Source organism: Stigmatopora argus, chromosome 6, assembly GCF_051989625.1.
Source record: "Stigmatopora argus isolate UIUO_Sarg chromosome 6, RoL_Sarg_1.0, whole genome shotgun sequence".
NCBI lineage: Eukaryota > Metazoa > Chordata > Actinopteri > Syngnathiformes > Syngnathidae > Stigmatopora > Stigmatopora argus.
This window is the reverse complement of record NC_135392.1, coordinates 7,922,940-8,067,118: the sequence shown is the minus strand read 5'-3', so window position 1 is coordinate 8,067,118 and position 144,179 is coordinate 7,922,940. Positions and strand designations below refer to the sequence as shown.

General features: G+C 40.4%; 3 protein-coding genes and 2 long non-coding RNA genes across 9 annotated transcripts; 2 read left to right on the top strand and 3 right to left on the bottom strand.

Annotated features, from left to right (window-relative positions):
* Positions 1-11,774: 11,774 nt before the first annotated feature.
* On the top strand, positions 11,775-14,770 carry LOC144075774 (uncharacterized). The gene is made up of 4 exons (XR_013300629.1): positions 11,775-11,830; positions 12,995-13,060; positions 14,421-14,554; positions 14,656-14,770. It is a non-coding gene; the product is annotated as an uncharacterized LOC144075774 (long non-coding RNA).
* Positions 14,771-24,800: 10,030 nt separating this feature from the next.
* Positions 24,801-36,359, bottom strand: mdfi (MyoD family inhibitor). The gene is made up of 4 exons (XM_077602005.1): positions 36,296-36,359; positions 35,703-35,840; positions 28,335-28,715; positions 24,801-27,088 (listed from the first exon to the last, which is right to left on the bottom strand). The coding sequence occupies exons 1-4, from the start codon at positions 36,357-36,359 to the stop codon at positions 26,835-26,837; spliced, it is 837 nt and encodes a 278-aa protein (XP_077458131.1). The 3' UTR covers positions 24,801-26,834.
* A 15,892-nt stretch (positions 36,360-52,251) lies between these two features.
* LOC144075828 (uncharacterized) lies at positions 52,252-53,997 on the top strand. Of its 3 annotated transcripts, none has more exons than XR_013300643.1 (4): positions 52,252-52,640; positions 53,451-53,536; positions 53,657-53,771; positions 53,891-53,997. It is a non-coding gene; the product is annotated as an uncharacterized LOC144075828 (long non-coding RNA). The 3 variants fall into 3 exon arrangements; XR_013300644.1 differs by having other exon boundaries at positions 53,657-53,775; XR_013300645.1 differs by having other exon boundaries at positions 53,451-53,540.
* An 846-nt stretch (positions 53,998-54,843) lies between these two features.
* Positions 54,844-56,209, bottom strand: LOC144075932 (peptidyl-prolyl cis-trans isomerase FKBP3-like). 2 transcript variants are annotated; one of them, XM_077603392.1, is made up of 5 exons: positions 56,089-56,209; positions 55,804-55,895; positions 55,220-55,300; positions 55,083-55,143; positions 54,844-54,982 (listed from the first exon to the last, which is right to left on the bottom strand). In XM_077603392.1, the coding sequence occupies exons 1-5, from the start codon at positions 56,191-56,193 to the stop codon at positions 54,923-54,925; spliced, it is 399 nt and encodes a 132-aa protein (XP_077459518.1). In that variant the 5' UTR covers positions 56,194-56,209; the 3' UTR covers positions 54,844-54,922. The 2 variants fall into 2 exon arrangements, with proteins under 2 accessions (XP_077459518.1, XP_077459519.1); XM_077603393.1 differs by having other exon boundaries at positions 55,220-55,289.
* A 547-nt stretch (positions 56,210-56,756) lies between these two features.
* On the bottom strand, positions 56,757-139,819 carry foxp4 (forkhead box P4). Of its 2 annotated transcripts, none has more exons than XM_077602821.1 (18): positions 139,241-139,819; positions 110,825-111,001; positions 95,788-95,877; positions 85,006-85,128; positions 82,226-82,387; positions 78,027-78,174; positions 75,777-75,978; positions 74,832-74,930; positions 73,676-73,774; positions 70,626-70,713; positions 69,136-69,219; positions 67,441-67,666; positions 67,231-67,313; positions 67,051-67,152; positions 64,280-64,401; positions 63,715-63,781; positions 62,397-62,569; positions 56,757-61,550 (listed from the first exon to the last, which is right to left on the bottom strand). In XM_077602821.1, the coding sequence occupies exons 2-18, from the start codon at positions 110,990-110,992 to the stop codon at positions 61,403-61,405; spliced, it is 2,184 nt and encodes a 727-aa protein (XP_077458947.1). In that variant the 5' UTR covers positions 110,993-111,001; positions 139,241-139,819; the 3' UTR covers positions 56,757-61,402. The 2 variants fall into 2 exon arrangements, with proteins under 2 accessions (XP_077458947.1, XP_077458948.1); XM_077602822.1 differs by having other exon boundaries at positions 78,039-78,174.
* Positions 139,820-144,179: the final 4,360 nt, after the last annotated feature.

Here is a 144,179-nt window from a genome sequence, read left to right as displayed (position 1 = left end):
AGTCACTTAAACTGGTAGGACCGGCTGTAAAAATTCTTGTCTCAAAGCCATTAATGGGGGTAGATGTCCAATTCACTTTATCTGGGAAAGACTGGCAGAATGTCAAATTGAGATAAGGTCTAAGCCCAGTAGTCGCCATATTGATTTTCAACCATTTATGGGGCACATTTTAAAAAATCAATCATTCACACTCACTTTTACATTTAGTCAACAGTTTACCTAATGAACTCTTGTTTTTGGAATACAGGAGAATACTAGACACGTTTTACACTATTACTTATTTACACAGGCATTTCTTTTCCACCGTGTATTGCTATTTTTGTTCAGTCTTATTTCATTAACGATATTAACTAATATTTAATTTCATGATTTCATGTCCTCCTCATATCCTTGTGAGTTGTCTCAGAAACCTTCTCTTACTGCCACAATAAAAATGACTATGCATCATAAATTGGTCAAACACAACATCAACATTTACATAAAGTTGATTGCAATACAACTTGTGTTCAATCATGGGCATCCCTTAAACATCCTTCTCCAATACAGTGGGATTTTGAATGCTGCCTTGCGCAGTTTAGTCTGTCCAAATGAGGACTATGTATTTATTTATTTGGAATGCAATCATCTTTTTCAGCCACAGTTGGGGGCTGTTGTCTAACAATTACTCAACAGCTTAAGTCGCAATGAAGATGTAGCACGTCCACAAACATGCGTGCATATTTTAAAAGGAGCCAGCACTTTCACTCTTCCTTTCTAACTGCCTGGCTCCTCATACTTCTGCCAAAATACCACAAGACAGGGTATAATATATATAATTATCCCCACTTACATTAGCCATTATGCCAGTGGAGCATTGCCTGCAGAATGACACACGACCTGTCAAGACTTCATTCATGCCATTAATAAGCGCCATTAGTGTCTGCTTTGAATACCCCTCTTGCTCACTGCAGTCATTTCAACATGTCATAGATTTTAATTTGAGGGTAAAAATAGCTGTGAGGATATTATGCACTCTCCGAGACAGTCTTTGTGGGCTTCTGATGGCGAGGAAGTTCACAGTGTGACCTTGGATTTTTCTCTTTATTGGAATTAGAACATTACTGTTCTTCCGACTTGGGACCAGCGATCGGCGCTCACATGGTGGTGGACCTTTGCTTTGTGGTGTCCATCAACAGCCTTGAAATTTTTAGTTTTGAACCATTAATTTGTCAACGGTGACATTGATTTAACCACTTGCATCTTACATGAGTGGGTTAATGTTTCCTTAATTATTTCTAAAATACAATAGAGGGGTCCATAGCAATGCCCTGCCATTGAATTCCCTCTTTCTGTCACATGTATTTTTAAAAAATATTTGCATATGTCAACATTCTTTAAAGTGTGAATATTGTTACTTTCCATATTTTTCGGACTTTTGGTGAGCCATTTTATTTTATTTTCTCAGAAAGCAAGAACAAACATATGTTAAAGTAACAATGATAAAATGGAGAACAACAGGCTAAATAAGCACCGGTTAATGTAACTATTTTTCAGGAAAAAAGAAAAAACATATATGTGTTGCACATGAGTATTACTCAGACCCCCCAAAAAAGTGTAGTGAGCTCTTAAAGTATCGCATCTAATAGAAAGAAAGGCAGAATGTGACAAAAAACATGCTACAGATCGCATGCTGACGGCGTGTAATACTGACCCCTTTACATGTACAGTTTTTTTGGCCTTTTTGGTAATCCCCTTGTTAAGTAAATCATTTGTATCATTCCTTAATCTAGTCTGGCTTTAGTAAAACTGTATAATAGTGCAGTCTGTTTCATACAGGCCAATCTCCCAAACGGCAAAACTTGCTCTAACTCCTTTTTTTCCCTCCTTACATATACAATGTTGGTGTGTATGTTTAAATCCCCCAATATCGCATATCTATCTATAAATTTGTCATCCTGTCTGTGACTGTTCAGCATTCCACATCAGAAGCAGTCACATGGGAATCTCCCACAGGTAAGAAAATATAACGACTGTGTGTATGTGCAGCAGAGACACTGTCCCACAGGTACAACTTTGAGTGTGTAGGTCCCACAGGTACCCCAAGTATTGGACCCTCTTGACAGGCTGTGTCTTTGATCACTTGGTGAGTCAGTGGTTGTTTGCCTCGCTTTAGGGGCTAATTAGTCAATGAAAGGACTTAATCACTAGAGTCTGCTTTGGAAGATGCACCTACCTTTCTTTGCTCTTGGGATTTGCACAACAATTGATTTTTGGTTTTAGTTTTTTGAAGAGGAGTGAATCAAAAAGACGTTTTTAAAATGTTTGTTCTGCAAAATAGTGTACCTTATAGTACTCTACCAAAATTATGGAAAATGATTGAACACGGACAGGATTCAAACAGTCAACAAAGTCTAGGATTCATTGAGTGCAATGTTTTCTTCTCATGTCACTCTTCTTAGTGATTTAGATTGTTTTCCTTTACTCCTGAACCTCTCAAATTGTATCGTTATTACCTTTTTATGTACTGTACTACTGTAATTACCTGCTCAAGAATGACGAATGATTTGGATGACTTCTAAATCATCCCCCAAATGATTAAACAAAAGGAAGAGAAAGAAAATATCAACACGGCATTATTGGCAGAAACTCGTAAATCGAGTTTCACCTTTCGGCTTTGCTCTTTCTCCATCACAACAGAATCCTAATCACGACAGAAACTGCACCGATGCACCTGTCGAGCTCCTATTCGATTCCATCCTCTTTACTTTTTCTATTAGAAGATGGCTTCTTTAAGATTGAAAGCGGCCAAATGAGATTTAAGCCAAACCAAATCACCGTTACAGGAAGCTGTATTCTCCTGTTTTAAAAGTAGTTCACGTCGTTAGGAAATTTTGATTTACTAGGCGTTTTTTCAAAGTGATTACTTGAAGGTATATGCAGTTAAAAAAAGTTATAGAGAGAATTTTGTCAATCTTACCATGCTGTTTACGACCTGGTTAAATTAGTTTGAAAGAAAAGTACAACACCATCAGTGAATACTATGAAGTGTGAATAGTGGAATATAAATAAAGGTCATTTAAGCAACTGGATCATTTAAAAGTGTGCATCATATAATTCACCCTTCACATTTATTACTACCCTAAAAGTGTCTCTTTTGTTGGCAACCCATCATTAAAGTAAAGAAAATTAATGCTATTCCAAATTTGAGATCAGATTAAGGCAATGGCGTTAACCAATAGTTGGTGTAGTATAGTGATTAGATATTAGTAGACGCTAAATAGCTTCCATTTGGCCCTCTCGCTCTCTCCTTCAGCTCTCCTCTGACTCTTTGAATGACAGCGATGTTAAGTGGCGTTTGACACCGACTACAGAGGTGACGATGTGAAGGTAGCTATGTGTCAGGACAGCGGTTGTGTAATGAATTAGAGACGTAGGTCCGATTAAAATGACTGGTAATTTCTCCAGGGAGACGAGAACTGCATGAATCAAACGACTGGCGGGGATGACTCACCACCAGCAGCACACTTTGGACTGAAGGGACGAAAACGGCAGGAAGAAACACACGAGATGAATGCAGTATGAGTGACGGGCGGGCGGGAAAAGGTAAAAAAGGGAGCCCTATTAGCAATCTTGGCCAAATTGGATACGGAGAAGTGTCATAAGATGGTGTGCAGGGCAAGAATAGCGAGATCGGGCTCTAGTTTATATCTCTTCTCACCGGTCCCACCTCTATCTGTGGCCTCATTGCAAGTGACAGCAGTGCGACTAAATTACCTCCTGCTTCTAGTCAAATTAAACAGGCCATATAGGGGACATATAGAATCCGTGCATGTGTGTGGGTGCCCGCGTGCGCTTATGACAAGAGTGTCCATGGTCACATTAATGCAATTTCTTTTTCGATCCCTCTGTTCCCTTTGCCCAGCCTTGGATAATGAGCTAGCCCACAACCTCCGCTCCCACCCCTCCTCCTGCTTCTCCCCATTGGGCCTACCTGCTATGCACAAAAGGCTCTCAGCGCTATTTTTGGAGCCCCTCTTCTCATTTATCTGCCTGATTTGGTGACGATAATAATCATTGTGGCTCGGGGTGCCATATTCAAATGAACTGCCATTCCTCCGCCACTATCGGCCCCCGGTATCGCGTCCACCCGTCTCCATCTCCACACATCTCTCGTGCCTTCACCTCCCGGAAGCAATACGAAGTCCATTCAAGCAGCACCTCCTGATATGTTTCCTTGTTGAGCGTATTCAAATCAGCTGTTTGAAAACTAACCTTGTTTGCATTGTAATGTGGCGTGCTGCCAGAGTGCAATTGACAACTCCCCCACACAGGCTTTCTGTGAATATGAAATAGTTGTTCGCATGCGAGTGCAACATGATAGCTTACATGAGAGGCTCTGAATAGAGGCCTAACTCAATCAACTAGTTTGAAGAGGAGATGTTAGGCAGATGGTGCCACTCACCAGGTGTTGACTCTGATAAAGTGGAGACAGTTATTATTATTGTGCACGATGGGGTGAAAGAATCTTCATGCTGTGTAACCTCAGAAAATGAATGCACTGCTCAGCAACCTTTTTCTCCCCAAAACAATTGAATCGCTATGTATTAGTGCAAAAATGAAAACATTTTTTAAAGGCTCAAACCTCTGTGGTCACAAAACCTCCGATTTAAATATGCTTTTTTTTTTTAGATGTTTTAAAAAATAAATAAAAAGCATGCAAGTGCTTTGCTTAGCATATTGGAATGTACATGTCAAAATCATGATACTAAATTTTTTTTTTCTTTAGTCACTCAGTTGAGATATATGGATTCATCTTCATCTTCTATACGGCCCATCCTCGAAAGGGTTGCAGGGGTTGCTAGAGCCAACCCAGCTGTCTTCGGGTGAAAGGCAGACTACACCCAAGACTGGCCGCCAGTCAGTCATAGGGCAATGAACCAAACAAGATTAAACCGTCCCAGTGTTCAAGGCCAAATAGGAAAAAAATCCCGATAGCGTCTCTGGTATTGTTCAGAGGGCCGGGCCAAATGTGCTGACGGGCCGTATCCGGCCCGCGGGCCGTTGTTTGGTGACCCCTGCTCTATACCAAGAGGCGGCTGGTATATGGCTTAAACTCCAAGTTTTGTTGGTTTTCTGAGGCTTATTTCTAAACACTATCATATTAGTTGATCCTGTGTACAATATATGTACAGTTTCTATAATGGAGATATCTTGATAAAGGGATTATAAAGTGTGGGATGTGTAAAAAAAACTCACTCTGACTTTTTAAAATATGAAAATACAAAGGGGTTGCCTGTTACTTTCACTGACATTGGAATCTATCCTAAAGAACGTTTTTTTTCTATGTCTTAAAATCAGTTCAAAATTCTGATTTATGGATAAATAGTCTGTGCGTCTGTGTGAATGTGCGCTTAGCAGCTGCTCAAGGGTAATCTGGGTTGGTCGTCGTTAATGGCTGACTTGTTTTCTGGTCCAGCTGAGCTCTTAATTACATGATTGAGCTTGCTCTGGCCTAATTAAAGTGGTAAAATGCAGGGCAGAGAGAGAAAGTGGGTAAGAGAGAGCCAGCGAGAAAATGAGTGAGAGAGTGGAACAGAGCAATCAATGAGGAAAGCAATAGAGACTTGCAGCAATCTTCCTCTTGAGATCCCTTGAAACAAAACTACCCACGGCCCCCCTCCCAGTTGGCCCCCGGCTTCTGAGCAGGGGCCATAATCACCAAACTTATTCTTCAACGTCACACATCTATAAATTATCCTAACGTTACAAGAATTAAGATGGAAGTGCATGTTGCATTTAAGGAACTGCAAGGTTGTCGAGAAGACAGTTAAACACCTAAACAAAAATTATGATGAACTCTTATTACATGTGCCTGAGGAGAAAAGACAAAGTTTGCAAAACACAAGAGAGAGGAAACAATGTTTTTGTTGTTCCATTTTTTTTAATCACTCTATGATGAATATACTTTAGGGTCAATTAACAATAAAGATCAATTGATATCTCCTCATCCTTTCTTCTGTGATTTTTAGCCCGCAGTAATGAGATAAATATTTATGAAGGCTGAAAGTCCCCTGCCTCTCCTGCTTGTGTCAAGTTCTCAGCATGATCAAAGCCTCAGCTCCAAAAACACACTGAAAGCATTCAGGCTCTGCTAGCATTGTTTTGCCACTGTCCCACAGCTCCAAAAAATGAGCATCACCCCCAATCATATGATTCATAAGAAGAAGAAAAAAATCCACATTGGTTTGGGACCAGTGCACTGTCGCTTTAAAATAAAATATTCTATCTTCTACATCATAATTATCTCCTTAAGGTAGAAATATTAGCATATCTACCAATCTTATTATCTGAAAAATTGTCTCATTAAGTTGGCGGCCTCCCTATGCGCCTACCTTGTTCTCCATTGTCCACACTGCATCAGGCAGGGAGGCAGCTGAAGGACATGCTGACTGACAGGGGGCTCACAAACGCTTGGAGCGATCTACTTTAGTGACTGGCCTGGGCCAGGATGGCTCTGGTTGTGTCTGGTCTGACGTGGCGCGTCGTCTTCACGTAGGGAGAAGGAGGCAGCCACTATACTTCTATTCCTTGGAGATTAGGGGATACCTGGAGTTGAGCACCATTTGGGTGGTCATTCTAGGAATGTTTTGCACCCACCTAGATCTTATTGGGTTGATATTTGTTGATTTTTTTTTTTATTGACATATGTGTCATGGCAATTTTTTTCTTCTAATGGGTTTATATTAGGGCAATCCATATGAAATTCACATGCTTGAACTGCACCTGTTCGTGTTTCATTTAAAAAATGAAAAAATAAAAACTACAACCATCAAGATAGAATCCACATCCAATATGTGGGCATCACATTTGGGTCATAAGACTACAATTCCAATGTTAATGTACCTGGTCCAAGGGTGATGGCACGTGACGAGCATTTTCAGTTGTGACTTGTCATATTCTGGCACTTTAATTTAAAAAAAATGCTGTGCCCTTTATCGACAATCAGTGACTTGAAGGAGATTTTTTTAAAAGTTGGTGAAAGTACTTTGGAAAGTGGTTTCCATTCTAGGTCTGCGTGCCCCTTCGTTAGTGAGGTAACCCAACCATGGACAGACACGCTGTTCTCATCTCAACCCAGTTGATGCTCTTAAACGACAAAGCATACATTTGCTTAGTAATCACAAAGACAGGCTTTCCAAACTACATCTTCTCTGCTATTAGATATTAATGAGATGCGAGAGAATACCCTTGCCTTCTAATCTGCAGAATTTAATCCCTGGAATGAAACTTGACACCAGAGGAGGCTAATGAAATCATCTTTTTAATCCGGGGAAATGTCCCTGGTAAGCCCACAGCTTTAGAGATCCACGGGACACGGCGGCGAGCGACACGGGCCTGGAGGACTTCTGGGAAAGAGAATCGCGACACAAAGAGTGCAAGTCTGAAAAAGAGGAAAGGGAGAGCTGGAAATTGAACCAGCAGAGCATTTCCACGCTCTGTGATTAAAGATGAAATTGACCAATCTTTTTGACATTTCTCCACTAAAATGAATCCGCAGTATGCTCTCGCTCCCACCACCCTATGTGGCATTGACTTGTTAATTAGAATGGTGGCCAGGCCAAATGAATTTAGACCTTCTTTGTGTAATGGTGCTGCAGACACCAAGCTGAGGGTGTTTAATTCTCTTCTCATCTACCTGATGGAAAAATCACCTCGCTGCATTCAGCTCTGGCCTTCATTAAAAAAAATGCCTACAAAGGTGCTCTGCACAATGGACAATTACATATCATTTTTTTTGCCTTTCCTTTCTCCTCCATTTTTCTTTATGAAGGCAAAATTGTGTGTGCAATAGTCTGTAACCAAATTATATGGTGCTTACACTTCAGCAAGCACTCTTCCATTCAGTGAGATTCAACAAAAAAAAACGTTACTGAGATTTTTACAGATTTCACTCATGTCGACAATGTGTCTTAAAATATTTAAAGTGATCCAAACATTAGTCATTCACATCTCAGCTAAAAAGTCTCATACATATATATGTAGATTCAAAATAAATGTCTTCACCTTGATTTTTTTCAATTACACTGGCAAACATCTGAAAGTTGTCCAAGTGTGTTTCAACGTGTCTAAATACTTCTGAGGCCACTGTGTATTAATAGGCAATGTGTGAGACATGAGGGTCAAGCCACGATATGCTTAACAGGCAATTTACAAAGGTCAGGTGAGGGGGATCAAATGGGTGGGAAGATCACACCTTACACTTCTAAATGAGAAACAATCATCCCTGCAAAGGTCACTGAGACACAACCACGGATTAGAATAATAGAGTGTACCAAACTCCTATCTCCAATGTCCTTTTCGCCACAGGGAGCACCATGGGAGAGGAGCGAGACCCCCTGCCTTTCCAGGTTTTAGTTCGCTTTCTCATCCTTGCTATACATTTATATTCCCATCTGAGCTTCTTTTTTTGGTGTCAGAAATGTTAATTTGTAAAGGAACCAAGCAAGGTCAATGGACTCCTCAAAACTCTATATTAAGTCAGTTGGGCTAGGCACATTTTTATATGTATTTTTAATCAGCCTGGACAAATCTACATTATAATAGAGACGCTACAATTGTTCATTAATAATCATTATCAAGGGGGAATTAGTTATAAAAATACTATGGATGGTTGTAATTTAAGTTCTGAAAGTGTGGTGAATACAAATCAGATTTTTGCAATTCACCAAATGAATTGAATATTTTGAATATTTAGTTTGCATTATATTGGTATTTGTGTTATGTATTCATTCGTTCATTTCCCTAGACTGCTTTTAATAATCGTAGATTGGATTGGATTGGATAACTTTATTCATCCCGTATTCGGGAAATTTTGTTGTCACAGTAGCAAGAGGGTGAGGATGCAGGAATAGGAAAGGCATTTTAGACATAAATAGATAGGTAATAAGAAAGTTAATAAATACATACATGAATAAATATATAAATAAATAAGCGTTGGTGTCTATCCCAATTTTCAAGATGAACCACAACTATACTCAGAATATAACAGAATAGTCGCCTGTCAATCTCAGGGCACATGTGGCAACTACCTATAATGTTTAATTTATAATAGGTTTTAATTGTAATTGTGCATTTGTATTGATGTCATGATAATATAGCAAATATGTAACTATATAAGTACTTGTTCATTCCTAAATTTCCACCATGAAGAACAGAGATCAAATTGCCATGAAATTCAGCCTTGTATCTTCACTGGCCTTTACAGCAGCACCAAAACACAACAAATCCATCATAGTTGTTCACTTGGACCTTTGTATGTGCAGCTTACAACACAATATTGTATGTAATCCAAACATAATATTGCATATTAAATGTATAATTGCTAATTTGTGCAATTAGAAAAGGAATTTGAAAGTATATTTAAGGTCAGCGTTTCTCCAGGATGTTGGTTTGGTACAACAGAGGAGAGAAATCATAATAATTCATCAACAGGGGGCAGTATAGGGTCACACTAAACAGCTGTGTATGTCAACTGTGCTTGTGTCTCTCTGGCCTCAGTCCTATATTGGTACCTCACAGGATGTTTTACTCTTTTTCAATTAATCCTCGAACAAGAGCTTGCGGTGATTGAGTTTTATTAAGCAGTTTGGGAGAGAATAATGCACTCACAAAAAAGCATTGAGAGTGGCAGATGAGTTCTGAAAGCTTGTGTAGTCAAAAGTGCACTTGAGGATGGCTACGGGATAGTGGATTACAATAAACAAAATAAAAAAATGTCGACATTATGGAATCAAGAACACACTACCAGCATGTTATGATGGGGCCATTCACCCACACATCTGAAAAAGGGGTTTCCATGGTAATGAGCTCAACTGTTGCAGGGGGACCTTCCACACATCTACACACACATACATAAGGCACGCACCAGGGGAGCTGTCAAGTATAAATTAGTGAGTGCAACTGATGTGTCACAAGATGCCCCCGAAGGTCATTAATTGGTCAGCGATTGGAGGTTGGAATGTCATTTCAATGAAGATAATTTGCATTTACTTTTTCCTCATATAGCATTTTACATACATCATTCGTACCGTTTCTTCTTCTTTGCCCAAGTGGTTGCAGGGCTTCAACCTAAGGCAGAACATCCTTCAGGAATGTTACCACTCACAAAAAAATGTCATAAACGTAACCCCAAATACTCATGTATTTCATTTTGAAAGTGCCGATCACTTTGAACGTGTTTTATCCTTTCAGGAATATTCTTATGATGATTCTCAAGTAAATCACAGTTTAAACAGATGAAAATGAACACCAATAGAGATCTAATGATCCTTAAAGGCATCCATTGTTCAATAAATAAAATGGAAAATCTTAGACATTTTGATGACAAGCTTTTGAGCGTGTGTCAGGAAATTGAGTTTTTTTTGTAATAATGGAATAGAAAATGCTGAATGTCACTCATTACAAATCAGAGCAAAGCATTTCATCACATTTTACACTTTAAAAGATCATAAGAATTAATAATGTCTGCTCGGTGTATGCATTTGATGGCTGAATTAGAATACTATTGCCTCTCATGTACTTACAATAGTCTTCTGCAAAAAAGAAATATAATTGTCACTCACTTTTGTTCACCCACCTCTTTCCTTTTTTCCTGGACTCGCTCCGTCTCATTGGTCCATATCCACAGAGAGATGAGTTCAAGCCACCATTAGAGTGTTAAAAATTTAAATATATATATATATATAAAATCTTAACGCTCTTTTTAATTAAAAAGGATCCTAATAATCCACATCATATTATACGTCGCAGATTCATCGGTCAATTTAATAACAGTGAGGCTTTTGGATCTTAATATCTCTGCTACCAGGTTTCCTTCATAACTGAGAGCCCGTGTTAATTACAGCAGCGCCTAATGGTGGGGAATATTCCGGGCCTCTCCATGTTTTGATAAATGGCTTTCCACTAAGATTTATTCCTAATTATCTCATTTGTCTTTCTCCATTACTTTTTATAGCTTAAATTTATGAAGTCATTAAGACGTTAGTGGGCCTGATAATGATTAGGAGAAGGAATTGTATGAAAGTGAATTATATGAAAATGATTATGGCTAAAGGAGTGTTTAAAATGAGGGCTGTGGAAGCCTGGTCTTCAGTATAAGCCATTGTATTCATTTGTGTGTGCACGTGCGTGAGAGATTTAAAATGCGCATAAAAACTCGACACACCCGTCTTCAAATGCTTGGTTTGTTATGATATAAAAATACGAGATGGACATAGAATCATTTCAACATTGTTTCCAGTTTCAATGTAACCTGTAACCAAACAATGAAATGTTTTTCACAGGGTAAGCAAAAGAAAAAGGTGTTAATAAAGTGGTTGTGAAATACCCTGCAATGTGAGGAATGGGGACATTTGGAAAAAAAAATCACTTGACATTTCACACAGACGTGTGGGAAAATGTGTTAGAGGGCGATAAACGGTTTTGGGCATTAGGAAGTTTCAAATTGGTGCCTACTTCTTACTGGAGGCAGCATTGAAGCAAGGTAAAACATCAGTCTATTTTACCAGATTTCTACTGAAGGGTAGAAATGTGAGTGAGTTAAATGTCATGGGGAGTGTATGGCAGGGTCCTCCAAACTGATCCACAAGGGCTGCTTTGGGTCCTGGTTTTTGTTCCAACTGATCCAAAAAGTTTGACCAATCAGGTGTCTGCTAAAATGAACAAGCCTGACTGCAATCAACTAATTCCACATGCAAAACACCAGATTGCTCACTCTTGTTTGTTTTGAATGAAATCTTACAGCCCCTCGAGCCCTTTGTGGAATACTTAGCTGACATAAAGCAATGTTTGGGTAAGTCTTAATTGAACCCTACCTTAATTACAACTGTGTGAGGAATGTGGCTGCTGCATGCCTCATCTCTTTAACTTTATTAAGTAGGGCAATGTTTTCACAAAGTGAAGCCCTTACTTTAGCTGCTTCAAACACAGCCCCAAGTTTTCCTTTGGCTGCACTTTTAATTCCATCTGCCCTCTAAGATAATGAAACATATAAATACCAAGGCCCACCTTTGGGGTTTTGGAGTGATGATTCTTTTATAGTGCAAGTGCTCCTTTGTTTAAACTGGTAAGTCATGATGATGATTTAAGACCAAAGAGGGGAATGATGGATAAAATTTGCACACGTGGCCCGTCTGATTCAAAGTCTCTCATGTGTGTCAGTACGTAGTCTGTTCTGCCACATCCCCCCCGTGTCCCCACCCACACTGACAAGCTGTGTGCTACAGATCATAAAAGGCTGAGAAAGCCCCCTGTTTAATTAATTAATTGTGATTATTTAATCACCTTGATGAGACGCATGTTAATGAGCCAAACAGCTGGTCCAGTCAGTAGGCCAGCCACGCATCAACTCAGAGATGAATGCAAACATGTATTCACACCCTCATGACCATTTATGTCACTTGTCTGCCTCAGGGAAATGATAGAAAACTGGTCTTTTAAAGACTCTTAAAGGGAAGTCATTCATTTATTTTCAAATACATTGTACATGTTTGACAATAATGTCTGAAAATGTGGAAAGATGATTTGAATTACACAGTTCTGGTTGAAAGGTTAAATAGGGTTTGTGTATGCATTGTTTGGAACATAACTTTACTTATTAAACAGGTGATGATGCTATTTAAATAGTTCAATGAAGCTACTTTTTGAGGTTGAATTACATTCCAAATGTTTTACTTTTAGAGAAGTACTAGTTCGTGTAACTCACGAGTACACCACAGACTGAGACTAAAAGTTAAATATTTTAACCAATGTTTTTTGGTGTCCAAGATAAGATCACCATCATAAGCTTGTAGATGTAAACAATACTACTCATATAGACGTGTCCTCGCTGCCCCTACTCTAGCATATCAGCTGTTTGGAAAGATCACACAAGAATAGAATACACTATAAACGTGTGACGTATTATTGTGGAAATTAAGGTTGTATGACATGGCAACCTATTAATTTTGGACGACAGGTTTACAATGGAGAAACAGGAACGTGAAAGGATGCAGACTAATACAATGGAAAAAGAGTTATAGGGGTAAGTCCACTTTTTTTCTTTTTCCTTTGTGTTTTTTCTTCATAAAGTTTTTCCTGACCCCCGGTCAGGATCTTTCTTACTTGTTTGCATTTTCATGCACTTTACATCAGTACTGTACGATGGTCAATGCAGCATCTCAGTGTGCTGTGTGTGCGTGTTTGTATGCATTCATGTTCTGCCAAGGTTAATTGAGACACAAAGCTCATCTCTGCCCTGATGAGGGTCAGAGCACAGAGGCAGATCTGCATCGCATTAATCTCACCCCAATTTATGCCGCCACACACTGTCACTCGCCACCCTGCCCCCGCAATCACATGCACACACATAGCCATTAATTTAGCCCAATTTGTGTTGTCTTAGCCTGCTCTGATGCACGGCACGTAACACACACAAAGATTCACAAGCACCTCAACTCGGGTTCCCATTCGGATTCAACGTCATTTCCCTGAAATGTCAGCGCTTTGCCATCTAACATTCTTCATTTATTTTCCACACACTCCTTGTCAGGGTCACGGGGTGCTAGAGCCTATCTCAGCCAACGTTGGGCGAAGGCGGACTACACCGTCAACTGGCAACACCGCCACTGAATGTGAATCTATCCCATGCTGCCCGCGGCAAAGACAGGGAAATTATCCACCTCTAATGTCAAAATGGCGGTCCGGGGGCCAAATCTGGCCCGCCGCATCATTTTGTGTGGCCCGAGACAGTAAATCATGAGTGCCGACTTTCTGCTTTAGGATCAAATTCTAATGAAGATTATAGATGTATATTATATTTCCTGATTTTCCCCTTTTTAAATCAATAATTGCAATTTTTTTTCAATCCATTTTTTTTTCTTTTTGTGTTTTAGTTCAAAAAGCATTTTGATTTTCAGTTTTCCACTTTAATATTGAACATAGTAATTAAAATATATATTTTGTTTCCTTTTGAAATGAAAAACAAATGATTAAAAGACGTTTTCCCCTACTAAGAAAAAAGCTCAAATCAACATAGTTTTAGATCGATAAAAAACTGAAAATTTAGGGCTTTTCGATCCCAGTTCCTAAATATTATATCTAAAATGGCCAGGCCCTTTGAAAGCGAGTTGTTGTTAATGCGACCCGCGTACCAACCCAATTTTGACACCCTTGCACTACACCCTCAGTGTAGGTAAAGCTTAAACTGAAATTAGCCAACTGCTAGAGAAATCCTTTTTCTCCCTAAACATCTACTAATTTCAAGCCAAAACACACACACACACACACACACACACAACTACTCTATGTGCACAAAAACACACACTGTTCATGATGTGGCCTCTATTATTCATGCGTAGGTTTTTGCAAAACGCTGGTCTGACAGAAGCAAAACCCTCTTGCAGCACCACAAGAAGGGAGGCAAATTAAGCCGCCTCACTCCAACACGGAGGGACCATTAAAGTCGAAACGCCTGATCTCCCCAGCCGCCTTTCCTCTCCATCCTCTCACTCGTTTGCTCACTCCACCAGCTGGAAAGGTTAACCGTGAGAGTCTCTCAGAGACACTCCAGCAGACACACAAGTGATCTTTCTTTTAATTGGCTTACCCACTCTCTCTTTCTTCTTCTCTCCTCTTTAGCGGGTCAGCACTGTCCACTGCATGGGCTAACAGAGGGAACACACACAGAAATACTCGCACACCACGACAAAAAAAAAGCAGACAGCTTGAACTGAAGTCTTGATGTAGAAAGGCAAAGTGCATGCGTGTGTGTTTCTCAACACTTTTATATATCTCCTTCCCACCAATCAATCTGTGGTTAGAACGAGAGTATCGAAGCTGTGTAATTGAGCTATGAGCCTCTCAGGCCTGCATAATGTCCTCATGCATGAAGAAGCTGACATGGCACCTCTGTAGAAACTTAAGAACAATGACAAGTAGAGGGTCATTATTATCCATGGTACTTTTCAGCAAAAAGAACCTGGAGCTTTCACTAATGTGTTGATTTCACAAAAATCTATGTTTAAAAAAAGGAAAGCAAAGGTCATCATTTAGGTGGATTTTGCAGTAAATGCATTCCATCTATCCAGCAGGAATCAGTCTTACATTTTGCTGCTCTTTGAATTTTTCCAGTGGATTCAGCATTTTTAGGCGTTATCATTTATTCATGTGTTTTAATGAAATCATTTTCAGTTCTTGGTGTACCACAGAAGGTGATTGACCAACACTGCATGTAGCCGATCTCTGGGCCTACAAATATAATACCCTATGCTTCCCAATGCAAAAACAGTACCATGCAGTAGCTGTGTATGATGTTTACTAATACACTCCCAGTGAAGCCCAGTTGCCGAATAGTCGCAATTATGAATTAAATCTGTAAAAAAAATATTGCGTCGGTTTAAACACTGCTTCTATTCACTAACAGCATCTTCACTAAAAGTCATACTCACTTTTGTGTCACACAGTAGAGAGCTGCAGACTATAGTGTTAAAAGGCCTAGAAGGCATTCCAAAATAAGAATCTGTTCTCAATTGTTTTGACTGAGTGAGTAAAGGTTAAGTGAAGAAAAATAGTGAAACATGAGAACGGTGTACGGTGTGGAAGGCAGCCAACGTAGCTGAAAGAGTGACTGTTTTGATGAAGTAATGATCTAAAGTAGTGTTCAAAATAATAGCAAGCCAATGTGACGAAACGCATTAATCCACGTTTTCAGTATATTTTTTACTGCAACATGTCAAACAAGTGCACCAGTAGGGGCAGTCGATTCTCAGAAAACCAACAAGACCAGGCATTCGTGGTATTCACACTCTTAAGGGAGTGCTATGGGGCAGTTTGACGAAAGGGATATGTTTAAAAAAAAAATAGCAGTCTGGTGTTGATTTTACAAACTCAAAACTATTTTGTACAAACTGTTTCATTTCCTTTGAATGATTAAAACTAATTAATTTGGATGTTTACATGTGTGTTTGGGGTCACAGTCTTATTGAAACACACAATTTCAATGGTTGTCCTCTTCAACATAAGGCAACATGACCTGATGACCTCTTCAAGTATTTTGACATACTTCACAAACCAATCCCTGGTATGCGATAAATATGCCCAACACCATAGTAGGGGGAAATATTCCCATATCATGATGTTTGCACCAACCTGCTTTGCTGTTTTCACTGTGTAATGTAATATGTAAAATATATGTTCAACAGGTGATGGCTTCATCCTTAAAAAGGGGCATCCCCATTCACATGTATTTTTGCTAAATTGATGACCTCCTGATTGAAATTCACACATTACACCCCGTTTAACCAATTGCCAAATTCCTCAGCCTTAACAGTGTGTATATATAATGAATGTTGGGTCTTGTTGTCTCTTTTTTGGATAATCTACTGTGCATGATAGGAACATGTTTGACATATAAAAAATATACTGAAGATCTGGATGAATCTGGTTATAGATTGGTTTACAATTATAGAAGAATGATTAGATGTGGATGAATGAAAAGCAACATACTGATGATTGTTGTCACATTGGTGCTTCTAAAAGGCCTTGCTCAGTTTGATATTTCTTTGTAAATAAGCTGTTTATAGTTCAGCTTTATAAAGTGTGCTACTTATTCCTATATTGTACTTTCATTATTTTACACAGCCTCCAAAAAGAAAAAGAAAAACATGCAATAAGTACAGTATTTCATTTAGGGAAGCACTACTTCAGTTTGTGAACGGTGTCCCAAAGATTGAAATGATGGCATTCCACAGTTGCATGAGGATGGGTTAATGAATGGTTCCTCCTAATTATGCCCGACTTCCTTATGCCTTGACTTCCAATTTTTAAGGTTTAAACTAAAACTGAAGTGAAATCATTCCAAACAGCATAGACAAAGTCATCCCATCTTTCTAGTTCTCATCACATCTGGAAAAAATATTGGATCCTGTTCTTTTCAACTCAATCTGGCAGCTAGCAGGTCTGGATGGGGAAGGGGGGTAGGGGGTGTTGCAGTGTGAAATGAGCTACACGCTACAGTGACTTGAGAGTGCCGCCCAAGAATCAGAAGGAGATGAAGAGACAAGGCCGTCCGAGTTACACCAATTATTCTGCTTCACCTCGTACGATGCCACGGCCACTCGGTGGCCATTATCTGCGGAGCGCAGCGTGTGTGAAGACATCATCCACTTGTCTGCATGGACTTGGGCCGCAGCAATCTCTGCTGACACCCATCAGTTTAATGAATTGTTCCATGGAGACACGGGGAATGCGGCCATGGAGAAACAACCTCATTCCCACCTGCCCTGGCACAGATAGAATTCACAGATAGCTGTGGCCTGCATACGATCCAGACAATAGTGTATTATAATATAGCAGTATATTTCCTGCTATTGGCAGGCCGCTGATTCAGGTTGTCTCCAGCCTGGTGCCCCTAGTTAGCTGGGATTGACTCCAGCACCCCCGCAACACTTGTGAGGATAAGCGGCTTGGAAATGAATGAATGTAGTTTCAGTGTGATCAGTTTATTTTCTCGATATAAATGATTTCTGCTCGTGTGGCTTGAGAGTTTTGTTGCAGTTGGATTGCGCCTTCCCTCTGAGGTCTATACAAAATGCAGGTGGGCAACCACACAAGGGGGAAAGACACTGACAGGAAATGACATTTGAGGTTGTCATAGCAATAAGAGAGTGTAAGGACCCAAATAGTCTCGGAGCATAGAGTGTGACTCATGCCGGCCACTCCCTTGCTGAGTTGTAGGTCACGCGTTTAGGTCACTTGGACAAGCTCTTTTTGAAGTGTGACCACCGTGCTGCAGTTTTCTCTGAGGGCCATGCTTACAAACGCACATGCGAATAGTCACAGGCGCTCATTCAAACACGGGACAGGAAGGAAGTATTTATTTAGACAAGGTGTCCTTCCTTTGACTTCCCAGAGCGCCCCCCCTCTCACACAAACCCCCATCCCAGGTTCTTTTTTTTTTTAGAGATACCTTCACTTGTTCTAAAAGTTCCTTTTTTCTCAACCTCTCTAAATTTGTCTTTTCATTCACCACGAGTCATTTTAACACATTAGCCATTTGGGTGTTAGTTTTTTTCCTGCATGCAGAGGCTTTTCAGTTTTGCTGCATATCCTTGATGAAATAGGGGTATGTGTATCAAAGTTAAATTGAGATGGAGGAAGAACATGTGTGTGTGTGTGTTTGTGTGTGTGCGCATATAGACAAGGCTCAGGTTTGTGCTCCCTATTTGCTCAAGGTGGCATGAGTCAGCTTGATGCAAAAACAGAAGTTCTGTTTTTGTGTGGCCTGCCAACAGTCGGTCTGAAATGCGCTCAAGTGCGCACCTAGACACAAGTCAACATTTCTCTACCAAGCTTAACTGCCCCATTACTCTCCTGGCGATAGCATGCATTCTGTCATTCTCCGATCTCATCTTTTAAGCCAAAATAAACACATTTTGTTCGTATCCGTATTAGAAAATTGACTTACTGGTTATAAGTATCATATACCAAAATAAAGACACTGAACATACCTTAGTAGGTGAAATGCACTACTAATAGGGATATAAAGTATAATAGATTGTTGAAGATATACATATCTAAATTCTCCAAAAATCTAATGAGTGCTTGGGGAAAGTTTGGCAAAAGAATATACCTGGTTTGACCCATGATTTAATGACTGTGGAAAAATGCATGTCTCAGGGTGAGACCAGTTGAGAACTCAGAGGTTGCTGTCCCTAATTCACGAATGTTACGGTCAACAATTTAGGAGGAAACGAGGCTCCTTGAATCCCTTTGCCCTTCATAACCACGTCAGTGCGGTCACAGGCCTCCAGCAGCATCTGGATGTCTGCCAGATGCATCAATGGGCGCTTGAACTTACAGGATCAAGTCATTTTAAATGTTTCTCACCTCAGCATTGTATAATTCTTCACATTTTTAATGCTTTACCTTCAATGATAACCAAGTTCATTCATTTATCTGATGGCATAACTTTAATATGGCTATGTTGAGGATGAGGTCTAATTTGTTATAGTGTTAGCTAATAGCCTATTGATACGAGTTACAAACAACTTTGGCATATTGCATATACATTTACATACATATATATGTTCATTAACATGAATATGTATATGTTCATTAATATGTCATGTCCCCTTATTAAATAAATCAAACTCAAACTTTAGTTCCTCTCTCAACAACCATATTACTTTGCTTTAAAGTTTCCTGTATGAAAGCTCATACTCATATTTTTCATTGTTCTAACAATTGCATTATAAAGACAAGAGGAACGCAGACACACAAAATCACATTACTTTTGGTCATAAATTCTTTGCTCAGTCAGCAACAAGCTTTTCTGATAGATGTGAAATCCAGTTAGTCATTAATCGGATTAACTGCAGACCATAACAATAAAAAAAGCAATCGACGTAGGAGATTTACAAGTGAGTCAAATGCTCAACTTGCACATGGAGAGTGCAGATTATGAGCAGTGCTTTGCCGTCTCTGTGTGTTTGACATCTCCCGCCCACAGAGATGAAAGTCAACTCTTAAGTGGAAGAGCACGCTCAGCAAGCCCCTCCCAAGTCTGACATTGTGTGCGTGTTTGCCATTAAGGAATTGGGAATGAGTTAAATCCCAACGTATTGTATTTCAATTTCTACATTTTCATTGTTTGCCTCTCTCTCACTCTTTTGTTCAGCATTCGCAAGACTCTGGGATGGATAAAGCAGTCTAATGACCGTTTCCCTTGACTTTAAATTAGTAAAAGTTCTGCTTTACTTTGTTCCTAAGAGCTGCTGGAGTGGGAATAACTTTTCTACCCATATAATTAACTTGAGTGACAAAAATCAGACCTGAATTGTGACGCAGACGACTTTTTTTTACCTTCCCACATTTCTCTAAAGCAACTACAGATCTAGATCTATCCCAAATGGCCACAGATACAGAAGTTTTTATTTCCTCCAATTTGAGATAAGGATAACCAAACACCTGCAAGGAAATGACCAAGGCGACACAAGATCAGCTTCTCAGATTACTCTGCTGCAGGTTATGCATGGATATTAAAATGACTTTAGCCCGTCTTCGGGGGAGATCTTTCATCAGTGATTCATTATCTACCAGATGCTCTCACAGAATCGGTATCGAGCTCACTAGATGAATCTATCTGTCACTGTCTTGTAAGGAAGATGGATAGTTGTTGTTCAACCTTGCTGGGATTGGATCATTGCAATGAGAACATCAGCCATTGGGAAGGAGGAGGTCCTCTGAAGACAAAATATACAAGTTGTATTCCCTGAAGCTGAATTTGGGAGCAACTGTAGAAAGCTTCTTCATTCTTCTTACGTCAAACACACATCAAATGGTATTTGATACTGCTTATTATGAAGGCCCGCACACGCAAACGGTCATCTGGCCCACTCCGCCCACTCTCGGCCGGTTGCCTGTGTGTCTGTTCACTTTGTGTATGTATGCGCTTTTCATGAAAAGCCACTGGCTTGCGGTTGCCTCAGTAGCTCTGCTGCAGCAGTAACTCGATACAGTAAACACACATTTTTGTCTTGGATCCAAGCTTGTCTTCTCGCCCTGATTTAGTTTCGCATCTCCTTGTAAAAGGCCAAATGTGTAAAAATGATCATATTTAGCACCGTCAACAGTGTCTTCAATCGGATTGAATGAGAACTAAACAAAGCAAACGCTGTTATTTGAATCGAATTGATGAAATTTGATGTGTGATACAAAAGTAATGATAAACTAGTAGTTTGCAACCACAATCTCCTGTTTCCTCTGGCTGACACTAAGCCATGCGGAGGATGAAGTGTTTCTTTGTGAGGACTGACTCATAGTCTGGCACGCCTTTCTCTGACTGAAGAGCTAGCATGCAATTAAACATTTGCAAACATTTTTAGGTCAAATGAATGCAATTACTGACACCACTCTGATTTGACCTTGAATCGCCGTTAGCCAATTGACGCTTCATGGTGGAACCGCTTAGGAAAAACATAAGAAGAATGTGTTTAAAGACAGAATCACCTCTTCGGAAAATCAGACTGGTGTACGTAAACACTTCTTTTCAGATCAGATTTTTATTATTATTACTCTAAGTCAGTGTTTCCCAACAGCTGTGCCACTGCACACTGGTGTGCCGTGAGCGATGGTCAGGTGTGCCACAGGAAATGCAAGAAGTCATACAATGTAATATTCAGAGAGAAATATTAATATGAATATAACAAGATTAAAATTTAAGTATTACAAGGTTAAAATCAAAACATGAACATTAAATCATAGATTTACAAGATTCAAATTGTGAAACGGTCATTCTTTGCTTATTTTTCTTTAACATGAACCATGTTTGGTTTCTAGGGCATCAACTTTTGGCGACGTAAAATCTGTGTGAGCACATTTTTGCGTATTATTGGGAGATTTAAGTAATATTTGGAGAAAGGTCATAAAACTATTCAATTAAAACATTTCATGACTTATTTTGCAGGGTCGGCAGACATCACCTTTTGGTGACATTAGGTCAATGTGAAAAATTAAATTTTGGAATAATTAATGCTGATAGACATCCTGATAGTGCTTACAAAATTACTTGCGATATGAACTTTGAGTGGAAAATTGACCATATATCAAATATGAATCAGTAATCGTATCTATAAAATAACCTTATATACATGAAATATTCATCAAATCCCCAAAATGTCCAGCAACTCCTGTCAAGTTAAATTAAATCTTTAACTTTTAGCTTCCTGATTAATTTATTTTTTAAGGAAAAATATTACAAATTATACAAGGTAGGGAAATAACTAAAGTTTTAAATTTAGTATTTCTTGATATTGGGCCATCGAACTGAAATATCAAGCTATGTTGACGTGCTTCAGAAGCAATACAGAAATTGCGACTGATAATTTGTCAGTCACTAGTTTTGGGTCTCAAGCGCGGTCATGGAATGAATTAAACTCATATCCTTTTAAACACATGGCTTCTATCTGCGTCGAGCACAGCCAAACATCAATTACCACACAGCGAGTGTATGTATGTATGTGCCTCAATAGTCACTTTTAATCATATCCAGATATGTCAGCATTGTAATGATAGAAGGGATGGGGAAACAGTTTGTGAAAAATAGTTGACATTGTAATCGAGGTCCTTAAAAATATCAGCAACAAAGCTGTAGCGACACATCGAGGTGACGTTGCTGTCATCACATACAAGTGTCACGTGTGAGCACGATCAGGCACATTTAACGGCCGCGTTGACCTGTATTAATAATGAATCGACTATTTCTTTCTCGGTGTCTTTTTTGACTCCGCCGGAGGAGGAAAACGGGAGGGAGGGGGAGGAGAGGTGTATTTGGTGTGAGCCAAGGGCAAGCGACTTGTCATGAGAGGAGTATTAATTTATGATTTCCATCCCGGCGTCTGACCTCGTCACCTTCATTAGAATGCGGCCTTTGTAATTTGATGGGTAATATTCAATAGCCACTTGTCCCCTGTGCCCACTTTGTGCATGAGAAATTTTGGCAAGGGATGTGTATCATTTTTGATTTGTTGAGTTTGTGTGTGAGCAAGTGTCTGAGCGTGTGCGTGTGTGTCTGTGTGTGTGTGTGTACATGGAAAAGGAAATGAGGACTGACTGCAGCATGGCTTCCTGCAAAACATTTGCAGATGTCCTCTGTATCACTATTATGGAGCATGATTGAACACCAGGTCTCATCTGAGTTCAATGCCTCAGATACACTTTCATCTGGACATGCACGCCTGAGGCACACACAAACACACAACACAGTAGCTATTGTTTTCAGCAGACATAACTACTGAGTCACAACCTGATTCAACAGATCACAGTTAAATGAAACAAAGATTTATTTGAAGAAAAAAAATCCCTAAAAACCAATGTCCCCTGAACTTCTCCACACATGTATAATAATATCTTGGCCTGAGCACACATTCCTCCTCAACTACTTTGGCATGCCGTTAAAAAACAACACATTAACGAATTCGGTTCCGCATGAACCCGGTTGATACGTTGTTTCTCGTATTCTGACATTTTTTTCCTCTCTTTCTGTCAGCTGCAGAGACAACTAATCTGCTGGGGCTTCGGGGAAATCTCCAGTTATAAAAGATGTTTTTGAAAACATATTTCAAGAGATACTCTCAAAAACAGTTAGGAGGATGGGCAACCTAAAGTAAAAATGTGAAAAATAGCCCTGATCCATTTTATAGTTTCGTTCTTAAAACCATAACAATACTTTACATGAAGAAAGCTATTTTTTTTGGGAGAGAACTAACTCTAAAACAAACAAACACTATATTCAAACTTCAAATCCAAAGAATAACATACACAAATCTTTTCTGTTCTCTGTGTCGTAAGGAAACAGTGAACTGCATTATTTTGGTGTAGTGAATGTAAGGCCAAAAAACAAGTAAAATATCCTCAATTCCAGGAGTTCACATTGTTTATTCAGTACTGAACAAAAACTTTTGAATGTGACTTCCGAGACAGCAATCGAAATGAGCGTAAAGTTGCTATGTTGTAAACAAATTGACATTATATTGGACAACAATCAAGTAACATTGCATACAAACTGTGATCGAGTTAACCAAAATATCATTGGGGAGGATCTAAAATACAAGTAAACCATTATTTAAAAAGGAACCTCATAAGATTTCAAATCCACAGAGATACACAATGTTTGCAGTGAAGTTGGGGAAAACGGGATTAATGGAACATAGTTTGAATATCAGGCAGTAAATGGTATGGTACATAAAATCTCAAATTTCAGTGATAAAAGGCATAGTGTTTTTTCAAATTGTATTTTTTTAGGTGCTATTGAATTCCAGATGGAGTTCTTTATTCCCAGACCAACTAATAAGTACTTACTCTGCATCCAGATTATTACAAGGCAATATGTCAGACATTGACATTTCATGAGCTAGTTTCATTGTGGCCTGCCATGAGGAAAATACTGGCATTGGTGACTGAAAGTTATGATCACCATATTGTTTAATACTGCTAATGGTGCTGAAGATTATTGTTCAAATAAAATCTCTAATTCAGGAAATAGTATAACACTGAAAAGTTAGCTTTGAGCTTGCTCATGCCTGGTTACAATGCAACCATGTTATACTATAGCTTGGCCATAACAAGTAGACATTAGTACTCTTAAAGAAAACAGTTACTTTAGAGAGTAGATGTGACATCATGAACTGTTTTGGAATAAGGTATTTTTCATTATTGGTGAGGATTCATCCCCAAAATTTGAAGATCATTCTTGGGTTATTTTTCCATGTACATAACATTTTTGGTTGTTCTACTAAGATGGCTTGTCTTGCAACAGAGTATCCATTCCCAGTTAAAGTGCTATGAATGTACTTTTTTATTTTATCCTAGTCCCAAAATATCTATTTGGTCTGTAGTATTATACGATCCAGTTGTCCCTTCATAAATCTCTGTGAAATATTGCATTGTTTTCCAGGGCTTTCCAGGCTTAGCATCCTCAACTTGTCGGAAAATGTGAAACACTCTTAGTCATCACATTTTCTCCAGTTCCACTTGATAAATTCCAGAAACTTGCATTTTTGCGTTGCTGTAATTTGCTAAAGTGTGACTGCTTTATTTATCTGTGACAAAGACAGCCTCTGAAATAACGTTGGAATGAACCCTTATAACATAACATGAAGCCTCCCTTATAATCTAGAAACTACAATCCAGTTAGATTTCACAAACTTAATTGTTCGAGTACTATCCAGTCATTTACAAAACACATAATGTTGGCAAGTTTGGAAGTGTGTCACAGTCCATCTAAACGGTCAATCACAGCCTGTCAGTGAGTGAGCAAACCAAATATATGTATTTTGAATTTTTAACCCTATATGTTGTAAGCATAATCCCTTAAATTTCAGAGTATTTACTACGTTGTTTTCCATGGAGGGAGCTTACTTCAAATGAAAAGATGTAACAAAATGTAGAGTTCCCCGAGGGTCTTGTTTGAGTGTGACAACATGGAAGACAGGAGAAAAGTCTTGTGCATGAGAGCTATTTCTTAATAGCTTTAAATGGAGCACATTTAAGAGCTCTAACAATCCAGTCTGTAGAGTTTAGAAAAAAGAAAATGATACAATCACTGAAGGGTATCAGTTGTGCATAGAAGACCACAAAAAGAAATGGAACTTCCCGTCATCCTGATGATAAAAGGCTTAAAGGCCTGGCATAATTTTCATCTTCATAATTTTGAACAATATAATGAAAAAAAATAATTAACATAAAGTGTTACTTGATGTTCAATGAGAAAACTTCAGGCTCGAATTCCATGAACATGGTTCTGTTGTGATTATGATGTCAAAGCAACTAGCTCAGAGTACTCCATCTCACCTTAAAAGACTCAAATTCCCCCAAATTAAGACTCTTCCTGTTCCTTTGAAGCAAGTGTCACCATTGACGTCAAAATCATTAGAAACATGGCTAACTATTTCTTAAATCAATGTGTTGTATTTGGGTACATCGACAACCACAGCACCTCATGTCAAAGTGTGTGTGATGGTATGAGAGTTGGGGCCAGTTATCAAAAAGCACACCATTTATACTACAGATATGTGGATCCAATTTAGCATTTAATGCCATATGAGAATTTTACTGGGAGATTTCCATTAAATAATGAGCAGTACCGACTCTACAGCTAGCTTCACCACGCCTGATAATGCATAAATGTGATTTTCACATTGGAGGAGCTTTGCAAATATCTTAAGTAAAATCTACCCCCGAATTTGGATTAATAGAGATTTGGAAATCTACTTGGAAAGGGAGGCCGTGAGCTAAGATGAGAAGGCCATTTGTTCACCTGACGATGGTTACAAGGAGAGATGAAATGTATTCAAGAAAGATGCTGCATTCCAGTCCAGCCCTTTTACAGGTTTTGACCATTCAGATGAGGAAGACTTGAGCAGAATCAGTCTAAGCTCCTCAAATCAATATAAAAGTAAACACGGTATGAACTATGAAATGAGGAGAGACATTTGATTGTGACCACTCCCTTCACATGTGAAGAAGACTGCGTGAGCATTAAAAACGCCATCAAGCGTGGCATGCTGATGTCCATCAGTAGCGCTCTTGATTTGATGCGCTCCATCTGCAAGCTGATGAATGACTCTCTCATGATTCTTCACTGATTACGTCTGTTAAATGAGACACTTGCGAACAAAAGAAATGTGTCTATAATATTGCCACAAGCCGCTATTATTCTCTGTTTTGTACATTTCTCCGTGGACAAAGACATCAATGGATCCACCATCAGCCTCTCGGGCCGCCCGTGTCACAAAGGGCACGGCACGCAATCAAACTGGAAGACGTTAACCTTGCCAAGGACAGACTTAGACGGTTCTACAGAGAGCTGAGCTTCAATTTTTCCATTACGCCGCTGCTCTTATCAACAGAAACACTAAAATCCTGTTAAATGGATCAATTTTCTCATTTGCCTTTGGAGGTCATTTTTCATGCTTGGAGAACTCCAGTCACTTAGACAACACAAGGGGCTACTTTGGAACAATCTAGTCCGCATACACCACGGCAGTAACTCTGCAGCGCGTGTCCAGCCCAAAGCAGGAGGGGCTGCTGTTCTCTGCTATGAGCCATAAAAGAGGATAGAATCCAACAATGGCTGCTCTCAGAGTCTTTTGTGAGAGATATACTAAATTATGGAGCCAATGTAGTCCGAACCACAGAGTCCAGGCTATGACAACACAGCCCAAATGTAGCACTTTTCAGCTAGAACAAAATGCTGATCTAAGTTGCTCCCGGGCTTTGTGGAGATAAGATTTAAACACACCCCGCCGGGTGTAGTGACCTCACGAAGAGAAGCAAAGGCTGCAGCACTCCATGCAGATCTCCAGACAGTCTGCAGACTCACAGCAGGCGTCGATGATGCCGCAGTCCATGTCGCATGGCAGATCACAGTCACCGCACTCCTCCGATGCGCAGCAGCAGCAGAAACACGAGTCGTCACCGGCGCACGAGCCGCAGGTGGCGCAGTCCAGCACAATGTTACACAACGTCAGGAATTCACAAAAGAGGCAGGCCAGGATGCAATGAACGCAGCAGTCTGGAAGCATAGTTTAAAGAAATCATTAAATGTGCTTAACAAAGGCACAAATTTAAAAAAATGATGTATTTTTAACCCCTCTAAAAACTCAATAGTGATTTAACAGTTGTTTTGTGACAGCATTCAGCACATTCTGGGATTACCCATTTTCTTTTTGACATTCAATATTAGTAGCGACAGATGAATTTAAGCACATTTCTTCCTGTAACAATTGCTTATACAAAATATAAAATTGTTTATCACTTCCAATCAATGGGAACCGGTTGGTTGCCAATAGGAGGGGAATGACTGATTTTCTACACACATTTGTAGCAATTTTGAGGCCATTTTTGACTAATTGCTTCAAAAATATCATGTTTGTCCTCTGCCCAAAATACATTAAATTTGCTGACCATGCAATTGAGTCTCTGATTATAGCTGGACAGATGGATAAATTCTGGTGAGATATATGTGATGCTGTTGCTATGCAAATGTTTGTTGTGCTCTGTGCAGTTTGGCGAATGGCATGCTTATTATACATTACATCTGGCAGCTTTTATGTCACACTATTTATGTGACTCATTCAGCTATCTCCTCCTCACTCCTGCTATACAATGTGAACCAGATCAGAATTTTCACCATCGCTGGGTAGGCAACAATAATATTGGGATTTTTCCATCTGATTGCATATGTCAAAAACCTTCTAAAATTCAGTTGAAAAAAAAACTGCTGCCATGCTGAAGAGCTGGACTGTGTAACAGCTCCATACAATTAGTAAGGCGTGCAATGATGCAAACCAGACAGCATCCTCATACATTGGACTTTTCTTAGTCTTCATCCAAGTCAAAGTTTGTGGGCTAGAACAGAAGAGCATGCATAGATTCTGCAACTTTCGTTGGCTACTAAATATACATTATATTTCAAAATGCATTTTTCAGGTCATCTATAGGTAACCTTCAGCAATTCAAAATGGTACACCTTGTTTGCATGTTTGTTGCATCCTAAACTAAATTGTAGTATTCACTCACATGTTCAGACAGAAGCTATAGAAGTATAGGGCCAACAACAAGCTTGAGAAATATATTGCTTTGATGCTTCTTCTATATTCTGGTGATGAATACAATATACCTGCAGTTGGTCATTATGTAAATGATGTTCTGTGTTGGTTCTTAACTATCAAAAGCTTTCATAGCTAAGTGGTGTGTGTGTGGAGGGGGGTGCTCCAAAGTTATTATGATTATGATGATTAGTGGTGTGTGTATCTCACCATCCTGTGCCTCTGTGGGAATCTGGGAGCTGTTGCTCTTGGAACTGTTGCTCTTCGAGCTACTCTTGGAGCTGCCTTTGCTCCTTTTGCTGCCCTGGGAGGTGATGGAGGGGTTTGACTGCAATTTCTTGCTGTTCTTGGGCCCTGCTGAGGAGGATGAGGAGCTGGATGAGCCCCCTCTTGGGATGGAGCCCAGTTTTGGATGAGGACCCCCATTTCTGTCCCCGCCAGACTCGAGTGAGTGCGTGTGAGGCGTGGGATGTGAACAGTGAGGGGAGTTTATGTGTGTATGATGTTTGGTTCCGTTGCGTAGTTGGCTGCTAGGCTGCGTCCGACACGGCTGGGTGGGGTGGATGGGAGTGGATCTGGCTGCTGGTTGAACTGTAATGAGACAAAGAACTTGGTGTTAGGTGACTTCATACAGTATCTCAAACATCAAAGATAACTTTTTCCTGCTATAAAAAGTGTACGATTTTGATATTTTTATTGTTTGTGCATATGCAGACATGTTCTTTAGCCTGAAGCCCATCTGAATAGGTCTGCTAAAGAACCCTATCTAAAGTGGAGTTCAATTTAAAAGCAACCCAGCCCTAAGGCAAGGAAGAACTTTGAAGTTCCTGAAGTCAACCCATACCTCTTATTACATTCTTCTACATTCAATTTTAGCTGCAAACCACAAACATTCACTCATTTGTCAAGCAAGTGAAGAGCTCTGTGCTTTTAATGTTGACTTGATTTGAAACCAGGTGTATAGCCTTTTAAGAAATATGTTGTCCTTCAGCAGACAAAGTGGAACAGGATCAGCAGCTTTCTGAGAAATGTTTCTATTAATTTAGAATGATTCCAACATTCATCCACAGAAACATAGGCTGAGTTCTGATTATGCCCCGCTCTGCGGTGCATAATTTAATTAAACGATTCATTGAACATGGATAATTTCAGCGCGTGCAGACAAAGGAGTCAAGCCTAAGCAGAGCACCCGTGATGTACAATCCTTAGGACGCCACTTCATCAAGAACTGTTATTAATCATTTGCTGATAGAACCATAAGGGCCCGAGATTACTTTGGCAACACCTTGTCAAATAGAACAATACATAGTTACATCCACCTATGCCAATTTAAACTCTTCCGTTCCAAAAGGACATCAAATTTAAACTGAGACGTAATGTCTATTCCTCTCTGCTTAGGCAACTCATACAATACAAATGTGTTGTGGTCAGTCTGAATTTGGTGTGGATACTGTGGGTTCCATAGAACCTATTGGTCAACTACTATTCAATTGCCAAGCTCCTGTCAGTTGTGAGACTGTGTCAGTACCTTGGACCAACTGAGATGATTCTATTAGGGCCAAAAAGCACAAGTGGCCATGCATATTTCAACAATTTAAAACCACAGTGTGTGCAATGAATGAGTGGTTCCAGGAGAAATGTTTGCTAGACTTGCCTGGAATGACAATATTCAACTGTCAGGTCACCCTGACAATTTTAATGCATGCAGTGAGAAGAAAGCACACATGTTTTTCCCCCCATTATCTGGACAGCACATTTTTAGTTCTTCATCAATTCATTTCTGGATCGCTTACTTTAATCATCACTTGCAATGAGGATTGGCGCTTTGATTGCCTGCAATCAGTTTAGCATTGACGCTAACATCACATGAAAAACATTCCGTCTAGTCCATACATGTAAAACCCAAAATACAATAACAGTACATCATGTCTACTTTTTCTAATTGGGGTTTTTCTAACATGTTCTGTTTCATCTCCAGAATATACGCTCTAGTGGAGAGGAGGTGGAAAAAAAAACACCTTTGCTGCCAAGCCAAACCCAAACTGAATAGAAGAATAAAGTAGAAGGTCTGTTTAAGGACAGAATTTCATAGCATCATTTAAAAGCATCAATATGTTTTTGACCATAAGACATACAGTTCTACGTGAAGCCGTTGAGAAACTTGACGGGGGGCGGGAAAGCAAAAAATAAAATCACTGTGGATGCTCGTTACCTCACGCACACATACATGCACACACGCTAAGAGTGTGGTCTTAAAACCTGGCTATGAAACACGACGAGTAATAAAAGCGTCTGTTCGATAACCGCTCCAGACAGATAACCCAACAAGGACTGTTTTAACTGGCTCGCGTCCGGCGTCGCACAACCAATCCGCTGTTATTTAAGATTCTTTTCATTCAGCATTTTCTAACTTTGCTCCAGATGTTTGGCAAGCTGCACAGCCAGTGTGTGCACGCATGTTGCTTGAAGGAACTATAGTGTCTCCGCTGAACTATTGCAAAAATCAATGCGGAATTCTCATCGCTTATTGCCTTTGTTCTGTCACTCTCTCAATCACACCAGGAAACAGCGCTTCTTTGTGTCTACCTTATTTAAGCATAAAATGTTGGCCAGGATGTTAGTTGGTGAAAAAAAAAGAAGTGGATTACAGAGAGTGGAGAGATGGTGAACACGCCTCGAGGTTTGCATTGTCTTCGACGGATTGCAGCTTGTTTAGTTAGTGTAGTGTGTGCGAGTGCATGAATATGGCAGTTTGGCATGCAAACAGACATGTTTAAAGCCCAGGAGTCAGGGCTGTCTCCAAAGACAGCTTGAGGTTGGACCTACATGTGCACAAAAATATATGCATGCTTGAACACGTGAAGGCCTAAGCCGCCCAAAAAGAAAAAAACAACACAAGCTGCCTTTGTCTGAATACGAAAATGTAAAGAAGTCAGTTGAAATGAACGTCAGAGAGAGGAAAAGTCAAAAGAAATGGTTTGTTGTTTGTAGATATTTAGAGGACTTGCACAGGCGTGACTCAAACACAATGATTCAGCAGTGGTTAGAAATAACAGACGGTGTGGTGTTGACATGATGGGGCTGGGAAACTGCAGTATGCGTTGTCCCAATCCTCCATCATAAACACATGTATTATATTAATGTGCATATTATTAAGTTCTATGTGCCACAGTGTGCAATCAAATATGAGTCACAATCAGTAAAAATGCATCATACTCACGTGTTTGTGTTTGTGTGTGTGTGCGCACACATACAAAAAGATTCAACGCCCTGCGCCCATTCTCATTTACACCTAAACTTCTGGCTCCTTCCCTGGCATATGTACCCTGCACTTACACACCTCCTTCCCGCAACCAGATGATGTGTTCATCTCTTTACGTATCCTCTTGGCATGAGTGGCTAAGATGACAATGTTTGCCTGTAATTGCTTCATTGCCAATGCTACAATTTATTGGTGAACATAATGAAGAAGCATACGTTCAATGAAAGTGGTTCAACAAAACTACTATACTAGCAAAATGAACTCACATTTATGACTTAACCTTTTCGGGAAATTTAATAGTCGGTAGTGTGAAGATATAATTAAATTGAGTCTTAAAGCTGCCTTGGAACAACAAAAGTCTGTCTTAATGATTGAAAATGAATTTCAAATTCTTCTTGTAGTTCTTTAGGCGGAGACTTCGCATATGAATTTTCGTCCATGGCTATCAACTTTTACAAGACCACAAGTCAAGGGGCCATTTTTCGTTTTCTGGCCATCGTGGCATGCGTATTTTTCCCAGCTTCGGTTGGCATACAGAAAGCAAGAAGTTGCTTCGTTTTGACGGTGAAAATATTGCTAATTCTTTTTCAACTGTATCACAACATAGTGATAATCATTGACTATGTGCACTTGTGCTGCTAAACACAAGAAAAAGTCACATTTTAAATAAATTATTGCCTTGGCTGTCATTAAATAGAGCAGTTCCAGCTATTGAATAGTCCTATGAGTGCGATCAGTCTCTGTCCTGACATATTTACCAACACCAACACATTGCACAACCTGTGATTACAAGAGTCATAAACCAAAAATACATCTCTATTCTCATCATTGCTGAAGACATCCTACTTTCAGTGTTCTCTGTTTCTTAAGCTGTCAACACATCTGGCCAAAAAATTAACAGTCTTCTTGCAAACTAGAGCATGAGTCAGGGATCCAATTCTCAGAGGACCTAAAAAGCCAATATTTTAAAGTCATAAACTCTAGTGTGAACCTCTATGTGAGAAATTACAAGTGCCTGGTGAAACAACGTCAGTAAGTATAAGATATCCTGCTGCGACTCTGACGTCCAAGACAGTTATAGGTTAATGACATCACTGATGACGTCTGCGTGTAACTCTCACCTGTTTACAAGCAGACACAGGTTAGCAGCTCCTGCATCACAATATTCACAGACAGCTCGTCATCGGCTCAGCGCCAGACACATGCTTGCGTTACAATGCGATCACAACGTCAGTTTTGAAAAACCTTCTGTTTTGGTTGTTTCTTCACGCTCCACACAAACAATACCCACACACACTACTAAACAGATCCCACATAGCCACTACTGCTGCGCAAGCCAGTCATTTTATGTCTTTGTTTATATTGTGGTTGTGTTCTATTTGAAGCCAAGAATCTAAGAAAAAAGGTGCAAATGAAGGTGAAAAGGCAGTTAAAATTTTAAACTAAACCTGTGTTGCATAACTCTGCGCACCATATGGGGTCAATGGGTTCCATAGATTTTGTGGAGTAATAAAATCCCAACAGGGAGAGCAAGAAAGATCATGACGCAAACTAGCACCACCACATGGCTTAGAATTAGGGACACGTACAACAGACAGAACAGGTAGCGAGGCAAAACCCCAGACAATTTCAGCAGACGTTCACACACCCACTCACACACTCACCATTCACCTACTTATACACTTGCCAACTAAGCTGTGGGTCAGTCACAAGTAGCAATTACCAAGAGGTAGGTTTGTATCTGCGCGTCACCCGTCACTGGAGTTCAAGAAACAAACGCTTGTCGTTTTCTAACACAAGCTCATGTGTTATCTGACACAACCGTTGTGTCACTCTCCATTTTCTCTTTTCAACTGCTGTTAAAAAATGAAAGAAATGCCGATTTCGACAATGAGAAAGATACTCTTTATGTACTATTGTTATACAATTGAAAGAAATGCAGTTTTAGACAATCGAAGGCATCATGTTTATCTACTATTGTTAAGAAATTGAAAGAAATGCAGATTTAGACAATGGGAAGCATAATGTTTAGAGGGAAAACTTAGCACCATTACAGTGGGTGTACAAAATAAACTTCTAAGTGAGTAAATGGATTGACAGACCTATTTATTTTACATTTGTCTGATTTCAAACTCGACCGAGAGCAAGACAAATATACGTCTATGGTGGTATAATGGAAGCCGAATTGTGCAACCTTTTGGCTTTGATACAGTGGGCGTAACGGCGCTCCAGACGAAGGGAGTCAGAGACAGTCTCTCTGCTGACATGTTGAACTTGAAATATGAGCGAGGGAAGTGGGTGGTGTCGTTCGATAACGATATGACTCAAGAGTGAAGACTTCCAGGTGTTTTGGATATAAACGTCATGCACTAGAGGTGGGGAGTTTCTGTGACCTAGCGGCAGGAATATAGAACAGAATAACTGGCAATTTCAGCAAAGTAGCTCAGAGTTGTGTGTGAACGGAACTATTGGCATTGATGTGATGCTGTATGGCGCCTTATGTTGTAGCGGTTCACTAGCCTGACATCGATTCCCGCTGCTGGCGGGATGATAGTGAGTGCGAATGGTCGTTTGTCTCTCTGTGGGCCCGACGGCCGACTAGCGACCAGTCTAGGGTGTAGTCTGCCTTTCGCCCAAAGTCAGCTAGGATAGGCTCCAGCAACCCCGTCCACCGTTACGAGGATGAGGGGAAGATGAATGAATGTATTACTACAGAGTAGGTTTATCATATTAAAACAAGGGTAAATCGAATTTTAATGGACCCTAGCAGAGGTCGTTGATTTTAATAAATTATTATTTTTTACATTACAATTCATAGAAAATCATTCTTTCATGGTCTGTTCATCACCAACTATTCACCCTCATATTCACAGTTATGGGTAACGCGTTATTACTATGCCATTTATAAACATATTGTAAAAGAATATGGTGTCAGTCGCCAAACGCCATTTAAGAGGCTTCAAGTTCTTACACAAGATAGCCAACACGAAAATAAAAACAGACTTTTACTTTTGACAAGCAAACGATAATGTTACCGCTGCTTTCCAAGATATTTTTCAAAGCCATTTCTGACTCAAGGGCAAAATAAATTGTTAACCAAATCTTTTGAAAATAGGTGGAGACAGATCCACATTACAAGGAAGTAGTAGCTTCAATTCCACTCATCTTGCAGTAGCAAAAGCATTTTAACATATATATGATTAAACTGTAGGAACAAAAATCCAACGCTAACTGTATTAGAAATAAACAACAAATTAGGTCAATAAAATAAATAATATTCCTACTACTTTGAATATTCTGCCTTAACCATGTATACAAGCTTTGTCTTACCATCCTTTGATTATTGACAATAAAGATTCAATAGTTAATTTGGTAGTTTATATACATTTTGAGATTCTACACTGACTTTATTTTAAGTGCTGTTATTCCCTTGCAGATAAAAACTCGTATACTGGAAAAAAAATCTAACCCAAAACCGCTTTTAGTAAAATCCAATTTTTGCTTTTTGTTGCAGACTTCCTTCTCAGACACCAGGTGCTCCGGGTTTGAAGCAAAGGTAGGTGGGAAAGCTCTACGAATGTGTCAGTCCATGAAAATAGAGCCAATCATGTTACGTGTTTCATTAATGTTGATGGGTGTTTGATATTTAGTGCACCTTTCTGATGTAATGCATTTCTAATTTCTAATTGTTTTAATACGAAAAAGAAAGCAAGTCCCATGCAGCACTCAAACCAGAATTGATGTTAACTAAAACACTTTGTTTGAAAAATATCCCAAAAAATAGTTAATGGCAACTCTTGCCCATACAGTGTCCATTTTAGAAAGGCTGAAAGACATGTGAGATGAGATTCAGCACAGGCTGCTGAAAGAGAATGAGACATCAGAACAAGGGCTTTTAACTGATTAAATCAAATATTTCATTAGGATTCATATTGATTTGACTGATAACACATTGTTCCGTGAACCGTGAACAATTAAATGAGACTTACAAAGGGAGGCAAATTTCAAAGCGGCAGCCACACTGTTGTCAAGGTAACATCACTCACTTTCCCATAACGGAGAGCCAAAAGACAGAAGAAAGGAGAAAATGGATATTTTATTTTATTTATCGTCTGTGGATTTGGACACAGGTTTGCTTGTGTTGCAAAATCAAGATTGTAACCTTCTTGGCTGGCAATTTGGATATTTTTGTAGGCCTATTTTATTAAAGGTCAAGGCAGTGTGACTCATCCGACCGACCTGGTGATATGTAATGGAAAAACAATTCACACCAGTCTCTTTCCATTTGCGTTTTTGTGAATGTGCTATTTACTCACAGGTGATAGTGTTGCTGTTTGCGGTAGTCTCTGTGTGCAGAAGTCTGCTTTTGCATTTCCCTCTTTCCTCACCGTTTGCTCTCTCTGGGATGACACCTGACCTGATTATGAGAGGCTCAGTGTAGGTGTTTGCCACGTCTGAAAAGACAAAAACAAGCACGTTGAATATCATTTAAATCATCATACACCTTCTTGTATTACTAGTTGCTTTTCTTGGCTGTATTAGTGAGATGAGCAAGCCACTCTATCTGGATAAATGTGTCAATTCAGATTCATTTCATTAATTTAAAATAGCAGTTCTGCTGAGTTCAACAAAGCAGAAGAGCTTTCTGTCTTAGTGTGTTTTCGGTGCTCAATCTGCATCTGGAAGTTATTAAAGTCAACCCCTGGGACTGGTCAGGGGTCTACGTGCACACTTGTGTAACCTGAAATCTTGTGGCTCTATAAGAATGTGCATGAGAGAATATAAAACCTATAGGTCGTGAAAAGGAAAATATATACGCAGGGCCTGGGGTTTTATGTGTTCACTGGCACCACAGGCTCCTCTAATGGTGTTGTTTTGTAAACACAATATACTGTATGTGCATACGCACATATATACAGCACAGAGGCCTTCAAAGCAGGGCAAACTTGGGCCTCCGAGAGGTGCAGACTCATTCCGAGGCAAATAGGTGCCAGCTGGATTTGATAAACACACACACATAAGCACACACAAGCCAAACCACGTCCTGTGCATGGACTCAACACTTCCCGGCTATGTTTATTTATTTTAGCGATTTTTGCTCACTTCTCTATCTGTCCTCAGTCTCTCGAGCCCCAAATTCGCATTCCCTTCAAACTCACTTGAAATGCATTCCCTCTAATATTTGGCAAAGTTCCTATAAATAAGTTCACATGTCTGTCAAGTTTCTGCAAAGGTGCTTGAGTTTGCAATGCAAATGAAAAGACTAGTGCAGTTAAGATAGAAAATGACAGAGGTGGTTTCTTTCAAAGACAAACAAACGCACGATCCCCCAGAAAGAGACACATTTAATTCATTTATACTACATCGCTCAAGGGATAGTTCCATTTATTTTATTTTTATTTTTTTGCTTCCAAGTGATACTATTCCAATGTGGCTCATGGTAGCTTAAGGAGAAAAATGCATTATATCGAATATCCTCAAATCATTTCCAGAATTCTTCCATTGGTGGATAAAAAGTTGTGAGGATAGTGCAAATGGACAGGTCACATACACTAAGTCAGTACATGTCTCATTTAAATCCACCAATTGGTGGCACAAACACACACAACAATCTCAATAAACTAGTTAAAAGCACCTTTTAAAAATCATGAAGTGTGAAAACATGGATGACAAAGGCAAATAATTGTAGCTGGTGGCAAGTGGAAGTATGCAAAGGTTACCTATATTTTAACCAATGGGAGCGAGAGGTTCAGAAAGCACTAGGTGAATTTAATACATATTTATTATTGTTTATTCATCCTTCTGTTTTGTGCATTTTGGTTGGCAAAATAGCAGTTAGTTCTAAGGTTCTTCGGGTCTTTTTGAATGGTGTTGGGAGCTCTTGTGCTTATTTGGTTTTTCTTTGGATATTTTGACTTCCTGCTAAATTCTAAAATCATACATATTGTTTTCATAGATGAGTCTTAAGTTTTACCATAGGTATTTTAGTTACTGTCAATGGTTTTCTCTGTGTCAAACTCAATTTGCTAGCGAGCCACATAGTAGGTAGGAATTCTCTCTGAGGGTTGTCATGACAGCGAAAATACCATAATTTTCGGACTATAATGGTCACAGAAGGAACATTGCAGAATATACAGTCATGTTTACCATTTTTGGCACCCCTTATTTTGTTTATTCATTTTTGCATAATCTTTATATCTCCCCCAAAAATTGAAATTTACAAATGTGGCCACCCGACGGTGCAGTGTTTCTTCGGCTTGACTTAGGTGCGAGTAGTCTGGGTTCAATTCCCACTTAGTGGCGGTGTGATTGGGAGTGTGAGTGGTTGTCTGTTTCATTGTTTGCCCTGCAGTTGGCTGGCAACCAATTAGGGGTATCCCCCGCCTGCTCCCACTTGTTGGCTGGGATAGACAGTTTAACCTTTACATTTTAAGCTGATCATGGCAATCAAATAACTGTACATGTAAGAGATCATATTGGTGAAAAGGTGTCTTCTTCACTGGTTGTAACAAAATCCAGGATTGGTTCGATACCAGGGCTCTAGTCAAAATACGGCCGAGCCAGTCCATTTTTCTATGTTGTGGTATGCTATGTCTAAAAGAGGCTGTCAATGTCTGTGCAAATCAAAACTCTGAATTGTTAACTTTGTGAATGCAGCATTTATGGCGCAGTCATCTGAATAGTTCCCAGTGAGTACAAGCTTAATTATTCATTGGACCAGTGAGTATATACACCTGCTATACAAAGATTAAGTTAACATCTGCACATAAATCATGTGGAGGTCAGCAGCTGATTCGTGCAAAGCATCTGACGGCTACCGACTCATTTTAACACCCTCTGCCAATGGGGTATAATGAGTTAAAAATGTGTCAGTCTTTTTCTTCTTCTTCTGAGAACCAAACACATTCCCACCAAAGCCCTTAGTGCCATCCAAGCAGCCTCTCGACCAATTGTTCACTGGCATCATCGTCAAACCACCAAACCGCCCAACCTCAGAGCCGTTATTACGATCTAAGAATGATGAGCATCTAATTCGTTTCAGACCAGAGCAATCAAGGTCTGAAGAGACCCAGTACTGTAGTTACATTTATTTAGGTACTGTTTGTTTGTTTGTCATTTGTTTGTCTACATATTGACAATGTGCCTATGTCGGTAAACAGTATTGTAAGCGTGTGTTCAAAAATGCACTTGTATGTGTGTTCTCTCAGGGCAATGCAGATGAGTTATGCTTTTCTGGTAAACACGGCTATTAAAGTAAAAACATGTGGGTAACACACACATACTGAGCATATACAGAGGCTACTTTATGAACCGATGAAAATTATGTGATGTATTTAAACCAGCAGCACGATAGCACAGCTTCCTTTTCTTTAACTTTTCTGAGTCTCTCAACTGTGTTTAAACTGCTTAACCAATTCTTATTTAAAAACATAGAATTCCACTGCATTTGCAATTAATTCTGCAGTAAATTACATTAATAGTAGCAAGAAATAATACACTGCTATTGCTATTAATAATAAACACTAAAAGTGACCAAATGCTGTAATGACATGCTACTGCTATTAAAATGTTATCAATTCTAACCTAAACACAGCCACCTGATGGTGTAGCAGTTTTTTTTTAACCAAAAAAATTCATTTAGATTTAGCCCCTAATATTTGGTACAGCATTTAATAACAAGGGACTAAAGTAGAATAAATGGTGAAAGATGTGAACAAAAAGTGATGAAAAGCATCAAAGCAGAAAAATGTAGTACAGGGTTAATTTGAAGGCACACACGAACCCTAATGGTTTCAACCAAGAATGAGCATAAGTCACGTTTTATGTGAATCCAACAACAAGCGAAAATAAATCCTCTTAAATGCTCTTAAATCTGCAAATTCCTCCTGGATTCATCTTTTTCCATATCTTAAATGCTGAATATTCTCACATTGATTGAATGAAACACATTCTGTTTAGCAGTTTAACTAAATTTGATGATTAATTTTAGGGGAAAAAATTACACCATGGTAAAAAAAAAAAGACAGAAAGCACTCTGGATCAATAATAATTCAGAAAATAGCTGGGGAATGTAAAATCTATGCAGTGTGGTCATTATCATAGTAATCTGATGTTAGTCCAAAATCAAACGTCAGCCTGCATTGTGCAGGACAATTTACTAAAATGTCGAGTTTTCCTCTAAACATGTTGGAAGCTCTTAAATTTCTTAGAATGTTAACAGTTTGGTGATCTTAAGTTTATTGACAGTAAATTTTATACCAGGAAACAAACAGAATGAGATGCATTTGGTTCATGTGAAGCCAGGGAAGAAAAACTGCATACTTAATGGCCTTTGATTCAACCAGAAAAATTTGCTTCTTGCTTTAGACTTTATGAAATCACACTCTTTAATAAGTTAATGTGTGCTTGTTTGAGAGGGCGCAACACTGGGGTGATGAAGAATTACTGGGCAACAGAAAAGATCACACATTTCTGTATTTAAAATGTGCTGTAAAAATGCCCCAAATTGCACTTTGGTTATTTTGATGTTGGTGAGAAACTAAATTACACATTGGCCTCAATAAACTTCTGTGACTAAAATGAGACTGGCAGGCACATTATTGCATCCAAACTGAATAGGAGAAACATGTATGTAAATTAGTGTAGACCCAACTTGAGGTAATCAAAAAAATCTGTAATATTTAGATATAGTGTTCTTTTTTTAATACCGGTTCTGCATAGGAGCATATTCAAAGCAGTGCAGCGTCAGTGTATTGATAATAGGAAATCAACAGGAAATGCAATTCCATCTACCCATTTTCAGTCTCAAGACACTTAACAGATTTAACACTAGACTGGTAGCCAGTCAGTTATTTGTTATAGTATGATTTTTAATGATTTTTTTAATTGCTTGCATTCTGCAATCTAAAAGAACAGTTCCCCCAATGGTGGGAACAAGAAGTGTGAGCAAGAACATGAACAAAGTAAAATACTGAGTACAAAATTAAAATAACATTTGAAAGATAGTGACGATATACAATTAGAATGACACAGATTTGTTTTCCCTGATTTAGAAAATGTCACGATCATCGCACATGAATACAAATCGACTAATTATCAGGCTCAGCTACAGACTGGGCCAAGGAGAAAGAAAAACACAACATGAGAGAAGTGGGTCAGAAAAACTGCAAAAGGGGTAAAAGAGATGCCGTCGGTAAAAAAGAATGAGGAGGTTAGCATATGGAGCTGAGGGTTTGCTACATAAACAGATAACCTCACTGCATCTTCATGTCTGGGGGGGAAAGCAGCATTCCCAACAGTGAGGAGCACACATCTGTCAAAACACAGCACCGTTCCATGTCCTTGGAGCCATTGAAGGAGCTTGACTTACTTACAGGAGGAAAGGCAGCGAACACAATTGGGGGCAACTACCGTATTTTCCGCACTTTAAGACGCACTGGAGTATAAGACTCACCTTTTAATAGATGGCCTATTTTAAAACGATTTCCATATATAGAGCCCACCGCGTTATAAGGTGCAATAGACATAGTCAAAGTAATGGCTGGGGGTTATGTTATGCATCCACTAGATGGAGCTGCGAAAAAGGGAATTTCTTACCATGATTAAACAATATTGATCCACATAAGGTGCACCGTCAGTTTTGGAAAAAGTTTTATGTTGCACCTTATAGTGCAGAAAATACAGTAGATTGTCAGAAGATACTTGATAATTGGTCAATACTCGACACATTTATCAAACTGTGGACACTTAAAAAATGTGTTTCATTTCAGTAATGAAATTAACGGGCGCCTTTTAAAATGTGTTTGTAAAACAATCACTGAATCAAACTACAAATAGAAGACTTCTGTTTCAACATCTGGCACTCTGTAAAAGATATGTATCTGACAAATCTGCTATTGTTTAACTTTATGGTTATTACGGTCTGTGGGGTAATTTATTCAATGTGCAAGAAGAATTTTTCTGAGCATTTGAGAAATCAGACAGGAATGCTGCTTACTCAAACCCAAGGTCTATACGCTGCTAAATTCTATTGGGATTTTAAAAATAAATAAAAATAAAATCAAATAAAAATATCTTGAGTGAAAACTGCTGCTAATTTCGATGTATACCATTTGAACATTTTGGATTAATGTTTAGATGAAGAATAAAACAAACACCTTTGTGTAGGGTATGTGTTATAAAAATGCTGACAGCACAACTCTGGCAGCATAGACCAAGTATTGGTCTTGTTCTATTTGTGTGTTTAAAGCGTCTTAGAGTATGACATCAGCCAGTGCCATGGGTGAACGAGTTTCGCACCACTTCAGAGGCAGTCAAAGAGACGTACTGTCATGTGTCATGAGGTGTACACGCAAGCAGCAAGAGAAAACAGTTTTAATGTGTGTGCTGGCTAGGCAAATATCTGATAGATTCTTGTAAGGGATGTGTGTGTAGTTAGATGTGTTTTTTTACTCTACTTGTGTTTGTTGTGTCGCCCCAAAATCCTGCGTTCTCTAGATGGGGGGGTTAAGAACTGAAAGCAGGGCCTTGTTGCTTTCAGTGGTCGACTGACCAATCTTCTCCCCACCATCCTGGCTTGCCTACATACACTCAACACACTCAAGTCAGGCAGTCTGGCATCCTAACTTTAATAGAAGAAGTCCCAGTTATAATTTTAAAGACTGCAATGGTTTCCTGAATTTACAGAGGTAAAGTAAGCTTAGCCCAAAGAACATGTTAAGGCATCATTCAGCTATTTGATAACTTAAAAGGATTCCCTGAGGTATTATCATTATAGTTGATGTTCTTCCTGAGCCCAGTATATATGACTAGGGGATATAGCAGAGATTAACCAGTAAAACACTAGCAAATAAACATAATAAACTTGACAAATGTGGCTGAAAAAGTCAGAGTTTTGTAGCACGATGCCATGGCAACATGACATGCAAATCTTGGGACAATTCCTTGATTGTTGCTAACTTCCTACATTAGACTTGCTAATGTCCAGCTGTTAAAAACAGAGACAATGTTTTTCCCCATCCTGGTTGAGTCATTCAAGCATACGGTAGCCCATGTCCCGTCAACCACACTCCACCACAGGAATAACCAATCACAAAAAGTATAAAGGTCACTCATAAATTCCCAGGAGCCCTATTGGTGATCTTAAACATTCCAATGAGCTGAGTTCATCTTACCCCACTCATGTCAACCTAGGAAGCAAAGTCTCGTCTCCATGAGCAACTGTTGTGCCTGTCATATGGTACAAACCGCATTTTCCCATAGACCCCCCCCCAAACCAAGCTCATAGCCACAGTTTGATTGAATGTACAAGCCCCAGACACTAATGACAACTGTAACAAAATGGCATATATAGAAAATCCCTATAGTGGGTGGATGTGAGATTCTAGCAAGAATGGACTAAGCAGAGAATTGCATTCCAGACCAGGCTTTGGTGATTTTTGTAGGCAAGTGCGAGCATGCACTTAGGAAAGAGGGTCTGCTACACTGTTAATAGGCATGACCTCCTTCAACTCATTATATTAAAAACTGGTAGCAAGCTTCCTTAGATGTCAGCCGCTTATTCACCTGCTGTCGGAAAGAAAAACTTGTTTGCTCAGTGGAAGGTTGACACCTGATTGTTAGGAGAACATATAAGCAGACCTGCCTGGCAGTTTATATGAATTTGACCAGTGAGATCTACACAGTAAATACTCACTTGGTGGTCACCATCCATCCTGATCACTAGCCTGTGTGTAAACCCACCACCAGACCCACGCTGACTGTGCCATGGCCAGTGGGGATATTATAAAAATGTTAATGACAATTAGGCATATGTGAGTTCATGTAATTTTTAAAATCAAAATCAGTTCGATGCACGTTCTTCACGTATTTATCACTAAAACATGCTTCCGTCCATCTCACAATAACAAATAACCCTCTTTTTGGCAGTGTGGTTTAAGTGCAATATGTGTCCACAAAACTGTCACATGCATAGGGCATGTATACAAAGACAAATCCTAGCAATGTGTACAACTATATTGCAGCAGACCGGTGTCTCAAATTACAAAATATGCAGCGAGGTCGGCGCTAGAACAAAACTATGATTTCGTCCTAGTTTAAGCCCAAGCGCACGGGTGCCATCTATGAAAATAGGGCTCTTGGATTAACTTGTCTTTTATATTTTCTGATATAAAGAACCCATAAAGAAAAAAAAAACATGCATGCACAGGAGCAACATGAAAGCTCTACACAAGAATTCCCAGGCCGGGATTTAAACCTTGAATCTCAGTCTAAGACAGATGTGCCAAGAATCCATTGTGCGGTCTAATGATGTTTACATTCATGAAAAATCTGTTTACGTTCAATCTGAAAGATCATATTTCTTCTAAGCATTCCTCTGTTATAATCTTGTTTTCCCTCTGCACATATTATGAACTACAAAATAACTCATTTTTACGTTTCGGTTAGCCCACTAATCAATTTAGCAGTTTTCTACTTTCAATTAAGCAAATAACATGTCAATAAATAGATCCTGTTGCCATACCTCTACTTGAAGCTGGGACAAAGGTGCTATTTTCAATCTGTACGGTAGCCGTTACGTGTACAGGGGGTAAAGGGTCTGCTTGATAGGGGTCCCCCTCATCTGGTGGCTCTGGGGAGATGGCAGGAGCACTCCTCTCCACTTCCATGGGCGTAAGCCTGGCTCTTTTCCGAGATGGTGGCGGGGACAAGGTGCTAGCCTGAGGGAAAGGTATAGTCAAACATATCATTATAGGGGGATAATCACTTTATGAATAAAAGGAACAATTTCCTATTGTTATCAGCGGTTGGTTCATAACGAAAGTGATAGCTTATTTAACAGCATGAAGAGCAAACCCGTAAACGATGAAAAGATAGATCTTGCTTTTCTTTAAAAACTGGAGATGTCTCATCATTTCATAAGAGAAATATTTTGATTCTGCAGGGTAGTTGAAAAATAATTTTAGAAGAATGTGAAAGGATAGGTAATTAATAATGTTTTAATACTGTTACAGATATTTCAATCTTGGAACCATTTCCATTTTGGGGGGTAGATTTTTTTTACACTTGTATGAGAAAGTCTCTTAATATATTTTTTTTAATTCAAAGATTTTAAGTATATCTCTGAATTGAATATTACATTTATATGAGGAGCAAAGAGAATATGTATATGATATTAAAATGTGAAAATATCAAAGTTATTAAAAGCTTGGGAGAAAGAAGGATTAATTACAACGGATGACAAACAGGTCTCAAGTGTGAGTCAGTAAGACATTCCACCATGGGGTGTTTTGACAATGACGGAGAGAGACTGCCTGGTCAGCAAATTTGAGTCATCAAAACATCCATTCATCATTTTTTCTCTCTCATTTAATGTGTCACCATCAGTAAACGCAAACAAGTGGGTCAAATATTTATAGAATCAAGAAGCAACCAGAAGTGTTACTCAATGCAACATTTACTGCTGAGAAAACAAGCAAGCCATGGATTTGGGCAAAATAAAATGACCTTTAAATTTAGGGTCTGAAACATTGACTGTTATGAAAAACAATATATAAGAGAGAATGGGGAGATAGGGAGAGTAAGAGAGAGGGGTGAGAGAAAGGGGGTGAGTTGGGTCACGTGCCATCTTGAGTTTGACGCGCGCCTGCCACTCAAGTCAGCTGGCCAGCTGTTTGCGCGCTCCCGCTGTTTCATTCCCCTAACTTTGATTACTTTTTTGGAAACTCACAGCTACCGAAAAAACGACGTCTATGCAATCACATTATGATCGTAAACTTCAGTTTGGAAGGCAAAGAAGTCTAGAGGCTTCGAACTGAAAGAGATGTCTAAGTCGCACATAGTTTTGGCGTGTTATCAAATAGAGTTCCACAGTAAATCATACGTTGCTATTATTTGAATTACACGCGTCTGCTTCCTTTAACGAGTCCCAGCATGCTGAGAACTTGTTGCGTAGGAAGAAGTTTGATTTCCCCGCAATAAAACAAAAAAAAGAAACAAAACAAAAAAAAACTAAAGTTTTTTTTCACCACAACAAAAAGGACGACGACAACAATAACTCACCTTGTATAGATGGTTCGCAGAGTATCCGATTTTTGTCTAATTCATTTTCTGACCTCTTCAGGTGGATTCACCCCCCGAAAGCGCCTTGCCCCCTACTCGTCCCCCTCCACTCTTATCTCCACACTTTGACGGATCTCGTCCTCCGTCCGCCGGCTTCACGCACGCACGCACCCCCCCCAAAAAAACTTAGATTTTTCAGTGCATTTTGTCCGCTCGAGACCCCCCTTGCCTCCTTCTTCCTCTCCGCCTCCCTGAAAAGTTTCTCCGGCTCGCCCCTCGTCCTCCAGATGTTGTGACGGTTTTGGCAGCTCGCTGGGAGGGGGAAAAAGGTTGGGAGTGCAGCTTTTCTCGCTCTCACGCGAGTTAAAAATCGGACTACTTGTCCGTGTCTATCCCATGTGCTGCCTTCACGTTCTCAGCGTACTACCCTTTTTTTTAAAAAGCCAGGAAACTGTAATACAGTCAGCAGGGATTGTGCTTCCTCCAGGCTGGGAACTGCTTGGGCTGAGTTATACACTGCTGTCATATAATTAACTCTTAACCCTTTATAGGGAAAGGGACTATCTTAGGTAATTATATAAAATAAATTGGAATAAAAAGCTTGACCTCATGAAAACATGGTAATCATAATTTGGGTCCTATTGCCAACAGTGTTATCAAGCAGTATATATGTGGCCCTCAGGACCCAAAATGTGGACCTGAGGTCTCAATTATTATTCATTCATGCCTTCATTTTTCATACAGCTTATTTTCACAAGGCTCGTGCGGGGTGCTGGAGCCTATCCCAGCCAACTATGGGCACCAGGCAGGGGACACCCTGAATTGGGGCCAGCCATTAGTAGGACACAAGGACAACCAGTTGCGCTCACACTAACGTAGGGGCAATTTTGACTGTTAGACTGTTCAACCAGCCTAACCTACATGTTTTTGGGATGTGGGAGAAAACCCATCTAAGCCCAGGGAGAACATGCAAATTCCACACAGGATGGTCGTCTCGCCTCTCCTAATCAAAGGAATTGGATGTCTAGTAGAGTCAATGGCAGTCAATGAGTTAAATGAGTGCCCTACAAAGGGTTAACCTGAAGCAGATAACTAGTACTATGAGCTAGCTTTTCAAGAAGTATGAGGCCGGTAATCACATGTTCTCACCTTAATAACAGACTTAAGAAGACACCAATGCAGGTAACTGAACACCGAAACAGTGAAGCACTGTCTTTCTGGGCATGGTAGTCAACAGAAGTATCATGATGATTCATTGCTCTGATATTTGTTCCTTTTCCTTTCTTCCAAAGGTTTGTGTCCACACGCACAACATGTTTATGCACTTTTGAGAGGAAAATAAGTTTTCCTACAAAAAAAACGTGTGCGGTCGATTGGTCGCCGGTCTTTTGGTCGCCGGTCTTTTCGTCGCGGTCTTTTGGTCGCCCCGACCGCAACAATGGGCGACCAAAAGACTGGCGACCAAAAGACCGGCGACCAAAAGACTGACGACCAAAAGACCGACGACCAAAAGACCGGCGACAAAACAAGGTAAAACAACACGGTCTACGCATCAATAAAAGCCAACAATGGCCATGAGCAGTTTCACTGAGCCGACGTGTGAGTGTATAAGAGTTTGTATGTACATGCATTGTCCCTTTTAAGAAGCTACGTCAGTCAGGGTCTTAACAAGTTCTCCAACAAAAAACAATAAAAGTCCGGGAAATTTGGAGCTTTTCTTTAGCCTAATAGTTACTAGGGCATTAAGTATGACTAAATAGTAATTCGCAGTTTGTATTTAGGGAATTTGAGCAACCATTTAAATGGTAATTATCACTTACCTTCTGGGCGACCAAAAGACCGGCGACCAAAAGATCGGCGACCAAAAGACCGGCGACCAATCGACCGTGTACCAAAAAACAGCTCTGTTTATGGGTGGCCAGTGGGGCTTACCTTTGGTTCCTTTGATTGCGGAGTGTTTGAACTAAGCTGATGCTGCGATCTTAGTTTCTCTTTGATGTTGATCAATGCTGTTATCTTTCTGATTCTCCACTAAAATAATGTGTTGGTATGTCGGTTATTGTTCATGATTATCATTATATAAATTATGTGCGTAGTGTATTTCATTTACATACATCCATGACGTTTGGCCCTGTTATTATTGATGGTATGTGTGTGTGTCTGTGTGTGTGTGTTAGATTACTGACATGCTGTATATGGTTCTATTGGATTCACAGAACCACAGCCATCATTCTTTGAAGTGAAGACATATAACTCCTGTACAGCTTCTGTGATCTCTATCGTATTCACAAATCTGCATTTGTTGCCTTACGCTTTTCGTCATGGGTGATTGACAAATTACTATTTTTATTGGTAATGAATGAATAATTATGTTCGGGAAAATGTAATCTTTTCTTAAGGCACATATAAGATCTGATTAATGATTAAGAGTCATTAATCATCAAAGTGTGTGACCACTTCACATTTGAGATTCAAATGTCCAGAAAACACAAAGTAATACTGTGGTGAGATATGACATAAACATGCGTTCAACTTAGTTCTTTGTTTTTTTAATTGTTTTTTTTTCTGAAATAAAATAAGACTTGACATTCGGTAAAGTAGAGTGTTGACTAGAAATACACATTTGATCTCGTTTACCTTGGCACTCTTGGCTGCATTCGATTTAAAATGAAGGGGCTTCTTGTTGATAAATAGAGACATCCAAGTACAACAAAGATGGTTTTAGAACTCGAACTAGACATATACTTGGCTTCACCATACTGATGGTTGGAACAGTAACATTTGCGAATGTGTTGCGCATATTTGCAGTGTTTAGCACAGGTCTGCACAGGACATTAAACAAACAACTGAGCCGTGATATAGGCCAACCCAGCGCAGAATCGCTGGCTCATGTTGACACCTTGGGGTTGCAGCTGATGAGAGAGTGCTGCTCCATTTCATTGCAAAAGTGTGGCTGAGGTAACATGTTGCAGCATATTTTCATACAGCCTCCTCTTTCTGTCCCTGACCTCAAGGCCTCCTTTTTAATTTAGCCTCTCAATCACTCATCTGATCCTGCAAAGCTTTAACAGTCAGTGATCTGCAGGATTTCTCACGCTAAATGAGTCCGAGAGTGTGAGGTTGCATGGTTGATCATGTTTTTTTATGACTATTAAAGTTTAATTTTATTTACTATTTAGATAACATCAAGATGGCATTGACAATGGAGGATTGATAAGGAGTCATTCCAATAATGCCTGAAGGCAGGTCAGATTAGGCCTGACACTTTCTTAGTCAATTCATGTCAAAGTTTGGAATGATTGTCACAAAGAAGAATTATTAATTACACATGGCATTTCAATTTGTGTGTATCACCTGATTGTAATTCAATGTTGCACATTGTTTCATGTTGGTACTAACTCACATTACCATAAAGACATTCTTGTGCCGGGATCATCTTTTGTCTGGTTCTGAGGTGAACTGGGTTGAGCTGTCCAGCAACCTAACGCACCAAGAAGACAAATATGACAGTCTCCTTCGACATTCCTCACCTACTACACTTCTATCAAATCAGACTTCAATTATGAATCAGCAGTGGCTGCCATTTAAAAAAAAAAGAATTACAATATTTATACAATCTACAGCACACTCAAAATGGAAGATTGATTTTTGTGCTTCGAAAGTTAACTTCTGGTGTGATTCCCATTTTGCACGAGAGCAGATTTTCCCAAAAGGAGTTGTATGTCAAAAGAAATTTTACCTTTGTCATCCTCATAGGGAATAGACATGCCTGTTGTTTGGCTTGGGTCTTTAAGGCTTCTGCTGAGGCGTTTCACTCTTGTGATAGGGATTAGGGGGAGAAAGAGAGAGAGACAGTCATGAGATAGATAGAGAGAGAGACAGAAGCAAGTTCACCTCTCCAGGTGGAGGACTGACAAAAGAGCTGCTCCACTGCCCTACTGCAGAACATCACTAGCTCAAGAATATTAGCGAGAGAAGAGTGAAGGTTTGTTTATGTCCCAGCAAGCCAAACTAGAGCCTCAAGATTATCAGGCAGTAAACATTTGACAAGAATTCTTAGAACCGTTCAGAGCGTTCTGTTGGGAGAGAGCAAAAAAGAGGAGGAGGTTGAAAATGTGGTTCCAATCACTCACAAAGATGCTTTTGTTCTGCAGCTGTGGTCTTCTCTTGCTCCCTCTCTAAAATAGTCAATGTGTATTTGCATGTATAAGATGTCTCCTTTTCGTGACCTCGTCTATATATACTTAATGTTTTACCCCCTCTTTGTTTGGTTAGAAACTCTTGCAATAACAATAAGTCATTTATGTACTTATTTATGTGTACCAAATTGCAGCTCACCGTTTTCCCTCTGTCTTTTTCTGATGCTATTCATGGCAAAACAAACTTTGTAACTTCAGCATAAATACCAGAGAGAAGTGGCTGTCTCTGTGCTGTTAGATTTCTTTTGTTCTAGCACAAGATTGCACAATACATTGTATTCATGAATGTCATTCACGAAAGGCGTTTCATAAATACTGCGGATTTTTAATGTGTGTATCCTCAAACGATGACCTCTGGCAGATGAGGATGAGCCTTGCCATAGAATTCAAAGAAGAAAACAAGCAATGCAATCATTAACAAATGCTTTTTTTAGCCGTAAACCTCGGTGGATATTTGAACAGCATTCATTCTCAATCTGTTCTGTCTCCTTTTAATAATACACAAAAAATAGCTTTATTGTTAAGTTGAATAAACCCAATGCATCTCCAAACCCGCGAGGAAGGCAATGATTGCTCACCACATCTACTTAACCATTTCTTTTTGGTATAATCTATAAAAAAAACGTTTTTCTTTACATATCTATTTTATATAGTTTACATTTACTGTATACCATATATATAGGTAGGGAAATCGACTAAAATATATCAGTTGTTATCACTAGTTTGATAGTTTGGTTTCATCCAGTCGTTTTCTGTACTGCTTTATAGTTATTTTCCAATTTTTGATCATGATATTCAAACATAAACTTTTTATGCTTATGATATTTTCTTTTCAAATGGGTTTTTGTAAATGACCATCATTTCATCATTGAATTGCTTTGAGTGCAGAACAAAAAGTAAACAGATGGATTTTATGGAACAAAAGAGGGTCGTTTACGGAGGGAAAAAATGTAAGGGAGAATTATGAATCACATTTGCTGTCAATGGAATTAAATAAATAATAATGAAAGGAGAGTGAAGTGACAGTTTAACGGGTAGGAGATGTGGGCCTACTGGCCATGTTGTGTTGTTTTTAGTGAGTCAACATGCTGTTTGGAGGACAGCCCACTGTGGTGGGCCACAGACATGGAAGGGGATACTGGAGGGGCAGAAAAGATGTCAGCATGTACACTAAATGCATTTAGTGACTCATAGGGTCTGCCTGGACCTCAGTGCTCTGCATGACTCTCGGCCCTTCAAATCACATACATACAGTCACGCACACTGGCTCAAAACTGAACATGGAAGCCGATATAGGCATAAAACGCATAAATGTGAACACACATGGCTAGTAAAGTCAAAATGCAGCCATACCCACACACCTAATATTTACTCAATCCAGATGAGCAATGGCACTGCCAAACACTACGGTGACACGCCAAGAACAACTACATTATGTTGTTTTGCACCCTGGCTCACCTTGTGCAACTATATACTCTCATAATGTACCATATACTACATGCTTCTGTATATTTGCACGCATGTCTCCTGAAAGTAAATGTCACTTGGATTTCAAGCGACAGGAGTGAATGAATTTCCTCCCGGATGACTGAAAGAAGTTCCCAAAAAGCAAAAGATTAAATAAACTTACTTCCTCAAAATATAAAGGAATTAAAACACACACACACATACACACTCCCTGTGGCAACATAAGCAGTGTCGTGCTGAGGTTCAAAGATAAGCTGGAGGGCATATGCCAAACTTGCAGCGAGAGAAAGCGCAAGGAAGGAAAGGAAGTATTTTGCAAGGTGACAAAAACTATACAAGTTTGAAGCATAAACACCTCAATCAATCCATCCTGCCTGGTTGTCAGTGTTACTCCATCACCAAGTGTGCAGATAGCTAGATTACCTTAACCTGCTCAGTGTGTTGAACTCTCTGGCTCACCCTGTTGGCAGCATCCTGTCACTGGATGTTTGTGACATGCTCCTTGTGTTGTCCGGTTTGTTTACTCCTCCTGGTGGCTGCTCTCTGTATCACAACACACTCAGTAAACTTGACTCAGCATTAGTTGTTATCTATCCATCACAAGGCAGTTTCACATTTTTGTCTACATTAATTTGACAGTTTGGTCACGTTATAGACCCCTTATCTGCAGCTACAGCTGCAACACAAACAAACATCAATAATAACCTGGGTGGCCCTGCGGATGAGTGTTTAGCGTGTCGGCCTCACAGTGGGAGACCTGGGTTCAAATCCAGCTCGTTCCAAATGTGTGGAGTTTGCATGTTCTCCTGAGGCCTGCGTGGGTTTTCTCCGGGTGCTCTGGTTTCCTTTCACATTCCAAAGACATGCATTGTAGGCTGATTGGCCCTAGGTATGAGTGCGAGTGTGAATGGTTGTCTTCTGTTATTTGTGCACGATGTGATGAAAGCTTTAAATCTCATTATACTTGTACAATAATGTCAATGAAATCATTCAATTCAATTCAATTCAAAATTGTCTCCTTGTGCCCTACGATCGGCTGACCACCAGTTCCGGGTGTCCCCCGCCTCTGGCCTGAAGTCAGCTGGGATAGGCTCCAGCACCCCCCGCGACCCTAGTGAGGATAAAGGGGTTCAGAAAATGAGATGAGACAATGAAGAATTATTTGTGTTTCAAATGTTTAATCGACTAAGATGGCCTGGAATAAAGGTGAGTTGATGTAAAATACTAAGTAAAAATGTTACTCAATATTTGGTAAAATTAGCCTTCTAACACATACTGCTTTATAGCATCGAGACCACAAAAATCACGACTAATTACGTCATCTTCAAAACATAGACAGACATTGAGTTGGGAGGACAAACCACCTTGTTGAACGCGGTAAGCAAGCCACCATCTTTTCCACATTCAATATGGCGGAATGGGAGTGGTTACGCCCATTAGCGACGCAGGTGCCTAAATTACGCACATGCGCAGTTTCTCGCCCTTTGGGGCAGTGTTTTCATGCTGTTGCACGACGAGCACGACGAGGTAAGGCGTCGTACGGCAAATTACTGGCCTAAGTGCATTTTTATCACGCTACCGGGAGATTTTTTAGGAATCAATTGAGCCTAAAACGGCAACAAATCTGTTAGTTTAATACCAGGGTGAACACACAGTCGACGATTTAAGTTTGGGCCACCCCTGTTGTGTGACGCATGTGGCTAGTTAGCATTAGCGTGACGACGACGCTCCCCATTTGACTTAAAAAGTATGTTGCCCGTTTTCTCTCCATTATTGAGTCGTGTAGTCGTGTGCCTTTTTAATTTGATTCAAACAGAGCCGAGACATCAACGCATAGTTTGTTGGATAAATGCTCACTCAAAAATGACATCCAGAGGCTCGACTTCCTGCTGAGTTGTATGTACGTAATGATAGTTTTCACTGAGTGCTAAACACCCTTTTCCAATTTGTTATTGTTCTGTTGTCACCAAAAAATCATTTATACAAATATTGTTAAGCCAACTTTCTCCCAGTTGTTAACCTCAGTCTGTATATTTAATCACCTTGTCTGCAAAAGGGAAAATAGCTCGGTGCATTCACTTACTTATTTTCATTATTTATCTTGATCGTTTATTACATTTCTTGTGAGTTTTGTTTCCTGTAATAATTGGCAAGTCCCAAATAGTTCAGTTAAATGAAGTTCCTTGTTTAGCATCGATATGCAGCTCTTGTGTGCTCGCACCCTTGAGGTTACAGGAGAGCAGACTGGGCCAGGGTAAAACTAGTTTAAAAAAAAACAATCCTATCTGTTGAATCTCCAGTCTCGATATGTGATAACTTTTTTTTTTTGCACACCAGGCCTGCCTCTAGACTGGGGTGTCTCCAAGTGATCGTCCTTGCTTGAAGATGTGGCATCTCTAAATTCTGCACTTTGGAGAATGCTGGTAGGTACGTGTATTTGTTTATTGTAGAATACCCTGATCATGTAACTCAATTTGAAATCAGATTTATTTTCATGGTGAGGTTTCACTGACTAAAGTTGTAATATTCTCCCCCTCTTATAGGTGCAGTCCAGTTCTCTGGCTCATGGTGGCAAAGTGAGAGGCCAGATGGATCAGCAAGTGATCTTCCTTGCTTGAAGATGTGGCATCTCTAAATTCTGCACTTTGGAGAATGCTGGTAGGTACGTGTATTTGTTTATTGTAGAATACCCTGATCATGTAACTCAATTTGAAATCAGATTTATTTTCATGGTGAGGTTTCATGACTAAAGTTGCAATTTTCTCCCCCTCTTATAGGTGCAGTCCAGTTCTCTGGCTCATGGTGGCAAAGTGAGGGGCCAGATGGATCAGCAAGTGATCTTCCTTGCTTGAAGATGTGGCATCTCTAAATTCTGCACTTTGGAGAATGCCCTGATCATGTAACTCAATTTGAAATCAGATTTATTTTCATGGTGAGGTTTCACTGACTAAAGTTGCAATTTTCTCCCCCTCTTATAGGTGCAGTTCTGGCTCATGGTGGCAAAGTGAGGGGCCAGATGGATCAGCAACTTCATCTAATGTTGGCATAAAAGGAGATTTGAGCAGCAATTGTCCTTTTCAAAACACTTGGGAGAAAAAGACCTAAAAGCCTTTCAAGGGTCTTTTTTTTAAATAAAATTTTGGCTAAGTGTTTTTGATAATTTTTTTTCCCCAAGTATAACTTGCTGAAAAAAGTCTTAAATTGTGTGGTTATTTTGGCTAAGTAATTTCCAAAGAATTTTTTTGATAAATTTTTCCTAAGTCTAACACTTGCTGAAAGCCTTAAATGGGTCTGTTATTTTGGCTAAGTCAAATTTTAATTAAAAGTTGCCAAGTGTTCATTCTTGTCTAAGTCTTTATAATAAAGTTTCCAAAGAATAAGTTTGTTTCACATTTTCTCTGATTGTACATGTCTGCTGGTGGAGTAAACTATCCTATTGAATTGTGCAAGAGTTAGTTATTCTTTTAACTTGCATTTTTGCTAGGTAAATGTAAAGAATAAGACATATGTATTTCAAGAACATTTATTGCTCCAAACAAATATGTGGCTTTCAAGATGTTTGCGTAGGTCTTCCATCAGTGAATCGACGTGGAATGCTGGGGAAAAAAGTAATGGTACAATAGATAAGTCCAACATTAAATAAATTTGACAAAAAAACATTACTGAGTTAGGTTATTAACATCAAAAATATACATTTCAAGAAGGTGCTGTCGCCAGAGGAAGAAAAAAAAAGGATATATTAGACATACCCATCTGGTGGCTTCAGAGGCAGAGAGACTCATAAGTGATCTGAGTTTTTATAACTAAGATCAACTGCAGTCTTCGAGGGCACTTATCCAGTCTATTTTCCATGTTCTCCACCAACACACCTAAATCAAATAATCAGGATCTTGATCATTTCATTCTGATGTGGTGGGAGATATACTGGACTGAGACCCCAAGGGGATGTTGGTGTCAAAGACTGCTCACCGTGTCACTCTTTTTGGGGAAGCTTGTCTTGTCACATACATTTGGTAAACTTGGGTGGACCCTGAAGAGAGAAGCAAGATACAAAATGAGTAGGCTTAGTATAAATTACATGAAAATGATAAATACTTGGATCCTACCTCATCCACAACTTCTGCCTTGACTTCTTTGGTCTGCTTGTCACCTCTTCCATCGTCTGTGGCTTTAAACCTAAAAAAACACTGCAGCGCGATTGTAATTGCTCTTTCAACCATTTTGATGCACAAACACCACATTCATTTCCCATGAGTTTTTCCCAGTCAATCATTTCAAATCCAATCATTTTTAAAAATAAATATTCCAAAAAGTCATCATTGCTTCATACACCGAGAAAAAAGTTATTTTACCATTTGTTTAAACTTGAGTCAAAAGTGACCCCTGCGCTATTGTTAAATGAATGTCTCTCTTGGTTGTGTCCAAACCACATTTAAAAATGAAACGGTCCAAGTCCTGAGGCATTTCTTTAAGAAGGTTATTCCTTACAGCTCCACTCATGGCACTTGTGAGTGAGTTATCCACACAGGTTCTTGCTATTAAAAATCAACACCAGACCAGTGAGTGTTTTCATTCAAAATTTGAATGTATCATAATATAAAAAAGCTAATTGAGCAAAACCTTGAATACTGAACGTTGACTTATTATTACACGGATAGAGAAAATAGAAACCGTTTAGAAAATGACTCACTTTGCTGACAAACAGCTCGAGATGGGGTCGAAAAGCTGCTCCTTTTTGGCCACATTCTTGATGTTTCCCAGCAGTCTGCGCACGTTGAGGAACTGAAAAACACAATGGAAACATTTCTTTTTAAACATAAAGCGCTATAGGTAACGCAATGAAGCCAATTTGTTTGCAAACATTTTTCGGTCTGCATCTACGTGGGGCTACAGCACGCGATCGAAGCGTGCTCTCGTCAAAAAAACACTCTTTAAATGAGACATGGGGCTTCAAAATCCCCAGATTAAAACATACCGAATGTCCTGCATTGTCCTGTGAGAGCTTGATCGGGTCTTTCGTCGGTAAATCGTCAATTCTGAGTTGCTTTGCAATCGACTCCCAAACTACCTCCTGGTTCATCCGCCATTTTAAATAATGTCGACGGCGATTTGAACTCTGACCTTGGCAATGACGTCATTGGTGGCGCCAACTCGAAATCTGATTGGTTAGAGCAAGAGTTTTGTCGACGCTTTTTTATGATGCAGGATTGTGAACGCCTCCAGGTAGATTTCCGACCCTGGCAACAAATGGCTGAAATGTGATTGGTAAAATGCTTAAATATGAAAACACACATCTGGAAGCAGCGCAAGCAGAGGAAAAGCAATGAAAGGAATCTGACAGACAATTTGGAATTATTTAATATTAAGTATTAATGGCCAAAATATAATTCACATCAGTCTGTGATTCAGATATTTTTAGGCCAGCAGAGAAGTCCTTGCAAGCTCACCAGTGGTGGAAATCCTAAAAATTTGAAAATAATTGGGAGAAAATATATCAAGATATAAAAAAATATTTGCTTGACATAATTTAAATTCCTAATTAATATTTAACAAATGCAACACTTCAACTAAAACAACTTTTACTAATAGTAATGTAGATCTTTCATAACTAGCATTTCCTCAAGTAACATGGACTCAGAATCGGACAGTGTAATAAGTATTTTATTGCATTTTATAATGCCATTGTCAATAATTAGTACAGATTACATGCAACTAGACCTACTGTACAGTTTTTTTATTGTCTGCATGGACAGACACAAGAAGATTCAGGTTACAAATACACAGATATATGCATGTGTGTGTATGTGTGTGTGTGTTTTATACAGCATGAAAGAAAGGGCAGTGACTGGCATTGACGTGGCATGGAGGCTCCACTCTGTTTTAAAACCACCACCTAGCCCCCCCAACTTCTAAGTCTGGTGACACTTGCAAAGAACAAGAAATAGCAACAAAATAAGCAAAGCCATAAAGTGAAAATAAGTAATGACACACTTAAGAGTCACCGCTGAAAATGTACACACATTCCTAAGGTTTAACCAGAGGACAGCTGAAGTGGTCATTTGGACTTGTTTAAAAGAGTCAGTGCTCCACTTTAACAGTCCCTTCCCCCCCTTTAAAAGATATCTGAGATCCGTCCAATCACACATGATGATCGGGCCTCACTTTTTAGCTTCTGAGTCGGTCGGGGCAGTCCTAGAAAGCCGTTCATCACAGACGTATACAAGAGATAACAGCTATCCAGTGAAGGTGATCTGTGATATCAATGGAGACTTTTGGAAGTAGCTCGCTTTCAGTTTGGTTAAAGTATCAGTTTGGTTACAGTTCAGGAGTTTGGACTTTGGTAGTCAGACGGAGAGCTGCATCTCAGAGCGCCAGTCCACATTTTGGTACCGTGACCATACACACAAAAAAAAAAGAAAAAGAAAAGAAAGAAAGAGGGAGGATGAGCGCATCAACAATGCAAGCATTTGAGCTGCCTCGACAGGATTTAAGGGAGCAAACTGTGTGATCAGTCACACCCCTATCCTGCCTGCGGATGATTGACAACTCCGCAGAGCAGAGGTCAGCTAAGGAATGAGAAGGATCAGGGGTCAGAGGGACACAATATTGGCACCTGAAAGGACCAACAGACAGTCCACATTTGTGTAAAGCAGGAGCGAGGCGAAATATTCTTACACTCGTTTTCTTTTCAGAGGTTTTGGTCCTGTCATTGAGAGAAAAAAAGTCCTTCTGAGGTATCGATACATATTGAAGTCAATTTTTAGTTCATCCATTTGTGTTTTTTTTCCTTAAAAACAGATAAATGCAGTACAGAGACAAAAAAGTATCAAAATAGACCTAGCTAAGATAAATATACAAACAGATCTTACCTAAACCACTGCTCTAACTTTTATTCTTTTAACCTTTTTTTTCCTTTTTGTTTAGCGTTAATTCACTTTAGGAAAAAAAAAAAACATCAGCGTCCCAGACGTTTTTATGAAGAAGTGAAAACACAGGAAAAAAAAGAAAACTATCAAAACCAAGATACCTGCAGTTCTTAATATGATAAATACATATAGTTCAGCATTAGCAGTACAGTATAGGAACCAGAGCCGTAAGCTTTACAATAGCTAAACAGGTGCAGGAAAAGACACACACAAATAAAAATTAAAAAACAAAATAAAGAAGCCAAAATAAAAGCAAAGAATGCCCCGGAGAGATAAGTCAATCATTAATACACAAGAATACATCATATTATGCCAAGAAATGTTACGCGGTGACCTGTGAACATTTTTTTTTTTTATAAAAGCGCCTTGTTTACAAGTGTACCTTAAAGCACAAGATCATTTACATATTTGACTGAATGCAGCAGTTCCTCTTGTTTGGACTGAATGAGCCATGACGAGTGTGTTTTTGTGTGTCCTCTCAGGGATTGGTTACTGGGTTTTGGGGGGGGTCTTTGGATATTTGGTCAGAGCCTCTGTTTGCACGAACCCATGTCGCCCAGCGCCAATGCCTCTGTGCCACCCATGCATGCGTGTGTATATCATAAATTCGGCCAATCAGCACGCCTCATAACAGTTTCCCTGCAACAGCACGTTGCCCTAATCACTGGTTTCTCCATCGTTTTTCACTCGAGTGACATTTTGGGCTGCAGAGAACGCTTCAGGTCGCAGCCAGGGCGAGGTAGTCTTTACAGTTCATCGTGTTTGGTTATTTTGGGGGGGGGCTGGAGCAAAAGTTTCAGGGAGTACACACATTGTTGTTATTGAGGAAGAATAGGGTTGGGAGGTGGAGTTCAAAAGAGAGAAGGAGGTAGTGTTCTTTTTGGTCTGTCTTTTGCTTCTCGGAAGAAATACGTTGCTGTTTGAACTGCAGGCTTCTTCAATTAAATAAGAAAATGGTGTCAAGTGCAAAAGTTATGAATGAAAATGTCGACTTTTGTCATATATGACGTCCCTTGGTTGTTGTCCTCTTACATTGGTATCGTTTCAGCATTACTATTTGTTCCCTCTTTATGGAAAGATTAATTGCTACACATATTTGGAATGACTATAGTCCTGGGATTGTGTTTGGAACACACTTCAGCCTGAGAATGACGCTTTTACTTCTAAGTGCTTTCTTTTTTTTTGCCTTTGTAAGAGGAACTGTGCACGTGGTAGTACATATTGGTTCCAAGGAGTATTAGGGCTACATTGAAAAGATGAGGAGATCAAAATAAAAACAATAAAAAGGATTTTGACAAATAATAATATTGTCGAGTAAACTATATTATGAAGTTTGCTATGCAATCAGTTTGTTTTGTTCTGTAGAAGTAATTTAAAACATTGGGTGAATTTGATATTCAATTTTTAAATTGAATCTGGAAAACATGTTTTCAATAAATAAAAATAGGAGTCCCCCCTCTTTCTACTTTCACTTTTTCCTCTTCTTTTCAATGTAGTTTAAATACTCCTTTGTATATTTGGCCTTAAACTTAATAAGAGCAGTTTGTAACTGAAAAAAAACAACACTTTTTTTGTAGTATGCTTCTCACACTTTGGTTTTGGGAAATGGTCAGCACTTCAAGTCCTGTTTAACTTTCAAACAATATATATCTTAAAATAACAATTCAAATATAATGAGCTCAAACTCCTGGTTTGTTGTCTTTTGGCCAGTTACGTTTTTTTTAAAGAATAAAAATGAGAATGAAATAATAAACATAAGAGGTCAAATGAACTACAGGGTTTTTGGTTCTCTAAATATTTCTTTGGTTACCTGCAACAAAAAATAGGATGGGAGTAAGAAGTTGGTAATAGATTTAGAAGATGACAAATGTTAAATTTGGTATGTCAGTGTGTAGAAAGCAATGATCTGTTGCTCACGGAACAAAAATGGATCAACATAATTACAAACTGAAAAATCTCACATGGTATTCCTTAACACGTCCTCACATTGAATCGTAGATAGCGTTGACACGGTAACTAATCACGAGCACACACTTTGAATCGAGCCACATTTTGGTATCCCATACAAAGAAGTCCCTATTTGTTTTTTTATGACATTGGAACCTATGTTGGATGAGGTATTCCTTGACTGCATCTATATACGTATAATCTCTCTCTCTCTCTCTTTTTAAAGCATTACGGATATCTCAACTAAGTAGACAACCAAAAAAAACGAAGAAGACAATGTAAAAAAAAATGCTGTTAAATAATTTGTTTGGATAATGGTAACTTTTAAGTGCTATTTCCAAATTTCTAGCCTGCTACTTTTGGAGTGAAAGGGACAGGGGAACAATACTGCGTGTTCTCTTTTGGAATGGCGTGAAAAAAAACAAATCTAACACAAAAAGAATACAAAAATACACCAGCATTGGCAGAAAAGATACATCAGAAAAGAAACACCACTAAATGCTCCTCACAAATAAAAAAAAATGATAACACCGAATAAAAGCAAATGATAAAGCTACCACATGTTTTTTTCCATGTTGTTGACAGGTTCCTTTTTTTTTCTTTTTTCTCCAAAGTCACAATATTTCTATAGACACTTTTCTTCTATGAGTGTTCCAAAGTCACTCTTCCATCCCAAACAAAGAAGAAGAGAGAGCACTGGATGTTCCTTTTCTTGCAGTCTTTTCGGGTGGCTGGGACAATGTCTTATTTTTTTCTTTTCTTTTTTTTTATACCTCACAAGCAATGAGAGGCCACACCTCCCCCGGTCAGGGATGTGGAGACGGGGAACTCTCGGGATGAGTTGGGGGCGCAGTCCGAGGTAATCTTTGAAAGAATCTTTCCCTATTCCCATCCTGAAACCCAAACGTTTGGTTGGGATCTGATGAAAGATTGACTCCAAAGCGTGTAGGGAGATGGAGAGGTATACTGCACAGCTCCCTTGCGAATGCTCCAAATCTATATACACGTGGTCACACAGCAAGTGTACTTGTGTGTTTTTCCTTTGAAACAGACATTTAATGTAGACCTACATGACAAGCCGGGGAGCCTCAGTGAGGAGAGTAAGTAGGAGGTTACGTCCGAACCTGTTTGGGTCTCCACACAGAGGCAGAAAGTAACTTCCGCTAGAGTGTGTGTGCGTGTGTGTGTGTTTGTCAAAAGAGACATGAAGTTAAAGCAGTGCTCCACAGACTTAATGTAACGGAGGTCTTCAAACCCTGTTTGGAGTTTCTCAATGTCCTCCTTGGTTGCGCGCTCATACCAACAAATAAAAATAAAAACATTGGTCTTTTTTTTTCTTTTGTTTTCTCTCATTTTTACGCAAGTGTAGTTATTGTTTCTTCTGAACGAGCTCGGATCACATCTGTTGGAGCTCTCTCACTCCAGATCGTCGCCGGGGAGGTCGTCCTCCAGGTCGCGGTCGTCGCTCGGCAACGGGAGGTTGTGCGCAATCCCGGCCAACAGGGAGACGGGCCGGCAGTCCTCCTCGATCTCGGTGGGCTCCTCCTTCACGTGAATGGCGTGGCTGCAGGTGAATTATGCATACATGTTATGGAGAATTATTATGAGCTAAAATTTGTCTCACGCTTGAAATAAATTGTACTTTTTAGCACTTTTCAAGTATGTACAGTTTTATCTGAATTTTTTTCAATTGTATTTTTAGTCATCTTGTCTGCTGTGTTTTACATAACTCTCACGGCACTTCAAAATACATGATTACATTTATATTCTTAGAGATGGAAAAAAAAAATCAGCTACAGGACAATTGTGTGCTTCTTGAAAGAATAGATTTTATTTTCATTGTGAACATTAAAAAAAAAATATATAAATAAGGTGGCTTTCCAGTAAGACTTGAATACTTTTGATGAATCTTTTGTTGTATTTTAAACTTTATTTTAATTTAGTTTTCTAAAGTGTTCTGAAACTCAATCATAACAGAAAGTAGGCTGCTAAGAATTATGTCTCTTTTTACAGCCTACGTGAGCTTTTTCCATTTTTTTTCAGATCGAGACAAAAACTAACAAAATCTTCAATATTTGTGTAGACTTAAAAAAAAGATCTTATAGATGGAAATGAGCCCTTGGCTACCATCTTACATATTTACATATATATGTTCATTAACATGAATATAAATATGTTCATTAATATGTGCTGTCCCTTATCAAATAAATCAAACTCAAACTATAGTCAAATTCTGAATGAAATAATAACATATGTACATACATATAATTCAGCTTTGTTGGAATAAGTTAGAACTGCCATTAATTTCTCAGATGTGGAGCATCTCCATTGTTCTGATTTACCATTTGAAAAAAGTCAAAAACCTTGTGTGTACTCGTGTGTGTGTGTGTGTGTGTGTGTGTGTCCGTACCTGTACTGCTGAGGGCTGAGTGTGGGACTGCAGCTGCCGTTACTGTTGACCTGCTCCACTGTGGAGCTGACATCATCATGGCCCACATGCAGCATGTTGAGGCTGGCTGCAGATGGAGGGGTCATCAAGGGGGGGCTGTTAAGCAGGGACAGACTGCTCTCTGCCAGGGCCGCCTGCACAGAAAAGTCATCATACATATTACAGGTTTGTTTTATACCAGGTAACTATTCAAACGCTTTATCTGCTGTGTCAAATTTACAGGCCGGGGACCATTTGTGCCTATTTTGCTCATTAGCGGCCCGTGGCTTAACATTTGTCACAGCCACCGCTGTGCATGACTTCGTTTCGACATTAACTGGCAAGGCAGGAGAGGAGAACTGATGGCTTTTTGCTTTTACATTTTAGATCTCACCTCTCATCTCATTTTCTGAACCGCTTTTATCCTCACTAGGGTCGCAGGGGGTGCTGGAGCCTATCTCAGCTGACTTTGGGCGAGAGGTGGGGGACACCCTGAATTGGTGGCCAGCCGATTATTCTTATTTTACCAATAAAAAACTATTTATTAGCAAATGTTAACCATCAGGGATGGGTTGGTTGTATAAAAAACAAATCAATTCCTTGGAAGCAGTGATTGGAACTTTGCGGGCTACAATTTGGCTAACCACCAGGGGGCACTTGCACACAGAACATTCCCCATCAACTGTTGTGCATGCACATGGAGGAGGCTGTCAGTCAAAAGTCTGCGCTTTCACCGGAGAGCCTAAGCAGGGATGTTGAGGGAGTCCGAGCCGCAACCTCAACCCAAACACGCACAAATACATGAAGCGTCAACTTCAGGGAGAGGAAACAAGTGTCCCAAGTGCGTGTCTTTCAGTGCTTCCAACACACTGGCATCCAACTGCTGCTGGGACCGACACTCATGTCCACCCACATACATGGGAAAACAAAAAGGACAAAGGTGTGGGGAACTCTCATCGACCTAGTGATTGTTTTTTTTTTGCCACGGGCCATAATTTTATGCAGTAACCTTAATTGACAACTACTTGACACCATGTGCAAAATTGCATGTAGCTGTGCTCAGCCTGTGTATGTGCACGCAAGTGGGGGTGGCGCCTTGGTGCGAGAAGGAGGTGGGAGGTGAGGTTCATGAGGGAGACGAGGGAGGTGGTGAGAACGTCGTTAGGGAATCTGCTAATTATAAAAGGGAATTGATATTAGTGTCCTTGATTGTGATTGGCTGGTTGGAGTGAAAGTGTGTACGTGTATGTGTGTGTGTGTGGCAAAGAAAAAGCGGGATGGCGTAGGCGGGCATTTTTACCTGGTAGCTGGCGTTTAGGGATCCAAAGCCCAGGCCTGAAATCATGTTTTTCACCAGAGTGGGACTCCTACACACACACACATGACATACATGAGGAAAAAGTGTGATTATAGGTAAGCGATGAGGATGCCAGGTTGGGCCCATATGTGCAAATGCTACCCCATCCCGGCCTTAGAACAATTCTCACAAAGATGTTACTTTAAGTAATACCATGCATGGACTGTAAACAGATGCTTAAGATCACACAATAGCAGTCTGTCTGATAGCTGATGTGCAGGTGTGTGTATACACGTGTGAGTGCATTTAATTAACCCCAGTTTTTTTCTGGCAATTGAGGGAACATCTGTTTGCATTCACTAACAAGGTTTGTTTCTCCCGTGCATCTCACACAGCTGCCTGCTAATGGTATTGACTAACAGGGAACACACACACACACTGACACACATACAGTACATTTGAGTCCCTTTAGGCATTCTTTATGCCATTACCCATAAGTACTTGCTCATGTCAACCAAGCGTGCCAAGGAAACCTATGTGTCAAGACCATGTGTGCAAGTGGACTTACCCAGTCATCTTTGGTGGTCTCCTCTTTTGGTATTCAACTTCATCCACGGTCCATACGGCCCCTTTCACGTTCTCAACACGAACAAAACACTTGTGCAGACTCAAGTTGTGGCGCACAGCATTCTGGGAAAAGAAACCAAAAGGAGACATTCTTTTTTTTAAAAGGTTTCATCACTTTGCAAATTTGACTATCCTTCATGTAAATTAAAATGTAAAATGAAGGAACAATAATTGAACTATGGTAGTTTGTTTCCATCTTAAATGGTTGAATATTGCACTCTAAGAATTCATTCTTTAAAGTTGCATCCTGGTGCTCTAGATTTTAAATATACAGTCACCAGACAAAAAAAAATCCATAACAGTGTGACACCATCAAGTTAGTAAATTGGGGTTGAACAAAACCAAAACCAGGTTTTTTAAAGATTAAAATACTTAGTAATAATAATATTTCTAAAAGAACTAGAAAAAACATTGCAAACAATTACAAAAATCCCATATTAAGTGACATAGGTTGTCTTAAATACTTACAACAATAAAACTGTAATTTAATCCACTTAAATGTTAAAACAAAATTCCTTAAAACTGGATTGTACATAATCAAAATTCCAGACAGAAAAAAAGAGTTAATATTTTTTTTGTTGCTGTTGAAAATGTGTCTTTATCCTCACTACAGCCAAGACGTGAAAAACCACATTATTTTATCACACTCTTTTGTTATCCGTCAACTTCAAGCACACACGTACATAGAGGCACATCCCCACGCAAACACACAGTCTTAGACACGCTCCTATCTTGGTCCGCCTCCCCCAGGGACAGGCCTTCCTTTTCATCTGCCATTTGTAGTGTGTTCATGCCCAATTTCATTACCAATTTTAATTCGTCTATAATTAAATCCTGCATATTCTCTCTGACATGCTGTTCTAAGCCGAGAGGGAGGGACAGGCCAGGCATGCATCACTCGTTGCCGTAATTACACACACATTCACACACGCATTCACACAAACACACATAATTACACAAGCCATAATCAGCGCAGGAAGCCTCTCTCCCCCGCATCCCTTCAACCCCTGAGCCGCGATGCTAAGTTTTGTAAATGAGTCTGACCCCAATCTCCGCCTGCCACCCTGAAGACACACTCTCACTCACTCACACACACACACACACACACGCGGGCACACTCGAGAGACCGGTGCTATAAAGGCATTATTTGCATTTGTCTCCGTGATGAAAGCCTGATTCTCTCAGTTAAAAATATTAGGAGTCATTTAGAGAGGGTCACAACATTCATGTCACTCATCCTTCCTGCTCAGAAGGCCCAATTTAAAAACACAACACTTCGAATTTTGCGTGATTTAAAAAACTAAATCCTTGGCTACAATTTTACGCCCTCATCCAGAATGTTAAAAATGACAAACGTAAGCATAATAGATGCCATTTGAAATATACCGATTGAAATATTATTTTACCAATTTGATAACCATCGTTATTGACCAACTCCCCCTTTTCATACCGCCAATTTTTTCGCTGCTGACTTCCCCTTTTTGCCCATTTCTTCTTTCTGTGGTCCCGTCTTCCTCTGATCAACGACTTCCATTCACTTGACACCGCTGGTCTCCTCATGAAATTTAACGGCTTATTAAGGGGCATACATCTCAATGGCCCTGTTTCACTGAGCTGCTGCATAAATACATAAGGCCAAAGCAGAGTCCAATTTTAAGGCCTATATATTTCTAAAGGCTTTATTTAAAGATGAGAAGGTAAAATAGATATTCGACAGTGTGGCCATCTTCCATCTCTTTACCCTCTCTGCACCCTCATCATTTACTCCTTCTCGCCTCAGTTTTGGGACTCTGAGGAAGAAGGTTAGAGTCCCTTGGCGGCCCAATCCCTTCACATTCATTCTCTCACTATGTCTTGAGGAGCTGCCACTCAAATAAGTGTGAGGTTTCGGCAGGAATGGGTCATCACCTACATTGCTGGGTTCAAGCCAGATGTGTGGGCAGAGTGTGTGAGTGTCCTGTAATGAGGCAATGAATGTGCAGTCTGAAGTGAGTTGATGGTAAGAGGACAACTTGAAGGAAAATGTGACCATAAAATGTGTAACCAAAGGCAATAACTGACCAATCAGTCATGTCTGAACTTAAGTTGCCTCAAAACGAGTGTTTTATAATTTACTACCATGAAAAGAAACGACATTTAAACTAAAATTTGGGGTTGAATAGGGGATATTTGCCATTTCTTATGTTTCAATAACAGTAATAGATTCTGCACTTAATTCTTCACTTTGGGAAAACATTTTTCGAATATTTGACCCTACCACAGTCCTTTGCTTGGTTGAATAATGTATTTTGGAAATTACACACATTGAAAGAAAATTATAGGAAAACAAAGAATTTTTTTTATAAATGATCACCACATCATAAATATAAATGTTAAAATTACAAGAATGTTTGAATAATTTTATAAGGTCAAACATCACAATAAAAATCTTTTGGGCATACAGGAGAAAAAAAATGTTAAAATCTATGTGACTAAAGTTGTGATTATAGTTGAATTTGCTCTATTTCTTTCATGAATTTAGTCAAATAATTTGGTCTTTTGAAGGACAGTGAGAATGTAATTTTATCATTAAGGGTAATAGACAAAGTTATTTCAGGCAATGTATAGCTCTTTTTTCATAATGGTTATTATTGTTTAATTTATTTGTCAGTTTGACGCAGAATATTCCACTTTAATACATTCAAGAAGCTGTGTGTGTGTATGTGGCTTTACCTTCCATGTGGCCGTGTTCCTCCTAAAGTAGGCAAACTTTCGTGTAAACCAGTTGTAGATCTCGTTCAGAGTCAACTGTCTGTCAGGGGACTCCAGAATGGCCTGAAGGCAAAGACAGAATGCGATGGAAATTAAAAGGAGAAGACAAACAGGTGAAGGAGCAGGAGTGTGGACACTTACATGACGTATAAGAGAGGCGTAGGTAAAGGGAGGCCTGACATCAGCGTTCTTGTAGAACTCACAGTTCTGAGCCAGCTCTGAAGGTGACAAACCCCAATCCACAAAAAAACAAACATAAGAAATGGTTTCCACACAGAGAAAATGATAAAAGACATTAACTTCTAAATGAAGCAATTCAAACGACAATGCAGGTCATGGGCCTACCTGAAGCGATGGGGGTGCAGTATTTGTCAGAGTTGCGCCTACGTATGGGCCCAACACCGTGTGCGTGGGAGTGGGAGTGGGAGTGTGTGTGAAGGCTGGAAGAGCTGATAACCGAAGGTCCCTGGCGCAGTGGAGTAATGGGGGTTGCAGCTGAGGTGGGGGGGTGAGGAAGACCCTCTGGGTAGACGTCGCTTTCGCGCTTCAAGAGAGAGCCACTGGAAGCCAGGTTCAACTGAAAAGAGATACACGTAAAGTCAATGATGCAGCGCATTTGTATCCACATTTGTTTTTTCCTCATCTATTGCACAAACTAGAACTGATAGATGGCATCTTATGTTTACAAAAATCAACAACAAAAAATCAGTGTGAATGGTTGGGTGAAAGCCATTTTCCTCTCCATCACCACTGGACCAGGCAAGGTTAAATTTTGATTGGAAGAAGATTCGGCACATGATAATAGACCTTTTAACTGATGAAAAAGGAGATTTATCTAATGTTAAATATTTTTCCTTTTATCTCAGAATCTCAATTTTCCACTCATTTCACTTTAGCAGGTCGCATTCAAGACGGGTGACATCACATTGCAGCTTCCTCTGTCTATTTTAAATAACCCCCCACCTCAGCATATACACAAACGCTTCAGTAGGACTCATTTATACACAAAACACTCCTGCAATTAAGCTGGTTTACAAAAACAAAACCACACGACGGCATGTTTGTAAGGAACACAAACACAAGTACTCTGCGGTGGCCGAGTCTTCACGGAAGAATACAGTCCAATTAGGGCCTTGCATGCACATACACAAACACACGTATAACCACAAACCGCAGTCTCTCTGGGACAGAGGTTATGGCGACTAGTTTAGGACTAATTAAAAGCTCTGTGTGTACGCGTGTGTGTGCGGTTCCCCCTCGCCACCATTTAAGCAGACTCAAGGGGGCGGGACTGTTTAACAGGTACTTCATTAACGCTCCATCCCTGCCAAATCACCACGGCAACAGTCGGACCCTGTTAATTGAGGCCAAGCTTTTGTTTCCATTCTGACGCCCCGCCCTTGCCCCTCCTCCTCCAATCCCTGACCCAGAGGCTCGTCTCCAGCGGTGATAGAACACGCCTCTTCCTGATTTCCCATTAGATGATAATGGCAGCTGATCCCCCCCCACCCCGCCAAAGACGCACACATGCACACACACCCCACTCAGCTACACCATTTACATCAGCTCAAATTATGACACTCTTCCTCTAATTGACAATTAATTTCAACATCTTCATATTTTAATAGGACTCTTCGTAAATCTGAATAATGAAATATTCATTAGACAGATGACTAATAACAAGCACTATGGTCACCCCCCCTCACACACACAGACTGGCACACTCACTTTCGCAACCATTATATCTAATTTCGAGCCCTCATCAACCTGCTTTGGTATTTCTCTTGGAGCAGATGAGAAATTGTACTCTTTAAATATTCCATAAAAATAATGAACAACTCAATTTTGTTCAAAAAAGGAGAAGAAAATGGGGTGGTTGGCAACATCAGCGTTCTCTGGTCAATAGAGGGCGTAGAAGGCAAGATACAGACGTGATACTGTCGATCGTTTTGTTGTACAAAAAAGGGATATAAAAAGTCAAATTCCATCTAAGTTTTTTGTAATGTAAATGAAATGTGGTGAAGCAATACGCCAGTGTTAACTTACAGGTTGGTTAAAAGGCTTTGGCTCTGAGGGTCGCATGTGCAGGTGGGTCATCATGGCTTGGAGTCGCTCGCTCTCTTTTGCCAGCTGTGAGGAGGAGGATGACAGGTTATGGTCGCTCAGGTTATCCACACATTCAATTAAATACAATGCCATCTATATTGACAAAGTATTATGCCTGTAAGTATACCCTGGGCAGTAAAAGGCATGAAGAAATTCTCCACATTCACACTAGCCTGCAGAAACACTTGTTCCCTTTTGACATTGTTGACTGGATTTAAATGGGTGCCATTATAGCCTGTGGATATCCCTTTTAAGTGTGTGCGTGCGCCGCGAGCTTCCAGGTTTTCATTATTTATATATATATTTTATATATATATATATATATATATATATATATATATATATAAATAAATAAATAAATATATTAATAAATATATATATATATATATATATATAGAGAGAGAGAGAGAGAGCGATAATAAATACTTATTTGCCCCATTGTATGTGTGCGTGTATGTGTGTCACTGGTGAGGGACGAAGTGACATGTCAGTGAGATGAAGATGGACATCCTGATGTGATGTGACGCTGCTTGCTCCTCTGTCACTTTGTGTTCCCTGGTGGAGTTCTCAGCATTTCAAGTAAATGATGTTTACTGCTGCAGTTCACAGTCCCAGTTTAATTTTTGCGTAATGTAGTCATGTCAATACGAATGTTGCTAGTATTATACCTCTTACAGTCTCAATAAAATGTCCTATTCTAATGTTTTGCTGCTTTTCACTAAGGGGTATTGGTCTTGACCGATGAATTAATCAATTACATTTCTTGGACAATTCTTTGCTTACTACTTGGGCAAATCCTGCATCCGTAAAAGTATGCTTGAATGACTTAGGTGAGGAAGACCCACATCAAACACCTAAAGGATGAACTAGAAGAGATTGTGAGCCATCATTAGGCATACTTGAACCTCAATAGTCTTGCCAGATGTGGGGAATATTACATGGGATATCAACTAAATATACTATGTATATGTATCCTTTCATTTTGACTTTATGAGGGCTACAAGTAACAATATATTTGGGCCTACAACTATGAACAAAAACATTTCAATCTGGGTTTCAGCCTTTGCTGGGGTCTTCCGATGTTCCAAGAACATGGTGTGAAAGAACCACTTTGAGGCCCTTCTTGCTGCATGCCCCTTTTGCTTTCTTACGCAGGCCTTTTTCATTTTTTTCCCTTCCTTCTCCGCCTCGCTCGCTCTCGCCAGTGACCACAGCAGCTTTATAATTGGAGTGGCGATGGCAGCTTCCCCGCCGACTGCTCCTTTTAAATTACAAGCTCCAATGCTCTCCATAAACACGGCTCCTCCGCCTCAAAAGCGTTAACGCCATTGACAAGTTTGAAAAGAGTCCGGAGCGCGCCATTGTTTTGGAAGTGGTGACAATTAAGGGCGTGCGTTGGTGTATGAGCGGCATACGTGTGAGGAGCCCACCTGTATCTCCAGTTGCTGAACCACCTGCATCTGGACTCGGCACTGGGCAGTGCTGCGGTCATCGAGGGCGTGCTCGTTGTTCAAGTGCCTAAAGAAGATTGTACAGTGATAGAATTAAGTCATTTCTGGAAAGGAAGCAAAAGCCAGTCAGTCTTCATTGCTGAGCACTGGGAAACGATCACACTTCACTTGACCGCAAGTTACAAACTGCCTCAGAAATGTTCTCGTAGTTTATTTTGTCTGGTGAAGTACGGAGCAGCTGTGTTTTGTATATATGTGTATACTTCACTGGTGCTAAGCGAGCCATGTTCCAAGACACCCACCTGGATATGAGCTCATGTGTTATCGCCAAAAGCTTATCTTCAGACACGCTTCTTGCTAAACTTCACTCCACTTCATATGAATGCGTGTTCTTTTGTGACTGAACGGTGGTGCTGCTTGTTTCCTCTACTGGGGAGGACCTGGGACCTATTGATCTTTCCCAGTGCACCCCTCCCTGTCCCTGTTCCTCCATCCCTTTCTCTCTCTGTCATCACCAAGGTTATTCACAGGTTGCTGCAGCCCGCCAACTGTGTTTGTGACAAGGCATGCCCGTGAAGTGTGTGTGCCAGCACTGTGGAGGGACTTTTTATGATAACATGTAGTGTTAATCCAAAGAATGCACTCTTCTCACTGTTTACGGGCAAGTGAAAGTTGCACTAGATAGTGTGTGTGTTGCGGTCCGACTTGGAGCTCGGAAAGTTAGGCAATATCAGAGTGAGACTTGAAATGAAACAAAAACAATGATGTCATGGCATGGCTAATCCATGGCTCAACACGAGTGCACGATAATAATAACAAAAACATGATCTCACTTCTCTCCCCCTTTTACTCTCCTCACTCTTCTGTCCACTTTCCCCCTCCCAAACCTCTCTAAATGCCAATGATTCACTCTGGTTCCAAACAACAACAAAAAAACTCCCTTCTTTCTGTAAATGGGACATAAACAGTAGCAGGTTTTCTTTTTGGATGTGGCCCACAATAAGCCCCTGTTTACTCCTCTGACTACTGGCAGACAAGACTTTAACCCACATCATACCCAAGCCCATCAACCACGGCCCCAATGTTATACCAGAGGACTTTGACGAGGGGGAATAAAGGGTGAAATAGTGGAGCGTTTTCCTCCTCTGCTCTTGCCGCTACCCTCATGGGGCGATGACAAAGGCTGGCTGCAAGGGGGGAGCATTGTCGGACTTAGGGGCATTATCTGTCACCGCCTCTTTTTTCCCCCTCATCTTCAACTCTCCCTCTCTCTCGCACTTTCACTCTGCCCCCTCCTTCTTCTTCCATCTGCCTGGGGCTACGTGAAATGAGACACCAAACAACAGCTTTCCTCTCCAAACTTTCCCAGCCTGCCTGCAAGCTTTGATCTGCCTGTCCGATGCCATCACAATCACCCGGCAGACTTTCATGATAGGGCCTATTTCATCACCTTGGCTAATTAATACCCCTCCCGCCTATTCAAATAGCTTAATAGTTCCATAAAACCATAATGATGGTGAGTTTGTTTTGCGGGCTTTATTAGAACCCTTTGAAGCTGTCGTTAGCAGCCAGAGTGAAACGGGAAGTCCGCCGTGTGTGCAAGTGTGGCCGAGCAGGAAGTAACAGTGTGTCAAGGCCAGACTCGGCATCCTCAATTGACTTCACGCTGGCTAATAACAACCAACAAAGACGTGCACAGGAAGGACTGGAAAACAGCACTGACGAAGAATTAAATGTTGGCTAAGGCGAAAACTGTAGAAAAGAAATGGCTTGAACTAATTTTGTGAATATTGAGAGAGAGCATCCATACCGGAGCTATTGGATCTTAAAAGGTTATCTCAAATTACTACTATTATGAGCCCAAAATATATATTTTTTCTTGGGTGTGATGGTTGACAAATGATACACTACTGCTATTATGTTTAAACATTTTTCTTCAATTGTGAACTGTGTCTACAGTTTTTTGGGGGGGGGACAACATAATCCCTTAATGACAGTTTTCGTGTCCTCCACATTCATACCTCAATGTTGAACATTATCACAATTTGTGCGATGTAACATCAAAAACTGTAGATATGATATAAAATGTCTAGCATATGTCTATCATTAAACTATACTGACAAAATCCTGTTCTTTATTCACTTTGTTTTAATTTTATGGGATAACTAGTAGGCCCACTTGACTGTTGATGCACTGTTTTATGTTTATTCTAATTATTTGCACTGCCACTGCGTTCTTAAAAAATGCTTATACGATTAAGAATTAAATATAGTAGTATTTATTTACAAACTCGCCATAAGTTAATTACATTTTAATTCGATTAATTGTGTGGCCTATGTTAAAGATTTAAAAAAAATGTAAGACATAAGAGGATCATAGACAATTATCCTTTAGTTTCTTGTAACTTTCTAGTGAAAAAAAATCGGAATATAAAAGCAGCTTTATGTGACATCGGATTTTAGTAAACTTTTCACACCTCTATTCCAACAGTTTTTATATTTTTATTCTTCCCTATATAAATTATTATGAATGTTATTCACTGCCAGCTACATATTTTAGCTGATTGACTGGTTCAAGGTGTAAATGGATGCACGTGGATTGATGTGTAAGATATGCATAGGAAGTGATGCAATCAATGGTAACAGCTGACTTTGAGATGTGCTCAAATGCATCAGTGGTGTGTGGGACTGACATTCTACATTACACTAGGGTTTTACTTCATCTTCCTACAAGTGATCTCAATCAGATAACATGTCATGTTTCTTTTAATACATGGGTGGAATTGGGGCTCTGAGCCTTTAAAATGACAGGAGATGGCTTACAATTCAAGATGGAATTGAAGACAGTTTTATGTGGTCTTAAATAAAGTTTGTGGTTAATAAGAAAAGACTGTCAAGTTTTAGGATAACAACTGAGAACACTTGGAGTGAGACAACCGTGCCTTAAGTTTAAATCCACACCAATTTGTACTGTATTGCAAAATACAGGGAGAGTAAAAAAATAAATAAACAAAAAATTCAAACACTTACTTGATGAACTGTCCCATGTCCTCACACAGTGCTTCACAGCCAGGCCACTTACACTCTCCGTGGCCATAGAGGGGATGGGAGCCGGCATGTTCCTCGTGACTGTGAAGGGAGAGATCGCTTAGGGCTTACAGCACAATACGCCATCAATAAAAGACAGAATAGAGAGCGGCAAAGTGTCAATCGACCACACAATCACGCACATGAATAACTGTTTGCAGCAGTAGCAACAACACAGCCATCTGAGTGTGGTTAGCTCATGCCGCTCTCTAAGCCAAGTGCAGTGAAAGGATGATAGAACGGAGTGGGGTCAGTTACAGAAGCCAGGCAAATAAGGGGCTCACTCCAACAACCTCAGAAGCATATTTCCAAGCCCGTGACCTGCCTTTTTGTCCTTGGCGCGCATGTGGAGCACGTGTGTGTGTTCATTTTGCTGTCGGCTCTTGTGTTTCTGATCTTGACCCAGCATCAACTCTCTCCAAGACCGATTAGCAGCGGCCACCATCATACAACAGTTATTATGGTGAGCGTGTGTTTGGTGTGTGTGTTTGCATGTGTTTGTAAATGGGCCACCTTGGGTTCTATTCAAACAAACACGCTATACTGTATGAATAGAAAGTCTATGTATTTGGGTGTGTGGCAGGTCCAGTAGCAGATGTGAATCTAAACTTTCTCTGGCAACTACTGTCTCTATGCACACGTCCACGATTGTGTATGTGTGTGAAGACTGGAATGAGTATCCGACCAAATCATAAGCCCTTCTAACAAAAAACAGTTGTATTGCAGATGGAAACACGTTTCACTCCCTCTGTTTTTTTTTGTTTTTCTTTTCAACCTCTTCCTGATCCAGTGCGCATGCCGGGGTTGGGGCACATGTGTGTGTATGTTCGTGCATGCGCCTGTGTGTGTTGGCTGTGGTTGAGTCAAATCAGAAGCAGCTCAGACAGCAGCCGTGACAAACTGCTGGCAACCACATTTTCCTCCACATCAGCCATGCATTAGCTTAGCAAGCTCACTCACTGATGCAGACGACGTCCGCATCTACTGTTAGGATACAATGATAGCATTTGCTGAACCCACTCATCTTGACCAGTCTTGGACCATCATCCCAAGTAAGGAGTGGGCCACGTGTGTGTGTGCGAGTGTGCATGTTACTCACTGGCTGGTGGGGGGTTGGCTGCCTTTGGAGTATGGGGGAGCATGGTCATCGCCACTGTCTGCCTTGGTGAAGGAGGATATCCACTCAAACAGTCTGGCTCTAAGAAATGGAGACAAGCCCATGAGCAGCTAGTACAGCCATGGGACCAAATCACTTGCATATCATGTATATACAGTATGTAGGGTGTTTGTAGTGCTAATACTTATCACAGTACCAACAGAATAAGTTCTATCAATCTTCACATTTAAAACCATACCACCTCCGGCCTGCCTCCCATTCATATTCTCCTATACATCATATTATCATGTGCTTGACAGCATGGTGGCAGTACATACATAAGTCAAGCCACACTCACTATCAAATGACTTAACACATGGGTGCTGTGTGGTGTGTTGCGTGCCATTGTCGCATGTGTTGCAAGAGAAGAAAAGCAAAAAAGTGAAAAGCAAGGCAGGAAATTGAAATATAGATGGTGTGCGAATGAGAAAGACGACAGGTCACACAGTGGAAGGACACTACTAACGCTGACCAACCACGACATGAGGTACACCCGCCCAAACTAATTTGGAATATTTTCACTCCAAGTGCAACCGCAATAATCATGATGTTGTGAAATGAAACCCTCTTTGAGAATGTCACTCAAAACCAAGATTCATTACATCTGCCAGCACAAATCACATCGTATAAACAGTACCCTGACATACCGTAATGTGTACTAATTTGTAAAACAATATAACGTATATACTTGGTCGATATCTTGAAATGTAAGAACCATAAAATACAAATAAATAAAAATACACATCTGGAAAGCATAAGTCTTTACACATGCCGATGCTATCTTTTAGTAGGATTTTTTTTTTAAATATATATAAACACCTGTTGAATGTGTGAAGGGTGTACCCATTGATATGGCTGGTGAATGTTATGAGTAAACTCTTTCTGTACCTGTCTCTCTTTGGGGTGTGGCTCTGTCCATTGGGCAGGCTGTGCAGTGGCATGTGGATGCTGGCCGCTTTGGGGTAGGCTGAGGTAGAATTAGAGCTGTTGGTACTCAAGTCCAGACCCTCGGCTTGTTTCAAGGCCTCGTCGGTGCTGGGCACCCCCGAAACCTCCTTCCACAGTTGCTGGAGGTCTGATGGACACATTGCTGTGGAGCGGAGACACAGTCAGTCCACCAGAAGCTGAAGGCAAGACAATCGCAATGAAGGTGTTTAATGCAAAGTATTCTTATCATACCTGAACTGAGAAAAAAACGTTAATGTAATATTGATGAGTGGGAACCAGAAAGAGCCCTCTCTAATTTATGTTAATTAAAATGACAATGCAACTGCTAGGGCCTCTGGGATTTATTGCAAGAGGACAATAGCACCAGCTGAGACTAACCAAAAGCTAATTTATACATGCATTCCAAACACTAATGGCAATTCCTTCGACTAGGCAGCAGCGCGGCGGCTGTCACTGGCACTATTTGTCTGAAGCGGCTCAGGGTACACTTTAAGCACAGCTTTGTTATTTCTGCTCCAATTTCAAAGCAAGGGAGATGCCTAAAATGCCACAGTCCACTCCAATGTATCTCAGTGCACCACATACTTTTTTTTTGCCGGCACGCAGCTGTACGTGTCCGCACATACACACCCAGCGACCTTGCAGCAATACAAATATTATGTCTGCTTTGACTGCATTCTCCAGTTGTCCCGCCAAAACAAAGGGTCTCACTGTTGAAAAATGAGACGTCTAGTTGGAAAAAGTTCTATGTGGACACTTATTAAGCAAGAAACCTGATCAAGCTATGGATACACCCTCCGGCTAAAAATGTAGGGTGTTTTCACTTGTTTAACTTATTGGACTGGCTCAAAACTTTGAAGAACCACTTGGTTAGAGAAAATGTAGTGAAAATAGAAAATACTCATAGTAACAACTGAGTGAAGAGCGAGTTAATACATGGAGTTCTAACGACACATGCGGAAATTAAACATTAAAATGTATACACAGTGATGATTTCAACCATCTACCCTATTTTTTTTTTTTTGGGGGTATTTCCTGAAAAACATTGAGATTATTTTCAATTTAAAAATGAGATGAGATCATTGTTTTCCCCCCAGAAGCAACCCATAATTGGAATTTAGGGGCACACATTTTCATAAATATTTCCACAATGTGTGTGAGTCACCCTTAAAACATTTATTCAACTTAATTCACTATAATTTCCATAGAGCTTTAAGAACAACCAGAGATGCAACAAAGTCCGTCAATTATCGATGGGTCAAGTTTTTGACCCCATATGCACACTGCCAAAATAAGACATCAAAACCTAAATTGTTGCCAATGGGCAAGGCAGTACCGGCCACAATGTGTTCAGTGTATTTGTTGTACATTTACACTGATGAGCCATCTGAGCAGCTTTTCTATCTTATTACAGCTCTCAGAAGTGCCCTCTTGTCACCCCCCTGACACTTACCAGCCGGACACAACAGCCTATTGACGCAGTCTACTAGTGTGTTCATTTGTGTGTAGTTGTGTGTGAGTGTTTAATTATGTGCATTTGTGTGCATGGTGTTTGCGTGTGTTTGTGTGTATGGCATGGCTGGTTCACGGAATGCTCTGCTTCACGCCTGGCCGCGCCATCACAATGGGCTGGCTCTTTCACACTGCAGGGAAATTCCACTTGGATACAGAAGGAGCGCAAAAGAGAGCGAGACGCCAAAGTCCGGTGTCGGAAAAATTAGCCTCTAGTGCAAAGTGTCTCTTTTTTAAAAACAAATGGTCTCTGTAAAACGGTCAAACCCAGACAAGAACGCCAAGTTCTTTTCTTCTACTAAACATTTACCTTTTCATTTTTGCATGCGTGTTTAAAAGTTGACCAAAAAAAATTACTTTAAAAGTGAGATATTTGGGCTGCAAAGCTATATGTTTTCAATTTGTAATATACACACACCGCCAGTGTGGGCTGAGCTATCAACTTTTCTAAAAGAAAGCCTGGAGACAAATTGTAGGGACTGAGGTTGAGTATAAAAATAGAATACTAATGATGTTCTTGAGTATGTCTATTATCCCAATGAGTACCTTTGGTGAACCCACCAATACAGCTTCCTTTATATTTTACAGCCTGATTAACTTAGACTTTACTTGTGGCACTTGAGGCCTATGTGAGTGTGTATGCTTGTGTTATGCTGAATACACACCAAGATTGCCTACCAGGGTGCATACCTTGCTGCAGGGACTGTATGGCAGCAGTGGGCTGTAGTGGAACTAGGCCTTGTCTCTGGAGATTGAGGATGTGCTGCTGTTGAAGTTGCTGCATCTGGATCAGCTGCTGTTGGAAGGCTAGCTGCTTGCTGCCGAGCTGTTTCACACCAGGGGAAGGAGGGACAACCAAAGGAAAAAGGTTAATCGATAGCAAGTCTTCTTGTAAATCCGATTAACTATTGCCTTTTGGACTCAATTTAAGGATTACAGTTTTAATCCATGACAGACACAACTCTGATTTTGAATTTCTAAAACCCTTTGGATATATACATTGAGATTGTGCATGGACAAATCATAAGGAAATAAAATACTTTTCTCCGCTTTATATACTCTGAAATGAACAATTAGAGTAAAATAAAAGTCTGATGTCACTTCCAGTAGGAATACAGTTTTATTTGGTACAGATAGGTCAAGATCAGTGCATTGAGTTCCGCCCAATGCTGGTCCTAACCGCAAATAAAAATAAAAAAAATGTGCGGGTTGCGTCAGGAAAAGATTCCGGTGTGAAAACTGTCCAAAAAATAATGAGTGATTCACTGTGGGGGCCCTTGATGGGCCAAGCCGAAAGTCTAAAGAACAACTTCTATTTGTTGGAAAGAGAACCCAGGCCTGCCTTCATAAAACACTCTGCACACAAACCACATTTTGGTCGGCTCTAACATAAAATGCACACTAATTTTCTACATTTAAATTTAGAGACAGAAGTCTGACTTGCAATATGTGGTTTGTTTTCCACTTTGTATTACTTTCTTCACACCCAATAAATCAAAGAATCGTGTCACATATTTAGACCATAAAATCAAATTAAAACATACTACTGTCATCAAAAGACTTTAACGATGAAGAGAAGACGGACTGAGAGAAAGGTCTTGTGTCTGTGTGTTGCGGTTGTAAATGTCCTTTTTCCTGCTCTCCCAGGCCTGACTACTTTTCGACCATTCTGTGAAGTCCCTGCAGGCCAACCCCAGAGAGATGAGCTTTATCCCCCCCAGTTAACTTGTGGGAAGAAAAATAAATAATTAAATACGACTTCCGGACCTGCTTATTGTATTTCCATGTGTGTGTGTGTGTGTGTGTGTATGTGTGTGAGTGACAGAGTGAGTTGGCAGCATAGAGCCCTTTGAACAGAGACCAACTAACAGGAAGGGCAGCTAGGTCATTTCCTTTCAAACTGGAGCCAGGGGAGCGTATGTGTGGCGGCAGTGGCCTATACGTGAAGGGCTACACCAGGTAAGTGAAGGGACAGCAGTCATGCACATTATCCTGGCAAATAATGTGTAGTACTACACATCCATGCACCAGAAGACACAAATTAAAAATGACAAAAGTCAGAATTTACCCTGAGCTCACTTTTGCCAGATATACACAGATGCGATATAGCACAAAAGTCATATTGGTCTGCTATGTAATTTATGAATTTATTTTATTTCTGCTTTTATGGTAAGAATAAGCAAAGTTAACCATGATTACAAAATCACTTGTTTTCCTTGTAAACCATACACCCTACATATAAATGTATTGAGAAGGAGTGATAAGGTACAATGGTATTGTACACACACGTGTTTTAAATAAGTTAGACGTTGGCTCATAGTCAGTTTGTGTACTTGATTTTATTCATATTTTTGGGACAAAAACTTCTCTTGCCTGTCCAACCCTATTGCTCCTCTTTTTGCCCGCGTCTGTCCATTCCATTTGCTCCTAAGCCCCCCTATGTCCCCCGAGATACGTCCTTCCTTAAAGTGTGCATTGCGTGCGTGTATTTGTGTGTGCGTGTCTGTGTTCTGTTTACATTAGCTGTGGCTGAGTGGCCAAAGCTAGCGCTGTAACAGGCTGTCAATGTGATTTATGAGCACATCACACACTGTCTGAGCCTGCCACTCACACAGATGCACACACATACACACCCACGAAATGGACAGTCACCGACAGACACACACATGCACACATCTCTTGCGATGCTCAGAGTCACTTCATTAAGCTGACTCCTGACCAGTCCCAAATGTGCGCGCGTGCACAAAAACACTGACACTTTCATCGTCTTGCAATGCACCACTTCCACGCAGAAGAAGGGAAGAAGAAAATGGGGGAAAAAGGTCAAGAAGTCACCGCCACTTGAGCACAAAACTCTCTGCAGTGATTAAAGGTTTCAACCCTCCCTCATCACATCACTTGTCTGCCTCCCACTGTCTTCTTGTTACTTTTAAACATTCCTCTTCGACATGTAGGCCTTGATCTGCAAATCATTGCTGTTATCTAACAGTGATTGGACCGTAGAAATAAACCTAACAAGCTATGGAAATACACTTCATATCTGTATTATTGCAAAGCTCTGTTGTTATTTTCAACAACTTCCACGATGCACTGTAAATTCAGTGCGGGTCTGCAGGGAGTCATATTCCCTCGAGTGTATGTGTTTGTGCAGTGACCCACCACACATCAAGCGTCTATGTCTAACTGTACGACCAGTGATTGCGCTTGTCTAGTTGTTACAGGACAACAACATAAAAACTGAATCTGGGACAGTGAATAGGAGGATGGGGCGAGGGGGGGGCAATTCAGACCTCTGAAACATGGCAGGCCACCACAACTGGTTTGCTTTGGTCACGCTTGACGTAGTTGGCTGCTGCTGCGCTGGTGAGGTGTGCTGGTTCTCCTCTGGGAGACGACTTGGAATGTAGGACGTGTCTCTCTGTGGTTTGTCAGAAAGTTCATTTGTGCCTCATTGCCGCTAGTCTCTTGAATTAGAAAGATCAAGGGCAGCATAGTGGACGAGTGCTCTACACACTGTCTCGCAGGCCTGAGGTTTGCGGTTCAAATCTGGGTTCTGTCTCATGGTGGTCAATTTTTATGTTGTCTTGATGTTTGCATGCATTGTTTTCTCTTTACTTTTTATTTCCAAACCCTACAAATTCAATACTGTAAACGGTCAATATGATAAACTATAGTTAAGCAGTGTACGAAATGTGAACGTGAACTCACTACACTAGAATTTTAACGATCAGGATTACATTTTTTTTTACCCTTGTAATCCATAAACGTTAGGTTGCATCATAACTCTTACACATTTTAATATTCAGGGCAAACATTGACTTAAGTTAATAATTCATTGCTTTTAATGGTAAAACCTGACAACAGTAACATTTGTTTTCTACAGTGGAAAAGTGGAGACCCACTTGAAAGTTGTCTTGAAAAATGTCATAAAAGAAGTCAACCACAGCTAGAAACAATAAAACCCTAACTTTAATGAAAGAAGACGAGACGGGGAAATATTACGATTTGGTTGGTGAATATTTTCCGATACAAATTGTTATTATTATTTTCAAATTATAGCCCACTTAGCCAACCAGCATACTTCCCGCCCAGGACAAGCAGGAATGTACCATTTTATTATTTAAGAAATAGCTACATTTTCGGTACAGTGACGCATGACATTTCTCCTCATTGGTACTCTATTGGTTTGTGGTACAAAGTAAAAACATAAAAGAAAAGGAGTAAAAAAGCACAGTATCCAAAAGTTTAAGATAAAAAAATGAGTTGAAACTTTTTTTTGCATGAATGTAACATATTAAAATAATTAAAAGCAGTACTTTTGTGTTTTTTAGACATTTAATGCCAATCAGCGATTACGACAAACTTATCCCAAGGAGAGAAATTTTCTTCTTTTCTTTCTGATTGGGCATGATAATTTTGCAGCTGTGGTTAAACAACTGCCTTTCGACAGGAGCCAGAGCGAAAGCAAGGGACTCCTCCTGTGCTAGGCGAGGTTAATTGACAATTAAAACAGAGGAGGACCCCTCCTACACAGAGATTTCACCTCAGGCTCACAGTTGAAGGCATGTAAATGAGGGTTTTGGCAAGGTAGCAAATGACTTGGCACGGCACTCCCACACTCTTTTGACATGACAGGCTTGCAGAGAGTGTGCACTCGCTAATGTTCATGAACTGACCATACAGCACAAAGGAAGATGAAGAAAGAGCAAGAAGATGGCCACGTTAGGTATTGCTCGTTCTATACCTGGGACGCGTTATATATATTTTTTTCTTTCTCGTATGCATCCTCTCATGTCAACCACTTTTTATGCATTTAAGTGTACTTTTATATATTTCAAAGTGTACTTGAACTAAATGAGTGTGCACTTGATATTCACCTCTTTTGCTGCTTGCTTTCCGGCCTGTTGTTGCTGCTGCTGCTGCTGTTGCTGCTGCTGCTGCTGCTGCTGTTGCTGTTGTTGTTGTTGCTGCTGCTGCTGCTGCTGAGTCAGAAGCTGCAAATGCAACTGCTCCTGCTGTTTTTTGTAGTACTCCTGTAGCTGCAGAGAGGTGAGGAGACATACCCACATTAAAACTCTCCATCAATTCTAAAAAGTGCAAGAATTATTTACATGTTGAGGTCGGCTTTTGCAATTATCGTGTGATTGTGATCTATTGGCAAACATCAAGATATGACCTAAAACATCATATGGAACCGATCTGATATCATTTTGACTTGTTGTGAAGCAAATACTATGTAAGGAAAAATAATAACAATTCTTTGCCTTTGACTGAAAATGCACCTGCACCCAATCCACTAGGAGGGCTGGTTAATTATTTGTCAAGATTAAACTTTATAAATGGGATATGTAGTTTTACGAGTTTACCAAGCAATTATCACATTTAAGGTCCCTAGTGATTTTTTTAAAACATTAAGAATAATCCGTTTACATGTGTGCTCATATATGGTTAGCATACATGATATTTGTATGGATGCTCAGTTTCGGCCCTTTTTCGTTACCAGCAGTCGCTGTGTATTTGGCTAATATGTCAATGCCTAAAAGTGTCCGGTAAGAACTTGTTGCGCACGAGCTTCACTTGGAATTTGCCGGCCGTCATACCAGCAATCAAGTGAGTCTTTGAGCAACTGGCTCTGGTTTTATGCCGATATTCCCATTATGAAAGGGTGCATGACTGACATAAACATAAGTCATGACACCACAGAGGGGTAGGTGGAGCCAGGGGACCACGGTATACATACATCCATGCATACACTGAATAAGGGAGAATGAAGTCTCTAAAAAAACTGTGTTAGAAAAGCCAGTCTGTTTATCATGCAGGCCGTTGAAAAGATCCAGATGACAGTGAGTGGGAATTGAGCCCACACTAGCGGCACAAATGTCAGCTCTGTGAACCACTACACCACCACAGGCCCCTCCGCTGGGATCATTCTTTAATTTAAATAGCGCACAACGCAAACACCCAGGCATTGTCTCCCCTGACTGACCACAGCCTGTCTGTGCGTTTGTGTTAGTAATCATTCATTTAGGCAGGCCGCTCCATTAAGATTACAATCTCGTACATAAGGGGAGCAACTCGGCAGGGAAACTCTGACCACAGTGTGTGCAGAAGTGTGCACATGTGCAGGGGAGGTTATCCTCTTGAGATCAGCTCCTACGTGTGCGCGCGCCTCTGCAGTTTGTCTTTGTTTCATGGTGCATCAAATGTTCAAAGAGGCTTCTCAGAAGAGAATGACTTCACAGAGCAGCAGTTGCCGCAGTCTCTCATCCATTTGACCCACGAGTGGGACGACTAAACACCAGTGAACATCCTAACTGAGCAGTCTAATGCCCCTGCTCGCTTTGTGCAATACAACATTACATTTCCAGCTTCAATCTTATCCCAGCCAATAGCTTGAATTTTGCATAATTTCATGTGCATTTCAACAATGACATACCTTCTTATCTTTAATTTGCTTTCATGGAAGACGCAGTCCTTTCTCTTTTTGCTTGCTTTGGTTCCCATCTGCCTTTCCTCTCTTTTATTGTTCCTTAGGCAGGGTTAATATCTCTTTTCTGCCTCACTAGTCCTGATCCCCTCCTCGTCACACATGCAAATGCATATGCAAGCGTGCGCATGCACACACTCGGCTCTGGAGTGGTGAGTTGAGGGAATAATTAAGTGATAATTAAGGTCTTTTAATGATTTGATTCAGTGGCTCTATGCATTGAGAGTATAGAAGTGAAGCACTCATCTCTTCAGCCTATTACCATGACCTTGACTTAGCGTCGAAACCAGCAAGGCAGTTGTAGCATGCAGTGAGTAAAGGTTAGACGAAACTTAACGGTTAACTTAGCCACGCATAATCACAAATATTATTTAGTAGTGCACCATAAACCTTTCCTTCACTTTTATACATTTCTGAATTGCCGTGGGGTTATGAAATTTAATGCTCTGCTGAGTGATGTGCTGGTTGATTGTATCATTCTGTGCGTGTCAGTTTGTAGAAAAGTGCTGGCTTGCAGATATACAGTCAGAGCGTGTCCATACTGTGGTTAATTAACAGGGAGAAGGATGTTAAACTCAATGGTTTTAATGGTGGAACTTCTCTGTCGTAAAGGAGGTGAGACGGTTCGTAGCCATCCTTATGTTCACAAAGCCTGTCATTTGTAGGTATCCATTAGGATAGTTGTTGTAGCTATATTTCCAATTAATTTACTGGAAATGATGCAGATACAAAGGAAACAACTGTGACATTCTGATATGACCAAGGGTTTAGGCAAAGGGTCACGTGCTTAAATATTTGACAGATATTTTACAGGTATACAGTGATTGTTTGTTGGCTGTTGGCATGGTTATACTGAATAGCCGAAGCCTTCCTAAAACACAGAGTGGTGAGTACATGTCTGTGCTTTCAGTTAAAAATAACAGTCACGCACAGTACCACTAATCCTAAGGAACTTTGGAAAAACAACTGTGCATGAGTCAGAATGCTTTCCTTTGTTTACCTTCAACGATCTCACAGCATTGAATGAGATAAAGGCACACCTAGTTCATGTCATCGCACAATGAAACGTCAGACACATCAAAACATGTTGGTGAAGGAGTGAGTCTGACCAAAAACTATCACAACACCACGGGTGTGCACGTATGTGTTTGCTCGGTTCATATGTTTCACCTGTTGAAGCATGAGAGCCTGCTGTTGCTGCAGCAGGGCTTGAAGCTGCGGGGGAGACAGGATCTGTTGCATCTGCTGTGGAGTGATCATCTGGGGGCTCATCATAGCCATTGATACAGGGACCTGGACAAAGGACAGGAACATTTGAATCTTAATTTGCAAAAGTAGAAAACTGCCAAAGCTTTGGACAGTCATTGCATGATGCGCAGTCTCTAAATAGCTGTTCATCTGCCCACTCTCCAAGTTTTCTATATCCATAAAATATACACAAAGTTAGCACTGAGAATGATGACTCTTAACAGGCACCATCATTTAGGGTGGGCAAACTATTCCAGAAAGGGCCGCAGTGGGTGTGGGTTTTCGTTCCAACCTATAAGAGGAAACATTTCCACCAATCTGGATCTTAGAAGTGCAATCAGTGGATTGCAGACAGGTGCTTCTTGTTTCAGCAGAAACCTTGTTGGTTAAACTGTTTGTATTGGATCGGTTGGAAGAAAAACCTGCACCAACAGCGGCCCTCGAGGACCGGTTTGCCCACCGCTGATTTAGACCATTATTTGCCAACATTTCGGTTGCGCCATTTTCATGTTCTGTTCCAAAGTATAAACAGCTCCACAGTAAATTTTAATCCCTTCGCCGTCAACTGCTTTGGGAGTGGCCACTTGTTGCTAGACGGTGTTCACCGTGAGTGCCCCATACGCCAAAGAAATTAACGGCCTATGCTGGTCAGAGACTCAGGCAAAAGGAGATAAGATTATTTATACACCACAATCAGACAGGTGAATCGCCACTCTGTATTAAATCTACAATACATTTTTTAAAAATGTTTAGAGAGGAACGTTTAGTTAAACATCACAGAAAGACTAATAAAGACATCACACATTATTTGTTGGGCCTCCCTTCACTGCACTGGCATTGTTGAAAATAATTCAGGCAATTTATGTGACAGCAGTAGATACAATCGCCATCTAAAAAAAATAATAAATAAATCTTATCTCCCTCCATAAACACATGATTATGGTTGTCTGTGATTTACTTTCGACTTATTCAAACTTGGCTAAGGAAAGACATGCAACAACAACTTGGCTGTCACCAGAAGATGTCTATCTCATCAGAGCAAACGGCAGGCAAAGACATTGCGGAGGGAAAAAGCTCTATGCGCACGCTGCACAGGGATTGGCAGATTGGAGAATCTAATCTGATTACAAACAACACATCTGAAAGCAAATTAATCACACGATTCAGGCACTGAAAACATCAGGGCTGGGCATAGACGCTGAGTTAATGTCTGTAAACCCCCAATTTACATATTTAGTGAACACAAACATGTTTGAGAAAACAATGAAGGAAAATAAAGACAAATCAGATGACAGATATTTAGTCTGAGAGGCACTGAGCGTGTGCAGCCTAGAGTGGGTATTGTGTCTTTCCTAACAGGCTGAAAGATGATTCGCGTTTACTTCACTGCCTTCACGTCAATAAACTATACAGCCTTCGCCACACAAATAATCATTCCTGTTAAACTGTGATGGTACTTTGATAGAGAAATACAAGCATGAGTTATCACCTCACAAACGGGCCATTTATCTAGATTCACTCAGCATAGAATTATTTGTCACCATCGCAGTCAAACTGTCACCAATCATCACCCAATAAAATGATGTATAATTTACAAGGAACAGCGTCCACGAAAGAGATTGTTATGTTCCATTTGAATTACTGCACAATTGACGGAAATATCATCTTGACTCATGACATACATATTGATATTAGATTGCCATGTTTAATGGACGAATCAACACCAAACTATTTTGAGAGCTGATTCATTGATTGCTTATTATTGGCCTCAAAATGCTTAAACTCCTCTTTCTTGAGTTTCTTAGTATAATAATACTAATAATAATAATAATAATAATAATCGGACATAGGCTTTGTCATCATCATTGACTCGACAAAAGCCTAATTGTCATCATACCCAGCTAGCTGCGTATGACGAAATTGGTAAATTACATAAAATACATATCAGTAAATACAGTAAAGTGTAACTTTTTAAAAAATTCTATTTATTTATTAAATCAAAACAAAATTAATTATTCGATTTCATTTGTTTAAATAAGTTAATTTATTTGGGGCAGTTTTAAAAATGAAAAAAAGGGAGAAAAACTGTTGTTGTTTTTTTAAACAAAAAAGAAAGAAACTAAATATTCTACTCTCTGGTCGATCATGAAGTATTCATGATCCAACTTTCCTCGTTTTTTACTTCCAATGCACACTACAAAGTAAGGCCAGGTACTTTAACAGTAACAAAAAAAATTAGGATAAATAATTAGAGATTTATGGACTCTCAAAGTAATCATTTGTTGTAACTAATTGTCAATATTGATGTTGCGTAATTTCACCTTTATTGTCCTGGACACTTGACATTAGGTGGAAGCATGGTTTTGCAGAGGGATGGGAAACGTAGGGGCATGCTGAGCTGATGGAGAAGATAACTAAGGTGTGTTGGAAAATAAATGATATAGCTCAGGGAAAGGGGAGGGGCTGTGGCAGCTGGTAAAAGAAACGGTAAAAGAGGGGACGCAGGGGGCAGTCAGCAAAGCGGCAGTGATGTTGGCCGCCACTTGGCATCGTGCCAGTGTGCCTTGTCATTCTAGGCTACCAAATAAAATGTTGCAATTAGTTCCTCTCCTGCATCCCCTTCTTCCACGCCGACAACTCCTACTTTCTATTTTACACAAACACCCATTTACATTTTCAAGTTAGAGGGATCATAATTATTGGAATTATGCCACCGTTCCACGTCGCACGGGTGCGAGTGGCGATATATGGAACTTCCGTGTGAGGATGTACGTGAGGCTGAATGTGTGTGTGTGTGTGTGTGTGTGTGACAACCTGAAAGCAGAGTAGTTCAGGTTTGATGCCATTAATTGCCCCTATAATCTAATATCACAAAGCGTGGTGATTATGGGGCACACGATGCCAGCGCCATGCGACACCGCCAGGCGGTAAGCGACGACACAAAACAAAAGGCCTGCCATTAACGATTTGACGGGCCAGGACAAAAGCGCCTCACAATGCAGAATTATATTTTCATTCGGCTTTGTCTACCCGGTGAATGATTTCTCCCTTTTCAATGGGCCGTTGAATAGGGGGAGGCTGAAAAGCTGGGTGATTTGAAGTCAGCCATTTATTAAATGCATTTAATTTTTCACCCCCTTCTGTTGCCCCCCTCCTCCCTCTTTTTCTTGTTGCATGTTAATTTAAAAGGGGAAGATGTGTGTGTCGATAAGTGCCAGAAAGGTGGGGCTGGGTGGCAGAGGGAGAAAATGACTACATTGTTGAAAAATTAAGAAATCCCTAAAAGAGAGAATCAAAGAACAGCATCACCTCACCAATAGTATTCATATTTTAGAGACAAGCTTTTTGTCCCAGTGGCAAATTCCAATCATATGCCTGCAAGCAGACGTACCGGTAACATTGAGATAAAATTGTATTATATCCTAACTTAACACATTGGTCCTTTCATTAACATTCAGGAATCAGTCATACACACACGTCCATAGGAGCACATTGCTGAGGGCCTGCCTGGCAGCTGACAGAGGTCAACCCCTGCCATGGAGAGCGGGAGTTGGTGGGGGAGAGAAGATGCGGGAGACAGCCTTGTCGTTTACAGAGAGTGGAGGAGTAATTAGAGGGGTTGTTTGAAGAGGGAGTTTAACTGATTAACAAAGGAAGCGAGGGAGCGTCTGAAAGATGGGAAATAGAAGGAGGAGAAAGGCAGGGAGTCCCCAGAGGAGACAGGAGAGAGGAGAACGGGGGATGTAACTTGCATTTCAATGAGGGATCCATCCCTCTCTCCTCTTCTCCCTTGATGACTTTTCATTCAAACAAGAGAATGAGGGAAAACCCCATTTTCCATTTCCTCTATGAAACCTTACGAGGAGGACTATCTGATATTAAACCATTAAACCAATGCCTTATTGACTGCACTCCATATATATATATATATATATATATATATATATATATATATATATATATATATATATATATATATATATATATATATATATATATATATATATATATATATATATATATATATATATATATATATATATATATATATATATATATATATATATATATATATATATATATATATATATATAAAACATTCATTAATTATAAAAATAAAATAAAAAATACTTCACTTCCTTAAAATTTCATCAATTTAGTTTTCAAATCTGCCCGGTTGGCGAGTGGTGAGTGCGTGGCCTCACAGTTCTGGGTTTGATCACAGGTAGGGATTCACTGTGTGGGAAATACAGTTTTGCTCAATTATGCAAAAAAATAGAAGCTAATTACGTGCCTTAAATTATTTATCGCTATTACCCAAAAGGTAATTTTCCATTTCTACAAAGAAAGAATGACACAGACTTGACTATTCCTCTGGTAAACCATCCCAAAACAAATAGGAAAACCCAAAATCTTGCCTGTATATGGTAGAAGCTTTTCCAAGTGCAAATCTGAGTTGAGCCAAATTGTCACGCGTGTCGTGCGCCAGTTTCAGGAGAACTTGGAGCTCAGAGAGAAAAAAAAAGCGCTGCCATAATCACAATCTAAACAGGCTCTCAGTCTAAATGATGTGCACCTTGCCTCCGGGTCTACGGGGACACAGAGGAAAGAGGGATAATTGAAAAAATGACAAGGGAGGAAGAAGAGAGGCTGACAGACACCTCCTCCTCCTTCCTCCCCTTTTGCTCCCTGGGTAGGAGCAACCCCCCTCCCAGTGCTGTTTATCCCTGTCACTGAGCATTACTACCTCACCCTGGAAGAGATGCCGACCTCTCTGTTACTCTCCCTGTCACCCACAAACCTTGATGTGCTTTAAAACGTGACTTGTGCATACAACATGGAGACTTGTGTTGTTTGCATACATGCACGACCTTCCCCTGCCACCAAAGTGTACTTCTCCCTCCAAATACATTCTCCACATCACTGTAGAAAGGTGGTGTGTGGCAAAGCCCCATGTTTCCTCTTGAACTTAGACTTGTTTGTATGAAAACTATCCTTTCCCGGGTAAACAACCTGTCTCTTCCTCTCGCCGAGTAATAAGAGGAGGGGTGGAAGGTTTTCAAGAGCAAGTGGGCTCTGCAAGGGATGCCTGAAGGAGAAAGACAATGAGGAATTTTTAAAAAAAGAGAAAAAAAGTAAGTGAAGGAGTCCCTACTGTGTAAAGAGTGTTTGGAGCTCAGGGTCAGGCCGCTACTGGAATTAAAAGAGCTTCCATTGTGTGCGGTGAGTACCCCTACTTACTAATCCAGAATGAGGCCAGGGGCCACGTTCGCTTGGGGGGGTGGGGTCGGGTTGGGGGGACTGATGAGCAAAATAAAGTTCAGCAGAGTTGGGAATGTTCTGGTCACTCCACATCCTTGGGTGATAAATTCGAATTTTCACAGCAAGATGCAAAAAAAAAAAAAAACTTAATACTAGCATGTAGCAAAATACATCAGTCCCAAAGAAGGATTGAGTTTAATTAATATATTCGACACACGTCAAAGTGCTTGTTCAAGCTGCATACTACTCTTGTGGATGTCTTGCAGCTGACAGCACTGGGGATTTTAAGAGAAATACACTATATAAAAGCTGGAACAATTGGATTATCTTAAAGAATGCGTCACTGAGGAGTAAAAAAATAAAAAGGCTGTTCTTCCAAGTTCAGGAAAAGTTGACATTTTTTACTCAGATTTCATGGTGAATTGGTGATATAAATTTCTTTACATACGGAATTAGTTGGAATTTACACATCATCCTTTGGATAGCGCTGCATTGCTCGACCTCACATTCGTCAGAAAGTTAATCCACATCTAGCATGGAATGAATTTGCAGTGAGATATTAAGGTACTAAGTGACAGGGAGCCGAGTCCTTTTTACATTAAGAATAAACACTGGTGACTTTACAGGGAATATTTCACTACCTTATTCTACTAAGCGGCGAGATCTAGGAAGCCACAGAAGCATTTTTAATTGAATTTTTGTTATAACGTCATTACAACCGTTTGTTTTACACCATCTCTTGCAATGCATAACCCTTTGACATTGACATGATTTTTAGTGACTCTTTTTTATTCCCAAGATATCTTTTCAGATTCCAAATTGAATGACCTTGGCGGTTCAGCTATACTTCTTTTGAATTGGCATATTGCTCATAGATGGCAGGCATGTGTAACATGATGACATGTGAGTTACTAGTTAGTTTTCACATCCTCATCATAAAATATGCTGCATCTATCTATATTGAAACACACATTGGTGTGAAAGACTATGGGCAAGTCTTTGTGAGCACTAAAAAACAGGGAGAATGGAGGAAGAGCGGGGCAAACCCATGAGCTGATAAGTAGGGTCTCAGAATGGAGAGGAACAACACTGGATCACAGTCTTCTGGGAACACCATCTTGAGGTTCCACCTGCCTTTGAGTTGGTATATTGTTCACTATGGCCATACACATGTAGACACACACTCACGGCAAATACTCTACTTGACAGGGCAACGTACAAAATGAAAAGAAAAAGAAAAAAAATCTTGGGAGGACAGTGACAGACCAAGTTCAAGTACAAAAATGTACCCCACTCCCTTTTATAGTTCCCCCACCCCAGCCTACCGCTGATATAACGCCCCAGTGCCTCAGAACAAAAATGGCAACACACTTCCAGAAACACACGCTAAAACACACACCCGGCCGGGCCACTTCATTGGGAAGTATGAGGAGTGGCTGTTATTGACCATATTTCATTATTGATTTCACTCATGTTTCAAATCACAAAATGAGAGTTTCACACTCCAGTGGTCACAAGTGGACCTTTCTCTCCAGCCTGACCAGAGCCAAGCCTGATCCCAACCTCTTCCCATACACCCTTCACTAACTGTCAGGACCCTGTGCACCCCTAGCATTGTTCTATCCCCGCCTGTCTGACACAGACGCACACACATACACACCCTCTCAATTCCCTGCACATCAAATAAGAGAAACTGTCGACTAAACACTTTCAGTGAGTGGACAAAAGGAGTGGTTTGGGGAAAAAAAACTTTAAAGGGAAAAACTGGAGGAGGAAAAGAAGGACTGCTTAAGTCCCACTCTGAGGGGCAAAGCACTCATCTTTTCACATACTTTGTTGGTTACTATAAGGACAATTAAACAATGTATGCTCGAGTTTCTCACATGTTCAAACCAGGAACAACTGAGCGTGGAGAGAGCAGCTTGCCATCAGAAAATGGTTTGAGTGAATTTAAATCTTGGCTTTAGACTGACATGACTCTCCCTGAGACCTGCTGTGCCGGTGCCAGGCCTCTTCAGAACGTGTCTAATTAACACACCTCTAATGAGTCTTTTTACATTTTCTGCTAATTAAAAACACGCTCCTCAATAATACATGAAAACAGGACACCTTCACTATTCAATTACACACATACGGGCCTCCAAGCACGTGCAGTAATCTGTGTGTGTGTGCATGCCAAGTGGCGGCGTGTTAAGTGTGCCAAGCAAGCAGTGCCAAGTGGCTATGCGGTATATGTGAGCACTTGGAGCCACCCGCCATATGAACAAGTGCCAAGCGTGGCCATTGTGCACGCGTGGCAGGTCATGAAGGCGTGCATTATGCTGGCTAATCCACCAGTTGCTACTGTGTCAGCCAATTGGGCTCCCGCCCACTCATGCCATCGGCAATTAAGATAACTGTGACACTCATGTCCAACATCGACTACACGATCTGCTTCAGAGGACAGTGATATTTTCAGGTCTGGGATCTTTATGGTTACAATTTTGCGCCAGACATCAAATTCAACATTTGTGTACCATAACATCAATTGAACCTTTCACAAAATGCCTTAACACACCAAAATTACAGATAATAATCTGTAATGTAAGTGTCTATAATGATGACTAAGAGTATTGGAAAAAGGTCTGCATCCAAATGCAAGACACAATGATATAATGTTTGAATAACTATAAAATACTACATTGGTTTATATTATTAATTGAATTTCATCATCTTCAAACTAAATCACACTATTGTACTTTTAGTACATCTGCACCTCCATTGGACAGCATCAATTGTTCCTGCAATTGCCTGTCGAAAGATGTAAGCCATTGTCAAGTTTCCTCTGGATGTGACACAAGAGAGTAACGTACGCACACCCGCCTGCGCACGCAGAGTGGATTGAAAATATCTCACGCTACCAGTCAAATACAAAGACCATCTCAGAACAACCAATCATTGAGCAGATATCATCTTGGTGAGTTTCTTTCCCTTGCAGTCCAGATCCTCCCTTCCATTACAAATGAAGAAAAAGAAGAGAAATATGATGGGTAATGGGTACAGGGCAAGGGCGGATCTAAAGGGGTCGGGGGCTCTGGGGTTAGTATTAGAGTTGTTGTCAGCATAAACCTTGTCTTCAGAGAAGGCACCAGAAGAAGTCTTCCCCCTCTCTCTGTCCCTCAGAGAGAAGGGGGGTAGGGAGGGGGAGGGAATCTAATTATCAGGCTCCTAAAGATCTAATTATTGCCTGACACTCATTTGCATGTGAGAGTGTATCCCAGGAAAAACCTGAAGACGGCCATTTTGTGCCTGACTTGAATCACTGAACCACTTGTCATCCACATTTTAAGATAGGACCTTATTCAATTCAATTTGCGGGCCTATTTTTGAAAGGCCTGAATAGTTTGATGAATGATTCACTTTTTTAAATTACAACTCTTACAAATTGTGTAACTCATTTAGCTTACTTCTTTGTCTAAAACAAATTGCAAAATGAAAATATTTGTTTAGTAGTGGTAAGGCGCTCATTCCAATGAACTATGAAATAAAAACAAAATTGGGGGCAATAGCAAGAGTGTGCCCCTTTTTAATTTATTTGATTAATTATTAACATTCTATTAATTTACCATGTTATTTTTCTTCTTAAAATATGAGCTAAACACAATAGATATATATATATATATATATATATATATATATATATATATATATATATATATATATATATATATATATAATATGTTGATATTGTGGCCTATGTGACCCACAATTTGATTTACTTAGATCTCGATGCCACGTCTCCATGGGATTAAGCTTCATTTTTTAATAACCATAAATAGGAACTTGCCTTGCAAAGAGTTAATTAAAGCATTCAATCAATTTTCTCTGATGGTTTCTAAGGATTACTAAAAAAATTATAGGGAATATCATTGAGTTTTTAATCTGCTGCAGCCTTCAGACATATAGGAACAAAGTCCAGAAGATTAGTGTTGTAAAAAAAATGAATGCAAAAATTTCCGATATTTATTCAGAGGGTTTGTCTGTTTACAAGAACCACGCCTAAAACAAATCTAAGTAGGCAGCTTTGAAATCACAAATTACAACCTTGGAAGTCTAGTAAAGACTACTTTTTTATGTACCTTGTTTTTACTCACTGAGGACACACAAGCACACACTCTGCCAACACACATCCTAGAGAGCATTGGCAGGATGTGTCTAACCATTTGAGCTGACAGCTGAGACAACAGAGATGTAGTTCGGTGCCCTGGATAGTGCATGGAGGCTAACAGGCCAGGCACCAACAAACAAGACAAACAAGACAGAGATGGAGAGAGGCAAGTAGGAGGGGCTTTTAGTGTATATGCGTGTGTGTGTGGGTGTGTGTTGGGAGGCAAAGTAAAGGAAGGAAATAGAAGGTAACACCCCACATTAGAATGTGCACACGAGGCAGGTCAACTCAACACGCGTCCTATCCATGTTTTTTTTAATCTGAAAACTGTCATTCCCGGTCCACAGTATTACTTTTAGATTTAAACAGCAGAAAAATACTGATAATCCCAGGATGTTTTGGCACCTCGGAGCTTTCATGGTTAAACATACGTATCAAGATGGTGAGTGTCCTTTGGTTTGCTTAGGGTCAATTATCAAAAATATTCATATTAATAAATATATATGTTTTATATACATGTTGTATACATTTTAATGCTGATGGTAAATCTCATCTCATCTCATTTTCTGAACCGCTTTATCCTCATTAGGGTCGCGGAGGGTGCTGGAGCCAATCCCAGCTGTCACTGGGCCACCCTGAATCGGTGGCCAGCCGATCGCAGGGAACAAGGAGATGGACAACCATGCACACTCACACCCATACCTAGGGGCAATTTGGAGTGTCCAATCAGCCTACCATGCATGTTTTTGGAATGTGGGAATAAACCGGAGTACCCGGAGGAAACCCACGCAGGCCCGGGGAGAACATGCAAACTCCAAACAGGTGGCCCGACAAGGACTTAAACCCACGAGCCCAGAGCTGTGAGGCCGACGCACTAACCACTTGTGTCACCGGGCCGCCCATCTGATGATACTTTCATTTAAAATATTTTTTTATTAAACAAAGTTTGGATTATATCGGTTATGTTGCAAGTCAGCGAGTGAACCTCTACACCTGCACAATATTTATCATATAAGTTCAAATAAATACATCAAACACACATTTTTTCAATTATTGATACCTTTTTTTTTAACGAAAACACTTCTTGTTTTACCTGCTGATACTACTTTGCAGTGTGTAGTTCCTCATATGAACTACAACTATAAATCAAACAGCTCTGATGTGACCAAGAAGATAAAAAGGAGGAAGCCGGAGCAATAAGGAAGGAAAGATGTCTGCCTATATCACACAGTGTAGTTGATTTTGAGGGAGACCTCTGCACGTGTGTTGGTGCGTGTGTTAAAGTGTGTTCTGACCTGCACTGGGCTCTGTTTGACCTCGTTGCTGCCGGGGGAGTTGAGTCCAGAGGCCTGCTGGAGGAGGAATTGTCTGGCTGCCTGAAGAGCCTGCGAAAGCCAGAGCGGACATGATAGTAATGTACACACAGACACAGAGCCACATGGTGCGATACAATGCAACATCTTAAATTTGAAAGCTCTAAGAGTGTACCAACAGACATGGACATCAAATTGGAGGTATATGAAATCACGGAAATTGACATACGTAACACGGCACACCAAAATGAATACATTTTAGAGTATGGCGACAGTTATGCAAGCTCACAATTGAAGCAGTCCCCAAATAGTACATTTCATCAAATTTATGGAAGGATGTTTTATCGTTTCAATATTTTACTGTCTAGTAGTTCACTTCAATATCTATGGAAAAAAAGTTTGATTGTTTTCAAAACTGGGGCTTCCCTCCCCTGTCCATTATTTGCTATAATGTTTGTTGTATGTATTTCTGGGTGTAGATATTGTGCATATTCTTTGTAAAAGAATAGGCTCACAAAATGATAGTGTTTAAACGGTGTTAATGTATGCATTTCAACGTTTAAGAGATGCAAACTTTTGTTGTGTCTCACTCTTTCCATTGTTCGAAATGGGTTGTCCACATCCTCTGAGGCAAAAGTATGTCAGGATATCATCATGTATGTCACTCGCACACTGATTCTACATGTCCAAGTGATGTAAGGTGACCCTGGTGCACAATGATGAGCCATGAACCTCCCAACTGTTGCGCCTATTCCACTTCCCTGTCCTCCAGTGCTCTCCAGTAAGCCCAGTAACACTAACTCTTCTGGACTTTCCTAAACTTATATCTCATATTTGACCAGATATTTGCTATACAATGTTGCCATTTTTATTGTTAACAATCTATAAAACCAGATTGTCAAGACAAATTCATTTCAGAGGCAAAGGTCTTTTTGTTGGAATGTCTGAACTGTGGCGAAAACAAAACAAGAAAACACCCATTTCAAAACACACGAGCTGTACACACACACATACGCACGCACACAAAACATCCTCGTGATGGAGGCTTATGGAGGGGAGACAGCAGGATGCACATTTGCTTCCTCTGCCTCAAAGGGGAAAGGTTCCTCAGTAAATATTGATTCATGAAAGTCTACATGTACATATATGCCGACGCCACAAATTAATGGTTCCAACTTGGGTTGTTCACGCGCGGCCAGCAATGAGTTGTAATGCGTCATTATACAACGAGAGGACTGTTGTTGTGAAAGAGTGCAACACAGAGTTACAGTATAATGTCACATATTTAATGAATTGTCAAATTAGACACTGTGGCACATTGAGTAATGTCTAATTGCAAAAACAGAGGGGGAGATTAGAGGGAGGCTGAAAGAGACAGAAATGCTCTGTGCAGTCACAATGATGAAAACCATCTGGGTAGAGCGCACTTGCGACTTTTGCTGAGACCGCAATTAAAACACACATACACAGATGTGGATGTGGACGCGCCTGTATATACATACGCACACACGTGAATTTTAACACTTGAACAAAAATTTCGGGAACCCCCTCCCATTTACTGGTTTGACCTCAGCATTAAAACAAGCACAGACACACAGACACATATACACACAACCGCCCAGTTTGTTGGCATGTGGTGTGAATTAGGCCTTGAACACCATGTCTGCCTAAGAGCGAGTGTAGGCTTTTGTCTGCGTGTGTGTGCGTGTGTGTTGGCAGCAGTTTGGAAGCCATGTCTGGCAACAATAAAGGACAATTCCACCCAAATTACCACCCTGATTACCACTATATTAAAGAACCATTTATGGCTTTCATAAACGCTCGAACAGAGCAGAGGTGATGCCTGTCTCCTCTCCTACGCCTCTATTCATAGATGTGCTTTAGTAGACCATCTGACAAATACATACTACAAAAAAAGGTAGTTGCCTTATTTACCTAAACAGTATTAAGGTGGATTTAACAATGTGTAAATAGCCATTAAGTCATTGCATCTTTCCCCCAAATCACTGAAAATATTTTCTATATTGTGATTCTTCATTATAATGATACAAATGCAGTGTTTTATTAAAATACGGATTAAAGATCACACAATGTAGCACGTCGGCCTCAGTTCTGGGTCGAGGGTTCGATCACAGGTCAGCCCTCACTGTATGGTGTTTGCTTGGGTTTTCTCCGGGTACTCTGGTGTGATTAATACGGATACTGTAGGATTCCTAGCTTATGTGTTTCTATAAATGGCACATTATAGTTCGTTTGTCTACATCAGAGTAACTGAGCCTACAGCAACTCACTGAGTGATCTCATCTGTTTTGTGTTTGTTTGTGTCATTCACCAAAAAACATAAGCAAGAGTAATACATTACTAAAATTGTTTCATGTTTTTTTTTTATGTTGTCTACACTTTTAGTGCTGTCAAACAGCACAGTGACACACTGGATCAGCGACTTATTAAGTGACATGGATGGGCTGATTGTATACAAATGTAGCTGGAGTGCAATGTTATTTTAAATTTAGTAATCGGTAATGTTTTTTTAAACCTGCTACATGGTGGTAATTATAGTATAACCTGACATTTTGAAAATAAAATGATAAAAGTTATTGTTGCACAATATAGACAATGTGTATATTGTACTTCTAGGTTGCCTGCTAAGGGAACATTTTCAAAATTTGACACGTTGACTCTTGTTCGACAGCTAGTTTACAATTAATTTACAATTCTATAAAAACTAAAAATAAAATCCTACAAAAAATGATCATGTAAATAAATTCTGAAGAAAATTGGCTGTGGATTTTTTCCCCTGTTTGTTTGACATATTTCCTCTGTCCAAAACATCAGAGGTGCATTCCAGTGCAGATTGTGTTTGACCTTGAGTTCTACTCTTGATGAAATATTCAGAGATATTTTAGATATATTGTATTTATTATGATTAATCATACATAGCCTGTCTTGGAAAGCTGATGCATCATTATGGATTCAGTTGTTTACCCCTGGCAATATATAGTAAATATACATTATGTATATTATGGTGGCTGTCTATCCTAGTTATTCTCTACAGTGTTAAGAAAAGGGTACTGGAATGATGCTTGTCCACAGTCCTGAACTCACACGCAGGCACGCAATTATGCATGCACACACTCTTTTCAATGTAGTCAAGAAGCTCCTCTCATTGTCGTCCCATGTTGTCCCTCCTCACTCATGCTTCATCTCGCATCTTCACCCTCTCCTTTTTTCTCTGTGACCTGGGTGAGCTGTGGCATTGTAACTCACGCACACACACACACACACACACACACACACACACACACACACACACACACACACACACACAACCATCTCCTCCGAAACAACCCCCCAAAACTCTCTGTTCCCCCTGTGGCATTCCTGGGGGCGCACTGCACCTTTAAAGAAAATATGAGAGAGGCCTAAGAGGGAGGCCCAACAACAGAGTCTTTGTGCTGCCGAGGAGCATGCACACACACACACAAAAAAACAAGTACACACATACACACACATCAATGGTGTCAGACAGGTTTTATGAGAGTGAGAGAGGTAGGAGGAGGAGGAAGGGGAAGGAGGGGTGACGAGGTCAGCGCTCAGCTTGGAGGCCTGAGAGCACACAGTGCGAGTGTTCGTGCGTGTGTGTATGTGTGTGTGTGTGTTCTTCTGACTTGTCATCGCACCCCTCTGTAAATCATCGCCTCTGACACAGCCTTTAATAACAGTGCTTAAAAAAAAAATTCTGCAGGGTCACCTACATACGAATGCGCACACACATACACATGGTTGTGGTGAGGACCGGTCGCAAAGTGACAAAGTTGGGAAAACGATTTACCATTGAGTTTCTTTCAAAGGAGGGCCAGTAAAAAAAACATCCGTTTGGAGAAAAGGAGAGGTATTTCAATGAGCTCGGTGTCAAGTAAATATAATGACCTTTCAATGTGTAAATGCATAAGGAATATTTCTGATGCTTGAACTTGAGCTATGCTTTTTTTCTGTCTTTGAGTGGTACAGAATTTGACATTGCATTTTATACCACCGACATGTTTTTGTCTGTGCAGATAGTTTGGCCATTGGATATAAAACTGTGGGTATTAAATGTACTGAATTGTGGTGTAAGTGAGTCGGTTTCAGGTCGCGAAAGCAAACAGGTCTGTATACCCGTCTGCGTGTAGGTGTGTGAGTGCTCGTGAGATGAATCTGGCCTCTAATCCATCCAGTGTGTTTGAGTGAGACAGGCAGAGAGAAGCAAAGTAATCTAAACAGAGTGAAGTCTAGAATAGGGAGGGAAAAGACAGGTGGGTACCATATGTTGGAGTAATCCATCAGCACTGACTGAGGTCCATTGTTGATGGCCAAAACGAAACAAACGTGCCCCTCTCTCTCCTCCCCTATAGTCTAACCATCCACTCCCCATCCCTCCCTCCATGCCTCTTTGGTAAACAGTCCCCGGGGCAAGCGCTGGGTTGCTGTCCTTTGGGGAGAAGGAGGAGGACAGGGAGGAGGCAGGTGGTATCACATTTCTTCACTTTGACCAAGAAGAATGTGGGGGGAAATAGAGGAGCGAGTGGCCGATTTTTAGATGACTGAGCCAAACTGAGCAAGTGCAACAAAACACACTGTGAGTACAGTATGTCTGAAGGGAATGTAATACACTTTTATCCATATAGATCTACTGCTCTCTCAGGGGAGTACAGGAAAACGGGCATAGATGTATTGAGTGAAGATGCGGAGAAAAGCCCGTCACACCCAAGTGCTTCTCTACAGGCCTGCATGCTTTCTGATTTTGGATCGGCAGGAGACGTGGCTTTGCAAGGCAGGGGCGGGGCTTAGTTCTTCACAATCTTTTCTTTAGTTTCATCAGTTTCTCAGAGTCTGTTATTGAAGATGAAAGCCAAGTGGGAGCTAGGTCAAAGCTGCCCTTCCTCTATTCGTCACCCACATGATCCCTGCCCACTTCTGTCCACTGGGTACCATCACGGTTGCACTTCCAAACCAACCCTCCTTTACACGACCGTGGTGTCCCGTCAGAAATCAACGGCAGTGCCGCCCAAAGTTGTCCAATTTGACCAATCTGTCTGAAATTTATTATTTATTAATTAAAAGTGATTTGGAAGATGAATGACTAAAATTAGAGTGGCTGACAGTTTTTATGTAAAGCAACTTTAGAAGGCCTTCAACTGAAATATGTAGTACATAAAGTTTAGAAGGCATTGCATCCTTGGGAATAATCATGTTGAACCAACAATCTGTGAAATGCATCTTAAAAAAAACTAAAGGGCTGGTCTTTTTTCAATTATTTAAATATTATATCGACATGAAGATATATTTTTGATATGGATAATGGATCGCAATAGATGATTGGTTATCTAAAATAATATACTATGCACCTACTACTTATTTTCAATATGGATAATACCATTTTAATTTAGCAACATTTTTCAGATTAAAAAAAAGTCATTGTCATCATACTAATTCATTTTTTACCTGTGTGCTACTTATCTATATGATGCCTTGATCTCAGAACTCTGAGGCTCTGTACCATAATACAACAATAAAAATCTCAGCAGTCTACTAAACTGTACAAATAGCATCGGAAAATATTGTTGGAAAACAGCTGGCAGAACCATTTAATGGAATACTTGATTCACTATATCAATTGGCAAAATAAATCAGTCTCCAAATGACTAACGGCAACTCAAGAGGTAAATTTATTATTGTTATTGTTGCTATGCAGCAGCAGAAAACGGTAAGTAGATCAATGTTTCCTGGACATAAACGTATATGAGTAGGTTGCAGATGGAGTAAAATCCTGGTAAAGCCCCCCAATTTTACAGTGAGTTACAAAGAGTTGAAGCCCTGCCAAGTCTTTGCCCCCTTTTCTCAGTTGTCCTCACACAGGGTTCCTGGAATTAATCATCTCACTCACCAGTTTTGCAACCATTTGTTTCTACTCAAGGCAACTTCAAACTGGCTGCCCACCTCCTGATCAAGAATAGCATTTCTATCTCTTTCTATCTAAGACACCTAGAGAAACATCAGCCAAGGGCAACTTTATTCAGCTATTTAATGTAATGTTTCCGTAATATAGAGGCTCAGTTAGAGAGCTGAGGTTCTAAAATGTCTGAAGACAGTTTCTCTGGGCCCAGACTGACCATTAAAGAGAGGAAAGACCGCACTCTAGAGCCAACGCAATAAAAACTCACAAACTCCAAAAGGAACATCAGAATATGCTGTAATGCTGGCCGTTTTTATTATATTTTATTTTTTTCACATCCTATTTTTCACAAAAGCGACTTGTTTAAAACTCCCGGACGAATGCCGTTTTCCAGATGGTTTGCCTTAGTACAAAACTCTGTGGCGGAATGAGAAAACCTCACCTTGCCGACTCTCATCTAACGTTTCTATTGATTCGCAGGGGTATAGACCTGGTCATAAAGGCGAGATGACTGAATACCTTGGACTGCTTTATGTCATGACATAATTTATCATCAAACTCGCATGTCAAATGTAAGTACTGACAACAAACGGCTTCCCGACATTTACCGAATCCAACAAGGTGAGAAGGCCAGAAATAGACAGAAACTCCCTTCCTGACAATATAAAAGGGGTTCCCTCTGTAATCTAAGACCCATTGCAGTCCAAGCGGCTAATTGATGGCAAATAGGTCTACACAACTGCCTGTGCACACACACACACACGCACACGTCAGAGATTATATGGACATATGCAGTTTCCCTGCGGTTTCCAAAACAGCTCGTTTGGCAAGAGAGGAAGGTCTCACTCCAGACAGACTCAGCCCACAGCAGAACACACACACTCACGCACACACACATACCTTGAGCCTTCTATTAGTTCACCCTCATCATGTATAAGCTCGGACAGTTTAGTAGCTTGGTCATGCTCCAGGGCAGAAAGGGCCACTTTGCTCTTATTTGGTTGACCTCCAGAGTTGAAAGCGCTCCTCCTCCCCAGCAAGGGTAAGCTCTTAGAAGCAAGCCTGTGCGGGCCGGGCCATGATGAGCATAGTACTAGCCTGGCAACCAAGCTGCACATATGGAAGCCGTTTAACTGTTATTATTAATAACCAAAAGGGGAGAGTAAAAAATTTAACTAATAACACATGCAAGACACTGCCAAGACCTGGCTCAGGAGACGGAGTGAAAGCATACTTATAGGTAAACAGAGACTGCCTGTCATGTGCACATGTACATTTACACACACATATACACACAGGAAGACAAATGTACACGCAAAGTGCTATTGGTTTTTCAGCAAAACTTTTTTTTTTGCCAGTGGTCTGTAAAGGTTTTGCCTGCCTGCCTTAATAGAAATAAACTTCTTTCATGTTTTTGGTTCAGAGAGTTTCTACACCTGGCTGTGGGGCTGGAGGCACCTTCGAGACCAGCTACACCCACCCACACCCACAAATACCGGAAGTAGTCCTAACTTCAGAGACTGGGTGCCGTGAAAGTTGCACAGATGAGTAATTTTACGACTGAATTTCAGATAGGATGTTGTGTTTTTGTTTTTTTCCAAAAGAGGAAGTGGTTAAATTTATTACATGACAAATGATAACATGTTAAATAAAGTAAAGTGTTCAGTTGTAGAAAAAAAACCCAACTGGTTATATTGCTTTGTGAATTTAAATGATGAACTGATGAAATAACATTCTGCATTGCAAATTACTGAACACAAGTGCGGGCTGTTTTTTTATTTTTTATTTTTATTAATTATTTATTTAATGTTCAGGAATGATAAAAGCCTTTATAGCGGCAATAAGTTTTGTTTTGTATTTGATCAGATAATTTCTTGTATAATATTGCCCTACTAGTGTGCAGAGTTTCAGTAGCAACAGAAACCTGTAGCCGCAACGATATCAGAGACACGGTAGCTAATTTAAAAATAAAAGAGCAATAAATCATACATAACTGCACCACACTGCACTTGGTAAAACTTTAACTTTGAAGTTTGTCCAAGACTAGAGTCATGCCATATATCCTCCTTAATATCTGTTGTAAGAACTCGCTGTGATAAAAAAAAAAGAAATTAAAGCACTATTATTCAAGAGCACAAACAGTGTTTCATAAAAAAACAAAAAAAGTTCCTAGCCTCACAAAATCAGCGATACACAGCTGTACAATCTATGTATCTCTGCATGACTGGCAGATTTTGAATTAATTGAGAATCTTACTATCGATACGCTTGTATTTTTTGCCCTAACCAGCAGATATTGGTCAAATCTTTTTTGTCACAAATCTACAACTGATCAGAGCACAAGAGAATTGAGCTTTGCTCGCTGACCCTAAAAACGTCACTACGGTGATGTCCTCTGCAGATTAACTGAACACTCAACATTCTACACCTTCATCTCCTCAAAACAGGAATGTTGGCAAGTCTCTCCCCACTTGTGTGTGTGTTTTATTTACCTGACAGTACAGGCAGACCCTCTGAGCTTAAGTGCTTCTAAACACTCCCATGGCAACCAATGCCAGCCTTAGCACTCCAGGTGCAAGTGTGTAAAACTCAAGTCTCCACAACAAAGACGAGGTAGACATACATAGATACATACACACACATGCACAAAGCTTTTTAGCTGGGTTGCTATTTGTCTTTTCTTGTCTCGGAGCCTCTTGGCTGACTGGGTCAACCAACCGTGACTGTGTCCATGCGGGCTTATCAGGCCTGCTGAACCATTTCTTCAGTCCGTCTACGATTTATCCATGAAGCCTAGTCGCTGGATTGTAGACTCACAGCAGACAGTGAGCCAGTATTTGATACAATTTTGGTTAAGTTGCACTCTACTATGATGGCATTTTTGATCGACTCAGAAATGGATAGAACCACGGCTGAACTTCAAAACCATGCTGTATGTATGAAGAATCAAATGAAGGAATTTGGTATCTGCCTCAACGCTCAATAATCCAGAAAAGGTAATACTATATAAACTACACACCGACAATGGACACTCACAAAGTAAACACATATCTATGAATTAATTTGTTGAATGGATATTATTTAGCTTTAAATGTGAACAGATGAAATCGAAGTGGGTAAGGTTTTGGCGTCTTTTTACAGTATATACTGCAACAATGCCACCTGTCTTCAGATAAGGATTTTGGGTACCTCTATCATAAGTCCCAGGTCATTTTTGTTTACCATTTCCCTTCTATGGTTGGACCAATTTGGTTAATTTTGACCATGTTACCGTTAAGGAAGCAAAAGTCAGGAAACAAGTGTTACTGGTGCTTCGGACCCTCTTGGAAGGAACTTTTCAGTTTTATTGTATCCTTTGTATTGTGGCCAATCCAGCCGTGGGTGTTCTGTGATGCTTGGCAACCCATTCTGGCCTATTGTGACCTTTGAACTTCACTGACCCCAATCATAAAAAGGACAGCCAGGCTGAGACCAATGCAACGCTTTTAGGAGGTGACAGCACTCAGAGAGGCTGGCCAATGATTTAGTGGCCTGCACATAGGACAGTGGGAAACATGCATACACACACTGGGGGTTGTGCTGCAGAAAACACATACACATTGTGAAGGAAGTGCACGCACCAATGTGCAAGAGGACTCCACTGCTCATGCAGATGCACAAGCATAATGTGATTAAATGAAATCCCACTGCACTAAGAAATCAAAAAGTGTTGTCAGGAAATGACTCTCTCTTTCTATTTAGCACTCACCCCATCACCTCTATCTCCTAGTCACCCCTGACCTGAAAGTGAACTCTGAAGGAGAGCTGGAGGTCATACAGAACCTGAATGTCACCAGCATTCACCTCCCATTACTTAGCAAGTCTACTCTCTAGTCATCGTCAATCCAGACGAGCCGATTACAATCATTCTGTCTTAACATGTGGCCCTCAGACTGAACTGCAGTCTTTCCACAAATACGTGCAGAACACTTATCATATTATCAGTGTTAGTGCACATGTAGATCTTTATCGGTTTCCCCTGATCTCCAGTCATCACTGCGGCTACTAAATTACACCCTTCATTAACTCACATCACTGTGCTTGTGATGTGTGTATACAATATATACTTGTCTAGTTGCATGAAGACCAATTTCCAATTTGATTTTGAAGGCACTTTGACAACTTCATGGAAATGATTGTAAAATAAGATCTCATTTTATGGATAAAATACAGCCAATTAATTTCTAGGAAATGATGTTTAGATTAGAAGAACTATGGATTGCAGTAACAGGATGGAATAAGCATTAACGTAGCCGTCAATGTATAAATAATATAATGCACAATGTCTTCATGTAGTCCCTCAAAATATTTTCTTAAAGAAATGGCCACAAGAGGTAAATAGTATCCATACGGGTTAGTTTGCAAGTGTGCCAACGCCGAATGTAACATGTTCACATTCAAACATTTCATTCTGTGTACGGCAGGCCTCAAGTTAAGACAAGAGCCTTAAAGACTATTTTTGTTCATATGTGTATAGTTGTTGATCTGTTTAGTGTCTTACTGGTGGATTCAGAATAAAGATATGGAGATATAGTCAATAGACATAAATGGTTAGGGAGATTGCACACATTATTATTATGTCGATTGCTGTAATTGCATGTATGTGAACACACGTTCATATACCTTTACGAGGCTCAATTTCACTTGCAGAGATTAAGGGGGCACACCTTTTAAAGACGGAGGATTAAGACGTGGTTAACGCAGGTTCATCTTTTGGTTAGGGGTTATATGTAGTGTCGACACTTAGCAGAAATGTTTAAGATCTACTGAATGCATGACGGCACCACAAAGATGCCAAGGATATTCCTTGTAAAATAAATTAATACAACATGACAAATGAGAGTCCAGGCCAATTTGTAAAACTGCCTTTTTCCTCAACTACTGCGCCTTTGATAGGCAATTGAATGCACCTCTCACTCTCTATTTGACTGCAGAAGTATCTTAAGGCCAAGGCTGACGGAGAACAAGGCAAAGAGTGAGAGGGAGAGAAAAAAAGGGGGAAAAGCCCAAACCGATGAGTGGCACTCCTGAAAGGAAACGGCACCTTTTTGTCACCATTTCTCTCTCCTTCCTTTCCCCTCTTTTGCTGTCAGCGCCAGCTGCTACTACTACTGTGGTGGCTGGAACACCAGAAGCCATTAATTGATGGTGAGGGAAAAGGAGGAGACAGCGATGTAGTAGTTTACTACAAAAACGGGGGTGGATGAGAGATGTAAGGAAAAGAAAAGTAGTGAAGACACCTGGTTCTCATCAGAACACACATACCGTTTTGAGGTATGTGAGGATTTATCCTGCTTACATTTCTCGTTGGCTATGCATCATTGCATGTCTACACCCGTGCGCCTCAACAAAGTGCAACACACTCTCACTTTTCCACCTCTCCTTACCCTTGCCCTGTAATGCCGCTCTTTGTTCTTGCTGCCTCCCTCCTCCTTCTCCCCTACATGATGGGGCAGAACTGGTTTTTGCCCCCCGCCCCTCCTTCTCTTTTTCTCCCTTACTCTGTTCTTCTGGGGAGGCAGACAGGCCACATTCCACAGGGGGGCCCAGGCGCCCTTTTTCTGACACGTCTCAGTGCTACACTCCTCCCTCATCCCTCTATTCCTTCTCTCCAGCCCCACCAGTGACCACTGCCTTCCCTCCCAGCGTGTTTCCCTCTTGCCCCAACTTTTACCTTCAAACCCTGCGGCTGTTTAGACAATCGCCTCGACCTCTCCTCGTGCTACCCCTCCCTCTACACTCACTGGACGCAGTGTTACGTACACCTGCAAAATCTGATGAGAAATAGGAATTTGGACTGTCAATTCAAGGCAGAGCATTTTGTGACATCTCTTGTTAGCTAATTTTATGGCCCGTGTGTGGTTGGTTATCTACATACCCTATAAATGCATTTACTGCTGGCAGCCTCACTGAGACAGAAGGCCTAGATGAGGGTTCTGACAGTAGGACATTAATGCGATTTCTCCAAGGCAGATGTCAGTGTGTTCCAACAACACAGAATAGTAAAAAGTTCTGAATGGGAAAGTAGGCACTATATCTGCAGCTTCTTTCACAATACAAGCCGGGAGGTTTATGTACAGTATATGTGGCCAGAGATTTTGGTGTTTAGTGCTTGGATTGATAAACTTAGAGTATGAAATCACTCACATGTTATTTGAAAAAACAAAGTTGTAGTATTTGTATTAAGAAAAATCACAAAATTAAAGTGCCTTATATCATTTGATTAATTAATGTCTCATTATTTATTTAATTGTTGAGTGTTTTAATATCGATTAACCATTACCAGAATGTATTTTACCTCAGGTTGTCCATCGAATTATCAACATCTCAAAGAAAATATTGCGAGATTTGTGTCATGCTACATGAAAGCAAATTGATTATTTTGTTTAATTGCATTAGGGTTTTTGATAACATCAAGTTGTGCTTTGATGAATCACTGAGTAACATTTCACTGTCATTTATGGACAGTTGAAAACAACTTAATCTAAATCAATATATTTGTCTGAGCAGCATCTGCACAATTTAAAATAACTTGATATACTTTGAATAAAGTTGTGTAATTGAAATAGTTATTTTTTTCTCTTCAATTCATTTTCCAAACCACTTAAGCTCTCAAAGGTTGCCTTATCCCAGCCCACTATGGGCACCAGGCAGGAGACATCCCGAATTTGTGGTCAGTCAATCGTAGGATCCAATTCATTGATTATACAATTATAATATTTTTAAATTAAAATGATTAATTAGCAAAATAATTGTTTATTGGGAGACCTACATATTTTGTAATCTTTTGTCATTACTATGGTTGGACTTGGCAATGTGGTAAAACTACATGTCATCTTAGTGAGAGCTGTGTGTTTGGTTACTCCTTTTAAATAGAAGAGTTCAAAATTTTAGAAATGATTTGCACTACATTGTAGTGCTTGTCAACTGCAAACCATATTTTAAAATATTTACTGTAGCTTTGGTATGAGATCCATCCATGCATAATTTTGGTTTGGATGGATAATAGAAACGGGGCAAGTAATTATGTGATTTCAAAACACAAAAATATATTATGTTGATCTTCAAATTTCCCATTCCTGTTGCAGTGATCAAAGGTTGTTGGCTTCCTATTTTAAGCCCATATAAAAAAATATTGTTAGTTATTTTTTAAGCGATAAATAAAGATACAATAAACTTATGATTGATAAGCTGCAACTTTAAAATCTGGGGGAAAGGTTGTGCTTGTCTTTCATAGTCTACTGTGGACTGTAGCAAAAAAATAAAAATAATGATAATAATAAAAGTGGTTTGAAGAGTGAGAGAAAGAGAAAAAGATGGAAAGAGAGAGAGAGTCATGTTTGTGGTTGGTAACCCGCTCAAGAGGAAATACCAGCATACACACACACACAGGTGCAAAAACATCGAGAGCAAAGACCCGTCCATGAGAAGAAAGGCTCGCTTTGTGTGTGCTACAGGTTGGCTGTTTATGTGTGTGCATTAGTGCATAACTGCATGTGTGTGTGTCCTCGTCTGAAGGTTGCTGAGGAAGCAGCACGAGGAGGCAGTCAGGGGAAGGGTCGGCGAGTGGGGCCAAAATGGAAGTGAAGGGCCTCGAGTGTTCATCGAAAAACTCAGTCTTTAACATAATAATTAGGCGGATTATTTGAGCAGGCAGGGGGTTTCCTCATCATGAACATGAGCAGGCGTAATGTTGGAACCCAATCCCAATGTACACTTCCTCAAATTAGTCAAAATAGCTACACAAATGGAAAAGTCCATATAGTAATGACATAGTCGAGGACAGGTTGTTTCACACAAAAATAAAAAGGACTAACACGCCCAAAAGAACATTATGACAATTAACATTTCTTTAAGAATAACATGAAGGCAATTATAAGTATGAAATACATATACAGTGGTAACCCTATTTATGAATGCCTACATACAAAATATTCCATTTACCAAAAGCCTCAATGGGAAAATTTTCCTCAGGATACAATGGAAATTGGCACATTTGGCTATGTCTCAATACCTCGCTTGGGTCTCATTGGCTCTCTCCCAACACACTGCCGGCCTTCCATTGCCTCGACAGGAGCTGCACGATGCTTTATGAGTTTTTCCAAGTCTGCTTAACCGGAACTTTATTCTTTAATTTCCACCTTGGCACCCGAGAAAGTAAGCCATTTGTTGAATTCACGATTTTAAATTGTTAAGTTGTGTGTTTACCCGTAACATTTGCCTTTTATCTCTCTCACCTACGCACATGTTTTTGCACGTGTTTGCTATTCATATGAATGGCTTAAAAATATTTTTCTCTTTTTTCTCTTTTTGTGTGTATCTCACATATTTCATACAAGTTTTGATCATTTTTAAAAGGGTTTCATTAGTAGTATTGGGGACCTTGGAACAAATTAAGGCCATTACTTATAAAATGTGTCTCTATTTAGCAAAATTCAAGTAAAGAAACCACCTCTGGAACCAATTAATTTTGTACTTAGAAGTACCACTGTATACTTAGTGTATTAATACCCACCCTGCAGTGACTGCCACCATTAGACTTTGTTCAAGTTTGTATGAGTGGGTGTATGCTGAATATAATGTGGGGCTTCTAGTGAGGATGAGGGGAGTCTGGCACACTGGAGGCTACATAAACAAGCTTACTGGAGAGGCTACATACTGATGTGTCATACATACAAACACTGACAAACACTTCATGCATGAGGGACAAAATAAAACAAATGAACACAACACTGACAGACACCTCTATTGTGCTCATGTGTTTATGTGGAAAAAACGGCTCCCTTAACCTCGTTGGGGCTCAGACGTTGTCTACAGTGGAAAATATTTGCATGACAAAAAAAAAAATGCACGCTAAGAGCGGAGTGAGGGGCAGAAAAACAAGGCTGCCAAAAGTTGCCACATGTGTAAGTTATCCAAGTGACTGGTGTGTTCTACACAACGGACATTACAGTGCATGGATGCAACTGTAGGATGTCCATAAACTTGACAATCGTGATAACAGGTGCATACGTAAATGCGCGCAGACACACATACATGCACATACCTGTTGCTGTTGCAGGTGCAGTAGATCGACTGGGCTGATCTCTCCATTTGTGTCACCATTGGATCCGCCCTCTCTCCCTCCTCCGTCTGATTGGCTGCTGAGGCTGCTGACGCCGTTCTGGCCGGACGGTGTCGTTCGAATGGTCTCAGAGGCTGATTCCACCATCATCACTGGCACCTGATGGTAGACAGACAGGAAAGGGCGAGATGGGGGATTGGAGAAAAGGAGACAGAGAACAACACGGTTTAAACAAAAGCAGCCCGGGCAGTATTAAACAGAAATCCTGTGCCTATCTGAAAGGGTAAACAAGTGTGGAAGCTAAAGCAAACACATGGCAAGATAGGGATGTGGATTGTGTGCGTTCATGTGCGTGTGTGTGCATTTTCTGAAAAGGGCTTTTGGTCATGAACCACCCACGCACAAGTGGCCACAAAGCGACACCTGAAGCAGACTTTGTCTGCATGTAGATGTGTGCGTCTGTGAGCGCACGCACGGATTAGGATCAGACAGGCAGCAAATCTAAACTGACAAGGCTGCTAATACCCAGCGATATAGTTAAATAAAACACGCATTTCTCCAATAATCAGAGGTGGCATGTGTGCGCTGTGTGTAAGCCATGAGCAGGTTGGTCTTTGACAACGCGCGTTTGAAGCACCTTCATAGGGCCCTCTCTAATTAGAGCGCCCTCCTTGCACAAAACTAGACAAAACGCGCCGTTCCTGGATGTGTTGTTGTTTTTGAGAAACAAGGCCTTGCAAACACACAGGCGCATTTGCCATCGTTAGGGAGTGTAAGCGTGGGAGTGCGGAGAGACACACACACACAAGAATGCTCGTAGAGCACACAGAAAGTCTCTAATACAAAACAAAACAAACCTTCATGCCAGCATGCGAGCTGCGAACTCCTAATGACAAGCTCAATCTCGCTGGCTTGCCTGATGCACTTTTAGAAATTAACACACAAGTGCAAAGTTTTAGATGGAAACATCTGATGGATTCATTTCTGCAACCCAAAACGGGTACACAAAATTCCATGGAGATATTTTACCCACCCGCTCGGTGGGACTTTTCGTGTGTTGTGCGAGCGCACAAGAACGTGTGCGCAGCTTTCAGAGCGGTACAACTTGTGCCCTCTGTGGAAAGAATAAAAGAAATTTCATCAGAGATTCCAACTCTGCTTTGGCTCTGAGGCAATGTGTGTGTACTGTGTGTGTACTGTGTGTGTACATGTTCACTGTGAAAGGTTGACAGCAGGTGTGGTTGAGATAGAACACTAGCGGCTCCATTAATGGGATGTTGCTAAGGGACAAGGGCCTAAATGTGTTATTGTGTAGGTGGAAAAGATGCAAGTTGAAAAGGGTCGACGCTTGCAACTCACAGACAAAGTTTTCCTACTTTTGCGATATTGTAGTTTTAGTATTGTAGCAAAGTCTTCCCCCAATGGAAACAATTGCAACTTTTTCACATCTAGTGGAAAAAAGGACTGACTGATAAATGGTAGTACTGGAATAAAATCAAACAACACGCCAAATCGAATTCACCAACCAAATAAATGACAACTCTGGGCTTTTTGATAAATAGGTACAACTCGTTTTTAAGGCTGGAAAGAGCTCAGTAGACTCTTGTGGTGACAGTAATGCAGCTTAACAACCTGAACATCTGTTAAGGAAAAAATCTCTAAATTTAAGGCTCAATTACAGACAGATTGTGCAAGCACATAATGAAGTCAACAGTCATGGTTTTCATAGAAAATTGATAAATGTGTGAAAGTATATTGCGATTTTATATGACTGTCACCATATGAGCTCTTTATATGGTTATTAGCAGGCTAAAGTGGTTAGTAAGACTTTCCATTGCATGACAATGTAGAATATTTAATATAGATATGTATTCCTATTTTGTATGCCTGAACTTTAGTTCTACGTTGTGTTGATGACAAATAAAAATCTGTGAAAGGAACTAGAGTGTCCTATGAAATTAATGGGTGAAGCTCAAAAGTTACTAAGCTTTTTTCTTTCTTTATTTACCACACTTATGAACGGCACTCCAAGAACTTTTTCGGTCTGTGTTTCTCCACATCAAACAAATTTATCCAATAAAATTGACTCTGGAAAAAGAAAATAAAAATCAGTATTATAGTGGTATATTAAAATACCTGTAAAAGTTACTGAAGTAGGAATATGCAAAAGTAATGTCGTGGTTAGGAAGTACAAGGTGCTAACAGCCTGGTCAAGAATTCTGTCTTAATAAGCAGTGACTTTAAAATCATAAATCAAGACTGTATTACTTCCTAACACGCACTCCTGGCACCCATCCGCCTGGGAGGTTAAAACTAAGAAGTAGATCGTTATTGTGACATTTAAAGCCAGTCACTTAATCTCTAACCTCACTCCTCTTCCCAACCATCTTCCCCTCCTCCACACGGACCCCTGCTAGGTCAAACTACTCCCCGAGGTAATATTATGAAGCCATGCATGGTGCTGAGTGATCAACAGATCCACTGACTTTGCAGCACGCTACAAACTCTTTGCGTCATCACACATCTCAGTGAGCATGAATCACCGGCCGCCTATCGGGCCCACACCGTGCTGTAATGTACTGCCTGCTCATCTGCTTCTAAAGCTTTCCCATTGACCTTATTAGCAGTATGCTATGGAGATAGAGCTCGCAGGTGGACAGGGACCTAATGGGGAAGTGAGCACATAACCTGTCTTTCACACATACACACACAGTCAATGTGCAATGCCGCTCCAAAGGGTGTGTACTCGGCCATATCCTGTAATGGGTGTATATAAGATGGTGTAATGGAGGTCGGGGAAAAGGCAGGGGCATAAATCTAGCCCGAAGTCTTTGATTAGGTCTATGATGCATGCACACACAGAGACACACAGATAGCTCTAGGTTAAAGTGTTTCTGGCAGCGAGAAAAGGCTTGCCTGGACGCGCTCTACGCACACACTCTGTACATCTTCTTCAAGTTTCGACCCCCTCGAGCTGAACCTTTCACCTGAGAGTGTGTGCGGAAGACATTCCCACTCTCGACCAAGGGGACATAGCGAAAGGGACGGAGGTATGAGTGAAGGTTGAGCAGAGAGATAGAGAAAAGGGAAAAAAAGCTGTCTAATTGGTATTGGGAAGACAGCAAATAGGACTCAACTTGCTCCAGAAGGCACCTACTTTTGTACTGTAACATATTACCTCACAGTCGGGCTTTATACATGTATATATCTATGAGACTGGTGAGATTGATGAGCAGAGCCAAGTCCTGTTTTGACATGTAGTTTTTTCAGATGTTCCCGAAAAGATTGCCCTCATAATCAGCCAAACTCTTGACTATTCCTTCCCCCTGCTCCAGGGGGGACAGTTGAAGGGGGTGGGGGGTGTTCAAACAACTTCAATACCCAGCGAGCGGCTTCACTCTGTGGCATTGTTAGCGGGATTGCTTCTGTCAAATTCCACTTGGTCAGTGCTCATCACCACTCTTAAACCAGGTTCACTCCCGAGTGGATGTGAGTGAGTTTGTTGTGAGAGTCACCGAGCAAGCATGCAAGTGAGAGAGTTGTGTACAGTGTGTATTTATGTGTGCATCTGTGTTTACAGCAGCTTAGTGAGATAATAAGTCTTTATCATGTTATGCCTCATGTGGGAATATTTCCAGCGGTCCCAGAACGCCTGTTCTGTTTCCTCCGCCTTGCATCAGCTCACAGGAACGCTGCTTATTAGGCAAAGAAGTGAGGGAATAAGAGTGGGAGGGAGAGCAGGGGGAGGAAAAATGTCTGTACCAGTATGTTCACTCAATCCAATCTACTTTCATCCTATTCTTGAATCATTTGTCTTTCGCCTGCCTGTGGTTGCGCCTGGTAACTAGGCAGGTTCAACCCTGGAAAACATTGAAGTTCCCCCCTGAAATAGAAACCATATGTATTACGTCTATGGTAAGAGCCTTGTCGTTCAATCTATATTTCTGAGCAAGTGAGACATGAAATGTGCAAAATTGGAGAAGTTGGTGTTGACATTGAATTTGTATTTCATTTTACACACAGGTGATTCTTTACTACATCCTGTCAGCTGCCTCTAATGTATCACCTTGAATAAGATCACATTTCCAATTTAGTTTTTACCTGCAGGACATGGACTCCAGACTCATTGTTTAGAGGCATTTTACACACCCAGAGTGTCTCACAATCACTCAACTACATTAAAAAAATAAAAAATTCTGGCACACCTGTCTACACCCGCCACGCCCCTCAACACACACACTCCCCCAGGCATGCTGTTCTTGCACCTCTCTTCAAAACAAACCCACTGATCAAGTCTGGTTTCTTAAGCCAAGCTCAACATAGTATACAGAGAGGAAAACTGTAAGGGACAAGGGATAGGATGAATATCCAGAGTAGAATTTTTGAGAAAATGATTGGCATCAATATGAGGAGAAATGATTTAATGAGGGAAGCCATACTACACTCACTCAAGCGTACAAACAAGTAGAGCACCACATCATCGGTTGCTTCCTCTGCAGATGGTTGGGGACCCAAATTATGCACGCTTGAGGCAGATCGACTTCAAAGTCGAGCTAAAGCTAACAGGCTAACGGCGGTGCTCTGGGCCACTCTGGCTGCCTGCCAGTGCTCACAGGTTGGCTAACATTGAAGAGCTCAATTCTGCGGTTGCCCTGGCCCTGCTCCAGTGCTCACAGGTGAATGCCATTATCCCACACCTAGGCCGGTCACACGTGGGCCAATATCCACCAGCGAGTGGCTGGCCTCAAAGTGTGTCGCTGGGTGTGACAGATGCTGACTTGGACTTTAGAGCAACCTCAAGTCTTCTTATTAGTGTGCCTTTGACGTTGTGAAGATGCGAGAATTGTTCATGAGAAACGAATCAGCCAAGAAGCCGACAGATTGCAGCCCTGGCTTTTTATCTGCGAATTTGTGTGAACGATTGTATGTGTGCACACAAGTCTGAGGTGTATTTTTGTGAAGACAAAGTCCCTGTTTACAGAGCCCATAAAGATTAGCCTCCCTCGGTCAGGTGGGTTCTGGAGCCATAGGTAAACACACAGAGCATTCCGCACCCATGAGATCGCTCGACGTGTGTGTGTGTATGTTTGTGTGACCCGGGCAAACATACACTCTTGGGCCCTTCCTTCAGAGAGCAGTAAGTAATTTACAGGCTTGCAGACCACTGTCGGTTTAAAATAGTGAACACAGACACAAAGGTGCACACAAATATTTGTAGAAGGAGGTCTCCACGCACACCTCATTTATCTGAGGCAAAATATTGCGGATTATGCATTCCGCAAGAGGTAAAGTTCACGTGCAAGTGATCAGGAGGATGAGAATGGAAAGAAAGGACCTTTCTCTTCATCTATCGCCTCCGTCCAGAGAGGTAAATGGAGGTCAGGTTCATGCTTAGAGTGGTGGAAGAGAGGTGAAGCAAGGGAGGACTGAAGGGCTGAGAAAAAGGCAGCATACCTTTATTTGGATGTGAAAGCAGCTGAGCAATTAGCAGCCGTGTCCTGAGAGAGCGCTTTATTAGGATGACCTTCAACTGTGATGAAAGGGAGGCAAGGAGGGAACGACAGAAAGAAGGTGTGTGTGTGTGTGTGTGTGTGTGGTGGGGGGCTTAGCTGTGGAGAGAAATTTTGATGAAACTGTGTCACTCCTAAGTTAAAATGGTGGAGTGTGACTACAATGAGTGAGCTGTTGGAGCATCTGGAAACTGACCAGGTATAGCCGATAGACTCAATTTGTTGTCATTTTTTCCAAATGAATTGGACATCTGTTGCCGCTAGTGGCTCTGAAACATGATCATTTCTTGCCAGCTCTAATTCCAATCTGATTGATTGGGTGTCTATCCTTCTCAATGACACCCAATTAATTAAAGAAGGGTTCAGAAAATAAGAGAAATGAGAGATTAATTAAAAATCAATCATTCTTATCATCTATCAAGTACATTTTGTCTCGATTTAGATGTTGCTTTCCTTTATTTCAGGTAGCCCTGAGAAATTGAAGAAAAATACATTTTACTTTGCAGAACTTTTAACATTAAAAGTATTCCAATCAGAGCTAAGAAAAAAAAATCCAACTAAAGAAATCCACTCTTAAATTAGGTATCAGAATATATATATATATATATATATATATATATATATATATATATATATATATATATATATATATATATATATATATATATATATATATATATACACACACACACATATACATATACATATACAGATAGATATAGATAGATATAGATAGATATAGATAGATATAGATATATATATAGATATAGATATAGATATAGATATAGATATATATATATATATATATATATATATATATATATATATATATATATATATATATATATATATAGTACGCAGAGATAAAATAACTTTATTTGCCGGAGAGCACTATTACTTGCCTTTAGGTGACACAATTTATGATCAGAATTTTGCATTACAAGGGCGATGAGTTGGGTAGATTTGATTTACCTGGAAATGGGCAACAGCAGCCATAAAGTGTTACAATGGATTTAAAACAGTGCAGTATATTTAAATAAATAAAAATCAAAGTGGACATAATATAATATTATACACGGGCTTTCAAGTCGGGGCACTTTGCATTTCTGAGTTAATTAATAGATTGGATCAGAGCAAGTTTAATCAAATATAATTGAATAAGAGCACAGTAAAAACAGGCCAGACGTTAAAAGGAGACATGGGCAAGAAATGATAGCATGTCCACTTTTCAAATTAATTGAATTTCAGTACTTTTGAACTTGGTCCAAGCTGGGGTAATTAATTTACATGCTATTCAAAAGTAGTAAAACAAGATGATATCCCACGGTGTGCACAAATACCCCCTCAGACAAGCATGCAGAGTACAAATCAACACCAATGAAAGGCTTTAAGATAGAACTGTTAGTTTTTTGCTCTTCTTGCTCTTTCTGCCACACTTTTGGTCTCACGTTGCCCATATTATATTGAATTATATTATAACATGAATAATTTCTTAGCTTATTCTCATTGCATTAAAAAATGACTCCTTTATAATTTATCAGAGAAAAAAAAATCTTTGTTATATAGTGACAAGTATCCTAATTAATAAAAGTCGAAAGAACATTAAGAGAAGTCATACTAATTTGGAACTTACTAATATTAATAGAATAATTTATACCACTCTATAAATAAATTAAAAGAGTAATGCATTTGAAAAAGGGATGCCTTCCATTCAATTTAAGACAAAAAATAAGGTCTGCCTTTCAGACAAGGACATTAATAAGTGCTCTACCACCAGAACAGAAAAGGAAGCGACAAACTAAACATGCAGTGCTCCCTTTTAAAATGAATCAATTTTTCAACTCCCCGTTAAAAAATTGATGAGCAACACTTGTATTTCCTGCCTTGTTAGTTTCGTGCGCTGTTTAAGGACTGTTGATTGTTACATTTGTGCGTCGTCTGCAAAAAGGCATTATAGTTTCTGACTTTTCAATGAGAAAACTCAAATACAGAAAAAGATCTATCTGTTTCAGAAACTTAAAAATTATGCTAAGAGAGAGAAGGCGAGGCGAGTGTGGACTGGGTCATTATCATCCTTATTACTCCTCATTAAAATACACCCCTCACAAAGGCAGTCTTTTGAGAGCGCGTGTGTGTGTGTGTGTGTGTGCGCAAGTGACCAGGCATGTTCCTGATGTGCACATGTGCGTCAATAACCAAAAATGACAAAAAAAGAACAATATAATTGGAGAAATGTACGCAGTAATAATAGGTATTCAGAAAATGATAATTCATATTAAACAGGGTGCACAAAGTCAGCCTCATTTGCATGTTTTAGATTATATGCATTTCAAAAGTAATTTCCGCGGGGCATATGAATGACATTAATTCCCAGGCGGGTTCTGCTACAGACCTCAAACTATCAAACACTCAAACATTTAACAGATGAAAAAAAGGAGAGCTTGTGCCTGGGTGAAGGGACATTTCAAGGTTAAAAGAATTTATTTATGTATTTTTTTTCCAACTTAGTAAAGTTTGTTTTATTTCAAGTTAGTCCATAGCTCATTTGGAGAGTATTTGTTCAGTTGTACAGTATGTAGGAGTTTGCTTCCTGGTACCAGTCTGAGAAAGACACTTCTCTTCCTATTCAGCACCATTTCCTCTGCAATAAGCCTGAATAGATGTGAGTCACAGTGACTCATGTGCTTGTGTCAGCTCCAGAGCCAGACAAGCAGAATCCAGCAAAGGCAAGACTCCAGTCGCCCACCAGAAGTGACCCGAGCAGAGCGAGGGGAAAGGAAAAGTGATGAAAAAGGATGTGGTGAGCAAGGGGAGGGGGAGGATTGCGGACGAGCGGGAAGACCGGGAGACAGAGGGTTCCCTCTCCTCGCCTGCCCGGGCTGGGAGGAAGACCCTGGGGCAGGAAACGGCTTGGATGAATGGATGATAACAGTGGAAAACTCTGGATGCCATAGTAGACGCCTCTCTTGTATTATTAGGAAATCTGGTCTCATGCCACGTTACAACACTTGCTGGAGACGTGTGTCTATCACACTGACACATGGAGAACTCCGAGCCTAATGCAACGAGAAAGTCGAGAGCCCTGTGCTTCTGCGCCTTTTGTTTGTTGCCCCTCTTTGTCTGTAAACAGAGCTGCCGCTGTGAGCCGCTTAGCATGTGATCATCCCATTAAGAATTGATGCTTTCTGTACAAATGCTTCAAACTGTTTTGTTTGCTAGCGTGTGGTGCTCGACAAACAATTACCACAAAGTACACACATCTTTGAGTGAGGTTCACACACATGCGTGCAAATTGTAACTTTTTTTTTTCTTTTCAAAAGAGTACTGGAGCGCATCAGTTAGGTAAATACCAAAACAACATCCTTCACATTGGTAAGCGGACGTACTACACAAGTTAAAACAGTATGTGAGGACTTTAAGGGTCCCCTCATATACTGTTCATAAATCATATGCTATGCTGCCACTAGGAGCACTTTCAAAAACCTGGTAGGATGCCATATATAACCCAGCATTATAGTCTTTAGCGCACAGCCACCATAGGTGATTTTATGGAATGTGACTTCAGAGAGTACAAAACAGAGAAGGTGGTGGGGAAGAGAACAGATCATAGGGTCAATGAAGGAGGGATAATGTGAGCCTGGGAAACATGTTTGTTTCCTTACTGTTTCTCTTTCATATTGTTCCCAGCCAGTCAAAGCAGATCTGTTCATCTGACACATAAGAGGATTAGTGTGTGTAGGACACAAATCATTACACTCACATAACTGTGTTCATATATAGCCAATGCTTTAACATGCCTTGGGGCGGACATGTGGCGTGCGTATTGAATAAGATGTGTCCGTCTTCACCCAACGGCCAAAGTGGCACAGGCCTCGAAAGCGGTCCACTCTACTTCATCGATACGCTGCTGCTCGGCCTATTCAGCGGCAAAGAGCTTTCCTGCAGCTTCAGCTCTCCACACAGGATCGATGCTATGAGCAATGCGGACAAACTGCTGCTAAACAGAAGGCCCTGACCGCGAAAGCCCGTCGCTGCACTGGCTCCCCCAGGGTTAGATCGTTCCACTAATGGAGGTCTCTGCTGGGGCCCCTATTGGCCCCAAACCACCAAACAGGCCCCAAGGAATCGCTTTCCTGGTCTCTTTTCAATCTCTTTCACAGTCATCTGTCCATTGTTTCTCCATCTACACAATTATATTGACATCAGCCTCTTATGGCCCATTGATGCTTCCTCATTTGGGTTTGTCAAAAACAAACAGGTCCCTCAGAACTCGACCGTGTTAGCTGTTGAAGGTGATATATACACCCCCCAAAAAATCACGTTTGGGTCATATTTATAATAGCAATCTTGTGTATATGAATGTAATGTAAATATAAGGTTTTGTGGGGAAAAAAGTCTGCAAATGAGTGACTGGGGCCGATGAAAAGCAACCAATCAAAGACAAATGGATGTAATTAATGAGTTGTCAGTCAAACGTTGCACACTGAGGCACACATTATAGTTCTGCTGACCTGTTATTATTGTTGGGTTGAAGTTTAATTTTACACGGTTAAATGAGTGGGTGAGCCAATGATCAGTGCGCTTGCAAGTGTGCAAAAGATTGACTGACACTTGGTAGGTCACACCCAGTCTCTGATTGTTTTTTTTTTTTAATTCTCGGGTGCAGTGTTTTCTTACGGATCAAATTAGAGGCAGAATTCCAGGCCAGAAACACTGTTTTAAATTTATTCATTGCAAAATTATATTTATTACGTATGACTGAAAAGTCACAAGTAAGCTATAAAGACTTTTTTTAAACTAGAAATATCTTTAAAGTATTAAAAAGGTTTATGATTGCAAAGTTAAACAGTTTAAGTCAGTATTTCAGGTATAGAAAGGGGTAAAACCTTTGATGTGATCTCTGAGCAAAACACTGCTGATTAGTCACTCTTTCGGGTTTTGCATTTGTCTTATTTAATAACCATGAAAGTAGTGAAAGGGGGAAAAAATAGAAAGCGCAATGGAAAGAACTGTCGCATTTGTCATTTCCGATTGTTTACTTTCTTCACTGCAAATTGATTTTTACATCTCCTCTTACTGGAATCTCCGTGAGCTGGACCGCCAGAGCTGTCTGGCTTTGGCCTCAGCTGGCAAAGCAGTGCTCCAAGCTTTATGAGCGAGCTCTAGGGAGGACATTTCAGCCTTTCAACTCACAAGTCATTCCAGTGATACAATACTGCTTTTGTCCTGACCACCTTTGTTGTTTTCTTTCTCTTCTTTCCAACCACCGCTTGTATTCTTTTCTTTACGTCGCTCGCTTTCATATCCTTCCATAAACTGGGCCTGCTTGTCAGTCTGTAAGCAGACAAGGTGGACTTCACAGATCAGAGGTGCCGTAGGACACACACGTATTGAAAGTCTCTGTTTGACAGTGGAGCTTCAAGTACAGGCTAGGGTTACATTGTGGTGGTTGGGCGGTGCGCTGTGGTTCAGTTCTTCCTCGGTTCTGGTAGGACTGAGGTTTGCCTGTAGGGACCTCCAGTGAGTCAGGCGGCAGGCCTGAGCTAAACTAAGGCTGAGGCCAGGAATAGTCATCAGTGGACTGGGCAGCGCTAATGGTGTGTTTGTAAGGATGAAGCCAAACAAACAAGGTGACGTTTGAATTGGAGGAGGGAAGGCTGCGTGAGCCAGATGTTGCTTAGACACACACACACACACACACAGGATAAAATAAAACTTCTGTGGGGGGAAATGTACCAAGTAGCTGGAGCATCAGCTGCTCTTCTGCATGTGTGTGTGTATATGTGTGCGTGTTTCTGTATGGTTATGTCAGCTGAAGTGTCACAATTTCTCACCACATTCACACTAATGAGAAGAAAAAAAATCGTCCAGAAAGCTTCTTCTGTAATTATTCCCCCAGGAATGTGTACAGTATCCTGACAGAAGATAAATCTCAAGCTTGAAATGTGTGTTCAGGAGCATGTAAGAGTGAAATAGAGCCTAATTATGGTTATATTATTTGGTCTATGTATGTCTGTTTGTGTGGACAAGATATAAACAATCATTTAAAGCATTTATCCCTCAATTACACCTTTCAGTTCTCAAACTCACCTACACAAAGCGCTGGAACTCACTCCTGCCTCTTACAGTGGTCCAAAAGAAGCTTTGCCACATGAAGCCAGCCTGTCTTGCTGTGTTAACAATTTCCGTGCATGTACACTCTAAGTCTATGTGTGTGTCAGACACAGAAATAATCAAACACCCTTTAGGTCCTCATTTTTGCGGAATTGCCGTCTTTGTCGCTTGCCCACTCTTTGCACTTAAAGTATACTTAATTCAAGCAGCTTGTATAGTTGAAAAGAAACAAAACGAGTTTTGTCGGTATAGAATTGACCGGTTGGGCAAAGAGTCATACAACACACACACACACACACACACATGCATGCTCCCTGCCAGTGTTTGTGGTGGCGCAGCAGATCTGGTAACATCTGGATGTATTTTACAAGTGTTTACATTTCCAAAATGCTGAAAAAAGTAGACCAAAAGAGAGAACTTAGAAAAATACTGCAGGTACCAGAAGAATATTGAAAAAAGCAACTGGTCCCAGATGAGGATTTCCAACCTACCACAGTAGACATATACACAGTGTTGCAACTATTTGTTAGGATCTCCGGCCAACAATAACCGACTTTTGCGGTGCGCAAATTGGCAAGCTACAGGCTCCTTTTTGGACTTTTGTCCCATCAAATTTGCCTTACCTACAAGCAAACGCACGCATTGGCGTTTGACAACCACTCTTACGCACTCAACGCTGCACACATTCCCGCAAAAGCATACACACTCATGAAAACAGCTGCATTTCCATTTTTCTTCCCCTAAATGACGAAAACACAAAAACAGTTGGACTTCATTCAGCTTAATCAAAGCTGACATGGAGTACAGCTCTGTGAGATGATGTCAGCAATGAGGGGAAACGCACACATGCACGCGCGCACACACAGTTAGTCTATAGGATGTAATTTCAGTGACTGGGTGTAATTTACCAGTGTAAGTCGAAACCAGGACGAAAAAACAACAACAAGAAAAACCTGCGATTCCAGAAATACATAAAGCATGTATACTGAGACCCAGCATCCTGCGCATTATCAACACACACCCCAGCCATAAAGTCCGAGGATGCTAAAGACTTGGGCGAAATGACTGCAGGTAAATGGCTACCAAACGCTTGAATTCATGCAGAATGACTTTTTGATTGGAGTCCCACACAAAGTGTCCTTGGGATAGTTCTAATCCTCTCAGGTATTCCACTTTCCCATGGCCCACCCTAACCCCTACCTCTCCCTTACACACACACACGCACAGGGGAGATTATTAAAGCAACCTCGTGGCACACGGAGATTTCTGATGGATTTAACATCAGGAATGATTGTTAACTTTTAGCACTAAAAAGACTTGGAGTGACTCCTGAGGAAAAAAAAGAAAAGAAAAAAAGAAAAGGGCGATCCGGCCAGACACTTGTATCACATGACAACTGGGCTGCAGCTGCAAGGACCCCTGGGAAAAACGGCCCATTGCCATCCCTCAGATCACGCCGAGTCGGGAGCCAAACAGTAATGACGCCATGCGTCTATATCATATGTCCGTCCGAAGACACTATTTAGCCGCAGAGTTGAATCCGGGGGGAAAAAAAATGGCATCACAGTCAAGTGGTAAAATAAAAATAAAAGTTAATCACCGTGAAATAGATTAAACCTATTAAGAAGAACGTATGCTCAAGGTGACAGAAGAAATTAATTTGGCTCAACTATTGAGACCCTTACCTCCACCCCACTATAGGATTTCTACCAAACTAATTATCACGCTCCACTTTCAGAAATAATAAGAAAAGTGCTTAATAGGTCCGGATTTACCCCTGCATTCATATGTCCATTTAACATCCCCGCTTTCATGCCCACACACTCCTTCCTTAATGCAATTTCACATTCATGATTTAAAATAGGAGAAGGAATTATATTTCAAGTGGTGTCAGGATTAGAATATACAAGCAGCAATATTAAAACACTGTTAGGTTTGCAGCCAGCTCGCCGAGCCCGAGTGGCTAAAGCGAAGGTAAAGATGTTCAATAATGTTTTTGTCACACTCAGGGACAAAGAAGGAGAAAATTACACTGAGAGCGCAGCTATCTGATTAATCTTCCCCTCGCTGTATATTAATTTTCTCCTCTCTCTGATTTATGCTAGTTGGGATTTTTAATTTTTAACCAGAGTGCAGATATGGGAAAGATCTACCAAGCCAGCAACTCACATCTGTTTATTTAGTCAGCCATTTGCCCCAATTATAACAACATCCAAATGCAACTATTGTTTCATCTCTCAAGCATAATGTTTTTCACTGGCTTACGCACCACTCATTTGCATTGTAGCGCCCAGGGCCATGGAGCAAATCTAAAGTGAAAAATGCAGGTTGAGCCACTTTTGTTCATTATCAGAGCAATAAAAAGTTAAGCATAGAATAAATAAATAAGGAGGCCGAACAAGCCCTTAAGATGGAGTATATGTTTTATTATGTTTTTCATCACTAATTTATGAAATTCAATTAATCATATACTGTTGGAGTGCATTCCCTGAACAACAACCCTTGTGTTTTTCCACACGTTTCTTTTGCGCCTGTTATTTCTCTCTCTTAAAATATGTAATTAGTGTGCTCCTTTGCTATGTTCTGACATTCGCCTGGCCACATCGCAAGGAATCGAGCACAAACACCAAAGGGATTTTTGTTAATCATCAGCTGCAGAGCTCCTGTCAGAATCAAGTTGTCAATCATTTACAGTTAAGTCATCGCATGTAATAACTTTAGTCCCGACCGAGCCCTGCACTCATTTGTTCTTTATTCCTTTTGACCAGTTTCAGCCGCTTTTTTCTCCACTCTTGTATGCAATGAAACTTTAAAAAATATTAGCATTTCAACAATGACATTTTTCCACCTAACTTTAGGGGAGGTCGCACAAAAAAGATGACCTCACACTAGCTCGGAGAATTCTGACTAATGGAGTAATTAGTTACTAAAATAGCTTTCAAATCCCTTCTGTTACACCAACGAACTTCTTAAGCTACACAACTTCAAACACAAGAATGAACATGTATGATAGAAAATATGATGACTGAATGAGCACACGGATGAGATTCTCATCTTCACTGGTCAGTTGTTCCACAGTTGTTAAACAGATGAGGCATACTTTCACACTTTTTCCAAAACTTTTAACGGTGGCTTCTTGGCCTCTGCAGTCATGTCAGCATAGCGTCTATTAAAACCGCATGTGGGCCCGGCCCGCCGACACACACATGCACGCACACCCTTCTGCTTTTCAACGCTGAACTTCTAACCTCTTCCTACGCCATGACATCTGGGGCTCTAAAATGTCCTAAAACATTCCCGCATCGACATTGTCTGAGTTCATAAAAATGCACAAAGAGGCTGGCATAAACGATACCGATTCTATTAGATAGTCCTTCCTTATAGTGACCAATGTGAATAGCTAATAAGGCAGAGATAAACTCTAGATGCCCTGCGGCCAGAAGGCGACAGCCAAAATCCCTCTGAGATAATTTGAGGCTAATTCATCAGCTTTTCAAAATGCACATTGCACACTCTTTCCATTATAATACACTGACTCACACATAACTCAAGCGAGTTCTTTAAATACGAAGAGATAGTCATCAGGAAGATCTGATTTTAGCCTGTCACCCGCACAACACATGTAAAATAAGACATAGTGGCACATTATTTAAAAAAAGACCTCCCTGTCACCCGCTGATGTGTATCTGGACAAGTCAGCCTGAGATAAAGTCACTCGACAACTACAGCAATCGATGGAAGTAATTTATTTACCTCGCCGGGCAATATCTACTCTGCCTTCAGGCGGCAGCGAAAAGGGAGATTTGGCAAGCGAGTGTGAGTGCTGTGTAAATTAATCTAACAGCGGCCGCATCCAGAGCCGTGCATAAGTTCATAAAACAAGCAGAGGTTAAAGCAGCTCACATTATACACACACACAGCAGGCAAAGATCCAACACCAAAACCACTTCTCGTAGCAACATAAGAGACCTGAAACGTCGTCTCTCTTCCATTACTGTGATGTGCCATCCCTAGATACTACTAAAAAATCATAAAAGGGGGAAAAAAATCAAAGTTAAGAGTTCTTTATTTCTCTTTCTTTCCATTCAAAAGCAACACTGTGGAGTGAGGCCTGTCCACGGCCCTTAACTTTAACTCAATGAAATAAAAGGCACTTAACTAAGCCTCAATGGTGTGCAGCACACAAATGCACACACACACACTTATCCTCTACCTCCTCAGATGCTCATGCATATGCATTTTCATTGTGATTTATGCACCCTGGCGGGGGTGTGGGCCTATCTGAGCGCGGGGCCAACATAAAGGTCAGCTCATTTGTAAATCAGTTGCCTATTTATGGACGTGTGGAGTGTTTGTGTGTACCGCTAATGTAAGTCCCCATTTTTGTGCATGTTTGTGCCTATAAATCCCTGCTTATTGGAGATCAATGTTCCAAACAGGCTCTTAATTACAGTGCCGACTTTATCTTCTATATTTATTGAAGTCTTTAGGCTTCTTAGCTGTGTGTAAATCACAAGAGTCCTGCAGGTTGCAAATATGCCTTGCTGTGAGTGTGTGTTCTACTGAGCTTTGACTACTTCTGCCAACCGGTGGTCTGACCCAGCACTTTGAAGCAGGAAGTTGTCTCACTTTCTGACCTTTCTTATTATTCCACGGGAAAAAAAGCCTATAGAAGCACGCCTCTTATCAGGAAAAGACCCCGGTCCCAGGCATTGGATTATGGGAAAAAGTGTGACCAAAAGTACACCCAAAGACATGTTAGGGTTGAAATGCCCATTACTGTGTGCTTCCCTTTTGTGAACATTCAGTGCTTGTTACTCCACCTCCTCCCACCTCCTCTGAACAACAGATTTTGGGCTAATAGGGCAGCTGCTGGTCCCCCTTCCCCTCCCCCTAAGACCCTGCAATTCTGCTCCCTGCGATCCTTCCACACCAGCTCCCTTCCAGGAAAATAAAGCCCAGGAAGACGCCTGTTGTTTTCATATTGTTATTGATGCGTCTGCCAATAGAAAAATAGAACTGTTGCTGATGAAAAAGTTCATCTGTTCCAAAGTTGCCAAGATCACCTAAAGCTTTTGGAAGAATATATGTATGTATTTCCATATTGTGGCAGAATCCATGAGCATTTGAGTTTTGGAGTACCACATAATTTGCTGTCTATTATGTTATTATAATCAAATTCAGTATATCACCACAAAGAAGAAGAATGTCCAGTAAAGTTGAAATTTCATTATAAGTGGAAATAATATTGCAGCTTTGTATTTGGGTTTATTTGATATGAGGCTACAAACTGGTTGAGGATGAAAAATATAGGGTTAGGGTATGTTCAAATTATACGTATTAACTCAAGGAAAAAATGAATAAACAACACACTCTTTTCCAGTACATGACTAAAATGGATTGAAGCATATCTGCTGTTCAAAATTGAATGGCCTGTTCTTTTAGTCACCATTCCTATAGAATGTTTTGTGGACACTGGTTTTGCATTAAGTTGTGCAAACTTGCAGTGTCCTGTGAGTTAATGGTTTACAAGTCGTATTGACTGCTGTGAAAAGGGTCAATATGAAAACAAAGTATGTCGTCATGCAGGATATTTGCTCAGTAATGTATATCCTATGAAGAAAGCCATAATGCCACATCTGCCAAATGAGCCACTTTACATATTTTCTAAAGCTAATAAATTGATGCAGTAATCTATATAGATATATAGAGTGATATAGATAGAGATATAGATATATATATATATATACATACGTATATACATATATATAGATATATATATACATACATACGTATATACATATATACACATATACATATATACACATATACATATATATATATATATATATATATATATACACACATATATATGTATATATATACACACACATATATAAATATATACATATATATATATATATAGACATATATATACATACATATATATATACATATATATATATATATATATATATAGATAGATATCTATATAGATATATAGATATATCTATATATGGTACTGTCTAATGATCAATAAAAATGCTACAACAGCATTTTTCACTTACCCACATAGTGTTCTGAAGGACTACCTTAATGTAGAGTTTACTAGCTGGAGCATAACGCGTGAACATCATCCAAAGAAATGCATGCATCAATCTTAAGAAGCAATGGCAAGTGAGCTCATCTCTGAGGCTGTGACACTCATTTGATGGGCTACATTTGTTTGTGCTCATTTGGGGTGCTCATGTGTGTAACCTGACCCAGCGTGTAGTAGCACCCCCATGCATACTCACGCATACATGAAAAAACCTCATAAAGGCGCTTACTCACAGACTTCCTGAATAAAAAAAATCCCTCCACTTCATTAGGAAAGTAAACACAAGTGCTGTCTGAAGTGGCTAATTAGAGACTAATTACTCCCCGCTCGTTACTAATGCAAATTAGATTACGCTGCTTAACTTCCTCATGTCCACAACGCTGCTGTTAATTGAGGCCTTTTGAAATTAAATTACCCGCTAATTAGCATATCAAAACCATTAATTCTGCGCAACAAGGAGCCGTGCGAGGAGGGGGGCAAAACAACAACAAATGCCAAGTTTTCGTAATGAGTTTTGCTAATTGAATATGCATGTTCATTTGCCTTGCGCTAGGAATACCTGTGTTTGATAGACATGTGTGCAGATGTGTGTGTCGCAAAATGGAAACAGCATCTATCATAAGAGAAGCATATCATTAACGCAACCAAACACATTTTCAGTGAGTGCGAGATGCTGCTGGATCAAACATCAGATGGACGTTAATCTCATGCGAGAAGAAAGGCGTGCGTGTGAGCATGCACAGAAGTGGCTAGAAGGTATCTTTGAAGTAAAGAACTTGCTGCTCTTGAAAAGTCCCCCGACCCCCTGCCAGCCTTCTCTACAACTAACTGGCCACTCTTCACCTCCTTTCCAATACCATTAGAACTAACTACACCTACACCCACAGGCACAGTAACATTTTATGGCTGCAAGCAGGTGAACAGCAAAATATTTCATTCAGTGGAATGAAATTCCTTTTGACTAAAAAGACGATTCAAACTTTACAGATTTGAAATGGCGAGCACATTTGCCTGCTTCTGAATAAGCGAGGGCAAACACAAGTGCACACACACACACACCGCACACCCATAATGCACCCAGCGGCTATTAGCTTCGACAATCTAAAGATCCATCTCATCCTTGTAATGCAAAACCAGAGAAATAAAGTCTTTCTGTAAAAAATTCCTTTCCTAACGGCCTCTGCAATCAAGGTGCATGAAAGACCTCATTCACATCTCTAATAAAGTTTCATCTTTCTCACTTCTCATCTCTTTATCCAGTAAAGATGGATAAAAAAAATTATAAAAGACAACAACAATGACTGGTAAACTTGAGAGCAGGGAACAGAACAGATTTAAATGTTAATATAACGTGTTTCCTTTTCATGGTAGATGGACGCCGCTCAACAATATTTGCCCTAATTGCTACAATTATCGTATTAACCAGTTAGGATTTGAGTGTGTTGATGAAAAAAATTGATTAATCGTCTGTTTCTTTTCAGAGTTTCTTCTTAATCAAAATCTACCATCCTTGAAAAATTAATTTGAAGCCGTTTCTTATCAGTTAATTAAATCTGCTTGGAAGTCTTTTCTTTCTTTCCTTTTTTTTCTCTTCCGCACGGCATGATTAGAATGGTTCTGTTCTTCCCTGTTCAGACACCATGATGTTAGAGGGGGAACTTTTCACTGTCTCATCAAACATTCACCAGCACAAGAATAGGACTTCTTTGAAGGGCCCGGAGCCGACGTCTTTTTTTTTCTCCCCTCTTCCGAACCTCCGCTGTACTGATAAATTGTGCTCCACCCAATAGATCTTTCATTCTCGTTAACACATTCTCATTAACGGACAGAGAAAGCAAAAGTGGCGGGGAGGAAAGGGGGCATTGGGAAAGTCAGAGCATGGAACAAGAGGAAGACAAAATAGGAAAGAAAAAAAATGGGGGCCAATAACAGCAAGTTAAGTCTTGATATAGCACATAGCAGGATAGGCAAATAAGTGCAGTGATCAAATAATTAATTGATTTTGTGGAATTCAAGAAAATCTGAGTTGACTCCTCACTACTCATCCCAAGTATGCAATCACCGAGTTCACTTAATATACAGATCAAGTCACATGCATCATTGTGAGTGGCAACCTTTTGGGGGGCTGTGTTAATATATTTGTTTGAGCAGGCGTGAACATGCGAAGTAATAAAAATAGATTCCATTGACATAGATTTCACTTCATTCCACATACTGCTCGATTTACTCATCAGAGAGTGACTTTACCTAAGAAAACTAGTTTTCTATTTCTGGAGTAATACCAATTATAAAATATCTGCCAGTGGCAAAGGAAAGCCCCTTTCAAAGAGAGAGAGAGAGTCAGAGACAGAGGGCAAGAGAGAAAGAGAGAGAGCAAGAGAGAGAGAAAGAGAGGTGTGGGGGGAGAGAGAGAGACAGAGACAGAGAGAGTCCATTCAGTGCCATCAGATGGAGATAAGTTCTCTCTCTGTACTTCAGCACTCAGCAGAGCATAGCTGGACAGATACAGTGCACTCGGCTCATCTGTCCATCCCGGTCTCCACAGGGAGGCGAGGAAAGATTGGGAGGTCTTGGGGGTAGGGTGGGGGTCTTGTACATGAGAAGGAGAATGAGAGGGAAAAAAATCAGTCAGAAAGAGAGGAATATGTAATATTTCTGTGATTGGATCATCAATGGAATGAATATCGGAACGTAGAGAGTTTTCAAGATCAACCAATCAACCTGCTCCCTCATCAGCTAGTCAGGCCCCATCAAAGCTCCAGGGTGGTGGCGTTCACACTTCCATCTCTACGGGTTTTCGTCCAACCATTATTTCTCTCTTTACTCCAGCTGGCCTCATCTTTATCCGAGGGAGACTAGAGAATTCTTAAAGCTACAATTACCGCATACAACTATCAATTTCCCCTTCAATTAACCCTGTGGGAAGGGAGTGGGGGGGAGGGGGAGACATTCAAATTTTTGGGGACAGAGCCGGGCACACTCCCCTCCATTTCATCATTTTTCCCTTCAGGGCGGTGACGCGTTTAGGTGGAGAATTGCACCTCAACGGGAACAGCTTGACCCTTTTACTGGAGGTCGAGCAATGTACTGCTAAACCCAGGTGATCTGTTTTATTACAGTGGTACAAAATGTGTCCCCATTTTACTAATACACATTGCATAAGTAGCACTTGGGATGCCTGGGAAGTGGTTAAAAAACAGAGACGAGAGCAAGGGGGGGTGAGTTGTGTGATGTTTCTTCCATCAGGAAGTCTGCACCCCATATTAAGACTCCAGTGTTTCTCAAATTCATTTCTCCTCCTCTTCCGTCCGCCCACTCTTAATATGATGACAAACACCAAAAAGTGTTTAGTTCACCCTCACATTCCATCTGCCTACATAGTTTTCATTTACAACTCACTGGGCCAGATCAACTTTTTCTAAGTGACCTTTTGGACAATGCAAAACTGCAGTTTTTCCCGTTGCAGATTAGGCCTAGATGTTGCATGCGGCAGTTCTGACCTTCACTAAACAACCGGCGCCTTTCAACGCTGCTTCCCTTTTTTTACTTACAGACGTAAAACTTAATAGGAGGAGTAAAGCAGAATTTGTACTCTACACTCAATGTGCCATCTAATTTATTTCAGGGACAAGCAGGTGTAGTGACAAAATGTTCATTCATCCAGCAGTGTATTCAGACCACCAAACACCACATATGACCTTTTATACGATGAACACATAGACAAATTATGAGCTCACACGGCAGCCAAATGAGAAATGTGTGTTGATCCATGGCGTCTGAAAATGAAAATAGTTCACAAATAGGATGGGAATGTGTCTGAAAAGTCCCCATTTTCAATGCTTCAGTTGCATTGTGTTGAATTTGCAGAGGGGTCTGATTGATTGACCTTGCGTCGCATTCCTGTCAAATCACTGCTACAGAATTAAATGATTGCTATTGAACGAGCACAGGGAGAGGTAGCAAATGTTGGAAGTAAACTGTGATGACAGCCGGGATGTAATGAAGAGGCTGAGAGGCAACGCAGAGCCGCCGTAATTAGAGACAACAGGCATGACCGCGAGAATCGGAGTGAGCTTGAGTCGAAACAAGAGGTGGAGAGAAGAGGATGATGGGGGGGGAAAGAAGAAAAAGAGTTGAAAGTATAACGCTGTACAGGCATCTGATTGTGAAAAGTACACTGGCAAGGAAATCACATAGAAAGAACTTTGCATCAAATGTTGATTTTTGTTTAAGTTCAGGTGTACCAAATGGTCCGCATGTAAAGTAGCACAATTATATAATCAATTTAGTATATTTTTAAGATTAAAAGAAAAAATTCTCAATTGCTGTTCCTTCCTCTTTTTTTTTTAGAATGCAACAAAAACAATATACCGTTACTCAAAGTGAATTTTCCAACTCGCAACTCTATACATCATTTTTTTGATGGGAGTAATGAGCAATTTTACCGATACAAAAACCTCCCTTTTATTTGTTTCTACTGTTTAATTGGCCTTTTTCCCTTTTTCTTTTCTTATAGAGCTCTCCTATTGCATCCCCTCTCATCCCTGTCAGTCTTCAAAGCCTAACACAAACACACTCACATGGCCTTCTTTCCTTAGGAACATGAGAGCGGTCTCTAATTCACAGGATGGCAAAGCCGCGCCGGACAGCAATCTTGATCTGCCGGGATTAGGATACTTTTATTTGCCCGAGAGCAAAGAGGAAGGAAGAGGGGGGAGGAAGGGCCAAGTCAGAGGCAGGTGTGTGTAGCTACGTCGTGTTTGGTTGTTCTTGGAGAAAAAGTAACAAAATGACCATTGACAAAAGCAATTTGCTTTCTAGTCAGAACACATGGCTGCACTTGAAAAATGTCATAGGATCCCCCCCCAAAAAACCTTGCCTTTTAAAATATATTAAAGGTACATTTTGGAAAAAGAATATTCTACTACTACCTAATAAAGTGAGCAGGACACATTTAGAATCAAGCAGATCAGAAAGGAGGTCCATTTCTCCTTGCATCAACACAAGAGGGGAACAAGGGGGCAAGAAAGGTGGAGGAAGGGTGTTAGGGAGGAGGGGATTACACAATTATTCAGATAACAGCTGGGAATAATCTAGTGGCAGATGTCTTTTGGCCAACAATGCCCACCGCACACAGACGGGCGTGTGTAAGCACATGCACACCAACACTAGTTTCAATGCTGGGCAAAGAAGGAGAAAATAGGGAGGGGGGAGAAAACAGCGACATGAAAGATGTCAGTCTGCCTGAAGCCCTTCAACCTCATCTGGACCACTGATGAAATCATCTTGAAAAATAAAAGAAGACTATCTCCTCACAGTGATGAATTGCCCTGAAGTATATATACAAGTTGGGAAAACTGATGACCTGTTTGCTTTTTTTCCTCCGTCACAGGCGCTTGAAAAACAGAACCTAAAACCAAAGGAATTCAGTCCGGGGCGGAGAGAGAGGTGCAGGGTCACACGGTGATTGACAGTTAATTGGATGTGCATGCACACACACACATACACACACAATAAGTGTATCCCCTCGACTCCTGATAGTGGCTTTAGCAGTAACAAAAACTATGGAAGCGGCGCCATTACTGGGTAATGTTTGCCGACTGGCTATACCTTGAGGGGGGAGAAAAGCTGTGCAAAAGCAGGAATTCTGGGGGTACTGAAGTATCTGGTCATATTTTTTTCTTCTGGAGGAAGATAAGCAAACAATTTAGAAAAGCTAAAAGTGAAGCGCCGGGCTCCTCTAATCTTACATGTGAGGTTGCGTACGGCATAAAAGGGCGCGACAGCCGGCTGTCAAAAGCTCTGTCACTCCATCAAGCTGGGCCGCCTATTGTGATTTTGTCGAACACTGGCTAACAGCTCGTCCCGTCAGGGGATGGATCATCACATGCTAATGGCTTAAGTCGGCATCCCGTAACCCCCTGGAACTAATACCACAAATACTAATACCATAAAAGAGCCCCAGCGATACTTTCGCCTGCGTTTGCCAACATCACGATACTTGACGGATTAGAAGACACAATTAGGTGCATTTATAAGGTCATTACCTTGCTGGTTCACCATGGTGTGGAACAGGGGGAAACGGATAAAAAAGCATTCCAAGCAATATATGACTGCTGCAAATCAGATGAGAGAAAATGGGATATTTAAAACTTTACAAAGCTGGGAGCAAATGGGAGCACTAGAATAAAAGCATTTGCTCATCCCTACACCGCGCCATGAATAAGTGTGCGCTCAAGAGGCCCGCAGCACGTCGCTCCAGTCAGACGATTTACAAAACGCGCCTCGGCGTTCCCGTAAAGCCCGAGACGCGCACTTCGCAGCTGTCACCCAAACCCTTCACAACCATCCGTTTCGATTCACATTAAAGCGGCGGCGGCGCACAAAGTTGAGTCACATTGTTGTTCCGAGCGAAGCTTTCCACTGATCGGCTCCCTCGCTCCTGCGCTCGATTGACGGCCGCTCTGTCAGTCTGTCGCGGCGTTTTACAAAACACCAACGGCTCTCTGATGAAACGCTTACAAAAAGGTCAGAGGGTTGGAGGCAAGTGGAGAGGAAAAGGGAGTCGGGACTCAGTGAAGGAAAATCCATAACACAAATAAAGCTGTCAGCGGCAAAGCGGAGTTAGCGCGGGACTCCGCGACCATTGAATGTTCATAAAGATGCTTTAGTCGAAACACAGATTGTGAAAAAATAAATGCAAGTTACTTTCCCATCATCACTACATCCTATTTTATGCAAACGGCATTTCAGATTATTTTATACTAATGCTTTGTTGTTCTTGTGCCACGTCCAGAAATGTCTTTCTTCTGTATCAAGGGTTTTACATATCGGTTTCGGCCGCATGTGTTCTTTATCATTAATAGACACTGTTGGTTTGGATGAGGAGAAAAGACTGAGCATCTCGTGTGCTTCTGACCTCATGATCCTTGCGACTTATACTATCTGTCTGCAAAACTTGAAAAGACCCCACCGCCGATGCGGCCGCCTCCCCTTTACTTTCCGATTCGCTCCCATTCCTCCAGACTTCACACTGACAGCACGCCTGCAACCACCACACACACCCCATCAAGTGTGCCCCACCCCTTTAGCTCCAGCACTTTGCTCCAACCATGGCCTCAGGTGCCAAACGCACCCTGGAGAGGCTGATCTAATACTTCCTCAGCTGTAATGACCCACGCCTCAAGAACTCTTGGACGCTCCTTCCAGCCTTTTTACTCGTATGTTGTATCTGCCTTTCTGTCCCTCACTTCCCTTTCCCACCATTCCACCCCCACACCGCCACCCGCTCATAGGAAACAGTCCCTTCCGCTTCGAACTATTGGGTCACTCCTTCCCACATCCATCAGCTGTTAATGGGATGGCGTATCATGGAACAACTGAAAATGTCTCAAAATCGGCCTGGCTCATATAAAATGTTTCATATCAGATATTTGAATTAAAATTCAACAGGCCATCTTAACTAATTAAAAAAATATATGCGTATATATATATTTTTCTGAATTACGTTTGAGGCCATCAGAGCTCCTTAAAAGGCAACAAAAGCAACCACACGGAACCGCACTCACAGGTGGTCAACATCTCTTAAAATGTTTCTCAGGGCATCTTTCCTACCTATTTCTTCTCCTCCTACTCCTTCTATTCTTCCGCGCCTTGCTCTCCTGCAACTTTACAATATGACGCTTGCCTCCTGACCCGTCAGGAAAACACATCTCATCTTTGAAAAATGTGCAAGGGTTTATTAAACGTGTGCGCTCACACAGACACACACAAGCATTGAGCCCCCTACTTCTCCCGAATAACAAGCTCAATTTGAACCACATGTATAATCAGGACTCAGTCAAAAGCAATGTGGCGGCAGTTTTACCATGGCGTCAATCACTTACAACCACAACCTGAACACCCTCCTACTTCCTGGACATCTTCTAAATCGACAATTTAATCACATTCATGATTTTATAGTCTACATCTGAAAAATATAAGACAATCAAAATAATTCAAATAAAATTACACAATTGTTACAGTTTGTAGAATCTTTGGCCCCCGAGGGCGCCATCCAAAGCATTAATACTGACACTTGAAATGATTCAATTTCTTTCACTGCCTGCATGGACATTTTTTTCTTCTTCTCCCGACTCAATGAAAATTTTATCATTTCACTTTTTATTGTAGCTAAGTGGCACCATAGAAGAAAAAAGCTGCCATTAAAACCTACATGTTTACTATGGCACTGTCATATATGGGTGCTCTTCAACATCACTTTGCGTCAAAAAAGCCCACTCAGACTTGTGGGATGGGGTTAGCAGCATATTACGGACACAGCCGACGCACATGACATTTCAAACTTCAAATAGTGTCCATTTCCACTAGAGCACGAGAGGTGATTTAAAAAATAAAATTAAAAAAAACTTCCACATACTCCTCATTATACACATTTTCATCCCTACTGATGGAGGTGAGAGGACCATCAGAGTGCATTTATGGATTAAAACAATCATGCCGGCATAGCTTTTAGTCTGGCAAAAGGTTTTTTTTCACCCCCAAACCTGTGAGATTCATTGCAATTTTTACCCATCTCTTGACAATGTCATTGTGACATAAGCATAATGCCTGAATGTCAGAAAAAAAAACACCCACGTACACACTTAACCGCCTGTTGGAAAGTCTCGGACTGATAGTGGTCTGTCCCAGCAGCGCACGACAAACAAAATGTGACAAGGAAAAGACACAGCTGTCGGGATAGATGAGAAGCGAAGGGAAAACAGAGAAAAGAAGCAAAAGTGTGGAGGGGGAAGAAAAAAAACGGTGCCGACTAAAAAGGCCAAAGCACAATATTGAAAAGGACAAGAATGTTAAGTTTTTTTCCTCCTCAAAATGTGCCCTTTTGTTTCACTATCTTTAAATTTCTATTGAAAGACAATAATGTCAAACTCTGAAAGATCAGTACAAAAATGCTTGATAAATGGAATTGGTTTTCATACTAAAGAAAATGAGGAGAAAAATCCAAGAAGCAACTGTCTTTGTTTTGTGCGGTGATGACTGATGTTCATAGAAAATGGTTTCTCTACGAATCAATTAAGAAAAAAAAGGAACACATACTAAAGAAGTGTCTAAAGTATGCTTTCGAGATTTAGTAAGAATTCCCATCATTTTTTTCTAAATAGCGCTATTTTAATAGGTTCACTTCCTTTCTGTCAGTTAATTAAAAGTGGTAAAAACATATACTTAACATTCTTATCTCACATTTAAAACTTTTACAACAGGTCTGTCGGCATTTGATAGCAAATGTCTATGAATTTCCTTTCCTTTTCAATTGACATGAAATTACAAGTTGTCTCTCTCTTCAACTCCAAATGTGGCAAGGTCAGAAAGCAGCATCTTACAATGCGTTAACAGAGCGTCATGGTCAAGGGGAAGAAAAAAAATCCAGTGAGGAGGCTGAGGGGTAAATGAAATAATAAGGGGTAAAATATCTGAGACAACACAATAAATAAAATGAATTATGTCAAATGAGCCCATTAATAAAGTGGCAATGATGCTGGTGGCAGTTTAGTCACCACACTGACACACAACGGGCGACTGCAATTAGTTGTTGTTTCAATAATTGCTGTTTCACACTCCCTTTTGTTCATTTGATATTTCACATGCAGGTGTCATAACTCATTTATAGTATTTGCATGGAAAATTTTCCTTGAGATGCTGGGTGAAATAAAATAAAAGTGCATTCGACAGCACTCTTTAAGGTAACATTTTATTTTAATTTCATAATGTAACAATAATTACTTTTTTAAATGTATTTTATAGCTTTTGCTTTTACATTATTGAACAGTGAACAGAATGCAGGCACCGGGATTGTTTCAACTTTAACGGTGCAGAAGGAACTTTGGTCCAAGTTAACACATTTTAATTTTAATATTGTTTAATCGTGCAAAAAGGAGCAAAATCTTGTCTTCACGTCAAAATTCAGCAAAGATACACATGGCGGTTAAAATCTCAAAAAGTCAAAACGGATTTGAAAGGAAGGCATTGTTCCCTGACCTTTTGACTAGAGAGATTTTTTTTTACTTTACTCTCTCTTTTTAACACAATGAGTTCATTATCATCAGTGAGTGGCGTATAAAACAACGCTCTAATTCAACAATTAAAAGAAATTAAAATAACTAACCTTAAAAAAGGGGGGCAAACTTTAAACCCCATGTGTTGTAAAATTACCACCACATAATTATCGTCGGCGTTTATGGCCAAAAAAACGGATTCATTAGGAGGCAACTTACAATTCACTTGTAAATAAAAAACAATGACAGATGCAACAATAGACCCAACGTTTACCATATACATTAAAAAAATATGTATAAGCGCAAAAACATTTTTTTAAACTTTTCTTTTTTTTAAGAGAAGACACTGGGTTAATTTCTGAATTTCCCAACTTGGAATAAGAAAAGTTTTTGCACGTTTGAAGACAAAAAGAGGTGTTCTAAAGCTCCCAACTAATAAACAGTGTAAAACTTCTCACATTGGAGAGCGACTTTTAAAAAAAAAGTTGATAAACAAGGAGAAAAGTAGAGGAAAAACTTCTGGCAGCGCGGACAAGACAATGCAATAGATAGTGTGAGTGCGTGCGCGTGTGTACGCGCGTGTGTGCGTGTGTGTACGTGTGCTATACTGTGCATGAACCTGTTCTCTTGTGTTGGGAAGAAGTCAACTTTCACGCCAGCGGTTGGAGCATGTGGGCAGCCCGGCTCCGGCTCCGGCTCCTCTCGGCCCCCCGCGCGTCCACTCGATCTCTCGGCTACAAAAGGCCACACGCGCCGGTGGGAGGGAGCGATACCCAACCGGTAGAAAAAAAAGGGTCAAAAAATAGGGGGACGAAAACTTCAAAATGAAGACTAAAAAGATGCAAAAAAAAACTAAATGAGGGTTCGGAATCGAAGCGAAGACGACGAAGGCGTGATCGCCAGTTAGTCCTCTCCTTGTTGTTCGCTTCTTTTGTGCGTCTCTGGAGTCAAGTCACAACAATTGTGCCGCTCAAAGTGTGCCACCGTGCGCAACTTCTGCTTTGCACGCGTTTGTTTCGCCTTGGCCGCTATCCCGTGTAAAAAAAAACAACAACAACAAAAACAAAAAAAACAAAAAAGGAAAGGAAGAATGAAAAGGGAAAAGACTCCTTCGTTTTGTCGTTTGCTGCTTTTTTTTCTTCCCTACGCCACAAAGTTGGTCGGCCGCCGCTCCGCTCTTTTTTGCCATCCACTCTGACGCTCACTCGTTGGAAATCAGCCTTGAATCACCAGGGCAGCGTGCGTGCACGCGTGTGCACGTGTGCGCGTGTGCCTGTTGTGTGTGCGTACTGCACGGGGGACAGTTTGTGCGCTACCGTAATGCCTCTAAAGCAGGTGCGCCTTTACAAAGCTTGACTACAATAGGAAAACAGCGCCTCTCTCGCTCACTCTCTCTCTCTTGCTCTCTCGCTCTATCACCCTCTTGCTCTCTTGCTCTCTCTCTCCATTTTCTCTCAAATCAGATGATTTCATTTCACTTTGGGGACCTGTAGTAGATTTCCACATTCTATTCTTTAACCAGAGTGATTCGTATAAGATTCTTCATCTTAAAGTAAAAAAGGATGGTCTATTCATTTCCCCTGATTCATAAAAGTGTTTGGTAAAGTGTTGATGAAAGTCAAAAGCCTCTTTAGAATGTAAAATGAACAACTAACGAATGAAAATTCAAAAAGTTGCCTGCCACCTAAAGTTACTATATAAGACCACATAATTTTAATTTATTTGAGCATCTCAGTATGTGTATGGCAGCATACATGTGTCAAGATGGCGTTTTCACCCCATGCTTGCAACAATGGCTTCCTTCCATATTCAACAAGCATACTGTACATTAGGTAAACTGAAAACTACATTGCCCATAGTGAATTTGAGTGCTAACAGTTGTGTAGTTGACTGTGGTGCACCTCCACATCTCCATTTAAATCAACTGGGATCAGCTTCAGCTGACCTGAAAGTGCATGGGTGATGGTTCAGATTTTTATTTTATTTATAAATAGAAGGCATTGATGAGTGGGGCTAAGACCTGGCACTAATTCCATGTTGATTTGATTGTCAGAGTTAAATATTGATCTATTTTAAAAGGACAGAATAAACCAAGTCGAGCTAAACTTTGTGTGAAAGATGGCATTTAAATAAGCAAATCACTATTTTTTTTACACTTCTTATAATCGAGAAAATGTTTCCACACAGAAAAGACACTGTTAATGAGTGCAATCATTACTATGAACATTCTCATCTCATATCATTTTCTGAACCACTTTATCGTCACTATGATCACGGGTGGTGCTGGAGCCTATCCCAGCTAACTTGGGGCCAGAGGCGGGGGACACCCTGAATTGGTGGCCAGCCAATCGCAGGGCACAAGGAGACAAAAAGCCATTCACACTCACACTCAATCAGCTTACCATGCATGTCTTTGGAATGTGGGAGTACCCAGAGAAAACCCATGCAGGCCCGGGGAGAACATGCAAACTCCACACAGGTGGACCTATGTGGATTTGGACCCAGGTCCCCCACTGTGAGGCCGACACGCTAACCACTTCACCACCGGGCCGCCTACTATGAAAATTGTGATGTCAATTTAATTATACATAAACCCTGTTAGACTCCAATTCGGGCGCAAATGGGTCATAGTCACTACATCATTTTTTAAATGATTTTATTAGGTTTTTAGGTCTTAAAATTCCTGTACAATTTTCCTTTTTCTACTTTCCCCCCCCCAAGTAATTTTACTAGCCATGAAGGCGCTTTCTTTCAGCCCATTCCAGGTGTATACTAAACATTGATGTTTATTTGTTGACATAAACAACAATGAACTGTTCAGAGTCAAAACTCAACCCCTCTCTCTATAAAGTGTAGCAGTCTAAATAGAATCATACATTAGGAGAACAAAACTAGTTGGAAGGTTATTTGAAGAAAAAATAAAAGGATGATTAAAAATGCATGCAATTGAGAAGATAACTATCTGCTTTTCACAAATGTTGATTTAGGTGTAAAGGACTGAAGTGAGTGTTTAAAAAAGAAATCCACAAATTAAAAAGAAAAAAAAAAGATGTGTAAGTGGGTTCACTGCTGTTATATGCTTTCCTTGCAAATAGACAGTTATATTGTGATTGGACAATTTTTACTGTCTGCATAGCTCACTTTGTCCTTGATGTATTTTGGAAGCCTGACAACTCCTTTTGCAGAGTTATTACCACCTTTTTCTCCTTCACCGCCTCATTCATTTACTAATTGACAGCATAATCAGTGTTGAGATTACTGTCTCTGAAGATATTTAGGAATTACATCATGCCTGTCATGGCAAAAGGGGAAAAATGCAGGAGTAGGGAAGAAAGAAAAAGTGTTATAAGTCAAAAAGGGAACTCGGAATAATTTGGCTTCCGCTATTAAAACAGATTCAGTCTTCTACCTTTTCTCTATCAGCGCTTTTACCATTGGAAAATGAGGGCAGTCCATCAGAGCACCAACTCACAAAGGGCCACTGCTGCAGTAAATCAACGCACATTCATTATCACGATCAATAACTGTAAGAATACTTATACTGTATGCCTGTGTAAGTACTTATGCGAAACTCTGGGTCCAAATGTATTCTATTATAATTTGCAATGATCACCTTAAATTTGAATCTGTATAACAACATTTGTCATGAATTGGTCAGCATCACAGTGTTTTTGTGTTCAAGTGAGAACTGCTCTGACTTCATGAAAAAAAATAGATTTGTTTTGTTCTCCGCAAGTGAATTGATTATTTTTATGAATTGATGGTCTGTTTTCTATTTTCACAATGACATTGAAAAGTTTGCATTCCCCTGAAATGACTGGGCACAGTGTTATATTTTGAGTTAAATGCCCCTTTCAGAAACTAATGATGCTTTCGCTCAATATCATGACCAGTATTTTGTCATCAAACCCACATATTTGTGCGTTTGCAATTTTGGGGATGAGAGTAGGGTCTTGACAAATAACAGTGTAATATTCAAGATTCATTATTGTTGCAAGGGTCAGGGGGAGGGGTGCTGGAGCCTATCTTAGCTAACTACGGGCACCAGGCAGGGGACACCGTGAACTGGTGAGCAGCCAATCGGAGGGCACATAGAGATGGACGACCATTCACGCTCACACTCATTTTTTACCGTATTCATTCGAGTAGAGTGCACCCGTGTATAACGCACACCCATAATTTGTGACTAAAAATTGGTAGCATGTATTTTGTCATTCATGTATAGCAGGTGTCAGCCTTTGCCATCCAACAGTAGAGAGACTGTTGAGGCAAGAAGCCTTTTAGGCCATGATGATGAATAGTGAGAAAATTGGCCAAAGCCTAGATGCAGAAGAGCCCGATAAGTCTGGTTCTGACCTCTTCCTTTCAAATTCCAGAACCCCTTCTGCCCCTTGTTAATCAGGGTGAATGATTATAAAAGTGGACAGGTAATTAAATCAAAACACAAGTGGCTTCATGAGCTACATTGGCTGTAGTACAAGTTTTTCCTCAAGCTTAATTAAAGAGAAATATGGCAGTGCTTATCCAATATGTCACAAAGGCACTGATTCCTCCATTACACATTTGGGCTGACTGTGGCATGTGCACACGAGCAAAATTCTTCCATTTTCCTCTTTTCCTTGTTGAACCCGTTTCCCTTGTTGGGTTGTTTGTTTACGTATGAGAGTAACATCGTTTGAGAGGAGAGAGCGCGGAAAGGGAATAAGTCGTTTGCGCTATTAACAAACTGTGAGCTTTACCAGCCTTCTGGGAATAACGTTGTGGTAAACGAAAGCTGCACTACAATACTGCTTGCCGCCACTGATGTTTACAAACAAGCGTCAGAAGCCCCACAATGCCTTGAGAGCTGAGTAGTGGCCCAAAATAAACACAAATAGGCAAGACTCCATATGGCCATGTAGCAAAACAAATCATATAAACAGAGAAAACTCAGTACCCACATATGTATTCACGCTTTACGAATACCGACAACAAAAGCTGCGCTTACTTTGTTGAGCTGCATGCAGAATCACGCTAAGGTTGTCCTTACAATAACAAATGAGAAAGTATAAATCCACAGTAATCAGCGTTTGTATGTGGCCTCAGTACAATGGCATTGAGAGAAGTATGAAGAAATTCAGAATAAGAAAGTTCATCAAAGGCCTCTTTCTATTATACACTGGCGCACACTCACAGTCACATTGTCCGGCATTAGGATGGAATAATTTGGAGTTCCAGTCCAAGGAAGTCATAGCTGCGTTAACAAGATGTTTGTGCACACACACATGCATGAAAGCAGACAAGGCGAGCCAAAGAAAAGTGAGGGAGGGTCTCATTCAATACCTCAAGGACTACCTTCATTTTTTGGCACTAGTGACCAAAAAGTCTGCAAAGGAGTGTTCTGCCTGCAAGTACGTGTGGAAGCGTTTGTAAGTGACAGGCATACATACTCACACCAAGCAAAACACAACAGTTAAAGCTGTGCGTGACGACTCGCAGAGGCGGGAGACAGAAATTTGACACACACTTTGATTGTCACACTTATAAACGATTTCTCTATTCATTAACTGACGCAGAAA

Excerpts from the sequence above, each read along its gene's own strand:
- mdfi (XM_077602005.1), bottom strand. The coding sequence starts at position 36,359 with ATGAGTCTGCACCTCTCGGAGGCCCAAGTTTGCCCTGCTTTGAAGGCC. Across the intron at positions 28,716-35,702 it reads AAACAGCAACACTATCACCT|TTCAACCAGCAGCCAGATCC; the intron begins GTGAGTAAATAG and ends GTCTCATTACAG. Across the intron at positions 27,089-28,334 it reads TCCCACAGAGGCACAGGATG|ACTGCTGCGTTCATTGCATC; the intron begins GTGAGATACACA and ends CTATGCTTCCAG.
- LOC144075932 (XM_077603392.1), bottom strand. The coding sequence starts at position 56,193 with ATGAACCAGGAGGTAGTTTGGGAGTCGATTGCAAAGCAACTCAGAATT. Across the intron at positions 55,896-56,088 it reads AGGACAATGCAGGACATTCG|TTCCTCAACGTGCGCAGACT; the intron begins GTATGTTTTAAT and ends TGTGTTTTTCAG. Across the intron at positions 54,983-55,082 it reads TCCCCAAAAAGAGTGACACG|GTGTGTTGGTGGAGAACATG; the intron begins GTGAGCAGTCTT and ends TATTTGATTTAG.
- foxp4 (XM_077602821.1), bottom strand. The coding sequence starts at position 110,992 with ATGATGGTGGAATCAGCCTCTGAGACCATTCGAACGACACCGTCCGGC. Across the intron at positions 67,314-67,440 it reads CAAATACTGCACCCCCATCG|CTTCAGAGCTGGCTCAGAAC; the intron begins CTTCAGGTAGGC and ends GGGGTTTGTCAC. Across the intron at positions 64,402-67,050 it reads GGAACACGGCCACATGGAAG|AATGCTGTGCGCCACAACTT; the intron begins GTAAAGCCACAT and ends TTCTTTTCCCAG.